The sequence below is a fragment of the Rhineura floridana genome, chromosome 4 (genome assembly GCF_030035675.1).
Source record: "Rhineura floridana isolate rRhiFlo1 chromosome 4, rRhiFlo1.hap2, whole genome shotgun sequence".
In the NCBI taxonomy this organism is placed as follows: domain Eukaryota; kingdom Metazoa; phylum Chordata; class Lepidosauria; order Squamata; family Rhineuridae; genus Rhineura; species Rhineura floridana.
The window spans coordinates 54,047,110-54,191,288 of NC_084483.1; the positions used below are offsets into that span (position 1 = coordinate 54,047,110).

General features: G+C 42.1%; 1 protein-coding gene across 1 annotated transcript; it reads right to left on the reverse strand.

Moving 5' to 3' along the window:
• Positions 1–17,319: 17,319 nt before the first annotated feature.
• Positions 17,320–101,965, reverse strand: LOC133384137 (protein eyes shut homolog). The gene is made up of 7 exons (XM_061626066.1): positions 101,819–101,965; positions 91,961–92,065; positions 65,704–65,826; positions 60,013–60,126; positions 58,883–58,996; positions 53,570–53,683; positions 17,320–17,561 (listed from the first exon to the last, which is right to left on the reverse strand). Exons 2-7 carry the CDS (start codon positions 92,049–92,051, stop codon positions 17,320–17,322), a joined length of 798 nt encoding a protein of 265 aa, XP_061482050.1. The 5' UTR covers positions 92,052–92,065; positions 101,819–101,965.
• Positions 101,966–144,179: the final 42,214 nt, after the last annotated feature.

A 144,179-nucleotide genomic window follows, 5' to 3' on the forward strand; every position in this document is an offset into this window, starting at 1 on the left:
AACAGAGGGCACTCGGCGGCAACCATGTCAAGAGCCTGACATGCCTCACTGTTTCATAGCATGACAAGGGTTTCAACAGGATCACCTGCTTTATCTGCTGGGAACTTCCCCAGGGCATTCAGGAATCCTGTGGATTCCTTTAGTCTCAGGGATGGACCATCTTAATCTGTCCATCACTCCTGCAGGAGAGGATTGGAGCCATAAATCTAAACTTTATCACGAAGTGGTGTGTCCATGACAATGGGGTGAAATCCAGCCCCCCATCTCAAGACCACCTTTTCCTCCATCTGGAGCAAAAAACAAGTCGAGGTTATTTATTTATTTATTATTTAATTTATATCCCGCCCTTTCTCCCAGCAGGAGCCCAGGGTGGCAAAGCGCTAAAAACACTTTAAAAATCATAAAAACAGTTCTTAAAATACATTAAAACAAAACAGCATTAGAACATTTTAAAAAAACAACAAACACAATTAAAAACATATTAAGCAATTCTAACACAGACACAGTTTATGCCCTGCTCTATGCATCAGGCTGGTGACAACTTGAGCCAGCCCCATGGGCATCACAAAGGCCATGAAGTCCCGAGCCAGAACACTAGAGGCAGCCTCAGCATTGACATTGAAATCACCCAGGACTATCATTCTGGGCTCCTCAAAGACCACAGCCAAGACGGCCTCCTAAACTCCTGATATGGACACAACAGTCAATTTTTGTATCTATTAAAAATGACCCCCATCCCACACCCAGGGAGTGAGTCTGCCAGTTACAGACTCTCATTCTGAAGGCATCTGGTGACTTTCTCCTATAGTTCAGTTCACTGCATAGGCTCTCACCCTACGCAGGAACTACACATGCGACATATGCCCTCCTCACTACCAATCTACTCTAGATTGGTTAAAAATAATATAGAAGGGGTAGTGCCCTTGCCCTCGGGACTCTCCAAGGGGTGACCCCGCCAGTGGCAAACCCACTGCCCAAGGGCATCTGGGCTGTTATTTATTTTATTTTATTTATTTATTTAATTAAGCTTATATACCGCCCGACTAGCAACAGCTCTCTGGGCGGTGAACATTAAAAATACAATAAAAATAACACAAAACTGTACACAAAACTGTACAGTCTAAAATCAAAATATAAAAATTTACAATTAACAGGAATTAAAATGCCTCACAGAAGAGAAAGGTTTTAACCTGGCGCCGAAAAGATGATAGTGTCGGTGCCAGGCGCACCTCCTCGGGGAGACCATTCCATAGTTCGGGGGCCACCACTGAGAAGGCCCTAGATCTTGTCACCACTCTCCGGGCCTCCCTATGAGTCGGAACCCAGAGGAGGGCCTTCGTAGTAGACCGTAGTGTACGGGCCGGTTCATATCGGGAGAGGCGTTCCGACAGATATCGTGGTCCCGCGCCGTATAAGGCTTTATAGGTAAGTACCAACAGTTTGAATCTGGCCCGGAAGCATATTGGAAGCCAGTGCAAACGGGCTAGCACAGGTGTTATATGGTCAGACCGCTTAGTTCTTGTTAGCAGTCTGGCTGCCGCATTTTGCACTAGCTGTAGCTTCCGAATCGTCTTCAAAGGTAGCCCTACGTAAAGCGCATTGCAGTAGTCCAGACGCGAGGTTACCATAGCATGTACCACTGATCCAGCCAGGAGCTGATGCAAGAGGCTGTAGGATTGACTGCAGACTCTCTCTGAAGTCAGGGTCAGGCAGGGGGTCCCAGTCCTTGCAGCACTTACCAGGGACTTCAGCTGTCCCAGCAGCCCAAAGGAGCAAGCAAGCAAGTACCCAGATGCTCAGGTACTCACTCCCAGGGCAGGTCATCTACAGTTCCCCAGTGCTGCAGCTGTTCTCCTTGACTTGATCCTCTACAGTTGGTTCCATGACAAAGATTAGGAACTATTGTGAGTATGCCATGTGATTTTGGCCTTTCCCCCCGTTTGAAAAGCACACCCCCATGCTATGTCACAAACTCTGTTTAGTAATTTTAATCTTATTAGGAGAAAAATAAGTATAAAATCTCCTTAAACACTAGTGTGGGATCTAAGTTGAAGATCTAAGAACAAGTCTTGAGCACATCTACACCATATCAACACCACCCTCCAAGGGCTATGCAGCATAATGTCTTAGAACACAATGCTAATTTCTTTGCCAAAGTCATTGTTAGTGATAGCAAAGTATGCTTGGCTCACAATCCTCCCCCTAAAAAAGGGGTGGGGAAGGTTACCTGTTGTCTGACAACAGCTCCGTCCAGCTTCTGAGCTCTTAGGAGGGGCTCCATGCAGCCATCGCTCACTTGCTCACTCCCCTCTCTCCACTACTATCTGGGCCAAGACATGCTTTCCATGCTTGTCCCTGTCTCCAACTCTGGCCTCCTCTTCCTCTCTTCTCCACGCTCCCTGTGTAGGGCCTCCATTTTTGTGACTTGCGTGCCCCTGTTCTCCCTGCCTCACAGTCTGCTATTGGGGAAATCCAGCGTCAGAGAAAATCCACTGAGGTTATAGCACGCATGTTCGCTTCACATACAGAGCGAGCATGTGAACTGCCTGATATATCCAATAACAAATCCGAAGAAAGCAGAATTCTCCCCCGTCCCTGCTGTGTACTAACCAAATGGAGATCCACACAAGTAGAATTGTGTTTGCATGCATTAATGATGCAGTCATCAATATCTTGGTCACATTTTTCTCCAGCAAAGCCGGGGTTACACAAACAGTAGAAGCCATCAACAACTGCAATGATTAAAAAAAGAGAGAGATGGAGAGAGTAAATTACATTTTGTATAGAGTTAGATTGTAAGTGGCACAACAAAACACTTAAGTAAAGATTAATAATAGAAATATGGTCCTCTTCTCTAGAAGTATAAAGGCCAATTGAAAAGAGAAAAGCAACACAATCTAGTACAAAATTGTCTTGTGTAAAATGGAAATGGACTGCCTTCAAGTCGATTCCGACTTATGGCGACCCTATGAATAGGGTTTTCATGGTAAGCAGTGTTCAGAGGTGGTTTACCATTGCCTTCCTCTGAGGCTGAGAGGCAGTGACTGGCCCAAGGTCACCCAGTGAGCTTCATGGCTGTGTGGGGATTCGAACCCTCATTTGTCTCCCAGGTCATAATCCAGCACCTTAACCACTACACCACACTGGCTCTCTGTCTTCTGTAACCATCACTGAAATGAAAAGGAGATGTGCTATCCACAGACAGACAATGTAAACCATAGGGAAACTGGATTCCTGTTGTAGGAGAGAATGACATTAAGAATCACTCATGAAAATCAAGTATCCACTTAGCCCTTGATCTGATTTACGTGAGAAGTGGATGAATTTGCCCCTGCTCCGGTCTTCAGCACTGGGGCCATCAGATGTAGAAGCAATTTAGCTCCACACCAGTTTTGTTCCCAAATGCATCTCCTTTTTTATCCTGCATAAGTTAACTGTTCCTATGCACTCCTATGAAGAAAAATGAACACAATACCCACCTAAAATCATATTGACTGGGACATCATAGAGTAGAGAGAATCTACAGAGATCCTCTGTACCCAGCACAGGGGCCAATTCTTCCATGCCCCCACCTGACATAATGGCAGCCATTTTGTTAGCTTACAAATAAATGCATAGAAGGGATAACTCAAGACAACTTTTCCAAGACCACTGTCCTTTGAAGCAGATTGCAATGGAATATTATATAAGCCATATATTGGGGAGATGGAAGAATTCAGTGTTTGCAAATTTCAGTATAAACTGAGCTAATCCACACCTCCTGAACTGATGTGCGTGTGTTGGAACTGCTTTTAAAGATGTTTTAAAAGCTTTTTAAAAAAGATGTTTGTGTTAATATGTTGCTAAAGAAATGTTATTTTAATATATTTTAAAGTATATTTTTAAGATGCTTTAAAGTGTTTTTAGTGGGTTTGTTTGCCACTCTGGGCTCCTACTGGAAGGGTGGGATATACATTTAATAAATAAATAAATGTGCAGATTGAAACTTATTTATGCACTGGCTTTCACACTTCCTGAATATTCTGACACAATTCTCTGCTGGGGGAAAAACATATCAAAAGAAAAGCAAATATATCAAAAGAAAAGCATCAAAAGAAAAGCATACTCTCTATGTGGGGGTACCCTTGAGGTTGGACCGGAAGCTGCAGCTGGTGCAAAATGTGGCAGCGAGATTGCTCACAGGGCAGGGTATTGCCAACATGTTACCCACTGCTGAAAGAATTGCACTGGCTGCTCTTTAGCTACCAGGCTAAGTTCAAGGTTCTGGTTTTGGTCTACAAAGCCCTATACAGCTTTGGAACAGAATACCTGAAAGACCATCCGGTGAGGGTCTCTTGCAGATACCATCTTATCATGAGGTCCGTTCTGCACAACATAGGAAATGGACCTTTAGTTTAGTGGCATCTACCCTCCCCTTAAATATTAGACAGATGCCATCTCTGTTATATTTTTGGTGCCTACTGAAGACCTTCCTCTTCCAACAAGCCTTTTAAGTTGAGACCTTATCCCAGTCTGAGTCTGTGTTGGAATTGCTTTTTAATATGTTTTAAACCTTTTATTTTAAAAAAACCAGATATTTCTAAACCTTTCTTTAAAAGATTTTAAAACGCTTTTTTTAAAAAAATGTTTTTAATGATGGTTTGTTTTAATATATCTTAAAGTCTGTTTTTTTATGATGTTTTTAAGTGTTTTAGTGCTTTTGTTGTAGCCCTGGGCTCCTACTGGGAGGAAGGGTGGGATATCAATCAAATAATAAATAATAAAATAAGTACTTTGAAAGAAAATAAACGTAGAAAAGTGTGCTTTGAGAGAAAATATATTTAAATATGGATTTTCATGCAGTTTTTTAAATGCAGTTTAATGCATAAATAGAACAGAATGCTTAATGTATAAATATAACTTATGAACACATGCACAGGATATAGGTTGATTTGTCCTTCCTGATCATGAGGAAAGTATATGTATGAAAGGAAAATGGGTAGGGATCAGTATGAGACATATGCCCTGCACTTACTATGTAAGCAGTTTGAAAAAGCGAATGCTATGATGCTGTACTGACATTTTCTCCTTTTTTTGGCCCTTTCTCATCAATTAATGAGAAAATGCTGCATTTAGAAATTATCAAAGGGGAGAGAAACTTTCAGTGATATTCACATGGGTGCAGTGCAGGGTTTTTGTTGTGCTTATCTTACTTCCAATGTGGCCAAGGGGTGCTTTTCCATTCTACAAATAATCTCCCTAGTAGTCTGACCTCTGCAGCCTTCCTGGGTTGCCCATGCTTCAAGTGAAGCACACTGAAAAACATCAGAGAGTTAACTCCTCCCATAAGGCTTTTTTTCAGATCAGGAAATGCAGGCAGCCAGAGAGGCTGCTGAATGCTGGCAAAATGTGCACTGGAAAGAAACATACGCCACCCTTACTCACTTCACAACAACAAGAGAAGCTCCAAACCCTGAACCCCATACATGAGGATTTCACTGACATTTTCTTTCCTTTTTGATCATTTACCCATAGTTCAGTGGAAGAGCACATACTTCGCATGCGAAAGCCCTCCCTGGTGTCTCCAGATACGGCTGAGAGAAACCCCAATCTGAAACCACGGGGAGCTGCTGCCAGTCAATCCTGAGCTAGATGCACCAGTTGATGACTCATGGCAGCGTTTTTTAAGAAAAAAACAAAAGAAACTGAATTTTATAAGGCCTAGAGAAGTCACATGCTTGCTGAAGTTTATCAGTAAAATACGTGCTTGGAAGCTGCTGTTGTAATGGCTAACTTGGAATGTAGATGGGGTGGAGAAATTAATGTGCCGTGTGCATAAGAAATAGTAGGCATAGTTAGAAGATCAACCAATGGAAAGGTGACAAGTTGGCATTAAGGGGCCAATTAGAACGTGCTATGAATTTTTGCTTGCAATGTATAAAAGTGTGGCACCCCATAAGGGTGTGTGCTTGTTTTGCGAATTATCGCCTTGCACCTCTTTCTGGTCAGAATGAAATAAAGTTTGTTGGACCCTTCAACCTGGGTGTGGTCATTTGGCTGTACTGCGCACGGGCAACAGACCCATTTGGGGGACAACACAGTTCTCTGATTTGGTATAAGGCAGCATCCTATAATTGTTCTTTATTGATCCCCTTCCACATATATACTAAGGTGATGCACAGAATAACAATAGAATCAAAACAGCTAGACAAACAGTTACATAAATTCTAAAGAAACGCTGAAGTGCCCTGAGAATGATGCGGAAAAATGGGGAAAATGGAAGTGTCTTTTGCAGGTTAAGAAACCTTGAGAAGAAAGTGGAGGACAGATTTCACCATAGTGTTATTACAGAATATGTTGTTTGGTTGCAGGAAATTTTCCCTAGATGTTTTCCTGGTTTGCAGACACTTCAGTCTGCATCAAATTTTTAAAAAGAGCACATGTGATGTTCAGTTGCGTTATTCCCCCCAGATGTTTTCCTATATTGCAGACACTGCAATCTGCACCAATGTGAGGAAAGGGTTATCTTTCCCTTTCAGATATCTCCCTCCCCCCAAACACACACCAAAAGTCCCCTTTCCAAGATGCTTTTCTATATGAGAGAAAATACACATACCCTGGATATTTTGCATCTTTTGGTTTTAAAAGAAATAGGGAGAGAAAGAAATTATCGGGAGGTGTAATTCTCACAGTGCCACTTCACTAAAAAGAATGTTTGACAGCCTTGATCAGCTCCTCTCATGTGCTTCCCTGTTTCATTCCAAGCCTCCACCCACCTGAGCGAACAATCAGCCCTTCCTCTTTTTCATCATTAGTGATGTAAAGAGAGAAGTATCTTTAGAGAGTTACATCTGTACAAGGGACTCAGTGACAGCAATGACTGCAGTTCTTACAGGCATAGATTTATTATAGCTTCACACAGGTCCCTGGGTTCTTCATTGGCTCTAAGATTTACCATGTAATCTATGCTGTCACTCAGTCTCTGCACATGTAACTGCTATTACTCTCATTAAACGCTTGGAGCCCTTTGTTCCAATAGTATTTTTTTTCAACTACTAGGAGATGCATGGATTTTTCTTAATTCACAATTTTAAGATGGAGCTGAAACAGAGCACTTTCCTTCTTTTTTAACTTGCAAATCAAATCTCAATAGTTATTTACTTTGACAGAGACTCAGATCTGAACCTGAAGGGGAATATTTCAAGAAGATACCTTAAATAATTTAAAAGCATTTGTTGAATATCCTCTTCTATGGAAATGTAAGCATATTATTTTGCACAACTACATAAAATGGTTTAATATATACAAATTAAAATCAACCATGACAATATCCACCCAGAAGAACAGAAAGGGCAGGCAAAATAATCAAGGAGTTGGAGTAAAGCTTCTACAAGGAAATATTGCAATGTTAGGGGCTTAAGAAGAAGAAGAAGAAGAAAAAGGTGTTACGGAGGTAAATATTGTAGGCAAATCTGAAGGTAATCACCCCAGAGAGCTGTAGAGTGGAATGGAAGAAAAACTTTGGTCAAGAAGTGCTAGCTTGTGGCTGAAATAGGCATGAATTTCTTTCGTGAGAGCAGAAATGTTTTTCTCTCTAAGATTTGAGAAGCAGAAATGTTGATAAGGCATTAGCTAAGCTAGGACAATGCACAGATGCAAAGAAAATACAAATTTGGTTAGGCAGCACTATGCAACATTCAGGAGTCTCACCATATCCCAGTTAGGGTTGCCAGGTCAGAAGCATCCCAAACCCTGAGATTTCAAGGCCATGCCCTAGTAATGCCATAGGGGTGTGTCCTGGTGATGTCATTAAGCATGATACATTAAGCATCAACCACAGTTGCTTGGAGCATAGCACTTAAAAAATATGATTGGAAATTAAGATAGAAACTTTAGCTAAATAGGGTGTTTCCAGGTCCAGCTGAAGTGACGGGATCATTCCTTCTCATCTGCTTAGTGAGCCTGGGTAAGGAACATTTAATCTAGTCTACTTGCTTCTAGCAAGAAGGGTGTAAGTGCCCTCTGGCCAGGCCAGTCACCAGAAGCCTGATGTAGGAAGAAAGCCTAGTGTTGTGAGGATGTTACATGGGAGCACTCAGGAGTAAAGATGGATGCCCTGACGGCTGCAATTCTAAACACACTTACTAAGGGACTAAGCCCCATAGAACTCAACAGGACTTACTTCTGAATAGATGTGGTTAGGATTGTGCTGTTGGTAAGGCTTGGCTATGGATCCTCTGCACAAATATCCGTATAAAAGAAGGTTGGCAACCCCCTGCCTGGAATGCCCTGCCTGCCTTTTAACATAGTGATTAATGCCTCTTTACGAGAGGGAGTGGTCCCTGGCTGTCTGAAAGAGGCGGCAGCGAGACCACTCCTGAAAAAACCTTCCTTGGACCCAGAGGATTTCAGCAGCTACAGACCAGTAGCCAATGTTCCGTTCCTGGGCAAGATCCTGGAATGTGTGGTTGCTGACCAGCTCCAGGCGCTATTGGATGAAACCAATTATCTAGATCCATTTCAATCGGGGTTCAGGCCTGGTTTTGGCACTGAGACTGCCTTGGTCGCCCTGTTTGATGACCTATGTCGGGAGAGAGACAGAGGGAGTGTAACTCTGTTGATTCTCCTTGACCTCTCAGCGGCTTTTGGTACCATCAACCATGGTATCCTTCTGGAGAGGGTTGCGGAGTTGGGAGTTGGAGGCACTGCTTGGCAGTGGTTCCGCTCCTACTTGGCGGGTCATCTCCAGAAGATAGTGCTTGGGGAACATTGCTCAACACCGTGGGTTCTCCAATGTGGGGTCCCGCAGGGTTCGGTTCTGTCTCCCATGCTTTTTAACATTTATATGAAGCCGCTGGGGGCGGTCATCAGGAGTTTTGGAGTGCGTTGTCATCAGTATGCTGATGACACGCAGCTCTACTTCTCCTTTACATCTTCTTCAGGTGAGGCAGTCGACGTGCTGAACCATTGCCTGGCTGCGACAATGAACTGGATGAGAACTAACAAACTGAGACTCAATCCTGACAAGACTGAGATGCTGTTGGTGGATGGTTTCTCTGATCGGATGGTGGATATATACCCTGTCCTGGATGGGGTTACACTCCCCCTAAAGGAACAGGTGCGTAGTCTGGGAGTCATCTTAGACTCTTCCCTCACACTTGAGGCTCATGTAGCCTCGGTGGCCCGGAATGCATTCTACCAACTTCGGTTGGTAGCCCAGCTACGTCCCTATCTGAGTAAGGAGGACCTCACATCAGTGGTACATGCTATGGTAACCTCATGTCTGGACTACTGCAATGCGCTTTACGTAGGGCAACCTTTGAAGACGATTCGGAAGCTACAGCTAGTGCAAAATGCGGCAGCCAGACTGCTAACAAGAACTAAGCGGTCTGAGCATATAACACCTGTGCTAGCCCGTTTGCACTGGCTTCCAATATGCTTCCGGGCCAGATTCAAACTGTTGGCACTTACCTATAAAGCCTTATATGGCGCGGGACCACGATATCTGTCGGAACGCCTCTCCCAGTATGAACCGGCCCGTACACTACGGTCTACTACGAAGGCCCTCCTCTGGGTTCCGACTCATAGGGAGGCCCGGAGAGTGGTGACAAGATCTAGGGCCTTCTCAGTGGTGGCCCCCGAACTATGGAATGGTCCCTCCGAGGAGGTGCGCCTGGCGCCGACACTATCATCTTTTCGGCGCCAGGTTAAAACCTTTCTCTTCTCTGAGGCATTTTAATTCCTGTTAATTCTAAAATATTATATTTTGATTTTAGACTGTACAGTTTTTTGTACAGTTTTGTATTGTGATATACTGTATTGTGTTATTTTTATTGTATTTTTAATGTTCACCGCCCAGAGAGCTGTTGCTAGTCGGGCGGTATATAAGCTTAATAAAATTAAAATAAATAAATAAATAAAATAAATAAATAGCTACTCCAAAAATCTTTACAGACTTACCCTTCACTGCAGAGAGAGGTTTGAGAAATGAGTAAGAGTTAAGAAGATTCTCTGCTCTTTCCTGCCTACTATGTGGACTGCTATAAACTCACTTTGACAGCCAACCCAATTCCAGTGAGTAATAAGTGACAGAGAGAAAACACAAATGGTTTGGTCTACCTTCACAGGCAGCAATTTGGGAAGAACAGCTATTGAAGCCACACTTCCCAGTATGTGAATTCTGTTTTACCACTATTGGGCAAGAAACAAACCATCATTCAAATAACAAAATACATCATCAGTGGGTTTAAGGGGGTTGAGCTGACCACATGGAACCACTCTTGTTGCTTCTATGGATGTAAGGTAGTAAGGTCAGAAGTAAATGAAATGCAAATAGAAAAAAAAAAGACAGTGATGATTTCCTAAATACAATACCATACCAATCAGAACATAGGACAGAAAACTCAGCATCCCTCAACCAGTCAGCGTTCCTAATTAAAACGAAAAAAAATCCTGGCAGCCAGTCACCCAAGGTCACAAAAATCCCCATGCAGCACAACCTGACCCAGGGGTTGCAGTTAGTGCACAATGCTGCGGCACGATTGCTGGCATGAGTGAAACCCAGTCAACACATAATACCTTTGCTCCGAAATCTGCACGGGTTGCTGATTTGCTACAAGGCCAAGTTCAAGGTGTGATTTCCATATTACGGGTTCCACATAGTACTTGTTCTGATCTTGTAAGAAATCGATCCTTTAGTGTTGCAGTACATATGCTTTGGAACTCCCTGCCTATTTGCATTAGGCAAGCACCTTCATTGTACTTGTTTTGGCACCTGTTAAAAGCATTTTTGTTTCGGCAAGACTACCCAGGCATGTAGAATCTATTATGTTTTTTATCTGTTTTTAACTCATTGTTGATTTTATTATTTTGAACGTTTTTAAATACCTGTCTTCAACTGTTTTGGCCAATAATTTTATTGTTTTAATTCCTTCTATAAACCACTTTGAGGGGTTTTTTTTACAACAAAGCAGCATATAAATGTTTTAAATAAAATAAATAAATACATTTCGAAGTCATTGTGACCCCTGTATCTCTTTCCTCTTTTATACCAAGTCAGGCCATTTAGTACCATCTATCTCAGTACTGATGACATGGACTAGCATTGGCTCTCCAGGATTCCAGGAGATAGTCTTTTTCAGAAATTGAATTTTTGACCTTTGCACGCAAAGCATGTGCCCTACTACTGAGCTACAGCCCTGTTTTAAAAAGCATCTTTTAAAATTGTTCTTTTCAATTCACTAACGAATGCACAGCATATTAGGGCAGATTCACACCATTCATTTAAAGCACATTCAACATACATTTGAAGCACATGAATTCCACCACAGAATCCTGGGAACTGTAGTTTGTTAATATAACTGTGAGGGGGAAACTACACTTCCCAGGATTCTTTGTGGGAAGTCATGCACTTTAAATGCAAGTTGGATGCGCTTTAAATGTATTATGTGGATCTGCTTTACTTCATAAACTTTGCCTGCATATAGACCATTTTAATTAAATTTTAAAATGGAAATAAGCTACAAAGTTTACTGGGTGACCATGGGCTACACACCTTCTCTCAGCCTAATCTGCCCCCAGGGTAAAAACAACAGAGGGGGACCATGACCACCCCATGGAAGAAGGGCACACTTAAAATGTAGAGGAAATAATAATTTACAACCATAGTGTGAAATCAAATACGTATCAAGCAGAGCTTGGAAAAGTTACTTTTTTGAACTACAACTCCCATCAGCCCAATCCAGTGGCCATGCTGGCTGGGGCTGATGGGAGTTGTAGTTCAAAAAATTAACTTTTCCAAGCTCTGGTATCAAGACATAGTATGAATAAATATTATATAAGCATGAATGTCAAAGAGGTTTATTATTTACACACTCTGTAAAGATAGGTATAGTGCAATCCTATGCATCTTTACTCAGAAGCAAGTCCCAATGTATTCAATGGCACTTACTCAGATAGGGAAGCATGCACAGGACTGCAATTCAGTGATAAGGACCTGCACTCATTTTTATTTTTATTTATTTATTTATTTATTGCACTTTTAGACCGCCCTATAGCAACAGGCTCTCAGGGCGGTGTACAACAAGATAAAAAAGCCCTCCTTGGACCCTGATAATTTTAACAACTATAGGCTGGTAGCAAATGTTCCATTTCTGGGCAAGGTTCTAGAGCGCGTGGTCGCTCACCAACTCCAGGCCCTCTTGGATGAAACTGATTATCTGGATCCATTTCAATCCGGCTTTCGGCTGGGGTTTGGTACAGAAACAGCCTTGGTCGCCCTGTATGATGACCTCTGTCGGGAGAAAGACGGAGGGAGTGTAACTCTGTTGGTTCTCCTTGATCTCTCAGCGGCTTTTGATACCATCGACCATGGTATCCTTCTGGGGTGACTCGCGGATTTGGGAGTTGGAGGCACTGCTTGGCAGTGGCTGTGCTCCTATCTTGAGAATCGTCTCCAGAAGGTGATGCTTGGGGAACATTACTCGAGTCCCTGGGTGCTCCAATATGGGGTCCCGCAGGGTTCAGTTCTGTCCCCCATGCTTTTTAATATCTATATGAAGCCGCTGGGTGAGGTCATCAGGAGTTTTGGAGTGCGTTTCCAGCAGTATGCTGATGATATGCAGCTCTATTTCTCTTTTTCATCTTCTTCAGGTGAGGCTGTTGCTGTACTGAACCGCTGCCTGGCCGCGATAATGGACTGGATGAGAGCTAACAAACTGAAACTCAATCCTGACAAGACTGAGATGCTGTTGGTTGGGGGGCCCTCTGCCCAGATGGATGATGTCAGACCTACCCTAGATGGGGTTACACTCCCCCTAAAGGAACAGGTCCATAGTTTGGGGATCTTATTAGATCCGCTCCTGTTACTCGAGGCCCAGGTAGCCTTGGTGGCACAAAATGCGTTCTACCAGCTTCGGCTGGTGGCCCAACTATGACCCTATCTGGAAAGGGAGAACCTAGCCTCAGTTATTCATGCTCTAGTAACCTCTAGATTGGATTACTGTAATGCTCTCTATGTAGGGTTACCTTTGAAAATGATTCGGAAACTTCAGCTAGTGCAGAATGCTGCGGCCAGAGTTCTTACTGGGACAAAGAAATTCGACCATATAACACCTATTCTGGCCCAACTGCACTGGCTTCCAATATGTTTCCGGGCCAGATTCAAAGTGTTGGTTCTTACCTATAAAGCCCTTAATGGCACCGGACCACAATATCTGATGGAACGCCTCTCTCGCTATGTACCTACCCGTTCACTCCACTCGACGTCCAAGGCCGTTCTCCGGGTCCCAACTCATAGAGAGGCCCGGAGAACAGTAACTAGATCTAGGGCCTTTTCAGTGGCGGCCCCCAAATTATGGAATGCCCTCCCAGATGAGATACGCCTGGCGCCTTCTCTGTCATCTTTTCAGCGCCAGGTAAAAACCCACCTCTTCGCCCAGGCATTTTAAGCCTATTTTAATTTTATTTTATTTTATTTTTTATTTTATTTCTGTTTTAATATGTTTATAATTGTGTGGCGCAATACTCACCTGCTTGTATTTTAAATATTGTGATTTTATCTTGTTGTACACCGCCCTGGGAGCTGTTAGCTATAGGGTGGTTTAGAAATGTAACTAACTAACTAACTAAATAAATAAATAAAAACACATTTAAAACCAGCGAATGTGAATACGACATATAAATATAAAACACATTAAAAACAGATACGACAAAATTAATAAAAATTACTCATCCAACCCAAAATTCAGAATCATGCCACATTAAGCAGTTTTGCAACTGTTTTATATGGTTACTGGATTTTAAATGGTTTTATTTCTTGTTGTGAGCTGCCTTGGTTTCCAACCCTACCTCACAGGGTTGTTGGAAATATTCCATACACACACACACTGGAGATTTAAAAATACATACACACCATATAATAGTTTATTGTCAAAACCATTGCAGAACATTTTTTTAAAATAATAAGTGTTAGTTTCCTGCCAAGTAAAAGCAGTGACACCCAAGTAATCCCTACCTAACTGCTTTTTTTTAAAAAAAAAGGATCAGAGAGGGAAAGATTTACAACACAATCCTTTTCTATGTTCACTCAAAAGTCCCATTAATTTTCAGCACAATCCTAACCATGTCTACTCAAAAGTAAGTCCTACTGAATTTAATAGGGTTAGCTCCTATGTACATGGAATTAGCATTGCAGCTTTACTCCCAGAAAAGCTTCATATTGGGAAGGTTTTCAAAACAGATTATGAATAAGACAAATAAAATGCCCTCTTCCAGTAAAATTTAAACTTGATTGACTCCTTAATTAGAAAAGTATAATACTGCAGCATGTACACTTCTAAAAACTTCTGGTCAAAAATTATTTGAAAGATAAAATGTATAATATGCCATTTTTGCAAGTTATTATAAAAACCTTGCATGCACACTTTTATGCCTACCAAGATCCTGCTGTGATCTTCTGTTCTAGTGCAATCCTATGCATTTTTACTCAGAAGCAAGTCTCAATCCTGTACAGATAAAGTACTCTTTGTGCTGCAGAAAGCTATATATTTACTGAATTCCTGATGTGAGACAAGCAGGAAACGGAAACGGTTGGTTTAGGTATTGCCTGGGCGAGGGGTCAACAATTCCTGTCAATCACAACCCTGACTTCACTTGTTGGCTAAAAACCTGAAAGGGGAGGGATTAGAGCAGCCGGAACTAACAGAAGTTGCAGGGGAGGGAAATGACATTTTGGTTTATATCTTTTGAACTAGACCACCTAGAAACTTATTTTTTTAAAAAAATTAAAGCTAAGAGTCTGGAGATTAAGCTGACTCACCCGGAGACTGGGAGAGCATCCCCAAAAACCAGAGGCTCCAGGCAAAAACCAGACATCTGGCAACCCTAAGATTCCCCATAAGGCCTGGGATATCAACCACCTAAAACCATGGGAAAATGCTACTGCAGGTATTTGATCTGTCATTTACCAATACATAACTGAATTTTGGTGAGAAAAACTGGGGTGTGATAAAAGGATGAAGCAGAAAATTTGGGGTGTCAATCGGGGATTAAAAAGACACTGCACTCATTGCCAGAGTTCAGTTCTTCCTCTTCTGTGTTTAATTTTATTTTGCTTAGCCCAACATATTTCTAATAGGTCTTTGCTTATTTTGAGTCCTTTTTAACTTCTCTTTGTGAGAAGAAGGGATTAATTGCTTTGAACCTGTCCCTTTTTCGGTTTTGAAGCTGTTGGTAACTATTTTCCCCTAAAACAGTCCTTGGGCTGTGGTTTGGCTCCTAAAAGTTTGAACTACTTTGGATTTTCCTGGATCCTATATCCGGGACACCAAACTGATTTCTGTTAATACTCATCCAAAACCACCAGGAGACTGTTCTCTGGAATTCCCCTCTGGATTGGTAGCAATGTTTTTCTCAACTAAAAAGTCCATGTAGTTAGGATAACTTGGAATGTAATAAGTTTTAACTGAGAGAACTGGCAGAGTTTAGGTTGGCCAGTGTTGAGTTCAGCAATTGTTAAATTGTAGTTAAATTTAATCTGGAGTATTGGAATCCTTTCAATGTGATAGCCATTTTACCAGATGGAAATAAATAATTTATTATTTATTACTTAAATTTATATCCCACCTTTCCTCCCAAAAGGAGCCCCAGGTGACAAAATACTAAATACATCTATAAAACATCTTAAAAACAAAACATCATAAAAAGAACATCTTAAAAGCATATTTAAAAAAATCTTTTAAAACATTAAGAAACAGTTTCCTCACACATGCAGACAGGGATCTCTACATAAAAGGCTTATTGAAATGTTTTTAGTAAAGTTTAATTATTTCTTTTTTCCCCATGTGTAATTATTGGGAAACATGTGCTATTGTGTTTATGTCCTTCACCATGCCTCCAGATATTAATTCCTGGAGAACATGTGCAGGAAAGTGCTATTGTGCTCATGTCCTGGCAGCAGTATTCCAGTGCTTCAGACAGTAAACATTCCCAGCCCAGAGCTTGGAAAAGTTACTTTTTTAAAATTACAACCCCCATCAGCCCCAGCCAGCATGACCACTGGAGTGGGCTGATGGGAGTTGTAGTCCAGAAAAGTAACTTTTGCAAGCTCTGTCCCAGCCCCATATAAAGATGCTGAGAATTGAGCCAGAGACTTTGTCATTGTAAAGCAGATACTATATCACTGAGCTATGAGTAGGGTTGCCATATTGCCCAGTTAGCTGGGTTTTACCTGGATTCTAGCTATGCTACCCAGTGCCCATTTAGCCCATTAGGTGGCCCGGATTCCCAGCTTTCATTTTCTGGTTGAGTCAGCAAGGAGAAGCTGCCTTCATCTCAAGGGCCTCTGTGTCTCAGGGTATGTGTCTTACATGGTGAATGCAACAGGAGTGTGTGTCTGCCATCAGTGAGGATGGAATAAAGGGGTTTGAAACTACCAAATGCTCCCTCCTTTGAACAAATACAACATATAAAAGCAAACCTCTCTGTAGAAAAGGATGAGGCATTAGTATTTGGATTTTTGGCCCTGTCCCCACCCTGTTAAATGGTGCTTACTCCCAAGTACAGTTGTGCTGGAATGCAGCCTTGATCATCCTGTTGTCCAGCAAAGCCTCTGTTCAGCAATTCAGAAAAGACTAAAAAGTGTTTTTAATACATAGCCTTCTTCATCTCCCCACCAAAGACCACCTTGCTTCATTTTCTCCCAGGGATGGATGAATGGGTGTGTGTATTGCGTTATCAGGGTATCATAAAATTCAATTCAACAGGACACTTTTGTCCTTTCCAATTAATTTGTGAGGTGAAATATACAACCTACATCACCCTGCATATTTGTCTTTCCCTTGCTGGTCCTAATTATGAATGTTTAAAAGTAATATTTATAATCCCTCCATTTGATGCTTTCTTAAAAATATGAGACCTGATAAGCATGCCAAAAGTTTACAAGATACAGGGCTTTCTGTCTCCTCCCACTCCATTGAACAAGCACCCTACCTTTCATCAACATGACCTCATTTTAATGCAATATTCATACCTATTTTTAAAACTCCTTGCAAGCAGTGCCTCATTGCTCAGAGGAGCTTCTTTTTAGCACCTGAAAATTACCCATCATCAAATATATTGCACAAAAGGCATTTGGGCTAATTGAAGCATCAGAAGAGACAACTTAAAAAAAATCTCATTAGAATTTCTCATTAGCTTCAATGGTGACCTCTGAAAGATAAACCTCTGTGCCAGGAAATGAGACATCTTGGCAAACTCCCCTTCTTTCAGGAATTGGTTGCAAAGTTGTTGCCAGGGCACACATACTGGTGAGCATTATCTGCTGATCTCCCTGAAATGACTCTAATCCAGCTTAGAGGAAAAGGAGAAACAAATGCTGAGCTCACCATTGTAGCAATATCCATGGAGGCAAGGGTTGGAGCTGCACTCATCAATGTTGATCTCGCAGCGTGGGCCTGCAAAGCCCTTCATACACTGGCAATGGAATCCAAGGGGAAAGGCATCCAAATCCATCTCCGTTAGACACACAGCTCCATTCTCACAGGGATTCCCACCCTCACAGGGCTTGAATTCACAATTAAAACCTGGAAGAAAAAATAAAAGGAAGGCTGACACTATTTCACTAATGAATTAATTATTGTTTTCCTGTGCCATATTTTATCCCAGGTTAATTAGTTCAAGACTCTTGGCATGAAATGTTTTCTAATTCTTTTACCCCCTCATAAATAAAAATAAAATATAAATCCAGAAATTTCTTTGGTTTGCTTTTTAGTTTTGGAAAAAAGAAACAGTCACTATTTTTTCTGTAGCAAGCTTTTTAAAGCCTCCAAATTCTTCTCCCGCTTGGATTGAAATCAGAGAGGAAGAAGAATTTCTAGTTTTTCTAGCTGACAAATGCATGGTGCAACGTCTCTATAGTGCAGAAGTTCTGTACATTTGGTTCTGCCAACCAATTTTCAATCAGTGGCGTCACTAGGGTTGGTGTCACCCGGTGCGGCCCGCAGCGCCTTCTCTCTGAGACTGTGAGCGATTGTGTGCGCACAGCACGCGCATGGCCGAATGACACGGCCCGGGACCGTGCCGCCACTTCCACCTTCTAACAGCTGAGGAAGGCAGCCAGCGCGGCACGCGAAGGCTCTCGTTGGTGCCTAGGCGGTGCCTGGGGGGAGGCAGCTCTGGGTGTCACCCCCGTCTGGTGGTGTCACCCGGTGCGGCCCGCACCTGCTGCATCGCCCTAGTGATGCCCCTGTTTTCAATCAATGAACAAAGATATACATGTGTTCCCTCAACATCCAAATACAATGTCTATGAGAGGGATGAGGAACCTTAGACCTGGAGGCTGAATGTGGCTCTCCAGGCCTTTCAGGTTGAGTCTCCTCAGGCCACACACCTTACCTAGTCCCCCTAGTAATACCCCCTCTCTCCAAGCCACAGTCATCACTGTCCCTGCTTCTCATACTTCTTTGCCTATTTGCCTGACAGGAATATGCCCTTGAACTCTGGTACTGCCTCTTGCATGCCTGGATATAAGATAGAGAACGGTATGTGAGAGCACAAGGAAATTAGCCTCATTGTTCCACCCACTTTTGCCCCTGGCATGTGGCCCCTAGAAGGGAATGTGGACCTTGGTTGAAAAACCAAGTCTGCTTCTGCGTTGGAATTGCTTTTTAATATGTTTTTAAACTTTTTTAAAAAACAATATGTTTTTAACCTTTTTTTAAAAGATGCCTTCGAAGCTTTTTTTAAAAAAATGTTTTTAAAGTTGTTTTGTTTGAATGTATTTTAAAGTCAGTTTTTATGATGTTTTAAAGGGCTGTTAGTGCTTTTGTTTGCCGCCCTGGGCTCCTGCTGGGAGGAAGGGTGGGATATAAATCTAATAATAAAATAAAATAATAAATAAAATAAAAAGATCCCATGCCCCAGTCTAAGGCATGCAACATACTGACAGGGAGGGCAATCTATTTGGTTTGAAAAATGCGTAAGAAAGGTATTATAATTAGCCCTTTGCCTGTTTTATTGTTGATCAACCCCATTGTCTTTTTTATATTCATTGATTTCCAGCACTAGCCTATGGATGTCTTCTCAAATGCAAGTCCAACTGAATTCAGTGAGACTTACTCCCTGGTAAGCATATATATGTTTGTAGCCTATTAGGTTATTTATGAATTTATTTTGACAAGTCCCCAAATTTTCCAGTGAGTAGAGTTTATGTTCTTGACATTAATTTCCTAGCTGAAACAGGAATCTGCCTGTCTATACATATCATAAAAATGTAAGTGTCATACTGCAATTTGCCGTGCCACAGCAAACTGCAGCCTGACCAAGCCACCCTGGGCTCAAGGCCAGGGTGGGGGGGGGAGAGGAAAGAAGGAGGGAGGGAGGGAGGCAGGTCAGCCAGCCGGCCAGGAGAATGCCACTAAGCTGCCTAGGCATGTTGCACAGAATGGCAGCATTTGTTGTGAGGGCCAGAGGCATGGGGCAGTGGCACTGGTAGCCTAGGTGCGCTGCACACTGGCTACATTTGTTGAGGGGGATGTTGGTGTCCACGCTGATAGCCTAAATGCGGTTTGCCATGGCCTTCCCACCACCGCTGCCAATTTCATTTGAATTTTTTATAAGACATTTTGCCACCATGCCCACATGTCATGCTGTGTGATGTCACAACAGTGTAATGTTTAATATAGTACAGAGAGACATTTATTACCCACCCTTCACCCAAAGGGCCCAGGGCAGGTTACAACAATTTTAAAATAAGCATTAAAAACAATTAAAAAAAATAAAATCACAAAATAGGGTGGGTCCTAAAAATATATGTCTCGGATTTCAAAGGCCAGGGCAAAGTGGTGCATCTTCAGCATTTGTATAAGACTGTGGAATGAAGTTGCCAGACACACCTCGGTGAGGAGGGAGTTCCACAAGAAATGCCTTCTCATGGGCCATCACCACCACCCAACTTTTGAGAATGGCAGAACTACCAAAAGGGCCCCTTCTGCTGATCTCAACACTCGAGAGGGTCTGTAGGGAAGGCAGTGGTCTTTCAGATATGTTTCCAGCAAGTACCAGAATTGAACTAATTTTGATGTGTGCCTTATTTTGGGAGGAAAACTATTCCAGAGAATGAACACCATGACAGAAAAAAACCTTTCCTTGGTTGCCACCATAGACAAACCAGATATGACACAACCAGGACAGTCTCTCTTGATGATTCAATTGACTGTGACGGTTTGTGTAGGAGAAGGTGCTGTCTTAAATAACCTGGTCCCAAGTTGTTTAGGGGATTATAGGCCAATATCAAAACCTTAAACTTGTCCTAGTAGCAGAACCTTTAACAATGGTGTTTCAGCTAGGCACACTGCTCTTCATTCTAGCTACTGTAGTCAGCATGAGCTGCAGCTTCTGGAGGACCTCATCTGCAGAGTTTAAGTGACTAGGTAGGTCAGACAATACTGAATACCTTGTAATCTACAAACTAATATATTTCTGGGTACCTGTGGAGTCCCCTGAGTATGCAGACACAACATCATTATTTTTGGGTGGCCCCATTGTATTACAAACCAGGATTGATACCTTAGCGTTAGACGGAAGCATAGTGCCTCTGAAGACAGAAATTTTGAGATATGTGGTTGCGTCCACTAGGATATGAACTACAATAAAGATGGTTATTTTAAAGTAAATGAATTTTAAAAGATCTAATGAGATATGTCTCAAAACTTCAGTTTTCCCACAGCTTTTTTATTGTACTTCAATCTTTTTTTTAAAAAAAATCCTCAGCATCTCTGTGATTTATGAGTTACAGGAAATAAGTAAATTAAATTTTCACTTTAGTCAGAAACCATAATGCAATAGAAAAAAACATACCAAGAATCAAAGCACTCCTGGTGGATAAAAACCTAATTAAAAAGAAGCTGACACATTCCCTGGTGAACTCTTGTTTGTTATTATTTAGCAAAATAATTTTAATAGAGAAAAAAGTTAATACCACCAAACCTCTGGATACTAGTTATTACTAGAATACTATTATCTTCATGTTCAATATTATCTCATACATTGCTTCAATGAGACATTTTTTCTGTTTTATTATTTTTTATCATTTTTAAGGCTGCATCTATTCTATAAATTAGATGTGTTTTAGTATTATTGTCAAGGGTTTCTCTCAAGGAAGCCTGGGACGTGTAGTTTTATAAAAGCCCTTGTTAGATTCCTTGTTAGCAGAAATGCAACATTCAGGATTTCTAGGGTGGGGTTCATGAGAATTACACTTGGGATTAGTGGTCCACCAACATCTGGAGGACCAAAGATTCTCCATCGCTGCCCTAGGTAATCCACAATTCTACAAATGCCGCATTGTATCCTGTATGTCAGGGAAAATACTCTGTCCTCACAGAAAATTGTTTTGTTCTGCATGCCCTGATTACAGATTAGAGTTGGAGGGTTGATTTTTGTCATGGCTGAAAAGCCTTCTCAGTAATGGCACCCCACTTTTGGAGTCCTCTCCCTGACATTCACTTGGCAGCTACGTTGTCTAGTTTTGGTACCAGATGAAGATAGCTTCAGACCTTTAAATAGGCCTTCTGAATATATTGGTAGTTATACGGTAGATGGATGTGCAAATATATTTTTAACATAATTTTATTGTTATGTTGTATTTATTGTGTCCAGCCCTCAGACCATATGTGATGAGGGGCAAGATATAGATCCCAAAAATAAATACTTACCTGTATTTCATCAGCTTTTTGCATCTCATTTACTACAGTGGGATTACAGACCAATTTTGTAGTCCATCCAAAGAAATAGATGGATCCAATTAACTTCTAGAACCAAGAGATTACCCACACAATCCTATACATGGCAACTCATAAATAAGCACTGTTCAGCTCAATGAGACTTTCTCCCAGGTAAACATGCAGAAGCAGAGGTGGGTGGCCTATGGCCCTCCAGTTATTCCTGGACTACCGTATTGCTAATCTCCACAAAAAATCTAGATGTAAATCGAGGAGGATTAGATGCATGGCCTCTGTCAGTGGCGTCACTAGGGTTGGTGTCACCTGGTGCAGTAACTCATGGTGTCACCCCCATGGACCTCCTCCCGTACCAGACCATACAGAATCCTTAGTAATGTTTTTTGTACTAATGTTACTCGTAAATTGTAATTCCCGTATATCACTGAATGTAATAGCACACACACACACACACACAGAGCCAGCTGTGGGATCGTCACACAAACAACCTAGAACATTTTTTCCCTTTCACAAGGACATGCAGAAGATTGAACCCAGGACCTTCTGCATGCAAAGCACATGCTCAGCCTACCACTGAGATATAGGGTAGAAAAGCACTCACTGTTCTGCTGGCCTGGGGATAATTCTGAGGGCCAGTGGGAACCACAGATGTGATGGGAGGCAGGAGAAGTGAGTGGGCAAAGAGTGCAGGTCCAATGCCAAGGTGCCGTCTCAGCAAAACTGACGCCAGTCCTAGTGGGTAAGCCCCATTCAACAGGGTTGGGATTTACTTCTAAGTAAACATGCACGGTGGGGGGGGGAGCAGCAAATCCCCCCTCCCTCAACCCCAGCTTAGCCCTTCCCTACTTTAAAGTTGACAATGAGGACACTGAACTTGTCAAGGATTATCAATACCTTGGCACAGTCATTAACCAAAATGGAGACAATAGTCAAGAAATTAGGCTAGGACTGGGGAGGCCAGCTATTGGAGAACTCACATGCAAATATGTATCACTGAACACTAAAGTCAGGATCATTTAGACCATGGTATTCCCCATCTCTATGTATGGATGTGAAAGTTGAACAGTGGAAAAAATAGATAAGAGAAAAATCATCTTATTTGAAATGTGGTGTTGGAGAACTTTGCGCATACCATGGACTGCGAAAAAGACAAATAATTGGGTGTTAGAACAAATTAAACCAGAACTATCACTAGAAGCCAAAATGATGAAACTGAGATTATCATACTTTGGACACATATTGAGAAGACATGATTCACTAGAAAAGACGATAATGCTGGGAAAAACAGAAGGGAGTAGAAAAAGAGGAAGAACAAACAAGAGATGGATTGATTCCATAAAGGAAGCCACAGACCTGAACTTACAAGATCTGAACAGGGCGGTTTACAACAGATGTTACTGGAGGTTGCTTATTCATAGGGTTGCCATAAGTCATAATCGACTTGAAGGCACATAACAACAAAAACCTTGAAATGCAGGAAGCTGCTTTAGACTGAGGATCATTGGTTCATCTAGTTCAGTATTGTCTGCCCTGATTGGCAACAGCTCTCCAAGATTTCAGGCAGGGGGTCTTTCCCAGAAATGTCGGCAATCGAACCTGGGCCCTTCTGCATCCAAGGAGGTGCTCTTCTAATGAGCTTTGTTTCATTCCCCAAATGGTGATCCCCCATTCAAAAGAGCCACCACCTGTCCACTGCTGAAGTGTATCCAGGGGGTGGAAGGTGGTGAGCAGCCCCAATGTCAAAGCAGGGACAGAGAAAGGGCGGGCCTTGGCCTTGTTGGAGGCTGGTGTTCGTGGGGGCCATTACTGGCCCTGGGCTCACAGCCCCCCAAAAGTCTGGTGCCAGCCCTAGACCAACCCCTCTCATAACATCAGAGGAGCCTGGCTGCTGGGTTAGGCCAAGAGCCCAGCATCATGCCCTCAGTGGCCAACCAGAGGCCCCACTGGGAAGCCTGTAAGTAGGCCTTGAGGGCAACAGCAACACTCACCCACAAATGACGTTCCCAGCAACTGGTATTCAGAGACATTTCCTGCCTCCGACAGCAGAGGGAGCAACAGAGCCATCGTGGTCAGCAGCCACTGAGCCTCTAGAAACGTGTGCAACCCGCTTTGAAAGCCATCCAAGTTGGCGGGCATAGAATCATATAATAGTAGAGTTGGAAGGGGCCTATAAGGCCATCAAGTCCAACCCTCTTTGGCATCCCAAAGTGCAGCCACTGTTCCCACCCGCCCCATGCAAGGCAGCTTACTCTGCACCAGGACAGCCCCCCCCAAAAATCTGGAGGTTGCAAGAAAACCAGGCAATGGAAGCAATGGAGTTTGGGCTCTGTTTTGCATGACATTGGATTGGAGTTGATTGCACGGAGAAGCCCTCAGGTTCTTAAAAGGGGTGGAGCCTGGGAGTTTATTCCCCCCCTCCTCTGTTCCCACTTTCCCCACCTTCTTTGCGAAGGAAACTGACCAGGCCGGAACAGGGAGGTGCAACAACCAGAGACTCAGAAAAGCGGTGGAAGACATGCAGCCTTCCGGTCCTCATTCGGAGGCTGGAACTGGTTTCATTGCCATAATACCTCTTTCATTCCCCCTCCTTGTGTTCTTTGGACCGGCACCCTTCCGCATTGCTGCTCTCATTTGGGAACCGGAAGTGTTTTGGAGTCTAAGGACCACCCTACCCCTTTGGCCCATTAAACATTAAAGTTCTGTTGACCTTTCCTCTACCGGAGGAGCTGCTCACTCTCACATTTGTCACTCAATTTGAGAGCAAATCTAGCTCGAGGGAGTGCAAAGGAGCCAGCCTGTGAGGCAGCAGGGCGGGCGCTGAAGGAAGAGGGCAGTCGCTGTGCTCGCTCCTGATCTCTCTCTCTCTCTCCTCCTTGGCCGCACCTGCCGCTTCCCAGTGGCGGTGCCTAGGGCAGGGGGGTGGCTCATGGTGTCACCCCCATCTAATGGTGTCACCCAGTGTGGCCTGCACCTGCTGTACCGCCCTAGTGACGCCCCTGGCCTCTGTCCCATAATTCATGCCTCATACCCCTGATTTATTGGGGTACCTATTGCTTTGCACAGTGTAACTGCAATGCATTGGACTCTGGAGAGCTCAAAATGCAGGCCATCTGACAATAAGTTGAGAAATGCTTCATTCTGTCTGTATTCAGAAACAGCATTTGGGAAAGTTGTTCAGTTAACCAAAACAATCCAGCTTGTCCCATACTTCTGCTCGGCCAGGGGGCTTGTTTGTAGCTTTCTGAGGCTCTGAAGGGACAGTGAGCTAATTGGCTTACGAATGTTCTCGCTTTGCTTAGGTAAACAAAGCACTTGAAAGTCAAAACAAGCAAATATGTCTATGGAGGGAAAAGCTAGGAATGCAGCTGTATTCCCAGGCCAAGGTGTGATGAGGACAGGGTCAGGAGAGATCATCTGAGGGTGAAACCAGCAACCTGGATGATGGGAAAATAATGCTCTAATAGGTGTAAGATGCTCCCTCTCAGGAGGTCTTTGGGGTATAAATATAGGACTCCTTGATCAGGGAGATTAAGTCTCAAGGGGGCTGAAGAAGCCCCCAGAAAACTATCAAGAAGCAACATCAAGAAGACTCAAGAGCTGTGACCCCTCCCACACAAAAATCATTGCTGTGCTTTTCATGGGGCTTCCAGCCAGCACACGTTAAGAGCAAAGACGGGGGGGGGGGAGGCAGAGACCTGCTAGCTATTAGTTTCGTTTTAGTGTTTCGTTTCTTGCAAATGACAGTTTGATGTAAACAGCTTGCTAATAAACCATTTAACTTCTTCACCACCAGAAGTGTTCATTGCCCTGTTGAAATTTCAAACTTACTTGTCTTGTGCCTGTTAAAGAAGGCATTTGGCAATACAACTACAGCTCCCAGCACCCCTGCCTATTGGACATGCTGGCTGGGGCTGATGGGAGATGGAGTCCAGCAACATCTGGAGGGCCACAGATCTCCTACCCTTGGTGTAAAGGACTTTGTGTATATGTCAGGGGACACTGGCCTGTTCTGCTTTACTTCCTGCTGGGGGTGGTGAGGGGTCCTAGGACAGGAAAATGGCTATTCCATCTGTTTGCTCACCCTTTTCTTAGGTGTCCAGCCCACAGACTAGATATGGAGAGACGCTCTGGACTTGCCTTTGGGACACTGAGCTGTTCTGCTTTTTTTCTGCTGCTGGTGGTGAGGGATCCTGGGACAGGGAAGTGACTATTCTAACTGCTCACCCACCCTTTTCCTGGGTGCCCAGCCAGCTAATTCCAGAGGAGTAGAGTGGAAACACCTGTTCCCAGCCCACAGATAAGCTAAGGAGGTTGCTGCAATGCAGACCTTTCAGGGTCTCCATGAGGGCATGACCCCTTTTAATATTGTACTATTGAAAATATTATCCAGTAGGAGAAAGTGAGTGGTGTTGCATTATTGGGTGGTAGTTGGAATTGTACTTTTGCTGCCCAGAGTGAGACTCTGGGTTGTCATGTTTTTGTGTGTTTCACAGTTGCCCAATACCACTCATTGTGAGAGACTGAACCGGTACAGAGTACGGCCCCACTTGGTTGAGAGACGGGGAGCGAGTTTGTATGACACTGTGCTGCCTTAGATGGAAGTGAGTGAATGAGTTGTAAATTATGCTTGATGCTGTTATGTATTTTTGTAGACCAAGCATTGGCTTCTTAACAGCTGTTGGCTGGAGGTAAGTCAACTGTATGGTTTGTGGGAATGAATCAGAGTGGAGCTTAGATGTGGAGGACAGTTAAGGACATATTTGGGAGGGGTTACCATGGGGGGGGTTCAGCTCCTATTTTTTAGGTATTTTTAATTACAAATCATGCTATTTTGTGGACTTTGTTTTATTTTTGTATTTGATTTTTATTCATAATGTTTATGTTTAAGATAATACTTTATTTTTTCTATAAATTATGCTGTTTTGAATACGTCTTTTATATTTGACCTATATCTGTAATTTTCTTTTAAAAGATTGCGATGCTTTGTTCAATGTTTTAATCTAGGTCATAAACCACTTTGAGATCCCCCCCCCAAAAAAATAAAGCGGTATAGAAATGACAATACTAGTACTAATGAACTTAAAAAGTCAACCGAGGTATAGGAGTCAGTACTAGCCTGGTGCCAGAAGCAGAATAATTCTACTTATATAGAACAAAAACAATACCTTCATGTTCATATAAGTTAAGCCAAAGAAATGTTATCCTTTAAATTCAGAATGAAGACTAATGTGTATATCTATTACCATCTTCTTAAAACTTTGTACAATATAAACTTGCAATTAATATGCCTATCTAAATGTTTTTGCCCCTTTTTCATTTAATCAAAGCTCATTCAGCATTGTTGTTTTTTTCCACAGCTATTTCTTGTCTTATGATTTTGACTGACTGCTTGGCCTCATCTAATCTTCAGTCTCATCAGAATGCCAAATTTAAAATCAACAGCTGAAGACCACATACTATTCTGAAGGGCTACATATAGTAATTTGTGTTCTTCTTGACTTTCATGCTTATTTCGTTCTCCTCAGGTGGGGAAATACGAAGTAGCACAGAGCTATGTTAATAATAGTAGCTTAAGAAAATAATTATTTGTTTAAGAAAATGTGTAGAATAACAGGTATTGCATCCACTATGTATAATCATTGTATCTCATACAGTTCCTAATTAGCCCTACTTTATTTTCTTTAATTTGTAATGCATGTGAGTAAGGGATTATCCAGCAGTCAAATGAGCATATTAAGGAGAAGAGTTCTAGACTGCTTTTCCTGCCATACTAGATTTCTGAATGCAGGGATTTTTTGTATAGAGGAACATTCAATCGATGAGTGCCATCATCTTAGTTTGAAGGGATTATATATATATACTTCTACCAGCTCAATGTTTGAACAATCTCTCAATGAACATAATAGTGTGTGTGTGTGTGTGTGTGTATGTGTATGTGTGTGTGTGTGTGTGTGTATTGGCATAAACTTGCAAATGAATTCTGCATTTTTCTTGACCATCACATAACATTTCACAGAGTATAAGCCACAAACATAAAAAGAAGCCAACCTCAACTTCTGGTAAGGCAGTCACCAAAGAAGGGATTGTGGGAAGGATATATTTAGACGCTCCCATGTGCAGCACCTTTGGTGTATTTGTAAGCCAAGACATATCCTGGAAAATGTCTGCTGTTGAACTGCCTTGATGTGAAAAACTTCTGCTGGAAGATAGGGGTTTAGTAGGGCCACTGAAAACAGGAGATTTACAATATTCCCAGTCTCTTCTCTCATGTTTTTTTATGAGTATAAATAATTTATTGACAATGACAGGCCAGTGCCTGGGCCATGTGGTATCCTGACTTCCAGCTATGCCTGGAGTTTGCATAGGCAGGGTGTCAGACCTGTGTATACAGCAGAATTGAGGATCATACTCTTTAATCTCAAAAATATACACCAAGAAAAATGTTTCTAGAGTAATAAAGAATTATGAATCAAATATTACATTAGTTAATTATGTTTTGGCTACGTACATACTATACATTTAAAACACATGTCATGCACATTAAATTGTTAAGGTTACTAGGAATTGTAGCTCTGTGGCAGGTAAAATATAGTTCCCAGGAATCTTTGTGGAAAGTCATGTGCTTTAAACATGTGTACACAGCCTTTATCTTTTTACTTTGTGAACAGTACTTGAGGAACTAGCCGCATATTCCTCTAATTTGGGATTCTGTGGAACGGTACTACAATGGCTTCGTTCCTTTTTGGAGGGCAGACTCCAGAGAGTTATCCTTGGGAACTTTTCATCTAAGGTTTGGCCATTACAATGTGGTGTTCCCCAAGGCTCCGTATTATCCCCAATGTTATTTAATATTTACATGGAGCCCTTAGGAAAGATCATCAGTGAATTCGGAATACACTACCATCAATATGCAGATGATACCCAACTTTATTATTCTTTCCCGCCAGATGTTTCAGAGGCGGTCCCTTAAACCAATGCCTGGCTGCAATACAGCAATGGACTAACAGGAACAAACTGAAACTTAACCCAGAGAAGATGGAGGTTCTACTAATTGGACATAAACCCTCTCATGAATTTAAAAATGTACTTATTTTAGATGGGGTCCCACTCCCCCTGAAGTCCCAAGTTCGGAGTTTGGGTATTCTTTTAGATTCTGGTTTGACCCTTGAACCCCAAATTGCAACAGTATCCAGAAGTGCTTTCACCCAATTAAAGCTAGTCCGCCAACTTCATCCGTTTTTAGGAACGTCGGACTTGAGACAAGTGACACAGGCTCTTGTGACCTCAAGATTGGACTATTGTAACGCTCTATATATAGGACTATCTGCTAGATCACTTCGTCCGCTTAAGTTGGTCCAGAGAGCAGCGGCCAGAATGCTGACCGGAGCTTGTCCACAAATGCATACTACACCTCTTCTTTATCAACTTCATTGGCTACCGATTTTATTTCGACATCAGTTTAAACTTTTGGTACTAGCTTTCAAGGCCCTACATGGATTAGCACCAATATATCTATCAAACCGTATTCTGGAATTTAAATCTCAATGACCGACAAGAGTTCCCCTCGAACACTCTCTCATCATCCGATCTACTTTTATAATCCGCCGCTCCAATACTAGGAACAAAGCTTTTTTGTGCATAGCTCTCATCTTATGGAATAACCTGCCACCAGAGATCCGATGTTCCTCCTCACTCATGGTCTTTCACCGTCAGTTAAAAACATTTTTGTTTTTTCAAGCTTTTAAAGTTAACATTTAAATTGTTTATAACTACTGTATAATTGATTTTCTTAACTTAGGCTTATCTTTTAATTGTATATTGATTTGTATTAGACATTGTTTTATTTGTTCGCCGCTCTGAATTCTAAGAACTAGGGCAGGATATAAAATGCTTAAATAAATAAATAAATAAATAAATAAATAAATAAATAATCTATTAGAAATTTATTTATTTGCTTACAGCATTTGCATGCCATCTCATAACACCAATTAGCCAAAATCACAATTTAAATACAAAATAAGGCATACAATTAAAAGCTACATCAATACAACCAAAACACACACCCTAAATTAAAACAGATTTGAAACTGAGAGGCCCAGACTACATAAATCCTTTAAAAGAACAGAGTGAACATAAAAGTCTTCACCTGGTGTCAAAAAGGCTATGGAGATGGTGCCAGGTTAGCTTTCCTGAGGAGACTGTTCCATAACTGTGGTGCAACTACCAAAAAAGGCTTCTACCTGGTGGTTACAATATCACCATAATACAATTAGCAGTAGCTCCCAAATCTTGGGGTGGGAAACCTCAAGCCCAGGGGCCAATGCAGGCATCTCTATCAAGCCCCCAGGACTCTCCAAAGGCTACACCTGCCTTGCTCAAAGACATCCTTGAGTGCTTCTGCCTGGATTGGCATGTGTTCTTGTACTATGATCATGCCGCTTGCTTGCCTGCATAAAGAATGGAAAGATATGTGTATGGGTGTATGTGCAGAAAACAGGGGTGTGCACTGGCCACAAGGTTTAACTTGTCTCTGTATGTTTAGGAAGCAGTCCAATCTATTTCAGAGATGTTTTATGTCTTTTCTTAAAAATACGGCTCAGTTGTTTAAATTTACTATAATGGGGAATTAAAAACGGCTATAACTTTTCCCCTTTCAGAGAAGTGGATGAAATCTGCAGGCGCAGCAGCAGCTTCAGAGTGGATTAAACCTGTCAAATAGGCTTCTAGGTGCCCTGTGCAAACACACACACAAGCCCTGGGTATATTTGCCTACAGCCTTGGGATTTTCATGCAGGGCACCTTTAAATTTGTGTGTTTTTTTAATGAAAAGTTTATACCATTTTCATTTTCTACCAGAATTGTATGCAAGTTGCAGATATTGTTGCCTCTTCCAAGGATATGGGGCCTGCCAAATTTCAGAATGATAACTTCTGTGATTCTCCCACAAAGGCAAACTTTACTATTTTGGGGTACATACAATAGCAATTATAGAGAGTGGAGTGTCAGTGGTAAAAGAACAGGGATACCCAGGAAAGACTGGGGTGGGAAACATGTCAGGTCCCAGCAATGACCCAAGGGCTGTTGTTGCTGTTGGTCAGATGGGTTTCTGCCCTCCGCCATTGATTTTTGAAGATCTGGGAGAGAGCGCTCATTTGCTTGCATATGATGCCTCGCTTGCCGCGCAGCTGACGAGCGAGGCATAGTTGCGGATGGGGGCGAAGCTGCTGCCTCCATCTTTCAATGGGGCAATGTTGCGCGTTGTGACTATTATGCACGTGTGATGTGCAGCATGGAGGGGCGGAGCTTATGGGACTATTTAAGCCCAGCCGCCCCTCCTACCTTCCTCTTTGCTTGTGCAATGTGGACGGCGAGGGACAGAGCAGCTCGAAGACGGAGCTGCAGAACAGCGGTTTTTGGGGGGACAAGGAGCCTTTTGCGGGCCGATTTTGGCCTCCTTATTTCCCCATTAGGGGTGTGGGCTGCAGGCAGGGTGGTTGTGTGCCTGGAGGAGCGGCTGCGGCTGGAGTGGGCCTTGTTAAAGGGGCCTACCCAGCCAAACGTGGCTGGCACACACATGGCTGGTGGGGGAGGGAGATGCCTGTACTCTCCAGCAGCACCACCTCAAGGCTGCCTTGGCAGCCAGTTAAATAAGAATACAATTATAATCTGAATTACACGATTAGATTCTATTGAATATAAATAAATTATAGGTGCTGCATGGCTTATGATTAAGGGTTTTATACATTAAGCAGTGTCTCATAATAGTTTAATAATAATATTGGTATTGCATGGTTTGACACTGATACTGTTTGTGTATTTATTGTTGTGAGCTAAGAACTGCAATAGGTTAATTTCACCACACAGCATTTCTAATAATTATTATTATATAATTATATTCATAATTATAATTATAAGCCAATGACTGGGAATAAGGGAGTCACACATACAGTCATTGGGTATAATATTATTATTAATAATAATATTCATAATTATAATTATAAGTTGGGGTGGATTTAAAGCAATAATGCTTTAAATCCACTCATTTGAAATGTGGTCTTGGAGGAAAGCTTTGCGCATACCATGGACTGCAAAAAAGACCAATAATTGGGTGTTAGAACAAATTAAACCAGAACTATCACTAGAAGCTAAAATGGTGAAACTGAGGTTATCATACTTTGGACACATCATGAGAAGACATGATTCACTAGAAAAGACAATAATGCTGGGAAAAACAGAAGGGAGTAGAAAAAGAGGAAGACCAAACAAGAGATGGATTGATTCCATAAAGGGAGCCACAGACCTGAACTTACAAGATCTGAACAGGGTGGTACATGACAGATGCTCTTGGAGGTCGCTGATTCATAGGGTTGCCATAAGTCATAGTCGACTTGAAGGCACATAACAACAACAACCTCTTCAAAGTACTGATAAGCCTCTTGTTTTAATTAAAATAATAATTACAAATTCTTGTTCTTATCACTAATAGGAGTTAATTATCTTGCATATGCCCATAGTAAATTTTCAGATACTTTCAGACCCTCAGCAATTTTCAAGTGGTCTATGCAGAAGAAAAGTTTGGGAACCCCTGATCTAAGACATCTGCTTATGTCCCTATGCTGCTCTCACCCCTCATTTAGGTGCCTGGGATGCATGCGTGTGGACATACGTCCTTACAATTATGGAAAGTGATTCTTAATAATAAGTCTCCAGACACAAAGTTACATAGGTATTTATCAGTTGTTTAGTAGAAAATTGTTGCGCTGCAGCCAACTCAGAAGGGACAGGAAGGGGGGAGGCATGAGTTTCAGGCACCTCCGCAGCCAGAAGAAGCCGAGTTAGGGATTGTTGTGTCTGAGCAGGATTGTGCGGGAGGGGGGCAGCCTGCTCTTCAGCCAGTTCCCACGAGTAACGCCCTTTCTGAGGAGCCGAGCGCACCGCCCCCAGTTGATGCAGAGGACTTAGGGGAGGAAGCTTCAGAGTCAGTGCCAGCTCCTCCTTTTCCAAGCAGTTCCCAGGAGGATTCCAGCGTGGCACCGCCCTCTGACCTCGAGCCTGTTACTTGGGAGCAGGTGTCTTCAGATGAGCTGTTGGATGCACGTCCCCTGTCTCCTCGTTCCCGTCGTCGCGAGAAATGGACAGGGCAAAGACAGGAATTACGAAGAAGTCAGAGATTACGTTCAAAAACATATCCTATATAAGCCTGCCGCTCCCAGTGGGGGGTCGTTGAGTCAACTTCCTTCACACGCTGCAGAGCATGTCTAGAGTATAGTTGGGGACTTTAGTGAGTTAGTGTAGGGTTTCCTATGAAGCGCAATGCCTTTGATGTAACCATTACTCTAATAAAACAAGATTTCCTTGCACACACACACCAGCCTCATTCTTTCGGCTCTGAATGGGATAGTTTGACTCAACCACCATCCCTACTCGAACCTGTTCCCATGGCGGATGACATGGACCAGAATGGAGCCAGAGGGGGAGTACCTATCACCATGGAAGCCTTGTATGCCGAGATCCAGAACCTCCGAGTGACTACGCAAGCCCTACAAGCCGAGAATCATAACCTCAGAGCCGCAACGCAAGTCTTGCAAGTGGATAACCAGAATCTCCATGCCTTGGTCACCCAAGTCCAGGCGGCGCCTCCCGGGGCGGCCGCCCCTGTGAAGTCTGCGGTGGGGCTACCCGTGCGATACGGGGGCCAGAGTGAACAGTTTGCCACGTTTCTAGCCCAATGTGAATTGTACATTCAAGTGCACAGAGCTGAGTTCCCAACTGATGATGCGAAGGTGGCGTTCATCATCAGTTTATTGGAAGGGGAAGCGGCAAAATGGGCCACCCCGTATTTGATTCGCAACAACCAGATATTGTGCCAGTTTGACGGCTTCAAGAATGTGATGGGGGACATGTTCCCCCAGAGGAAGGAGATGGTTGCCCGCCAGTTAGGGACCCTGAGACAGGGAAAGGGGTCTGTAGGGGAATACACAAATGCTTTTTGTGTTTTGTCTCAGGAGACGGAGTACAATGACCCAGCTTTGATGTACTTCTACAGAAATGGACTGAGTCCAGAAGCGTTGGATGAACTGGTGCGCTCCACACACCCCGACTCACTGAGGGGTTTGATTCAACTGAGTTTGCAGATAGACAGCCGCTTAGAAAGAAGAAAGTTGGAGCAAAGAATGGAGCCTTCCTGGAGTCAGGTTGCTGCTCCGCTGCCCCGTGCGTGCCCCGTGCGTGCCCCATGCCCAATCCTGGCATCCATACTGTCTCGGGAGAGGAGCCCATGCAGATTGGGGGGTCTAGACCGAGATTGACAGAGGAGGAGAGGGAAAGACGCCGGAGGGAAGGACTGTGCCTCTATTGCGGAAAGTCTGGACACCTCGCCAGAAATTGTGCAGCGAAAGCTGGAAGATCCCAGCCGCCGGAAAACTTCACATCCCAGCTCTCATAGAGGCTAGAGAGTTGGGGGGTGCTACAGACACTCAGCCTCCGTTATGACCCCTTCCCTCCCAAGGGGCCCTTCTGTTGCCCATTCGCATCACCCTATCCTCAGGCGAGAGCTTCTTAGCCAAGGCTATGATCGACAGCGGAGCATCCTCTTGTTTCATAGACAGGGAGTTGGTGCTACACCACGCTATTCCCACAAGAGAACTGAGCCAGCCGTTGGCAGTGGAAACTATACATGGCTGGCCTCTGAAGTCTGGGGGGGTGACTCGGGTGACCGAGTCCATGGAAGTGAAGGTCTCTGGGCATCAGGAAGACCTGTCGTTCTATGTGGCGTCCTTGCCGCGTTTCCCGGTGGTGTTAGGTATGCCTTGGCTGGTTAGACACAACCCCACAATCTTTTGGGATGAAGCTGTGGTGGTTTTTACCTCCAAGTACTGCCATCAACATTGCCAGCCTAACGAGGAGCCACAGGTGTTGGCAGGAGCATCTCCCCCAAGGGAGATAACCTTGCCCGCCAAGTATGGGAGTTTTCAGGACGTCTTCGATAAAAAGGAAGCGGAGCAACTCCCTCCTCACCGGCCCTATGATTGTGCCATCGATTTGGTGCCTGGAGCACGCATCCCCGCCGGGCTAATCTACTCTCTATCTGAACCAGAGTTGGCAGCATTAAGGGAGTTTCTGGACGCCAATTTGAAGAAAGGCTTCATTCGCCCTTTGCAGTCCCCCGCTGGTGCACCCCTGCTGTTTGTCAAGAAAAAAGGGGGAGAGCTCCATCCCTGCAATGATTATCGGGCCCTAAACCAGCTCACTATCCCCAATAGTTACCCGCTGCCGCTCATTAGGGAAATGTTGGAGAGGTTGCGTTCCGCCAAAATTTTCACGAAACTGGACTTGAGAGGAGCTTACAACTTGGTGAGGATTAAGGCAGGCCATGAATGGAAGACGGCGTTTAAGACCCGTTATGGTCAGTTTGAGTATTTAGTAATGTCGTATGGGTTGTCAGGAGCACCTGGAGTCTTCCAAAGTTTCATGAATGACATCTTCCGGGACTTTGTGGACCGCTTCATTATAGTTTATCTGGATGATATTTTGATTTACTCAGATACTCCCGAGGAACATGACTCACATGTGCGTGCAGTGCTGCAGAACTTACGGGAACACCATCATTACACGAAACTGGAAAAGTGTGGGTTTGACCTAACCACGTTGGACTTTCTGGGGTATCGGATATCGCCAGCAGGAGTAGAAATGGACCCAGATAAAGTTTGTTGTGTACTTACGTGGCAACCCCCCAAGACCAAGAAGGATTTGCAGCGCTTCTTGGGCTTTGCGAATTACTACCATCGTTTCATAGCCAACTACTCCCATCAGACCGCACCGCTCACGGATTGCCTGAAGGGCTCAGGACCTTTCCACTGGACTGAAGCTGCACAAGAGGCTTCTGAGAGCCTGAAGCGAAGGTTTGCTACCGAACCCATACTACAGCATGCCAACCCGGCGCTCCCTTTTGTGGTAGAGTCGGATGTGTCGGACGTAGCGATTGGAGCGGTTCTTTTGCAACCGGCCCAGAAAGGGGGAGGACTGATGCCTTGCGCTTACTTTTCCAGAAAGCTAACCGACTCTGAACAAAATTACACTGTATGGGAAAAGGAGCTATTAGCCATTAGGGATGCCATTGAAGCCTGGAGACACCATCTGGAAGGGGCGCAGCATGAAATTGAGGTGCGCACAGACCATCGTAATCTAGAGAGTCTTCATACCGCCCATAAACTCAACCAGAGGCAAGTGCGCTGGGCTCAGTTCTTCGCATGGTTCCATTTTAAAATTCATTATATCTCCCAAGCACAGAATAAGTGGGCTGATGCCCTCTCGAGGAAGCCAGAATTTCTGAGGGATCCCACCCCAAGACCGTTACAGTACATAATCCCTCCTGAGCAGGGAGTAGTAGGGGCCTGCCAAGATTCTTGGGAAGCTGAAGTGCGTGATGCGCAACAACAGGATCCTTTTGTGCAGGAGCAGCGGGTCGAAGAGGGCACGACACCCCAGGCTGATCAGAAGGACCTTATATGGAAGGATGGCATACTGCACCATCAGGAAGCTGTTTATGTGCCCCCTGGAGAACTGCAAGGGAGAGTACTACGTCAGTGCCATGACGCCCCCACGGCAGGCCACTTTGGGGTTTTTAAGACCATTCAAGCTGTCACTCGGGAGTTCTGGTGGTCCAAGGTGAAGAAGGATGTAGAGCATTACGTTCGCTCTTGCCCCACTTGCATGAGGGCTAAACATGCCACTGGGAAGCCACCGGGGCTACTGGAACCCCTCCCTACCCCAGGAGGACCTTGGCGAATGATTACTATGGATTTTATAACAGACCTTCCACCTTCGCAGGGGAAAACCACAGTTTTGGTGGTTGTTGATGCCTTCTCGAAAATGGCTCACTTCATTCCGTGCACAGGGCTTCCAAGCGCTCAAGACACTGCCAAGTTGTACGTGCAAAATGTGTATCGGCTGCACGGTCTGTCAGACAGCCTGGTTTCCGATTGGGGCACACAATTCACCTCGCATTTTTGGCAAGCATTGTGGAAGTTGCTGCAAAGTGAGTTGAGACAGTCGTCCACCCATCATCCCCAAACGGATGGGCAGTCCAAGAGGGTCAACGCAGTGTTGCAACAATATTTACGTTGTTTTGTGGGATATCAGCAGGACAACTGGATGTCCTACCTGCATTTAGCAGAATTTGCCTATAATAATGCTGTGCATTCGCACATGCAACAGACTCCTTTCTTCGCCAATTTTGGCTACCACCCCTGAGCCTTCCCTGCCCCAAAGGACAGTCTCTCAGTCCTAGCCGCTGAGGATTACTTGCAGGAACTCCACACTATGCAACAGCTACTCCAAGAGCAACTAGAACAGGCCAAAGCGGATTACAAACATGCAGCTGACCAGCATTGGAGAGAGGGGGACCTCATACGAGTGGGAGACCAGGTCTGGATCTCTACACGTTTCCTAGCTATGCCTGGCCGGTGTCGTAAACTGCAGGATCAGTGTGTAGGGCCCTTTGAGGTGGAGGCTCAGATTAACCCCGTGGCTTACAGACTAAAATTGCCACCCACCTTCAAGATGCACCCAGTCTTCCACAGGGCATTGTTGACCAAGGATGCTGCCCCCGACCCTCACCGTCCATGAGTAGAGCCCACGCCGCCATTGTTGGTGGAAGGGGAGGAGGAATACGAAGTAGAACAGATTTTGGACTCACGAAAACGCCGAGGGCGTCTTCAGTACCTGATTCATTGGAAGGGGTAGGATCCAACTGAACATTCCTGGGAAACGGAGGAGAATGTGCACGCTCCGACTTTGGTGAGAGAATTCCATGAGGCTTATCCAGAGGAACCTAGACCTCAGGGGTGGGAAGGGTTAAAGCATGGAGGGGGGAATGATGTTGCGCTGCAGCCAACTCAGAAGGGACAGGAAGGGGGGAGGCATGAGTTTCAGGCACCTCCGCAGCCAGAAGAAGCCGAGTTAGGGATTGTTGTGTCTGGGCAGGATCGTGCGGGAGGGGGACAGCCTGCTCTTCAGCCAGTTCCCATGAGTAACGCTCTTTCTGATGAGCCGAGCGCACCGCACCCAGTTGATGCAGAGGACTTGGGGGAGGAAGCTTCAGAGTCAGTGCCAGCTCCTCCTTTTCCAAGCAGTTCCCAGGAGGATTCCAGCGTGGCACCGCCCTCTGACCTCGAGCCTGTTACTCGGGAGCAGGTGTCTTCAGATGAGCTGTTGGATGTGCGTCCCCTGTCTCCTCGTTCCCATCGTCGCGAGAAACGGACAGGGCAAAGACAGGAATTACGAAGGAGTCAGAGATTACATTCAAAAACATTTCCTATATAAGCCTGCCGCTCCCAGTGGGGGGTCGTTGAGTCAACTTCCTTCACACGCTGCAGAGCATGTCTAGAGTATAGTTGGGGACTTTAGTGAGTTAGTGTAGGGTTTCCTATGAAGCGCAATGCCTTTGATGTAACCATTACTCTAATAAAATGAGATTTACTTGCACACACACACCAGCCTCATTCTTTCGGCTCTGAACGGGATAAAAATTCAGAAGTGCAGAGTCCCTTCATGATAGTTGCAGCCACGTACACCCTTTTTTGCTCCTGGATTAAGAATGAGATCTTTGTAAATGCATTCTCTCACCACAACAAACATCTCTAGCAGCCAATCAGTATGTAAGTGGAGAGTGTTAGCAACTGAGAAGAGTCTTCTCAGTGGCTGACTCACCTCCTTTCACTCTGATTGGCTCCAATCAGCAGGAAAGGCAAGAAAGCCTATTAGAAGACTCTTCTCAGTGACTAACACACTCCCTTTTCATGCTGATTATAGGATGCTTGGAGACATAGGGACCCTGCTCCCAAAAAAGCAGAGGGACTAAGATCCCCTGGGTGACTACATTCCTGGTGCTTATGGACATGACCATAAAATATTTTGTGACGTGCAAGTTCGATATGACATTATTTATTCAGTGTGTTTAGGATTACACTGATGGCATTCCCAAATATGTACTTTCACACAGACTTTGGTTTTCCATAACACAATGTTTGTCCAAGCCTCCACACTTGGGGGGGGCACTACTTGCACACCCCTTCCATAAGCACATCAAAGTTGGATACACACCTGAACCAAGACCCAGACAAAAGGGCACTCAAAACAAAAAGGTAATTACAGTGACTGAGTAGATCTTGTACAGTGGTTATACTGACTGGGCAGCCACTGCCCTTCATATTTTAAAAAATATTTTTTCCTATACAAAGATTAAATTTCTGTGTATGAAAAAGTAATATATGAAGTGGTCTCAATAGTGAGAAAAGTAAACAAGTGAATGGTGATCCAAATGTTTTTCATTATGAAGCTAGCTGCCAGATGATGTATCACCTTCCCTACGCATGCAGCGTAGACTGAAAAAACAGCACCCAAGCCACCATTCAATACATGCACGTGTTCTTTCCAACATGAATCTACAGGTCTCAAAAAGTAACGTGTGACAAAGTCCTTAAACACCTTATAACATGCCTCAGACATGGTCTCTTGTTCTACCAGCATGCCTTCACATCATCACTTTGCCAAAACATAAGGATAGGTAAATTGCTTTTAGGGAGGTTCATAACTATGATTTCCTATTTATTTAATTTAAAAATATTTAAAATACATAAAAACAGCCAGGGGAAGATATTGGAGAAATATAAAATAAATACAAATAAAAAAGGGGGGGAGGTGAAGAGACCTTAAATGTGCTACTCACCATCTCTCAGCCTATCCTCCCCTCAGGATGAAAACAACAGAAAACCATGACCACCCCCAGGAAGAAGGGCACACTTAAAAGGTAGAGGAAAAAATCATCTACAACCTACTTATTGGGACACAGTATGAAGAAATATTTATATAAATATGACTATCAAATATGTTTATGAATTACACAATCTGTAAATATATTTATAGTGCAATCTGATATTTGTTTACTCATAAGCAAGTCCCAATGTATTCAATGGGGCTTACTCAAACTGGGAAGTGTGCAGAGAACTACAGCCTCAAGTGATAAGGAACTTGTTGTTTCAACTTGTTCTTTTAAGTTGAGACCTTATCCCAGACTAAGTCTGTGTTGGAATTGCTTTTTATTATTATTTTTTTAATGTTTTTTAAAGCTTTTAAAAAACATTTTCAAAGATGTTTTAATATATTTTAAAGTCTGTTTTTTATGATGTTTTAAAGTGCTTTTAGTTCTTTTGTTTGCCGCCCTGGGCTCCTACTGGGAGGGAGGGCGGGATATAAATCAAATAATAAATAAATAAACCTCATTCACCCAACCCAAAATTCAGAATCATGCCTCTTTAGGCTGTTTTCCAACTGTTTATTCTTACTTTATGCTTATTGGATTTTAAAGGGATTTATTTCTTAATGTGAGTTGCCTTGGTTTCCAACCCTACCTCACAGGGTTGTTGGAAAGACTCCATACACACACGCACACTGCAGATGTATAAATACATACAGCCCATATAATCGTTTATTGTCAAACCAGTTGGTCATTGCAGAAAAATCAGTATTAGTTTTTTAAAAAAACAGTATTAGTTTCCTACAGAATAAAAACTGTAATACCTACCTACTTGCTTTAAAGTAGGACTGGAGGGGGGACAGAAATAGTTAGAACACAAACACAATTCTTTTTTACATTCACTCAAAAGTCCCATTAATTTACAGCACATTCATAACCATGTCTACTCAAAAGTAAGTCCTATTGAATTCAATGGGATTTACTCTGGGCATATGGGATTAGCATGCTTTTACCCCCACAAAAGCAAGTACTGGGAAGGTTTTGAAAACACTGCTCAGGATCTGACTCCTGCACACAAGAGGGAAAAAAAACTGAAATGTATATACTTACCCAATTTATGAGATTTTCAGATAAACGGGGGGGGAACCACCATTTTCTGGCATTGCAATGAGATTTTCTAGACACTGCCCAGGTCAACCAAACTGGCTTCACACTGATTGGCTGCAATCCTGAACGGGCAGGGTTAGACTGAGCTACGAAGTGCTACACAGGACAGATTTGTTTTAAAAAAAGATTTAACAGTGGGGGGGTGGCTGACGTTTTTATGTATATCTCGAGAACCTGACCACCTAGAAACTTAATTTTTTTTTTAATTAAAGCTGAGAATCCGGGCCACCTAAGGGGCTAAATGGGCACTGGGTGGCATGCAAAGCATCCAGGTAAAACCCGGCTAACTGGGCAATATGGCAACCCTAGGTTCACATTAAGCCTTAGTTGTACTGGAGCTGTGCTCAAATGGCCTCTCAAAATTTTCTACCTATTTGTGAGCAAAGAAATTGCAGCCAGGGGTGGATGGGTAGGAAAGATTAAACCTAATTTCTTCAGGGGGAGGAGAAATTCTCCAACAGTTTATTGATGTGGGAGTGACTGTTAGCAATGGCAGTAACACAGTTTCTTTCTTTCTTTTGCCCCCTAAGGTGTTCCCCTCACCTTGAAGCCTAGCCATTTTGCTTCCTCTGCAGTGTGCTGGACCTAGCGGGGGGGGGGGGGGAATGGCAGCTGCAACCAAAAAAAAGCAAAGGAAAAATAAAAATGGCGGAGAATATTCAGAGAACATTCTGCAAAATGATCTTTTTTCCTCAGGGAGGATGAGAAAAAGAAAAATCTCAGATTTTTTTCTCAGAAAAAAACCTGTCTTCTGAGAAATTTTGTCCCAGGCTATGGTCTGAAGGCACATGAGGCCACCACCTTGCTGAAGCTAAGCAGGTTTGGGTTTGGTCAGTGCCTGGATGGGAGACTGCCTGGGAACATATATGCTGCCTTGGGTTCCATGGTGAAAGAAAGACGGGGTATAAATGTAATAAATTAATTAAATAAATAAATTTTGGCTCAGCTTTAACACATGAAATGAGCATTAGGTTAAGACCCCTCTCTACACACAGAGATACATTTGGAATGTTTAGCATGAAATGAGATCCTGCACACATGCCTCATCCACTGTACAAGAGGGGGAACTAAATGCTGGCTTTCAGTGTCTTTGGATCAGAACATTGCAGTGAGCTGTATCTGTCCCTCAAAGGCCTCCTCATTTGGGAGATAGAGGAATAAGACACTTGAAATCAGTCCTGGGAGCCCATTTAACTCTCTCCCCTTCTAAAGAGGTAAACAACTTTTCTCAGTTGCCATCCCTCAACCGGTCTGATATGGCTGAGATGAGAGGAGACCTGGGCACCCAGGGGGTAGTTTTGTACCTCTACTGATAGCTTGTGCCTTGCTGGAGAGCTGTTTGGGATTGTGTCAGCCAACTCCCAGCCAACCTACATTTTTGGAACTGCAAACACAGCAGCCCCTGCACAGCTTCCTGTGTGCGGTTTTGGCTCTCTGATTTGGAACCACAAGAAAAAATAAAATAAAATGATTAATTCTTTGCCTCTGGGGGTTGGGAAGGTCCTGTGTCAGCTGTTTCCAAAGACATTCAAGCACCAAAGCAATCAAGAATGAAGGGTTAACAGCTGATCTCTCTCCTGCTGTGTGGTGTTCCTGTGAGAGCCAGCTTCAAAGAGTTTCTGTTCAAAAATATGAACTGAACTATGCCTGTCTTGGGAATTTCCTTGGAGCCGTGGGGCACCCAAAATTACAGACACTGTCACTTCCCTCTTCACTCTTATCAAATGTTATAATTTCTGGTGCAACTGTTTGTTTGTTTTTAAAGCAATGTCTTTATCAAGCCAGCAGCACGAATGCATGGTAAAAAGACTAGCTACCACCGGGACTTTTCAGCAGATAGCACTGGGAATATTTCACAGATTCAGTTAAACATTATTTTACTTCTTTATGTGTATTTTATGTCAAACACACAGATATACACACACACAATACCTCAACACATATACACACATACAACAATCTTTAAATGTATGTCAGCGCATTGTGTACCTATAAATATGACATTTCACTTCACAAGAAATTAGCAAAATTGCAGCAGGTGTTGGAGAACAGCAATAAAAAAGAAGCATTTCTGGAACAAAGTTTTGCCTGATTTGCCCGTGAAATTTCACAACTTAAGACACACTCCCATTTGCAGAATAGACTAAGCTATGCAAAACTGTTACCAAGCAGAAGTGTCACCTTTTTGTATTTTTAAAAAAGTGTTTACTGTCATAAAAGCTCTTTTCGTTTTTCTTCAGAGAGAGTGGCATTTAAAGTCACTTTCCATGTATATTTTCTCCAGTGGCCAAGGTTAGGGGGTGGGGTGGCAGGGAATATAAATCATGTTTTTGCACAATTTAAAAATAGCAGCACACTCCAGTAAAGGAACATTTTTTCACTCTTTCCCAAATGTGTCCTGTGTTTGCACTCCATCATTTCTGGAACCACAGTAGTTGTGCCACATTAGCTACCCTCCCTCTCTGTCACTGCATTTCTAATAACAAAGCTAAAAGGTTTTTCAAGGTTACTCTGAATCACCTCAAGGTTTTCCAGAAGAAGAAAAATCTAATGAAAATGATTTTGTACGAAATGTTTTCTATTACAATGCCACTGAAAGATGTAGGCTAATGAAACATGCACCTGAGACTTTGCAGCTACTTGAAGATAAGGCTGTGATTTGTGGAAAAGCATCTACTTTCCCAGTGGTGGGTTTTTAGCATCTTTAAAGCAAATGACCACAATTATTTCTATTTGTCTAACTACAATGCCTTGCAAAAGTACTCAGACCCCTGACCAATGCTCTCATATTACTGAATTACAAATGGTACATTGTAATTTAGTTCTGTATGATATTTTATTTTGAAACAATGAAACTCAAAATCAATAATTGTAAGGTGACATTGGTTTTAAGTTGGGAAATGTTTGTAAGAAACGTAAAAAACAAAATTATAATGTGCCATTTGTAATTCAGTAATGTGAGAGCATTTGTCAGGGGTCTGAGTACTTTTGCAAGGCATTGTATAAGAAATCTACATCATAGTTTCTAGTCAATCTCTATTTCAGCCTAATAGCTCTAAATAATGGGTTCTCAGTAATGCATCACTAAAACCATGTCCTGAGAACAGTAGGAAACTCGACTTAAATATTTATGATACAATTTTATTTACTTCTCTTTCAAATTTTTCAACTAAATACAAAAAAAAACCACCTAAGAATTTATTTCCATTACTTCTGCTGAATATTGTGAAATGGTTTCTGATGACTTTGCCAAAGGTTACATTCAGCTTATCAGTTGCATTAGTTAGCTGTTTAGTTCCATTAGAATTGCACCAAAACCTGTCCTCCAATTTTTTGAACACCTTTTATTTTCATGTCTTTGGGTTTCATCCCCAAACTGGGCACTCATTGGTTCCTGTCAGCTTTCCTCCTACAATCAATTTAAAACCAGTTGTACCACCTTTTTGATTTCAAGCACCAACAGTCCAGTTCCATTCTGGTTCAAATGGAGCCTGACCCTTTTGTAGAGGTCTCCCTTGACTTTGTTCCAAAATATTCCCTAGTGCCTAACAAATCCAGAGCCCTCCTCCAGCACCACTGTCACATCACTCACTGAGATTACGCAGCTGTGTCTGCCTAGCTGGCCCTGCCTATGGAACAGGCAGCATTTCAGAGAAAATTACCTTGAAAGTCATGGCTTTCAACCTCCTATGTAGCAGCCAAAACTTCACTTCCAGGACCACATGGCCACATGTTCCCATGTCATTGGTGCCAGAATATACTCCAACCACTGACTCCTCCCCAGCATTATCTACCAGGCTATCCAAATGATGTATGACATCCACAACCTTTGCACTTGGCAAACAATCCGCATGCCAGTCATCGACCCAGTGATGCCCCTAATGTGTGACTCACCTACTACTACTACTTGTCGCCCAAAGAAATGGCTCCCTTCTAAGGCACCATTTCCCTCTTCTCAGAGTAACACCCTCCTTCCCTGAGACCCTCTTTCTACATAAGAACGTAAGAAGAGCCTGATGGATCAGGCCAGTGACTCATCTAGTCCAGCATGCTGTTTTTCAGCTGGCCAACCAGATGCCTATGGAAAGTCAACAAGCAGGACCTTAGTACATTTTCCACACTTGTGAGTTGTAGCCACAGAGGCTTACTACCTCTGACAGTGGAGACAGAACATAGCCATTGTGTCTAGTAGCCACTGATAGCCTTATTCTTCATGAATATGTCCAATCCTCTTTTAAAGCCATCCATGTTGATGGCCACCAGTACCTCTTGTGGGAGCGAATTCCATAATTTAGCTATGCACTGTGTAAATTTATTTTGTATATCTTGACTCTTCCAACATTCAGCTTCATAGGATGTCCCTGAGTTTTAATACAGCAGGGGAGCTGCCACCCTGGGACAGAGCTATCATGTCACACACTGATTAAAGAAATCTTACTGAATCCTTTAAAGGTAAAAAAAGTCTTCTCTTAGAAAAAAAATCTGTGAACAGCTGCCATGGTAGACATCCTCCCCAATTTCCCACACTTAAAGGAAGACCAAGGATGTTATAAGATCTTCAGGAAGGGCATTCACCTGGGAAGGCTGCAGAATTCATCACACCGGATAAATGGTTTATAGAATGAAAAAATGAACACATTGTGTGAAGTATTCATTCCCCTCTATTCGGGTTAGGCCTCATCTTGAGTACTGCATCCAGTTCTGGACATCACACTTTAAGGATGCAGACAAACTGGAACAGGTTCAGAGGAGGGCAACAAGGATGATCAGGGGACTAGAAACAAAGCCCTATAAGGCTGAAAGAACAGAGCATATTTTGCCTTGAGAAGACTGAGGGGAGATATGGTGGAACTCTTCAAGTATTTGAAAGGTTGTCACACAGAGGAGGGCCAGGATCTCTTCTCAATCATCCCAGAGTGCAGGACATGGAATAATGGGCTCTAGTTACAGGAATCCAGATTTTGCTGAACATCAGAAAAAACATTCTAACTGCTAGAGAGGTATGACAATGGAACCAATTACTTAGGGAGGTGATGGGCTCTCCAACACTGTAGGCATTCAAGAGTTAGCTGCACAGTCACCTGTTGGGTATGCTTTACGTTGGATTCCTGCATTGAGCAAGAGGTTGGACTCAGGGGGTTGGGGGTAGGTCCTTCCCAACTCTACTATTCTATGATTCCTTAATTCTACCAAACTCCTTGGCTACCTCAAAAGTAAAGTGTGCACACACATACAAAAAAAACCTGCATCCCATCCATGAGAATTTTCTCTCCCCTTTAACATCTTTAATGCTTTTCTCATTAAGTGATGGAAAATAGTAGGGGGGGGAATGGAAGAATTTTTTTTTTGCACAGAATTGGGTTTCATTCATTACGGTAGCTCCATCCATTATAAATCCACAACAAGAAATTTAAAGGTGGTGCTTATAGAAGCTTTAAAAAGTGTTGAATTACAGAAGGGTGGGAAATATTGTAGCCTTTTTGAAATACGCCCTTGATAAACAAAATAATTGCACTTGACAAGAACAGTACTGATATCACCCACTAACCCAACTGAATACACATTCCTTCAACAAAGCAGGAGCAGCATTGGATCATAATCCACCCCTTGCAAAATAATTTTTCAAAAATATATCCAGTCACCATAAGAAGAAATATTTGGAACTCGGTCACATTAAATATTCCATGAAAAAAACAAGTTTGCAGTGTTTCATGGTGGATATCAAATGAAGTGAACTGTTTTCCTTCAGTAGATTAGAAAACATCATAATCTTTACTCCACTAAAAAAATCAGTGGTTGGAAAAAAGCAGTTCTTTGCACCTTCAAAGCACATCCTGGAGAGTCACAAATCAATAGCATCAACAAGGCCATGCAGTCATGCCAAATGCAAACAGAACACACTTGGTGATGTCATGCAAAAATAATACAAATTGTATGCCATACCTGTGTAAAGTTCTGGGGGGAAAGCAGATATGGATTTAATATTTCCAAGAAATAAAATTTATGAAGAAAAAATATCCATATAACAAATCAAATTTGTTCTAATTTCATATTAGTTTGTATTTGAAAATGCTTCCTTTAAGAGACAGTTTATAATATTGAAATGATTGGGTGGTGTCCAATTAAGTCATATTCAGATTAGAGCCACTGAAATCAATGGATTTAAGTTAGTCTTCATGACCAATGATTTCAGTTGGTCTACTGCAAGTATGACTTCAATACCACCCATTATTAAGTATAAGCTTTCACTACTTGCATCTTCCACTATCAATAATGTAGAATAGCTGTTTCTCATAACCATGCTGTGATCCTACTGATCAATATTTGGAACTTGTCCATATACATTCATTAGAAAACAAAAATCTCCATAGTTATTTTGATTTATAACACAATATACGTTTAATCTGAGAATGTCATTAAAAGATACAATGGATTAAAGAACTGATTAACAATTAGATTGAGGCAGAAATCACTCCAATATGTAACCACAAACCTTTTAGCCAGCGCTCACATGGAATGAGAAGTTTTGCCCAGCTGGAAATAGCCCAGAATAACTTCTTATGGAATTTTTTGGGTCTCCCCCAGGGTACCCTGCTGTGCACTGTTCTGTCACTCCTTGCATTGGGCTCGGGGGGGGAGGGCACAGATGTTCTTTTATGAAATCAGATAAGCAATAAGGTCTGACATCACCTATGATAATTAATGTGTCTTTTATTCAGATACCAGATTAGTAGTATTACATTAAGACTCTTCATTACCCATCTCAGTTATGGGGAGGGGGCTCCATGGCAAGGAGGGGAGGCTCAGGTGAGCAAGTCTAGCAGCCCTCCTTAGGCCTTCACAGAGTCTCTATCACTGATGTCTGTTGATTGATGTCTCCTGTCTCCATGCCTCTGGATCTGTATGTCTCTGTCTCTGTGCTATGTCTTTAAAGTCAGTCTGTATTTCCTCTCTCCACTCCATTTAATCTGGATTGAATTCAATAAGGTTTTTTTCTTAAATGTTACCAATGACCTGTTTGTGATATCTGAACGACCTATTTCCAAAGTAGAACTATTCACCAGATTCATCGGAGCCCCAAACTGAATCAGACCAATTTGGCCCATGTTCAGATTAGGTTGAGGCAGCTACAAATTGCTATAGGGCAGGTCAGGCTAACCTAAACTTTTATAATGATTTGTGCTGGTCTGTAGCTCACAACAGTCTCTCGGAAAGCCAAACAGACTATCACCAAACTATTGCAATTAATTACAACAACATATAAGGAGAATGCCAGGGTGGGAAGAGGGAGAAGGGGAGTAGAGAAGTTGGATTTTGCTTTTTGAGATCTACCTGTTTGTTTTCCATCCTTTCTCACATAATCCCAGTCCCATTATTTTGTCTGTGTCTTAGTATCTCCCCCTCCCCCCAATTTTGACTCTGGGTTTTAGATAAGGTTTATTTACAGCTGTTTTCTGTGTCTGTCTTTAGTCTTTAGTACTACTTCTCTGTCTGTGTGTGTGTGATTCTTGGGAGTACATTGTACACAGGCAATGTACAAGTAGCACACATATAGTGTAATATTATATACTGTACATTAGTGCAGTACAGTCAATTTAAAAAAATCTTTTTTGAAAAAAAAGCAAGCCTTAAAGGAGGCTAGTGAGTGTGTGCGCGCACGCACACACACACCCCTGGAGTTACCTGCTTGCAATTGGGCAGGATTAATTCCTTCTTGAGGGGCTACTATGTCTGCAAATTTTATGGCCCTATGTGGAAAAAAAGCTATGGCCATTTTTGGTTTTCCAATGCAATTCAATGGGATTTCCAAAGAATTGTATTTTCTGGATTGCAATGGGTATCCAGCTGGATTGGGTACAGATTGGTCTGGACCGAATCTGGTCTAATCCAGATTTACAAATTGGGGACATGAATTGGATTGGGGGGGTGATCCTGTGCACAGCCCTAATATTAAGCCCACAGTGTAATTTTTGTTGTGGTATTGTTTCACCAGACCCGTTATTGTCCATCACTTCTTAGCTTGCTCTAGTACTGCCACTCTGCTATTGCGTGATAGGTTGGTCCTTAAAAATGCCAGTCATTTTTAGAGTCCATTTGGAGCTACCAGCAGGGATGTTTGAGTGCTATTATCTCAAAGATGAACCAGGGAAGCACATTCATTTAGGAAATATGAGCTGGATTAACAGAACAGCACCCTAGTGATCAAGGGTCCTGAATCCATTGTCATTACTGTTTCAGATTTCCCCAGGAATGGGGAATCTGTGGCCCTCCAGATGTTTCTGACTACAACTTCCATTATCCCTGGTGATACTGGGGCTGATGGAAATTGCAGCCCAACAATATGGTTCTTCATCCCTGCATTAGATCATGCTGCTTCTCTGTGCCTTCCTTTTATCAGTAAACTCTGCTTACCTTTCATTAGTAAAGTCATAACCTATCTTGCTTTGACTGAAGGAACATCATAATGAAGGACAAGTCCTATGTGAGTGGCCAGAACAATATAACCATATTCAAGGTACTTGTGTTAATTCACAAAGTCCTAAACAACTTGGGTCCAAAGTGTCATAAGGGCCATCTGATCCCTTATGCTCACCTCAGTCACAGAGATCCTCTGATGGAGCACTTCTGGTGGCTCCGTAAACCACTAAGGTTCAGCTGGCCTCCACCAGGGACTGAGTCTTTAGTGTGGTGGGCTCTGCCCTGTGGAATTCCCTACCAGTGGAGATTCAGCAGGAATCCCCCCCCCTGCAGTATTATTTAGGCAGGCCTTCACGATACGTATTCATTTTTTTAACCAGTAAGTATCAATGGATATTTTATTGATGTTTTTAATTTTTTAAAATTTATGGATACTTTTCCTGATTTTATTTGTATGTTGCGTACCTCCTTGATATATTTTATGAAAGAGTGGATTATACATCTTTCAATAAATGAAAAAATAAATCTTAGCTTAGCTTTTCTAAAAGCCAGGTTTTATTTCACATTAACATGTGTGGACAAAGTTTATAGAAAGTTCAGGAGTCCCCTGCATGGATATTTGCCCACCTTATAGCTCGAGGTCTCTGTTGTCCTAATCCACATTGCTTCCCAGGCCAAAGCCCACTCCTATTTTACACTCTTCCATTCAACCGTGGCCAAAGTATTTTGCGCAACCCACATATAAAGATGATAATGAAGCAAATCAAAATGCCCGTGAGCAGATTTTGGCATGTCTATCCCTGCCCAACCAGACCTCATTATTTGCAAACTTCAGCAGCATGACTTAAGTGATGTCAAGCTGAGGACCTGCAGGAGATTCTACAACTGAATATATTTAACAGAATCATTTGATGATTCTATGTCAAGACCAGCAGCAACCAGAGATAAAGTACTTTAAATTGGGAGATATTGCTTTCATATTTCAGGAGAGTCCCAGATCTGAGAGATATTGGTGTTCTAATAGCTTCAACTCTCCACTGAGCCACATCACAAACATGCAGTTTTTGATCACTGAAAGTTAATTGTTCATTTGGTACATTATCTGTACTCTCCTCTCTTGCCTTTGTCACAAGTGCTTAAAAACCTTTTACTTATAATCTGATTTCTAATTACTACTACCCCTAATAGTATCCTACACTGAAAACTCTTATTATTATTCTAGCTATTCTCCATTTTTTCTCTTTCAGCCGTTCTTGTTGACTCACCTTTTTTACAAAATGTTTAATGGTCAATTACCATTTCAGCTTTAATCTTAATTGCTATACATTTGGGGACATGGGTAGCCAGGGCTGCAACAAACAAGAACTCATTGCCTTGAAAATGAAACACAGCAAAAATGTTGACTGAGTCACAAAATAGTTTGGACCAAAGAAAAGTATTCTTTGTTTGCCTCCATGGAAATAATTAAATGAATACCACCTCAAATTACTCAACCATTCCACAGTTGTTGAATGTTAAATAATAGCGAACTAGTCTGCATACAGACATAAATATACTTTGAAACTTTGTCTGCTTTCAGCAACCTAAGTGGCTAACAGAAAAGAAAAATTGTTCCAGGTGTGATCTGCCTTACATATAGCAAATTTATACTTTCCAATTTTACCATGCTCCAAATATACAGGATTCAGCTAAGACATTAGTCATGTACTTTTCATTTCATACTTTATGTTCTATTCCTCTTGTTAAACCCAACTGAGGTTTTGTAGTCATTTGTCTCATTGACTGGCCATTTGCCATCTTTTCTGCTGTAAATTGACTAGAACTTCAACAACTATCACTATTCCTGGGTGAGGGTCACCAGTTGTTCCAGCTATAAAAGGCTGTATTGTGCTTACTTCTCTGCCTTTTGGATGAAGAAGTTCCTGAATGCATTCATACTGTGCATGTTCCTTTTTCATGGTAGGTGAATCGCACGAGGTGGGTTGACACTGGAGGTGTTTATGTATGTACATTAGGGATGGGGAAGAATACTCACTAAATTGGACTTAGTACTGGATTTCGACATAACCCAACAATCCGCTCTCTTTTCAAACCGGCATGGATTTCTTGCAGCTGGTTGTGGCTGTCATCGGCACATTTTTTTAAAAAAAATAAATCAGCTCAAAATTTTAAATTATTGTCTTCGTAATTGGCTTTCCTCTAAGCTGATGCATTCTTAACTGCTGTCTAGGTGATAACAATCACCATTTACATCCATTAACCTCCCTCCAATTTTAGACGATTATCTGCCTAATTGATATGTAAATAGAAAAAAAGGTGGAGCAGCATAAGCATTTTCATAACCATTTTCATTAAAAATGTTATTCGTTTTGCTTTTAAAAAATCAGTGGATCAGCAATTGTGAAAGCAAACGAGAACAGAAAAAGGGTGGATCAACAACAAAAGCTGGACTCTTGGAATTCAAGTGGACTGGAACTAGGAACTAGAGAGAGAGAGATAGACACTATACCTAAGGAGGTGTAGAAGGTTTACTAGCTATATATGTACATGCAAGTGTAAGCGAAGGCTGCTCATTCCTGCCTCTCTTTTGTGTATATGTGTGTGTGTATTAATTACTGCCTGATTATTTTATATCACAGTTTTACTTCTGTTTTAATGTACCTGCTAATATATTTAGTTGTTAATCATCCTTGGAGTTTCTTAGTTAGTCTGATTCATTAGCATAACATTGATGACATTGGTACTACTCTAGAAAAAATGGTCTGTCCCTGTACACCAGTAAGGAAGGCACAATACCATAAATGTGCTACAGTCATGGCTTTACTAACTTTAAGTTGCTGCAAGCCAGATTGATTAACTCAATCCAAACAGGCAGTCTGAGTGGAGAGCCTGATGGAACCTTCCTTCCAGCCTCCCCTATGGGTACTGTGGGCATCAGATAAGGGAATTAGCTGGTTCATGCCCTTCCTTGCCTACTCACCTAAAGGCAAGGGATCACCTGATTGCTCTACCTTTCCCACATTGTCCACTGTTCAAAAGATGAAGCCTTCAGGAGCCAAATGATATTTCCACAGCCCTTGAGCTGGCAGACAATGTCAGGGAGGGTAGGCAGCATCTCTTTACTATTCAGGTGCTTCAGGGAGTTCAACAGGGTAGCCTGTTTCCCTTTCTGCCTTGTTGACCAAGAAAAAAAAGCCAAATCAGTCAAATCATCCCAGTGAGCCCAAGGTTACAGAGTATGGAACAGGCAAAAATGGTGATCCTGAGGCCAACTGTGGGAAACATCCTGCACATATAATAGTCAGGACCCTTACATGGGCAACTAGCTGATTCCATGTCACAGAAAGGAATTGGAGGATTGGATGCTGCCCTGAGATAAGGGGTCGGGTCAGTGGGAGGAGACATACAATAAGGCACTCAGCACCTGACCTACATCATAGGTAGGGATGGAAAGATGTCAGTTTCAGTTCTCTGGTTCTCATTTTTCCAGTCTAATTTAAGACTGCACATTTCTGCTGCAATTGGCATTTTTTTTAAAAAAAAAAAACCTCATGAAAATTTTCCATCATTTTAGTGCCAGTTTCTCCTAATGAACACATTTTTGTAGGCAGTTTTGAATAATATACACATTTTGAGAGCAATTTTTCATCACACACATAATGCATTTGTGTATGCCATTTTCACTCATATATTCATGCACACTTTCCCCCAACAATTTTTGCAAACATTGTCTGGATGGCGAACTGCATTACAAGAGTCAAATCAGTGTGAATTTTGAAGTATGGCTGTGTTTTGGTTCTCATTATTTTGGTAAGTGCGGATTTGATAGATTCAGCTTGAAATGCAAACTGGATTGAATTTCTCACCCATACCTAATCGTATGTGGCCAGAAAAGGCCAATTAAAAAGCTCATCATGTCCTTCCTCCCCCAAGAGGGGGTAGGGGATCAGGCTGCCCTGAGGTTAAACTGGGGGAGCACTCTTATAGTCAGAATAACTTTAGAAGACCAAATTTGTCAGATATGGACAATTTTTAACACACAAACATATCTTTGAATTAGGAAGAAAATGCATTGATACATACTAATAAAACATCCTTCTGAAAACAGATAAGTCTAAATTTCATAGCTGACTGATCCAGACTGAGGATGTCATGATTTTCTTTCTTTCTTTCTTTCTTTCTTTCTTTCTTTCTTTCTTTCTTTCTTTCTTTCTTTCTTTCTTTCTTTCTTTCTTTCTTTCTGTGTGTGACTTATTTCCTCTTCTATGTTTGTTATATTTCTTAGCATCACTTCTATTAAATAACTAAACTCTTTCAGTAGATGAATAAACAAAGTTTATTTCACATGAGTCACTGCCTAAGAGATAATTGGCTGGTCACTTTTGAAGCTCACTTTGAGAAAATAAAGGCCTAATAATGTTGCTTAGAAGAGTGAAATGAGTTCAGACAAGTGACAGAAATGCTTTCTAAAGTTAATTATGTTTACTTTCCCTTCTCCCTCGGTGTTCATTACCTTTAAATGGAGCCACACATTGGCAGTAGTAATTACCAGGTTGGTCAATGCAGGTGCCTCCATTCTTGCAGGGAAATGAAGCACACTCATCTATATCAGTTTCACAGTGCATACCTTTGAAAAGACAATTGAAGATGCAGCAATTCAGTAAGACAAGCAGGTGTCAACTGATAATTGTTCAATTTGTACTTCAAGATTCTATATCCATTCCATGTGGAGAAGGCAGTCAAAATCAAGCAAATAAGGACCTTACATATATCCCCGCTTCGCACCCGGGACTTACCGGTTGCGGGGCGTGTTTGCGGCCCGGGTGAAGCCTGAGCCTCCATGCCTGGAGAGGGCAAGCGTGCCGGCTGGGGTGACGCAGTAACGGCGTGCTTCTAGAGGGGGCGGGGCATATGAGCTTATTTAGGCTCACGCCATCTGCCCCCTCTCCCTCTTCATAATTATGGCATGGGAAGGTGAAGGCAGGGACATGGACAGTGGAAAACTGCTGAGTTCTACAAAGGCAACATTGAGATGGAGGATGCTGACAGGATGTGCCACCAGCTCAACTGACTGCAATGTGAAGAGAGGAAGAATGATGGCGTGGGACAGACAGAGCTACTGAACAGCGAGGGACAGAGAGCGGCAGCCATTTTCTGGCCGCATGGTCAATGCTTGGGCCTGATCAGCCCATTTAAGGTTGCAGCCATGAGGGCAACGACTGTTAATGCTTCTGTGTGGCTGCAGGTGGCCTGGTGGTGAGGCCTGGCCAAGTTAAGGAAGATTACACGAACATCCTCCCCCCCTATACAGGGAGGAAGGAGTGGATGTTAAACAAGGATTACAACCACATACATTTAGGCAGTTAAAGGGAGAGAGAGAGAGAGAGAGAGAGACGCATCCCTGTGGGTTGCTGATTTCTCCCCCCCCCCCATAAAAGGGGAAGGGGGTGAAGGTAATATAAGAGTACCACTTAGATATATTGAACATTCATATTAAATATTAAATAATTAATGATAAATAGATATGAACCCAATGCCTCCTAAGAAGGAGAGAGTTGGGCCAAAAGGGGCATGTGCCTAGCCAGCAGGCCTCATTAAAAGGGCCTAGCAGGCAGGCAGCGTCTGGGCTGATAATGGTAAAAGAAAGAAATACATTTATAAATAAAGTAAAATACAATAAACATATCAAGCTAACAAACATGCTATATATGTATTTGGCAACCCCTTGCTCCCTAGGCCTTTGGGCATTTTGGGCATTTAAAACCACACACAAACCCTTAGCCCAGGGCAGATTGTGGGAGAAAAGGTTGTTTAGTATAGTGGTTAGGGTGTTGAACTGCGACCCAGGAGACCAGGGTTCAAGTCTCCCCAACTGCTGTGAGGTGCATTGGGTGACCTTGGGCCAGTTACTGCAGGCTCAGAGTTTTGCGTGGAAGGCAGGAGGAAGGGCCTTGCCGTTAAGACTATTGGAGGTAAGCTCTCTGGCCTATCCTTTCTGGCCAAGTCCCAAGGTTTGCGGGACTTTTCTTATGACTTCTGATTTCGTAAGATGTTGGAAGGCTGGGCAAGGGAACACCCCGCCACTTCTGATCCTCGCTCCCCTATTCACCCAGAACTTTTGCTAGGGCTCTTGTCCCAATTTGAACGTATATGTTCATCGTCTTTTGAGGCCCTGCTTTTTCATGCAGCCACACTTACACTGTTCTTCGGAGCTTTTAGGATCAGTGAGGTGCTGGCGGGGTCCAGGACTCACCTATCCTCCCGTCCCCCTTTTGCTGTCTGACTTTAGTTGGAGGGAGGGACAGGCTACCCTCCAGCTGTGCTGGTCAAAGACTGATCAGCGCAAGAGGGGACGTATGGTGGTTCTTTCCCCCTCACGGAGGCACAAAATTTGCCATGCAACAGCATTGGCTAAGTTCTTAACAGTCCGTGGACAACAGCCAGGATACTTATTTGTTCATAAGGATGGCCTCCCTCTTTCTAGATTTCAGTTTTGGGCGGTTACTAGGTTAGCCCTTGGGCATATGGGACTCGATCCCAACAAGTTTGGAACACATTCTTTTCGTATTGGCGCAGCGTCTACAGCTGCCTGCTTGGGTTTTTCCCAAGGCCAGTTACAGTCCCTGGGCAGATGGCGTTCTACAGCCTATAGGTCCTATATTCGGCCTTTTCGAGGGGTTCCAAAAACCAGTTTGTGACTTGTTTCTGTCACTGTTATCAGTTTCCATTGTTTGTTTTGACAGGCCGCTGGAAGAGAGACGAAAGAGTGCACATCCTCCTCTGAGGCCATGGTATGTTCTTTTGGGCAGGCCGCAGGGCGGCGAAGTCGCGTGTGGGCAAGCAGCTTGGGCTTAGCCGGTGGGCTAACATGCAATGGCTACATGCAATGGCTCCTTCCAGCGCTCTTCCAGACGGCAGTAGTTCAGAATGCGCCACAGTTTTTGGTCATTCACCTGGGAGGGAATGACCTTGGCATGTTGAAGGGCAGAGCCCTTATTGAACAGGCGACTGCTGACTTCCAGGCCATTATGCAGCGTTGGCCGGGGGTACACTTGATTTGGTCCGATATTTTACCCCGTAGGCACTGGAATTATATGGGTGACCCTAGTGGGATAAATAGGACCCGCAAAAAGTAAATAGGCAGCTCCGTCTTGCTCTATTGGACTCTGGTGGTTTTGTCATTCACCATCCAGAGATAAGGCGCAGTAAGGTTGAGCTATATCGGTCAGATGGCGTTCATATGACCGACGTAGGTAATGATATCCTTTCAGAAGACCTGCAGAGGGGCTTGAAGGACATCTTGTCTGAATGTGGGGTAAAGGGTGACTAAACAGAGGTTTGTCCCCTTTCTGTGGCAAGGAAGTGCGGGAAAGGTTGAAGGTGAAGGGCAGCTAGGTGACACCTTTAGGCACCTTTGGAGGTGATAGGCGGTTCCGGAGGCCTGCAGCTCCGGGTTTTACAGCCCGAGGGCAGGATATGGGTCGCCTTTGGGGCCAACAGGTCTCATCCACCCGGAGTTTCACGGCACCGGGGGGCGGTGACGCAGGTTGGCCTCCCTACGCACAATTGGAGTGTGGTCAGGGCAAGGGGTTGACAGATTGCACCCCTTTGCCCAACAGAGGTTTGGGTCGCCCGAATAGCTGCAAGCAGGCTTTGCCTGACTCACCAGTTGAATCCCGCATTTATGTTCCCCTTTGCAGGTTCATTGTCATAATATGAATTTGGTTTAATAAAGTGGCCCATTATTTAACCCATCATATTGTGTCTGCGTCTTATTTCACCCCTGGGTCGCAATATTGTCAGATTCTATTTACATCACTTTATCACAAGTGACATTTTCCCCTTGAATTATTCCACACTTCCTCAGAACACATGCCTCTATACACATCAGCAAATTACTTTTCCATGTTCAGAGAAAAAAAACATTTGGAATACAATTGGCCTGGGGGAATTTAGGTCAAATGTATAGCGAGACCATTTCCCATTGCAGCCCTGGCTCTATTCTGTCAGAGAACAGGCTATTGTCTAGCCCCAAACCTTGCATGTTTATGAAAATACACAAGAGGACAGCATGTACAACTTATGTACTAATATATAGTCAAGGTTGTGGAGTGCCCTTGTAAGGTACTCAGGGAGCAACAGAAATAAGATCAGAGTTTTTCAGAAGAGGATTTTTTTTAATTGAAAAAGTATAACAAATAGCATTTTGATAGTTAACTGTCCTAAAAATGGGAGACGTGAGGAAGATTAACAGTGAGGTGCCTGCAAACCACAGAAACTAAATAATCCCTGCTTCAGTTTTGGAGGAGGGGAAGGAGGGTGATTGCAATGGTATTTTAAAATGTAGCGAGGGGTGGTGGTATATCTATCCTTCCTTATGTTTTGTCCATAAAACAGGAAGGGGAAGGAAAGAACCATAGTGTCAAGTTAAATCCAAAAAGAAGGTACAAAGAAAAGACTTTCCTCAGCCACAGCAAGGCTGTATAGGGTGGAGTTCATTGAAATTGGGAGTACAGAAAAAGAACACTCAGAGCCAGCAATTCAGACTAAGTGTTTTATCCAGTGTTAGTCATGTTCAGAGCAGACTCATTGCTATTAATATTAATAGGTTCGCTCTGGGTAAAACTGTCATCCATTAATTGTAATGGGTTCACTGTGAATAAATACAGCTGTAGCTCAGGCTATGTCTATGATAGTAAGACCCTTTTTAAAAATCCTTTGGAGATATAAAGAATTGGCACCCAGACAGAAGCTAGTCAGGCAGAGTGTTTGCCAACAAAGTTAGCAAAGGATAAATGGAAAGTTCAGGAGGCTTGTGGAGGACTCCGGAAACTCTAACGACATTCAGGAAACTCGTGGAGGGCAATGAGAATAACAAAAAACAAGGGGATGGAACTTCCCCCCTTTATTTAATAATTTATTGACTATTTTATAATGATAAATATTCACAATTTTATAATTATTTTAATAAATAGATTACAAATACGTCAAGAGGGTTGCCACATTGCTTTGATTAGATCAGGAACCAGAGGAAGGTTGAGCATTCATTATCTCAGGGAGTTCCACAGAAGTGGGAGGGTGGAGACACTTCCTTTCAGTAGCATTGGGGCCACGTTCACATCACACATTTATTCCACTATTATTCCACTTTAGACAGACATGGCTTCCCCCAAAGAATTCTGGGAACTGTAGCTTGTGAGGGGGGCTATGAGTTGTTAGGAGACCCCCTATTCCCTCACAGAGCTATAATTCCTAGAGTTCTCTGGAAAGAAGGATGGACTGTTAAACCACTCTCACAACTGTAGTTCTATGAGGGGAATAGGGATCTCCTAACAACTCTTAGCACCCTTCACAAACTACACTTCCCAGATTCTTTGGGGGAAACCATGATTGTTTAAAGTGGAACAATAGTGGAATAAATGAATAGTGTGAATGTAGCCTGGGAGACTTCAAATGCATTTTAGCTTGCTAGAACTCTCCAGTCTTCCTTTCCAGAAAAGACAAAACCTTTTGAGGCAAAGTGCTCCTTATCAAACACAAAAAATGGTTACAGAATAGTGCTCTCTGGCAGCAATTATCAAGCACAAACTTATCCTCTCTGTTGTAGAAATATTCAAGATCTTGTTCTAGGCATGACCTTGCTCATTTTATTTTGGAAAAGTTCACAGAAGGGGTGGTGATCCAGTTGGTTAGGAATGCAAATGAAACATTAAGTTAGGGAAGATTAAGAGAAACAAGCACCAGGGAATTAGTGGCTAATGTCTTAATGAATGTCTTGGAGGCTACTCTTCCACAGAAAACAGGATCCATTATTGATGTCACTCACCAGTGAAGCCAGATAGGCAGGCACAGTCATATCTGTCAATAAGGTCTATACAGGTTGCCTTATGGAGACAGGGGCTTGAATGGCATTCATTTATGTTGATTTCACAAAGCGTGCCTGTAAAGTAGTGGGAGGGAAGAAAGAAAACAGACAATATTTTGCAGCAACCAGATGTTTTATCATGGTTAGAATTTTATGTTGCATCCCCATGCAAGGTAGCTCATTTCTCTGAACTTTCTGTTGGTAGTGTTATTTATACCTTCAACCTGTCGCTCTAAAGCATGATTTGAGTTATTTCACTGGTTTACTCAGCAGGCAGGCAAAGAAAGAAGTCTTTACTGACATGGATTGATTCTCAGGATTCGTGGCAGGTAATTTCCTTATCCATTTGTAGAAAGAAAAAAGAAATGACACAAATATAATAGACTGCATTTGCCCCAACATGAAGGGAAATCTTCCTTCTGTTCTTAAGGCAGTAAACGAACACTCAGCAAAATAAAAGGGGAAATTTTGGACATGAAAATGCATAAGACTAGTTTGAACCTTCATGGGCAGTTTGTCTTGGGGATGCTATTAGGACACAGGACTCTAGAACTGGTGCCCTCTCTTCAGCTTTTTGCTACATCTTCTCTTTCCTTCATTCTCAAAGACAGCACAAAGTGTGACAAATTAGGTGTTCAAACAAAGACCTCTTATGCAGGCAGTGGGGTCATGACCACTAGCCACACCACTCTATGTAAGCAGAGTTAGCATTCCTTCTCCAATATGAAAATAAATATATATTTATCAGCAAAAGATAACCATTGCCTTTGCATTCATCTGAAGTCCCCAGGAAACTGAACGAGCTATTATTATTAGCTTTCATAATAATCTATTATTATTCTTCACAAAATGTAGTTAGTTTTAGGATTCAAGATAGATGAAATGCTTCTACATCTCTAGCTTTGAATGAAGTTAATAACACAACCCTATTCACACTTGAGCAAACACAATGGGAGTTAATTCAGAATAAGCATGCATGGGGGTGTGCATAATTCCCCTACATATAATTATTTACATCAGCTGCATTTGAAAGACTGATAATAATTGGATGTCCTCTGAAATCAATATTCTAGTGGAGCTTTTCTTGTTACCTTCAAATCCATCATAACACAGACAGCTGAAGGCATTAAGCTGGTCAACACATGTAGCACCATGTGTGCATGGTCCACTAAGGCACTCATCCATTTCTGTCTCGCAGTTATTACCTGGAAATAAGTGAAGTTTGTCATAGGACAGCAATCAGAAACAAACATACAATTGATGCACATAGAATTCTAATTAATATGGGTCTTAATGTACATACAGATAATCCTACCTTTGACTTAAAAGGAACCAACATTCAGGTGAAATTATCTCATGAAGATAGAGCATTCATATTATCTGTACAAGCTGGGATAAATTTCCTATTCCAAGATATTCCTTTCAATATTCAGTTGTCTGAGGGCTGTTTAGAGGTTGCTGGACAATTCCTAAGGCCATTTGTTTGAAAAAGGTTTTAAGGACCCAACAATATGTTGAAATCCCGGTTAATCAAATGGATCTAACAATATGTTGAAGTCCCAGACTTTATCCACCCAAAGTTAGGCACACACTTACTTAACTCTCACATTGAAATTAGAGGAACTAAACTGCAGTCCTGTGCATGCTTGTACCTACTGAACTCAATGGATAAAAGGTCATAGAGCTGAGCTGCAAAAGTGAACATAACTAGATTCTATTTATTTATTTATTTATTGCATTTGTATACCGCCCCATAGCCAAAGCTCTCTGGGCAGTTTACAACAATTAAAAACACTAAAAACAAATATATACATTTAAAAACACATTTTTAAAAAGCAATTTAAAAACTACTTTACTTACTGCTTACAGTGGTGTTTAAGCTGAACTGTGTCCAATTTGTTTTGTTGGAATTTAAACTCCTTTGCATATTTCCCACTTAATAAAGCAGCGGAATGCTATATGTTTCTTGAGGGGGGTGTAGTGATTTATTGAGCCACGACAACATTTACATTCTGCAGTTTGTTTCAAGGGTAAACTCTGAGTCATTGGACATATTAAGAATGGGATTTTTTATACCTAGAATTTGGAAATATGCAAACTTCTCCTCTAAAATTAATATTCTAAAGAAAGATTTGGTATGATACAAGGAGTCATGACCTTTTAGCAATGTTTAAGATTGCAGCAGCATTCATTTTTGCAGAATAATATAAACCTTATTACTTCCAAGGGTGGGATTTTCTGTAGAAGCATGAAATATGACGTCAAAATCTGGTGTTGAATAATACACATTACTGAGATTCCCATGAATAATTCTTTTAAAAAATCCACCACAATTAGAGCAGAGACTCTTAACCAACTTAACCAACCGCATGACTGTCAAGAGAATAAATAATTTTTACAAAAGAAGTCATCTTGGCCATCTACTTTAATTTTACACTTTTTGGCACCATTATGATTTCATTAGGAATGGGTGAGCAATGACTCCACAGCAAACAATAGTCAGGATAATAGTTTGCCTGCAAATAAGTATCAATCCTTTTTGCTATTGAAATTCCAACCTGAGCTACTTTCTAAATGCACACTCCTGTTAAAATCATCTCAGTAGTTTAGCTTCCACATATCTACATTTAGGAAGCATTTTAGGTTTCACAGAAGCACAATTAACAGAAATCAATTATACCAAAGCACTAGTAGATAGCGAAAGGAAAATTCCAGTGGCCAAGGGAACAAGATCATGTGACCCTCCTACTTGACTTCTGATTGACAGGATACCAAACTGGCACAGAGAAAGAAATTAGTATTATGCATATCCAACTACTAGGGAATTGTGAAACATAACCCTTTAGGCAGAGTGCTGGAGAAAGGAAAGAAGAGAATTCTATTACACATATTGCTGTATTTCCTCTTCCTGATATCCAGACCAAGTGAAGTCCTGATTAACTGCTGGTTTGAGCTTATCCTTCCATGGTCCAACCCACATGATCATAATTTATTATTAATAATAATAAATTTATACCCCACCCTTCCTTTCAGAAGGAGCCGGGGATGACAAGCGCACTAAAAAACATCTAAAACACATCTTAAAGACAAAAACATCTTACAAAACATCATAAAAACAAAGTATCTTAAAAAAAATCTTTAAAACAAAACTTTTTTTAAAAAAAACTTAAAAAAAAACTTAAAAACAATTCCAGCACAGATTCAAACTGGGATAAGATCTCTACTTAAAAGACATGTTGAAGTTCTTCAGTAGGTGCTGAAAAGATAACAGAGATGGTGCCTGTCTAATATTTAAGGGGAGGGAATTCCAAAGGATAGGTGCCACTACACTAGAGGTCCACTCCTAAGTTGTGCGGAACGGACCTCCTGATAAGATGGTATCTGCAGGAGGCCTTTGCCTGCAGAGTGTAGTGATCGATTGGGTATATAAGAGGTAAGATGATCTTTCACGTATCCTGGTCCCAAGAGGTATAGGGCGTTGTTCACCACTACCGCATTTTGCACCAGGCACAGCTTCTGAACCAACCTCATGTTGGGTGCTGTGATGTGCACTTGTTCCAAAAGACATGGAAAGAGTTAAAAGCACACTCTAGAGCTCAAGGCCGCGGAGCAAAGCAGTGACTGCAGCTGGCAGGACTGCTGCCAAGGCTATATATTTCCTTGGAAACGTCTCTGGGTGTGGGGGGTGCATTATCGAAAGTGAAGGAGAGAGAAACTTGTGTAACTGCTTTAAGCTATTAAGTCAGTAAAAGGATTCATCATACAAGACTCCAAGTGTGTTGTCTCTATTCTATTCGAGCTGGTTACTACTGGGACAAACTGGCACACGCATTGCCCTAACAGGCAACAAACACTTCGCAATTCCAACACCTCAAGGGTAGCCCCACTTAGAGTGCATCACAGTAATCCAGCCTGGAGGTTACCAGTGCATGGACAACAGTGATCAGGCTATCCTTGACCAGAAACGGCCGCAGCTATCTTACCTGTCGAAGCTGGTAAAAGGCAACCCTAGCCACTGAGGTCACTTGGGCCTCTAGTGACAAAGAGGGATCCAGGAGTGCCCCCAGACTATGAACCTGCTCTTTCAAAGGGAGTACAACTCCATCCAAAGCAGGCAATTGAGCAGTTACCTGAAATCAGAAACCACTTACCCAGAGCACCTCTGTTTTGCTGGGATTCAGAGTCATTTTTTTGGCCCTCATCCAACCCACCACTGAGTCCAGGCACTGGTCCAGGGCTTGCATGGTCTCTCCCAATTCAGATGTTACGGAGAAATAGAGCTGGGTATTATCAGCATACTGCTGAAACCTTGTCCCAAATCTTCTAATGACCACTCCCAATGGATTCATATAGATGTTAAACAGCATTGGGAACAAGATGGCACCTTGCCACATTCCACAGCACAATTGCCAGGGAGGGCAAGAACAGGGATGGTTAGAAATTAAATTCAGTTCTCATTTCAAGCCAAATGTATAAAATTCACACTTTGCAAATCAGTATGAGAACTGAAACACAGCTATCCTTCAAAATTCACACTTAATTGAATTTTGCAATGCAGTTCGCCAACCAAACAATATTTTATAAAATGCATATTTTAGGGGAAAGTGTGCATAAAAATGAATATATGAGTGTAAATAACACACAAAAATGCATTGTATAATAAGAAATTGCAAAAAAAATGTGTAAAAAATGGCAATGGACTGCCGTCGAGTCGATCCCCACTTATGGCTTCCTATGAATAGGGTTTTCATGGTAAGCAGTATTCAGAGGGGGTTTAGCATTGCCTCCCTTTTAGGCTAGTAGTCCCCAGCTGGCTAGGGCCTGCTCAGCTTGCCACAGCTGCACAAGCGAGCCCCTTCCTTGTCTGCAAGTGCCAGCTGGGGGGTATGTGTACATTAGTCAAAGCCTACAAAAATGTGTTTACTAGGAGAAATATGCACTAAAATCCTGGAGAATTTTAATGAGGATTTTTGTTTTAAAAAATCCAAATTGCTGCAGAAATGTGAAGAACTGAATTTAAGATTGGAAAAATGAGGAACTGAGAGAACTGAAATTTACAGATCTTTCCATCCCTAGCCGAGAGACAAACATCCAATGCTATTATCTGAAACCAACTCTGGAGATAGGATCAGAACCACTGTAAAACATTGTCTCTGATATCCATCTCATCAAGTTGGCTCAGAAGCATACCACGGACAATGGTATCAAAAGCTGTTGAGAGATCAAGTCAGAATAACAGGATTGTACTCCCCTTGTCTACTCCTGATCAAGGGCTTTTTCTGAAGCAGTCAGATCACCATCCCTTTCAGGGCAACTGGGACCACTCCCTCCCGCAAAGAAGCATTGACCATACCCTGGATCCACTCAGTCATACCCCCTTGGCAAGCTTTAATAAGCCAATAAGGACAAGGGTCAAGAGGACATGTTGCTGGCCACATTGTCACAAGCACCTTGCCTGCATCATCAGGCCACATCAACTGAAACTGATCCCAAGAAGTTGCAGTAGACATTGCACTGGACACCTCACTGGAAACTACAGGAAATGTGGATGGGATGTCAAGATTACTATGGAGGTGAGCAACTTTATCCTTGAAGTGCCTTGCAATTTACAGTGGGCTTCCGAAGGGTCTAAAACTCCATTTCAAACTCAGTGCACAGATGAATGGACAACTCACCCTCAGATCGCATGAGCTACTTGAAAATTATAATATAATTTTAACCAATCTTTCATGACAGTTGTGTGTAATTTGACATTCAGCAAGTCCCACACAATGGGCTGTGGGACTCTGTGAAGCCACAATCCATCAGACCAATTATATGAATCTAGGCATTTAGGTGGGACCTATCACTGCTGCCATCTTGATTTGTGCCATTGTTGTGGCCCTCTCATTAGGGATGGGGAAGAAATTTGATTCAGTTTGCATTTAAAGGTCAGTCTACTTAATTTGTACTTCCTGAAACTATATGTGAACTGAAGCACAGCCATCTTTCAAAATGTGCACTTCTCTGATTTTTGCAATGCAGTTCTCTAGCCAAATAATGTGTACAAAAATGAATATATTATGGGAAAGTATGCATATTCTCTGAAGCATTTTAAGTTATACTGATTTAATTTTAAAAATGTTTACTGTGTTGGATTGTTGCTTGTATTTTAGTATTGTTTTGTTATTTATTGTATTTTTATGTTGTTTTATGTTCACCGCCCAGAGAGCTATTGCTAGTCGGGCGGTATATAAATTTAATAAATAAATAAATAAATAAATAAGAATGCATATATTTGTGAAAATAATGTACAAAATGCATTAAATTAGGGGAAATTGACTTGCAAAAAATGTGTACAGTATATTAGATAAAATTGCATACAAAAATATATTAGGAGAAATTCACAGTAAAACACTGATGAATTTTCATGAAGACTTTTTTAAAAAACCTGATATGCACGTGTAGAGAACTGAACTTAATGTTGGAAAATTAAGAAATTGAGAGAGACCAAAATTAACAAATTCACCCATCCCTACCTTTCATAAATGGCGTTGTTCATACAGATTGTAGCGGCTCTGTATTTAGGCCTCAAACTGAGGTGTTAGTTGGCACCTCCATGTAATCCTTGAGGCAGTCTCATGTCATCCCATAAATGATCACTTGGGAAGCACAGGCTTCCGAACTGGGCCATATATGCCAGAAATATACTCAACAAATTTATGAAGAAACTGTAGCTGCTGTACAACCATTTTCTTTAGGTTTGTTGAATGGAATTAAAGTAAATTTAGATTCAAACCTACCTATAAAACCAGGTGCACAGAAACAATGATAGCCGTACAATTCATCCTTACAGAGACTGAGAGCTCCACAAGGCTGTGATACACAGTCACCAATATTTGTTTCACAGAACTTTCCAGTAAAACCTGTTAAACAAAGAGGGGAGGGGGAACAAGCAGAGAGTACTATAGGGAAATCTTGTAAGAAAAAAGTTCAAGTTCAAGTTCAAGAACATAGAAAACTATTAACGTTACTTCTCCAAATGTTTAGTTATAGCATTTTAGCTGCATTTTAAAGTTAGTTTGCAGAAAAATAAATGTCAAAATATTTCTCAGCATTTTTATGGCTACTGTTTCATATTATTGACTAAAAGTGCCATCTTATAGAATTCTAATTAGAAGGAAAGCCCAATGAGTCCAATGGGACTTACTCCCATGTAAGTATGATTGCAACCTAAGTATTCTTGACATTTTAGTTGCCTGAGATTATTACCCTAAGGTAATCGAGAAATTGTGGAATTACATTGTGAAACACGTTCACGGTCCTGATGGGGAGTCACCTTTACCCTTACACATTTCAGAGGCTGTGGCCCAGACTTAATCCAGTTCCCAGTCATTCAGAGACACATACTAGCAACGTAACCGTGAGCACTCACCTTGCTGCTCATATTCACTGTATGATTTCCTTTGAGAGAGTGAAGACTTGCAAGCCAATATCACAATAAGATCCCATACTGGAGTTCTCAGAAAAGATGGTCAGGTGTTCAGATGGGGAAAAGTAGTGTCTTATTCTGCCTCTCCTTATTTATTTTTTTGTGAGTGCCTTCTGCCCAGACCTCCTTCTCCCACCCTCCTCCAGATCTGCTATTTAAGGTAGGCAGAGGAACAGTCTCTCCTTGTTTCAAGTCCATTGGGCAGTATTCAACTAAGTAGTACCAGCAGGGCAAGGAATTCTGTTTGTGCAGGGGAACCTCTCCTCCCTCTCCTCTCCCTTTGTGTCCCCTGCACTCCTACCCAAACCTTCTCCAGAGGGTTGAGGGAACCCCCAGAACAGATTTAGGGGGTATGCAGAGAGAGAAGAGGGAGGGGAAACTCGATTGCACAGTCAGAAGTCCTTTTGCTAATGGAACAAATCTGTTGGATACTGCCCAGAGTGATTCGTCAGGGCACCTATATTTTAAAGTAACCATAACAACTGCTGTGAAAATAAGCACGTGCTTTGATAGTTAGCTTGTTTTTTGCGAATGGATCTGGAAGAGCAAGCTTTTGATCCAGCATGAATCTTGTCTCTTACCACTGAAAAATCTACCTTCCTTACGGAAACCGGGAATACCACTCTAATTTGCTTTCTAATGCCATCCTTTGTGTGGTATGTGGAATAGTGCCATCCATTCTATGGCACTCTGCACACTTATATAGGCATCCATGCAAAATCTGTTTCATGGGAAGTACTCCCCAATCATCTGTGGCAGGGATGGGGAACCTGTGGCCTTCCATATATTTTTGGACTACAGTTCATTGGTCATATTGACTAGGGCTGATGGCATCCAACAGTATGCAGAAAGCCACAGATTCCCAATCCCTGATATGGTATCACTTACAAGAATTGTAGTCCTTCATTAAGAATATATGTTCTTAGTATTAAAAGTTCACCTGACTAGATAACACTGATTAATTATCAGATGGCCCATATAGAGATAGATTTGTACAAACCTGCAACATTCCATGCAATTGCTTTTTGGTGACCAGGCACCATGAAAATATAGCAACAGTAACATTGTGGGGTGTTGCCCTTAAGTGCTGCTTGGGTGGCTCTCCAACTTGTTCCCTATCTTGTAAGAAGAAACATCTCTCTGTCTCTTAGGTGTGCAAATTGTATTTTTAGTAACGTCATCCCAAATACATTTGGTGGTACAGGGGTTAGAGTGTTGGACTGGGACCTAGGAGACCCATCTGAGCATGAAACTCAACAGCGTGGCCTGGGGCCAGTCACTGTCTCTCAGCCTAACCTACCTAACAGATAAAATTGTGAGGGGGAACCATGTTTGCACACCACCTTGAGCTCCTTGGAAGAAACGTGTGATATAATGTAATAAATAAAAACAATACAATAAATTATGATTATTACTATCAGCATCATAACTATGGAATGCTTTAAAAGAAATGGGGGTGCCACAGCATCTCATTGTCCTGATGTGCAACCTATACTCGGGACAAGAGGCTACTGTAAGGACAGAATATGGAGAAACCAATTGGTTCCCCATCAGAAAGGGTGTGAGACAAGGGTGCATTTTATCACCCTATTTGTTTAATCTGTATGCAGAACATATCATACGGAAAGCAGGATTGGACCAAGATGAAGGAGGTGTGAAAATTGGAGGGAGAAACATCAATAATTTAAGATATGCAGATGATACCATACTCTTAGCAGAAACCAGGAATGATTTGAAATGAATGCTCATGAAAGTTAAAGAGGAAAGCACAAAAGCAGGACTACAGCTGAATGTCAAAAAGACTAAAGTAATGACAACAGAAAATTTATGTAGCTTTACAATTGACAATGAGGACATTGAACTTGTCAAGGATTTTCAATACCTCGGCACAGTCATTAACCAAAATGGAGACAATAGTCAAGAAATCAGAAGAAGGCTAGGACTGGGGAGGGCAGCTGTGAGAGAACTAGGAAAGGTCCTCAAATGCAAAGATGTATCAATGAACACCAAAGTCAGGATCATTCAGACCATGGTATTCCTGATCTCTATGTATGGATGTGAAAGTTGGACAGTGAAAAAGGCGGATAAGAGAAAAATCCACTCATTTGAAATGTGGTGCTGGAGGAGAGCTTTGCGCATACCATGGACTGCAAACAAGACAAATAATTGGGTGTTAGAACAAATTAAATCAGAACTGTCACTAGAAGCTAAAATGATGAAACTGAGGTTATCATACTTTGGACACATCATGAGAAGACATGATTCACTAGTAAAGACAATAATGCTGAGAAAAACAGAAGGGAGTAGAAACAGAGGAAGGCCAAACAAGAGATGGATTGATTCCATAAAGGAAGCCACAGACCTGAACTTACAAGATCTGAACAGGGTGGTTCATGACAGATGCTCTTGGAGGTCACTGATTCATAGGGTCGCCATAAGTCGTAACCAACTTAAAGGCACATAGCAACAACACATCAGCATCATATCTTAAATTGTGATTGTACTGTATTTCTGCCAGAGGAGCCCAGGACAGGAAACACCAAAGTGGTAAAACAATACAATTAAAAATAAAATAAAAACATATTTTAAAAATTTAAAAACTATTAAAAATCTAAAATCATGTAAAATAGTGGCGAGACTTTTTATTTGTCAGAAGGCAACTTTGCTTAGGTGGAAAGGTAGCTTGCCCAAACAATGAGTGACAAAGCTCCCCAATTTAAATCAAGAATCCTTGAAGAACAAGAGAATGCAAAGAGAAAAAGAAAGTCTCTAGTTCCTGAAGAGATTTGATACTCCTGACAAGTCAGCACAGCCCCACAAATATTTAAATTGTTCACTTTTATAATGTAACAGTGCAATTCTATATTAACTTTAAAAATTGGCCTGCAATTTTTGCTTGCATCATTTTAGAACCTAATATACTGACATATTATTTAACTATTTTGGCACATCATTTTGTGTGTGGGGGGGATGCGGGTTAAAGAAGCCTTACATTAGATGCCAAAAAGACACGCAATTCCTTGAATTCCAAAAAAATCTGGATGCCGTCACTGCTATTGGTAGTGGAGTTTATTACTGTTTCAACTTAGGTAGAATCTTATTTATAGGGCTATCGTCTGAAGAAGGAAATGTTGATGCAAGCAGAACCAGAAATACAAAAGCTTTGGAAATATGTGTTCAGTACAATTCTGTGGGCACAAGCAATAACACTGATTTTATACTTACACTTCAATGTCACTTATGTTCTTTGCTTTATTTTTAAAAAACAAAAACAACACAAATAAGAAGATTTATAGTGAATGTGAAAAGTTGTGATCAGCTTTTCTAGTGGAGACTATGAAAGGTGCCTATCATCACTAATTCTCAATTAACTTGGTTTAAAGACCCTTTTGTAGGAATTTATGTTGTGTTGAGAGACAGAGCAAGAGAGAGCTTTAAACTCAATTCATCATAATTTAATGATGACAGCTATGTTTCTTTCCAATCAGTCCAATAAGTATTTAAAATTTGTGCAATATGAATGACATTGAAAGAATTAACTAGCATTATAATAAAGTTGGTTATTTTCTGTTGGAATAGGCAAATGTTGCATGTTCCCTTTAAGGGATATTTGGGGAAATATCCCATGTACCTGTTTTACCATGATGTAACTTCCTAATAGGTGGGGTTACTTACCTGACTTCCTCCTCCTTTGTCCTGGGGGATTTTTGAATATTCTCCATTGATGATCTTCCTACCGTTGAGAGAGGCTGCATGGCATGATGCTCTCTGCTAAGAGCATCAATACAAACACCAAGATGGACTGAGACTTCTATATTTTTTTTCATCTAAGCCACAGCCTATGTTTCTAACATGTGAAGAGGTCGTGAGTAAATGTTTTATCTTTTACCTAAGAAGATTGTGTCTGTTGTTATTTATATAGAGAAAGGTGGGCCTGGTTTACATTCTCATTCTGCTGCTTGTATTTTTATATCTCTGCTAAGAAATAGGACAAACCAAATTAGTTCCTATTTCTCTCTGGTATTTTTATAATACCGAACATTTTCTAGCAGTGGGATGTTATTATTCTATTAAATAATCAGACAGTTTTCAAACTGAGGTTATCACATTTACTAATGTGACAAGTTACAACAGTAAATTGGTAGCAAGAATGGTTGATATACAAATTAATTGCATGCTACAAAAATGCTTTCATGAAGGCATAGAGGGACAGCTTGCACATTGCAGGTTCCAGAATGACTGACTGGGGAGCCTCTTTAAAATGGTTTTGCTTCTTTCCTGGGGTGCAGTGCAATCCTACACTCATTTCCCTGGGAGTAGGTCCTATTGAACTCAATGGGGATTACCTCTGAATAGACATGCAAACAACTGCAAACTGGAGAATGCAGAGCTACCCCATATCTGGAAGCCTGATGAATGCAAAGGTCGCCATGGCCACAGCTACTTGGGTGCATCTCTACAGAAGTTCAACAGTCATTATTTTAATCTTTTGTACACCGCCCAGAGAGCTACTCGCTATGGGCGGTTTAAAAATGAAACAAATAAAATAAATAAATAAATAATTATTCCAGAAAAAAGTAAACAATAAACAAAACAAAATGCATAAAATACAAAATACATTCTGGTGATGCACTGAAAAAGATGGCCATCACCATAGATAAAGATTTGGACTAGATGAATATTTGCCCTGGTCCAGCAATCCTGCACCTGCCGCACCTGAAACAGCTGCAGTGACTAGCAGCCTTTGAGGACATTGAGGGAGGGACCTGGCAAGTAGCTGCAGCGTGCGGACACATGTTGCCCCAATACCAAGTAGAGCGAAGGGTTGATGCATGTGCTGTTGAAGCCTGTACCTCTCCTGGCCTCTTCATTCGTCAGGCTACCCACTCTCCCACCTTACTAGGAGTACAGGCAGTGACTGGTTGCCTTTTGGGGGGCAGAGGAGGAATCCTTTGCTTGTCAGATGATTGGCTTTGCTGGCGGGTTTTTTTCACCTACTCTGTACTGATGGTGTGGTGGGTTTACTTTGTGGGGGTAGCTGTTAGATAGGTAAATTGGCCACAGTGGCAAGTAGTGGTGGGAAGTTATGAGGTTGTTAAGGCTTGGTGAGCACCATTAGGCACCTTTAAAGGGGAAGGGTACAGATCTGAGACCTGTCTTCAAGGACTGTGGGACTCACTAGCATGGTTAGGGAGCACCTTTGGGACCTGTTTATAATACCTGCCTGGAGATGTGTAGCCCCAGGAGGTGATGATATCAGCAGGTACTTGAAAGGGTGGGGCTAAAGAGAGGGAGTAGAGGAAGGGCTACCCCTAGCCCTTACTTACTTACTTATTTATTTATTTATTTATTACATTTATTACATTTATATATACTGCCCCATAGCCGAAGCTCTCTGGGCAGTTTACAGCAATTAAAAACAATAAAAACAAATATACAAATTTTAAAACACAAAAAACAATTTAAAAACACAATTTAATTTAAAAAAACAATTTAAAAATACATGCTAAAATGCCTGGGAGAAGAGGAAAGTCTTGATCTGGTGCCAAAAAGACAACAGTGTTGGTGCCAGGTGCACCTCATCATGGAGATCATTCCATAATTTGGGGGCACCACTGAGAAGGCCCTCTCCCTTGTTACCAGACTCCCAGCTTCCCTCGCATTAGGCACCCGGAACAGGGCCTTAGATGTTGAGCATAGTGTACGGGTGAATTCATGTTGGGAGAGGCATTCCATCAGGTATTGTGGTCCTAAGCCGTGTAAGGCTTTATAGGTTAAAACCACCACCTTGAATCGAGATCGGAAACATACAGGCAGCCAATGCAAGTGGGCCAGAATCGGTTTAATGTGTTCGAACCATCTGGTCCCTGTTACCAATCTGGCTGCTGCATTTTGCACAAGCTGCAGCTTCCGAACCGTCTTCAAAGGCAGCCCCACGTAGACCACATTGTAGTAATCTAACTTGGAGGTTACCAGAACATGGACCACTGAAGTCAGGTTATCCCTGTCCAGATAGGGGTGTAGCTGGGCCACCAACCAAAGTTAGTAGAAGGCACTCCATGCCACCGAGGCTACCTGAGCCTCAAGTGACAGAGATGGTTCTAGGAGAACCCCCAAGCTACGAACCTGCTCCTTCAGGGGGAGTGCAACCCCATCCAGGACAGGTTGAACATCCACCATCTGGTCAGAAGAACCACCCACTAGCAGCATCTCAGTCTTGTCTGGATTGAGCCTTAGTTTATTAGCCTTCATCCAGTATATTGTCACAGCCAGGCACATGTTCAGCACATTGACAGCCTCACCTAAAGAAGATGAAAAGGAGAAATAGAGCTGCGTGTCATCAGCATACTGATGGCAACGCACTCCAAAGCTCCGGATGACCGCACCAACGGTTCCATGTAGATGTTGAACAGCATGGGGGACAGAACTGACCCCTGTGGAACCCCATACTGGAGAGTCCAGGGTGCCGAGCAATGTTCCCCAAGCACCACCTTCTGGAGCCAACCCGCCAAATAGGAGTGGAACCACTGCCATGTAGTCCCTCCCACTCCCAACTCAGCCAGTTGTTCCAGAAGAATACCATGGTCGATAGTATCGAAAGCCACTGAGAGATCAAGAAGAATCAACAGAGTCACACTCCCCGTCTCTCTCCTGACAGATGTCATTATACAGGGCGACCAAGGCTGTTTCCGTGCCAAAACCAGGCCTGAAACCCGACTGAAATGAATCCAGATAATCGGTCTCATCCAAAAGTGTCTGGAGCTGGCCTGCCACCACTAGTTCAAGGACCTTGCCCAGGAATGGCAGGGTTGGCTCTCCCACAGTTTGGTTCTTAGTCAGATCCCATACCTTGTTTTGCCTATGCAGATCTGTTTGGGATTTAAAAACTAGTTTAATAAATAAATGTGGCCCAGATCACCCCAAACGTTTGTGTGTTGTCTCTTTATGTCCCTATATATAGCACAGTGGGGAGGAGAGCCTGGCTGGGAGTCCAGAGCCTTCTGGGAGTCCAGAGTCTGAGTTCAAATCCCCACTCATGTCTACTGGGTGTCAAGGGCCAGCTAAAGATCACCCCCACAGGGAGTGGCTAAGAGGTTACGTGCCTTGCCACCTGTGTAGCCGTGGGCAAGCTGCATAGTCCCAAGGTGCCCAGTTGCCCCTCAGCTGGCAGTTGTGGACAAGGAAGGGGCTGGCTTGTGCAGCTGTGGCAAGTTGAGCCAGGCCCTAGCCAGCTGGGGAGGACTAGCCTTGGAGGAAGGCAATGGTAAACCCCCTTGAATACTTCTTACCATGAATACCCTATTCATAGGGTAGCCATAAGTCAGGATTGACTTGAAGGCAGTCCATGTTCCTGTGTAGTCGCAAAATAATAATTTTTTGATACCACACCAAGAAAATGCAGCACACAGTAAGTGCAGCACAGGGCACTTCTAAAGTACCTGGGCTGAAGTCCCATCTCTGTCCTGGATCCATTGTGTGGCCAAGGATCCACAAAGACAAGCAATTTCTAATAGCTAGAAACTGCCACTCAGGGCCAGCTCCAGGCATGCCGGGGCCCTTGGGCATCAGCTTGCCCTGGGTCGCCGTGCGCATGCAAGTGTGCATGCACGTATGCACCCCCCACCCCCACCTACCTGTCTGCTGTCTTTTACCATTGCCCTTAATGAAGATGGCGGCTGCAGTTTTCCTAATGGGATGACGCCTCCATCACCATTTTTGTTGATAGCATGTGTGCATGCTACACGCGCGCATCTCTGCCATCAACTAAGATGGTGGCAGGGGCTTCAGTACCTTAGGGAAACCACTGCCACCATCTTTGTTAAGGGCAATGGTAAAAGACAGCAGACAGGTAGGTGGGGGGCATGGGGGGGCATGGATCATGGAAGGGGAGCGGAGGGGCGGCTGAGGGGCCCCCTGTAGCTCCAGTGGCCATCAGGCCAGTGCCCCACCTGGCCGCTCTTTAGAACTGGCCCTGCTGCCACTGAACCATCAGAGGAAAGTCCCACCATGAGTTTTGGGAATTTCAGAACACCATTTCCTATATTTCAATGGCATATACGTTGGAATCTATTTTACTAGAGCCTCTTTCTCGGTAAAGGCTTTTGTCAAAACCAGGAGGATTTGAAATGAATTCATCTAACCCCTTCCCCTCTTTTCCTTTTGCTGTCTGTCTTTGAAACTCAGAAAATAAAGCTTGCACAGGCATTGTGAAAACCTTGTAGTTTCATTGGGACAAGTAGCAGTTAAGCATCTGACGCCCCTTGAGAATTAGTGGGAAGGAAGGGTTCACCTGCTGTATGGATTTTAGGAAACCTCCCAGGAACATTTTCAGCAGAATAAGAGTATTTGACTAATGCCCAAAGGAGGTATTCTGAAACATAAACAAAACCCTGAGCATAGGAATTCTTGTACAGCATCAATAAATGCCTACTTTTGCTTGCACTGTGCCCACATCCGTAATAACTACAGTGAAAGCCCTTCATTTAAGGTTAGAATGATATTATGAAGCATTTCTTAACTGAGCAACCCACAAGCAAACAAGCGATTCTTTTCACAGTGGGATTCCTAACACCAGTGATAAGGGGAGAACAACTGACACAATGGAGTCTAGTGGAGGTTCCAAAAGATGTACTGTTTATAGCCATTGCAAACAGTGGAATTTGCCATGAAATAGAAGCCATGGGAGCAGAAGGTGTCACACAGGCCTTCGAGTGATGTATCTGTCTAGCGATTAATGAGTTTTATGCAGCATCCTGGAAAGGCCAATGTGCTGATCCGACTGGCATAGCTGAAATTCCTTAAACACTATGTAGCAGGAGCAACCAATAGGGAGCGGCAGTGCCTCCCAGCCCCAGCATTGCTGTTGCATATTGGGGTGGGGGGGTGGGGGGAGCAATGTGGGGCAGGGCAGAAGTGAGGTTGGGGCACTTTAGGCACACCAGAAGAGTCAATCTGGTAGTCACACTGATGTGTCCCGACCTCACTAATGGCCTGTTTTATACTCTAACAGAGCAGCAGGGGATTTTTAAAGTCTATTTCCAATGTTTAGTGTGTCATTTTAGTAACTCATTCCCTCTCATTCCCATCTAGTTTTATGTTTAGGTCATTGTGTCAGTATATTGCTCTTTAGCTATGTGTAGCAGCAGCATCTGTCACCTAGATGGACTGGCAGTACATAAAAAGGTCCATGCTACCTTTTCCTGAAGATACCATGAGCACCTCTGAAATCAAAACAGAATCTAACAAAAATTTGGATGTGTCCACACCTGGAAGCCAGAGTAGCTCTAAATCTGCCAAACCTTCTTATAGAAAATCTTAATGGACTCTAAAGCATTGCCTTACAACATAAAGGTTAAATGTTTTGTTTCAGACCATTACATCCCTCCAATACTGACATGCAGGTACTTTGCTTGTACTGGCCTCCCAGTACATAGGAATGGAACATCATCAAGTCTTGTCTCTCCCAGAGAGACTTGCTCTATATGCATCAAAGTGCAAGGCTCCTAGATAGCCTGTGCACTAGCTGATTAGCCTGCGGGTAGATGGATACACTCTTTCTGAAATAACTTTTTTTGTTTTTTTGGCGTGGAAGCAGGAGCAGCATACAACTCTCAGACCACTTCATAATGGAATCTAACAGACTGCAGATTCTGAAGTGGTCTATTGATCTGATCAAGGTTATGATCTGCCTGGCTTGGATCAGGTGAGTCTGAATTGGAATCTGAGTAGGGCAGATTCTTCTTCTATCTTTAATCATGATATGACTACACAAAGCAAGGGCTTCAGCAGGCACAACAGAGGAACTGAGTAGTGGCATTCTGCTCACAAATGTCCTCTTAAATTACAGTTGTGATTACCCTCAACACCTGTGGAAATGCTAGTGCTGCAAATGTACATACATTATACATCATTCCTTTTGCACAAAGCTACCACAAGTAAATATTGTCTCTACTGGTATGATAAACAATAGTCATTAGCATTTGTAACTCCCCGGTTTGCACACAAAATCCTAATAGTAGCTCAGGTTACTGAACTCAATCCCCTATTCCAAGATTTGGGACCTGGATCCGGCTGGTGGGCTGGATCAGGGGATTTTTGACAGGTGAGTGGGGCTATCCACCTGCCAGTTACCTCAAGTCACCAGCACATTGGGTGAGGCATTTTACTTTGCAGACTGGGTTGAATTCAAAAATTTTCAAACTCTACAGGTAGAGGAGTGTTTCCCTGCAGGGCTTGCTGAAGGTGATGATCAGCTGTACTACAGAGTTCCTTATCGATCCCAATTTCTTTACCCAAACCACACTATTTGCCCCACACCTGATGTTATCTACAGTAGTGTAGTGGCAAATGCAGAAGTGCAGAGTCCCTTCATGATAGTCACACCACACCCCATTAAAGCCACATTCCCTTTTCCACTTTCCCTTGTCTCCCTTGCTCTCCCTATTGTCTTGCAAGTCCACATGTCATTACAACAGATGTCCCTAGGAACCAATCAGCATGAAAGGGGAGGCTATTTGTTAGCTACTGAGAGAAGTCTTTTCAGTGGCTGACTCCCCTTCTTTCACTCTGATTGGCTCCAATCAGCACAAAAGGACAAAGACTCTTTCATGCTGATTGGCTCATACATAGGGACCTGGCTGAGGCCCTGCTCCCCAAAAAGTAATGGACCCTCCCTGCTGTCAGGTGTTGGGCACGTAAAGATGCTGTTACAAAGCAAAATTGGGTGCCTTAAAATGCTAGCCAGCACTTACAGCAAGCCACACCTTGGGCAGGGATTGGCTGCACTATGGAGTTCCCAGTTGGTGCAGCCAGTCCCAGTAGGGGTTGCTCTCAGTGCTGGTAAACTTGAAGCTTGTTTTCCTAGCGGCATGGTGAAACACACAGCCATCATTCATAAGGAAAAGGCACCTTTAACCCTGGTATTTAATGCATGTGTCAAACCCCTTTATCATTGTGAATCCTTAAGAAAGAGCTTTCAGACATCCCCTTATCTCTGGAACAGATAAATATATGTATCTTAGCCTTTTACTTTCTCTGTAACTTCCCTGGTTTCTCTCTTCTAAATCTTTGCCCTGTGTCTTGCATTGCCCCTGTGTCATTTACATCTCAGGTTAGCAGCTTGGCACCTCTCTGGTGCCCTTCCTTGAAATTCACCCACCTCCATCTGTTTTTCTCTCTCAGTTCTGCATGAGAGATGATGATCTGGACAGGGGGAGCAGCAGGAGGGTACAAAGGAGGAGGAGGGGCTCCATAATCCATCTATTTCTCTCTCCTTCTGCAGAACCAATCAAATAAGCTGCTGATCTGAGCTATTCCTGTATCAGGGGCAGAGATGGAAAGATTTGTCAATTTCAGTTCTCTCAGTTTCTCATTTTTTCAATCTGAATTCAGTTCTCCATATTTCTGCAGAAATTTTTATTTTGGGGGGGGAATCCTCATGAAAATTCTCTAGCATTTTGTGTGCATTTTCCCTAACAAACACATTTTTGGAGGTTTTTTGCCAATGTATACATTTTTGCAACAATGTCTCATGAATGCATTTTTGTATGTTATCTTTATTCATATATTCTATTTATATGCACAGTTTCCCTGAACAGATGCATTTTTGTAAATATTGTTTGGTTGGTGAACTGCATTGCAAAATTCAAATAAGTGCAAATTTCAGTTCTCATATTGATTCAGAAAGTGCAAATTTGATAGATTTGTCTTGAAATGCAAACTGATCTGAATTTCTCACCCATCCCTAATCGGGTAGGGGAGCCAGAGGTCCAGATCATCATCTCCGCCACCCTTGGTGGACCAAAGTTGTCAGGAGGGCAGGGCAGCCCACCTGTCAATCATCTGATGTCACTATGACCATTTTTAGGACTTCAAAGTTAACCATGGAACTTTCAGATGAAGAGGGGGTTGAAGGCATGCTCTGATTGGCACATCAGCTGGAGGAGAAGCATGGAAGGGATTAAAGGTGTGCTCCAATTGGCTCATCAACTGATGGGTGGATGGGAGTGCTCCTTCAAACATCTCCCCTCCATGCTTCTCCTTCAGACCTCTGTGGTCTGAAGGAAAAGTGTGAAGGGGATTGAAGGTGCACTCTGATCGCCCCATCAGGTGACTGGCGGACAGGAAAATGCCTTCAAATGCCCACACTCACTAGTGATGTCAGATGGTGGGCAGGTGGGTGTGGGGAAAATGGCCTCATGGGCCAAACATGACTGGCCCGTAGATCCCCCACCCTTGGCCTGTATAGTCTTCATATCTGTTTCTGCTGATTCTGCATACTTGTTAACCTTTTCATATTTTGCAATAAACTATTATTAAAAAAAATCATCCAAGGTTTGCTTTGTTACCCAATTTCCCCTGGCATTCCAACTTGCCCTATGGCACACTGTGACTCTGAGCAAAATACCTCATAATACATTTTGGTTGAATGTGCATGTGTGACTAAGGAGTTCTCTTTATCTGCACTCTGACATCCAGTGGACTCTGTCCAATAAAGCACTGCAGTGGCTGAGGAAAGTTGTTGTTTTTTTTACTTACCCTGATGCTAAGGATCCCTGTGCCCACTGGCTGAGTTCAGATTGAGTATGAAGGAAGAAGGGTATAACTCACCCTCTCTTTTACCAGCTTTCCAATTCCCAGCTGCATTTCTTTCCTTCTTATCCCTTCTCAGAAACCAAAACAATCCACCACACAGTCTCATTACAGCTATTACTACTACCGATTATTATTATTATTATTACTACCAATTCCATTCCTTCATCTCTGAACAGCCTTCACAGTTAACCGTTAAAATCTCATGTTGCTGTTTCTTTTCAGTAAAATTCAATTTCTTTAAAAGTTCTGATGTCTCTGTTGCTCCTCTGAGTACTTTATGAGGGCACTCCACTACCTTGGTCAAACATATCAAGGTTGCTCACATGGTGCTTCTTTGCATTAGTACAATGTGTTAGCTTCAGGGCCAGCCCTGCCAATCAGACAACAGCCTGTCCTCCAGCAGAATAGGCAGGATCAAAGTGGGAAAGAGTTCCCCTGGCACATTTGAACGAGATTCCTCTCACACATTTGAAAGGGCTGAATCCCAGAACAAAGGAAAAAATAGTTTGCAGATATGCTTATAGACACATGTTCTGAGCAAGTGCAGTAAAACTGCCTTTTGTTTTGAAAGGAAAAAAGCTGGGGCTTTGTTGCATGCATTTGTGTATAATGTGTAGCTTGCTCTGGGACTAAACTTTTCCTAAAATGTTAGGGTACAATGAGATATTCTAATGTATTTTTCAGCACAAGAGTAATATCTCATAATAACCACAATCAACTAAATAATTAACACATTTGCTTAAAGGTGTGACATATAATTTTAAATTAACACTAACCCCTTTGAGACATTCTTCCTACACCCCTTTGCCACAATTTATTTATCTTCAGTTACTCCCCTTGTTACAGCCAGTGTAGTCTAAAGATCCACACCAGTGCTGTTTGTTGGCAGCCACAGAGAAATCACTGTTTCACTCTTGCATGCTTTAGTAGTTCAAACAAAAAGTGTTCAATTATACTGATTTACTAAAGCCATTTAAGAAGATCTAGCCCAGTGATAGGGGCATACTGTACACCATCTAGCTCCCATTAAAGAACAGTGGGAACAGGCTTCTAATTTGAAGGGGAACTAGAATTGGTAGTTAGGAGTTGCATTAAGGGATGAGTCTGTATCTATAATAATAATAATAATAATAATATACTTGAATTATGACTGCATAAAAGACAATGAAATATACTGTTTGTCTTGATAACCTTGAGCTAGTATACATGGCTACTAGTGATCAAAATCACTTTCGAAAATTTTGTGCTGCAGTAAATAAGGATTGTATTGCAAACATGTCACTTAATGAAGCAATTAGGGATGAGAGGATTGCCTCCATTCCATTCCTTTATTGTTGTTTCGCTTTGCTATGCTCTGCATTCTACTCCTCCTGAATCCCATTCTTAGAGTAGTTTAACAATTAACCTCTCTTCCCAGGGAACTCTGGGAACTGTAGCTCCATTAAGGGATAGGGGAATCCTAGCAACTCTCAGCATCCTTAACAAACTATAATTCCCGGCTTCCGGGAAGGGTGACTTAGCCTGTGCCTGCTTTTGAGACGGGCTCCTGCCTCAAAAGAAGCTTATTCAGATATATCAGTCAGTTTTTTCTTTTTTTTTTGACTGATTAAACTTCTCCCGGGTAGGGAGAAACGAAGAGATTAACCTCAAAGCCTATTTTTGTTGGGACGACCAGATCTCATTAATTTATGGGACGAGGTCCAGCCGACGAAGGTGGGACGGATTTTCAACAGCAAGCTCTATCTGTTAAAGCGAACGTTCATCTTATCTTCTAAGAGAGAACGCACTAACAGGCAAGCACCCTTCTTTCTATATTTTTCTTTTACTTGACTTAAATTGTTGCTGTTTAAAAGAGATTTGCCAGATTGATCAGTTTTTGACATCTCACTGGGGAGCCATAACTTCTCTCTGCTACGCACTAATTAATAGCTTATCTCTGTTTTTGTTGCAAAAAGCTGTCCTGGATTTGCATTCTAAAGATATACACAGAAGAGGGATTTCTATTCCAGATTTTTATTTTGAAAAATATTATACTGTTTTGAGACTACTCTCTTTTTGGTCTATTTTATTTTGACGAATCTGTTTCTTGACGATTGCCATTAATTGTTTCGATCCTGGGAACTGCATTTTGTTTACTTAACTATTGGAGAGATAAGGCTGTCTGCACTGTTTATACTGTGATGTCACCAAGTTTGGAGTATTAACCCAATTGTTGCTGAAATAAGAAGTGGTTTTCCTATATTTTTCTTTTAAAATGGCAATTAAGAAAGTGGCTGAAAATCTGGAAATAACTATGTTTCAGAAAATAATGGATGAGATTGAGATAACGAAAATTGAATTGAGTAAAATGAAGCAGGAGATTAAAGATATAAGGGTCCCTGTGAGAGAGGTGACCCTGGAAGGGGTCCCTGTGAGAGAGGAGACCCCGGAGATTGGAACAGGGGTTCCTGTGAGAGAGGAGACCCTGGAGACTGGAATAGGGGTCCCTGTGAGAGAGGAGATCCCGGAGATTGGAACCAACGTGGAACAGGAACAAGATTTGGAGTCTATGGACTTTAGAAATAAAATCTATTGTTTGGAACTCAATGTTATCTCTGAAGAAATGAATGAAGATTCTAGAGATAAAGTTATCAATGGCATGGATAATCTTCTGGACTGGAATGATGTGATGGAGCCCAATATAGAGAAAATCTATGGAATTAACTGCAGCCATGTGACAATGGAAAAACTTTTAAGAGATGACCCAGTGCATTTTGAAAAAAAGAACAGAGATATGATTTTACAGCAGTATTTCAGCAACCTATTCAGAATGGATGGCAAGAAAATATTTGGGATAGAGGTAATTCCCATCAGACTCTTACTATATGACTATGGCTTTGACAGCAAGATTATTATGGAATACTGATAATGGAAGATTGGATATTGAAATTACTGGACTTAACAAGACTACTGAAGATGGAAGATGGAAAATGGAACTAATAGAGATAATAGAACAATGGCTACTGAAATTATTGAACCTAACAGATTCTGATGTGATGGATTAATTGAAATGTTTATTTTGACTATGGTTATGACAATAAGATTATCATAATTAGTAATGAGATGGATTAATCGATATGCTTATCTGGAAAAAAAAATTGATAGATATATTTCTTAAAGAATTGAAACCTCTCTTTGACTTTTTGTGGAAAGAATAAAGTAATGTTTATGAGATTTGATGATTAAGTAAGATAACTACTGGAGGAAAGTGATTTTATAATATGACTTAAGAGACAGGATTGTTATATATTATAGACTTATAACTGATTTGATCTTTGACAAATGGGAAGTCAATATTTTACTCTTTATTTTTTATTTTTGTTTTTTTTTTCTTTTTTTCTTTTTGTTTAACTATTTTTGATTTTGTTTTTTGTCTTTGAATGTTTTATGATTTTGTCTTGTATGTTTTATGAAAATCTGAATAAAAATTATTGAAAAAAAAAAAAAAAACAAACTATAATTCCCAGGATTCTTTTGGGGAAGGCATGACTCTTTAAAGTGATATGCTACTGATTTAAATGTATAGTGTAGATGGGGCCTTAATACAGTTTTTCCCCCCATACTTTGTTTTCCCAAGCAACTATAGACTGATTCACAGTATCCTATTTTCCCCACTGCTTACTTGTTTCTTATATTTTTCCTTTTCCAACATTCCTTTGTGCATATTATTTTTTTGGTTACAATTTTCTTGCCCACTGGAGCAATTTAAGAACTTTATTCTCAACAACCACCCCAGCACACATTCAGCTCTGGTTTGAATTCATCCTAAATATTAAATAAGTCAGACTGCAGTTGAATTAATTGGTCATAGAAAAAAGGAAACATAGAGTTGCCATGTGGGAAATCTGTGAAAGTTTAAGAAAATTAACCTAGTAGTCCAGACCATCTTTACTCCAGGCTTGGGGTGGGGTGGGTGGCTTGGGTAGCACTCTCTGTCCGCTCAGCTCTGCAAGGGTCATTGGCCTCCTGCTAGCCACCACCTGCAGAGGGATGTCAGCATCAATCTGCTAATGTGGAGATCCTCTTCCCACCCACTGAATTAATAAAGTGATTAATTACACTCATATTTAATATGACTTGCCTATGTCTCCACCCCTCTAATTTTAGCAAAGTAGTATTACACGGCTGATAACATACACCCCCATACACACTTACACAAACACCCTGCAAAATCAAGAAGAAACTGTGTGATCGGACTAAAGCATTTGCTTAGGTAAAAAGACTTTTGCAGCAGTATTTTTTTTAACTAATAAGTCAACATTGTACTATACTGTTAATCTCTCTGACCTTCATTCAGTGTCACACAACTGGTGAAAAGGAATGCAAACATATATTACAAAGAAGCAAAAAAGAGGACAGTGCAGTCCAGTTACTAGAAAATCTGCCTTGAGATAACTGCACACAAATTTCTAGCTCAGCTACTAGCAAAAAGGTTGGTCTTGGAGAACTCTCATCTTCAGTTCCCTATTTGGAAGAAGGGGATAATGATTTGTCTCATAGAGTGCTTCTGAAGATGCTTAGGAAGAGGGCTGCCAGACACTCTAAACAATAAAATGGCTGCATGAATGACTAATAGAGAGATCCATTAGCACATTCCGTTCTCTAATACCAAGCGTATACCATTTGCCTTTTCCTAGATTATTGCTATTTTAACTGCATTTATAGAGCTGTATGCATTTTGAAAATGTGCCATGAATTAGATTTATGAACCATTCCACACTATGCATTTTCTGAGAGAATGGCACTGAAAACAAACATTTTGAGGTTTTTGTACAAAAAATGACTTTGATAAAGATAAAAAGAACTGAGACAACATTATCAACCCTAGAAAAATTGCTAAGTGGACTGTGTTGAAGAAAGAGATACATGTGAATAAATCCATTCAGACTGCAGCCCTATACCCACTTAACTAAGAATAAGCCTCATTGAACTCAGTGAGACTTACTTCCGAGCAGACACATAGGATGCCTGAGCAGGACTGCACTATCAATCTGGAAGCATTCAGTCTGTAAATGTCTGTTTATAGGGGTATATTAGAGAAATAGCATATAAAAGGAATACCATTAATTAATAATTGAATATTTATTTATCCATCCTACTTTCTTTGGTCTGGCTATGGTGAACGTTTATTTTCTACTCATACAACTTTGTTTTATCTATTCAGCCAGAATAATTTTAGTTTACTGTTAGATCATCCTTCAATATTCATTTGACAATTTTCATTTTGTTGTGGAGTACTTTAATCCTTAACGTTAAAAATCATGGTTTTAGCATTCATTTTATTGAGTAGCATCAATGTTCTATGATCTCCATAGATTCTATGACATGGAACATAGATTTTATGTGTATTGACGACTAGCTCTATGTTGGATTGTGGCCATCCTGTTCCAAGATCTTACTACTTAAATCACGGGTCATCAACCAGCTCCGTAGGCCTCACAAGTGGTTGTCAGCATCTGTGTTCTCTTCGAAAGAAGGGCGAGATCTCATATCATCTAGGCTATGACAGAGAGTGAGGTCTGTGCTATTTCTTGTCTTTCCTGCATTGTGCAATGGTCTGCTGGTAGATCAACAGACTAGAGACAAATCCACTTCAATGCATGTGGGGCTGCATATGTATTACAGTTCACTCTACACTTAAGTAGTACAAGTTTTGGCATACTTGCTAAAAGTGCTAAAAGGTACTTCTGAAAGGTTTTGGATGAGGACTTTTAAAATCCGGCTTGGTGACTAGTATTGAAATGCTATGATTTGTGTATGTAATACATAGACACAACTTTATTGAGAAATACGTACAATACAGCAAAGTCAAATGAAGCCAGTGTGGATGGGAACCCTGTTAACCCTGCACACTAGCCAGCCTAGGAGATAACTGGTACGGACTGCCCTGATGAAGTCTTCCCTGGGCATATCCACCTACTGATATGTTCTTATTCTCAGAGCTTTTCCTCCTTTTACAGGTAGAAAGAAGTATATGGAACGGTATTTTGGAAATGATGAGCCAGTAACTTCTGGTTTTTATCCTCATTGCCAGGGCAACAGTTACCATAGAACATCCCAACCTTCTGACTACCCTGCCATTCCCCATCTTAACCATGGCCACATCCACACCATACATTTAAAGCATTTAAATTATGTTTAAAATGTAATTCTGTGAGGACAATAGAGGTCTCCTAACAATTCTCACCTTAACCAACTACAGTTCCAACTTCCTGGGATTCATTTGGGGAGCCATGACTAAAAGTGGTATAATAGTGCTTTGACGTATGGTGTGTTAATTTGGAGAGCCAATCCAGATGTGAACTTAATGTCTCTAAGGCCTGATCTATACATGCTGCAGAATGAAGCAGGAGAGACGTTCTAAGGTTTGTTCACACATTACGTTTAGCATAGGTACAAGCTGCTTCTACACATGTGGAAGTGTTTGTGTGAGACTGTACACTTTGTAGAGCTCAACTTCTGCCTATACAGACTATACACCCAATGAATGCTACATGTGTATAACTTGTGAGTGTAGAGCTCAATTATTTTGTACACAAGTACACAGATTGCTGAATGTAATGTGTGAACACCCCTATAGAATTGTGTCGTTCCATGACTTTTTTTTTGTTGGGGGGGAGGGGAATAGCAGCCATCACAAAAAAATAGAGAATATTTAGAAAAAATATCCAAAGTGGCTTTGTTTTCTTGGGGGAGAGGAGGTGAAGAAAAAAAACCCACATAAGTTTCCTCAGGAAAAACAACAACAAGAAACCAGTTTAGCTGTAGGTGGATCACATTTTGAATGTTCTACTGTATGAAAAATTCCTTGCAATTAGAAGACTATCACCATGGGTAGATAGCTGTGCTAGAAACTTTCTCCCTGATGTCACACAATCGAAAATTCAGAAGTGCTATTGCCATCTACCATAAGATTCTACTATCTCATTCTCTTGCAAGGGTGGATCAGGACTATGCTTGTTTCAAACAGCCTAAAAACTCTTAATTGGTCATTAGTAACAGTGAGCGCTGTTACTCTTGGAGGGAGTACACACGGAGGGACATCACAATTTACTAAGGAACAAAAAAAGGTGTGAATGGAAGATTTCCTTGCTTTAGTAAGTTATGTGCATAATGCAATGATTCTGGGTCCATAGATAAACTAGAGCATTGAAGAATGGCTTGAAAAAGCTTTTTTATTCAGAGTCTCTAAGACACACAGCAACTTCCATCATGTAACCTTAGGGCAAGTCATCAAGTTACCAGCTTCTTAATACTAAGGCTATATCTTTAAATTATAAACTCTATCATTACATACAACTTACTGAGCAACTTGAACCAAGGTGTTCAAATAAATGCTTGAAAGTAGCCTAAAAATGTTAAGTGATATCAAGGCTATAAATGAAGCAGAACCAGAGCTTGGAAGATTTCTTTTAAAAAGTAATAAATTACAGGTATAATTACATAGCCCCAAAAAGTAGTAATTACCGGTACAATTACAGTTGCTCTGAAAGTAACTGATTACTTTGCTTTTTCTCAAAAGTAATCACTACAATTACATTTCAGTTACTTTTTTAATAAAACGCCCACAAGGTGCTGGCCTTGGCTGCTGCACATCTAAGTACCCTAAAACAACAATAAAAATAAACACACACATACAGAGGTAGTAGAATAATTCTTTTTATCCATAAGATAGCAATGGTGGTCTCTCCGCTGGTAAGGGAGGTGGGGAGGGAGGCAGAGGCCACTGCTCAGATCTTTGCATGTCAAACCAAGTGCAACCCCCTCTCCCACTCAGCCAGCAAGCATAATCTCTCTCACTTAACCACCTCCCAGACCCTGCCCTGCCACCAACTAAGGGAAACTCACCCAAGCAAACATTTTCTCCTGAGATGCAAAAAAGTTAAAATACTGCAAATGCAGCACAGTAGGCAGAGAGGGTGGTGGAGGCCACTTTGTGTGCCAAATGCAAACACAGTATTCACACACATTGTCATCTTTCACCTCCACAGTTCTTTATCTCCATTCTACTGCTGCCTCCTTCTCCTCCTTTATCCATATTCTTGCCCTCTGGCTCCTTTTTCCCTCCACTCCATTCTACACCATCACCATCCATTTTTAAAACAATTGTTTTCTCCACTCCACCCTGTCTCACTCTCTACCTCCTCCCTCATTGCCTCCTACCCATCCACAGAGCATGAGGGAAGAGCAACACTGTACAGAAGTCCAGTTTGAGGCACATGATTTTCATCCACAAATCAGAGGAGTGGAAGACTTCCCCTGCTTCCCCCCCTCAAGTAATGCCCCAAAGTAATGCTGGAAACATTACAATTACTCCACAAAAGTAATAAAATTACTCCTAGTTCTATTACAATCAAAATGTAAAGAAATTACCCACTCGTTCCTAAAAAAGTAATGAATTACAAGTAATTTGTTACTTGTAATGAATTACTTCCAAGCTCTGAGCAGAACTAAGAGAGGAATCTTATTTTGTCCAATTCCGCACACAGCTAGGCTGCTTATCCTGTACATTTGCACTGCAGTCAATGTGCAGGACTCTGTGCAGGATTGTAGCCTTGAAGAACAGGAATAATGAGAAACAGCAAGGCAGAAACAGCGGCAGAAACAGCAAGACAGTTGTTAGAGGATATCACAAAGCTGTTCATTGCAATATGATACTCCAGCTTTGAAAAGAAAAGAAAAGTCACTGCATCATTGTGGCCTGTGTGATGGGAGATAATCCCCCCATGTGCATTACATTGCATTAGTCAGCTTTGAAATCAGTTTGCTCATTTCACTAACATTGTTTACTTCTGAAAATCAGTCAGCCCTCTGTAGGCCAAAGCAACCTATATGCTATATCAGATATGCAAATCCTGCTTCACTGCTCACTGCCTTGTCTAAATCGTGAATATGCACATTAACTTCTTCACGGGAAGTAACTTCCTTTTCTCTTTTTGCTGTTCTTGAGTGGCTGTGAAACTTTTTAAAAATAAGAATCTCATAACACGTTAAAATTTACTTGGGCTTTCTGACATAAAAGTTGAATGCTGAAATGTTTTGTTCTTGGATGGCTATGGTCTCAGTTTTATGTACCTGCTTGAAATTTTGCAAGAAAAAAAAGACGTAACAGTTAAGCTGCAAAGGGAGGGGGATGGGAAGGTTAGAGGGGGGAAAGGGGGTAGGGAGAAAAGGGGGAGGGATATTGAGTATTTGCCTGTTTGTTTATTCTTAAAAAATCAATAAAACATTTTTTTAAAAAAAAGTTGAATGCTGAAGGAGTTTGTAAGAGGGGGGTTTAAACAAAATGTTTGGTATCCTTATTTCATGGTAAAATGAGATTTAAAACATAGGTTTGAATTAGATATTTGGTGGCAGACCCAGATGAGAGACCCTGGGTAGCCTACTGAATAACACAGCAAAGGGGGAGGATGGCTGGGTGTGGTAAATCCTTTCCTCATTTACATCTTAACCATGCAACTGGGCACTTCCAGGCAAACTGTTTATTGAGCATTCACCCTGATTTGCTTGCATGGAAATTAGACAATGCTAGCTACCTACTGAACATTCAAATCTGATTTGTTTGCCAGGTGGTTACATGATGCTGCATCAAATCAGTGCATTTTCCCATCACTTTCCTCATCACAAGGAGAACAATCTTTTGGAGAATGAGGTTTGTTATGCAAGACTTCTCAATTGCAAATGCAGTTCGCCATATGGTTTTTCCTGTGTGCTATCTGACGGACCTTTTCATTTCCCAGTCCGTGGCTGTTTGCAATCCACAAGCTACATCTGTGCCATCCCACCAAGTCACTGTGGCAGAATTTAACGTTACTGCTGATGCCTAGCCTAACAATAGTTTAATGGTTTCTTACATAGGTATCTAACAAAGCTTCCTGTATTGCTAATGCTATCTTCATATATTTCCTGGTTGTTTCTGTTCACAAATTAATGAGCCAGCTAACTGTCCATCAAGTAGCCATCTGCCCACAGGGTCATTGACTGTGTGGGACATGGATGATGAAAGGACACAAACAACATGTTTATTCCTCCCCGCTCCCTCACCCACAAACAACGAAATGATGAGGCTTGCTGAGAATTATTTTTGCTATGGTAAAACTGAACACAATAATCTACCTCATAGGTTTGTTGTGTGACACATGGAAAGTTTACTCCAACTCCAACTTGATTATTATTATTGGCAGCAGTGCCCTAGCTAACTGCTGGGTTTTTAAAAAATGATTTCCCTCAATATCAAGTAATGTTTGGATTGCAAACTATGCACTGTGTTCTTCTGAATGGACTTTTATACTGTGGACAAGTTACCCTTACATTTGACTGTGAACGAGTGACACATTCACTAGTCCTCCAACATCCAGCAGCCCCCACATATCGTTCACCACAACACTGCATGGCTCTTCTGTTTTTAACCATCACAAGGTCACACGTGGAGCTTCATGGTTGCATGTGCATTTATGATGAAGTATCAAAGGGCATAGTCTTTACCAAACACTTATGGTCCCCAAGCAAGTACACTGTGCGAACTGTAACAGAATCCATGCTTGATTTTGATTGGATTGGATTGGATTTTTCCGCCATCTCTATTCCCAATCAACTATAGCTGTCTAACATGAATTTGCCAGAATGTGATTGAAGCCTACCTGAAAATAGTGACAGTCTGGAAGCCCCCTCCCTCTTTCCAGCTACTTTTCCCCGCATGTGTCCATAGCCTCTGCTAGAGCAAAAGAGGCTTCATAGAACAGCCTCCCTGGGAATCCATTTGAAGGGTCAGATATAAACTGCTTCAATAAATAAATATGAACAAACAAAAGCTGTTACACAGAAATTACTTCCCCTGTTGCCTTCTCCTATCTTCACCCCCGTTTCTTTTATTCCTTTGCCTTCTGTCTCTTGTGTGCTCGTTTACTTTGTAGGGTGGAGGTGCGGAATAACTCTATGTATCTGCTTGAACTATACAATGTAGATCAGAGTTGAGAAACTTCCAGCCTCCAGGCCAATCAAGGCCCCCCAGTGGGTGGGTCCAATTTGCCCCCGAGGCCATTTCCCCCCAAACCATGTCAACCTGCCTATTAGCTGATGTCATTAGTGGCATCATCTGATGGTTAGGAGGACAAAGTTTAACCTTGGACTGGCTGTATGATCTGGGTATATTGCAGGGAACAATACTGCACAGCCAAGGCAACAGGATTTAATCTCCACTCATCAGCCAATGAGTGGGGATGAAAGCCCTATGTAAAAACACCCTTTGAAATACCTCAAACACAACAGCTATTTCAAAGACACTTTTGCAAAGGCTTTAAGACAGCTCCTGCACTCTTGTTTACTCAAATAGCATTGTGGGGGCTGTCTTAAAACCTTTTACAAGTCTCCCTCCCCCTTTAAGTTCCTGATTGCAGAGACTTAAAAGGGAAACGTGGGGAGACTTGGAAAAGGCCTTTGAACACCTTTCCCCTTTCCATTTAAGTCCCTAATCTTGGAAACCTGAAGGGCCCCTCGTTAGGTTGGGAGAGTAGTGCTCCCCATCCACGATGCGCAGGGACAGAGCTTCCAGGCCATCCGCCTGTTTGCTTGCTCCACTTACCTCACTCCTGTGTTCTGATGCTGTGCATGCTATACTCGCTGAGCACATAGGGCTGCCATCAACCAAGATGGCGGCAGACAATTCTTTAAGGGGTTGATGCCCCTACTGCCATCTTGGTTGATGGTACACATATGCCCACACGTACTGTACTGTGCATGCATGCCATCAACCAAGATGGCGGCAGAGGCATCAGCCTCTTAGAGACGCCTCTGCTGCCATCTTGGTTGATGGCAGCCCTGTGTTCACAGTGTGTGAGGCAGCAGAGCACAGGAGAGAAGTAGGTGGAACAGGCAGGAGCCACATGCCCGGGACAGGCTGGTGCCCAAGGACCCAGCCAGCCTGGTGCTGGCCCTGCACTTTGCTGTAAGTACTTATAGAACTGGAACATCAAATTACAGGGTTGAACTGTAGACCTTCCTTCCAATTCCTCAAACTATGGCCCAGTTTGCACTACACAATAAGCCAAACTATGGCATTCCAGAGATGGGGAGAGGGAGAGGCTGAGTTGGCCCAGGATCTATTTGGATCCAGGCCCAATGACTGTGCCAGCTCCAGGCTGAATCAGCAATCTTTTGTCCTTTCCACCTTTTGCCCTGGGAGAGGCAGGGTGGCTGATGCAGCAGTGCTCAGCCACTCAGTACAGTCCTGCTAGTTGGGTAGGGGAGAAGTTAGGAATATGTCCTTAGTTTCCAAGTCATGCCCTATACTGGGAGTTCATAGAAATCACTGCATGACCAAAACAAAACATGGCATTATATGAAAAAAGGGGGGAAAGAGAGTGCAAGAGAGAGCCATAGGTATTGTGATTAACAATTTAAATCAATTTGAAGTACCAAATGCCTGTCTTTAAAAAAGAAAGTTGACTGAAGAAATGGAAACACAACTCAACAAGCTAAAACCTTACAAGTCCGAAAGGCTAAGGGACAAGGTTGGTTGTTTTTCCAGCAGACTCTACGTGCAACAGAATTCTTCTACAATTGTGTCCTGCAGATCAGCATATTACCATATTTAAAGGTTTTAGATTTGGAACACCCTGCAGGATCTATTAGGAATGCAGTTCATATTTTCATATAAAATAACCTCTCTTCATTAGTATGCAACACCTCATTTTCAGATAGGTATTCAAGCGACATGGTCTGCAAGCAAATTCATAAAAATAGAGGATGCTGTCCTAATAATAAATGTGCTGTGTATTGCAAGAACATTTGTACAGCTTCTGTGTGGGGGTGATGAGGGCGGAGGGGCATGCACAAAGCAAATTTGAATCTAAAATAATGCATCTGAAGAAATTAGTTCTATTTCTGTCCTGGACATTTGTCTCAACTTTTCACCCACGTACCACCTGAGCACCTACCTGGCAAGCAGTTACAGTAAAATTCGCCAATCAAATTATGGCAACTGGCTCCATTTTTGCAGGGCTTGAAGGGACATTCATCAATGTCCATTGAACAGTTTTTGTCTGACGGAAAAGAAAATGAAACATTAAAACTATAAATCATGTAGGGTTTGGGATAGCAAAAAAGCTACTTCATAATCCAAGTGACAACTACATAATTTAACTTTTCCTGGTTGGGAACATTGTATTTTATGTCTGCCTGGCAGCTTTAAAGAAAATGATTTTTTATAGATCATAGATAAAGTTAACTAAATTAAATCTTTTTATAGGCAGGGTTATGCAAAAAGAATAAGGAAGTATTTACAAACATATTTTGTAATGTTATTATAGAATCACATTTGCTACATTATAATTGTAGTTAGCATAGTGTTGCTACAACCTTTTTTTAAAAAAAATCTAAGTTATTTATAAATCCAGACATGAAAACACATTATGATTACAGGCAAGTAATAATGGACCCCAGTGAAGACCAACTAACTAGAGGCAAAATGGGCAGCCCGATTTCATGGACATTTTAAAATGGCTGCCACTGTGCCACTAGCTGCACCATCTCAAACTAGCACCCTGTCCTTGCTCAGCAACAACTCAGCAAGAAGCTTGCTTTGTTAAAAATAATTCAGTAATAGGCAAAAAACCTTGCGGTTTAAGAATGTACCTATAGCCCACAGATATTTCTACCAAACTTTAAAAAGCAGGGAAATTGGGCAGCTATAGTGAATGCACCAGGGGAGCAGGAGACCTGAACTCCTCTCTGAGATATTGTACTGCCCTACAAAGTTGTCAAAATGCAAACACAATTTGGGTTGGTCTTTCACAGTCCAATCCACTTGCTGTGTAGCTTGGAAGAATTTGGTAACATGTGCCTCTGAGCATATGGTGAGTGGGCAGGGAAGGTGGAAGAAGGAAGAGGGTAGGAGAAAGGGGAAGGAGGGAAAAAGCATCTGATCATTTGTATGATTATTGAGTTGAATCGGATATACTCCTATGCAATCATGATTAGGATAGGTAAAACTGACCAGGCTGGGCCTGCCAACGAAGACGTCTTCTGTATCTTTCACAGTTGGGCAGGGGGAAGGGACAATTCTACCTTGTGGTTTTTCCCATTACAATGTTGCAAGAACACCAGCACTTGGCTGACTTTCTCTTCTCCTAAAGATACTGGGTCTCAGGCCCTGAACCTGGCAACCCTACCTCCCACCCAAATTTAAAACAAAGCTGTCCCTGATAGGGTTGCCAGGTCGGAACCATCCAAAAACCTGAGAAAATGGGGGCGGGCTCTAGTGACATCATGGGGCGGGCCCTAGTGATGTCACGGGGCGGGCCCTAGTGACATCACGGGGTGGGCCCTAGTGACATCATTAAATATGATACATTGTATCAACCACAGTTGCTTGGAGCATACCGTTAAAAAAAAATTCTCTGGAGATTAAAATAGAAATCTTATCTAAAATAGGGTGTTCCTAGGTCCATCTGAAGTGACAAGGTCATTCTTTCTCACAAGCTTAGGGTAATGCAAAATGGAAATGGACTGCCTTCAAGTTGATCCCAGATAGGATCTTCATGGTAAGCAGTATTCAGACAGAAGTGGTTTACTATTGCCTTCCTCTGAGTCTGAGAGGCAGTGACTGGCCCAAGGTCACCCAGTGAGCTTCATGGCTGTGTGGAGATTCAAACCCTGGTCTGCCAGGTCAGTTCAACATTTTTAGGGAACATTTAATCTAGCTTACTTGCTTCTGGCTTTACAAAGTACACAATGTCACCTACATATATTTTCAGGGGACTATTTATATACCATTTCATTGTTCTAAAATAATGCAGAGGTGTGTGTTCTCTCTTCCCCACCCCCTATTTAGGACTTGCCTCCTTAAAAGATAAAGAATATGCATATATGTGTATCACTTATGTTTCCTGCCAGTAGCATACTATCGTCATTGTCTGTGGGCTCGTGCTGACTGGCCAACAAAGAGGAGTATCCACTGTCCTCCTTTCCATTGTCCATTTCACTAGCATTCCCAACATGCCTCCACAAAATTTGTTGTTTTTCTTTGTTATTATGTAGAGGTTTTCCTTCACTTTTGATGTCAACACTCTTGGGGCTTCCATAGTGCTGGTCACTATACAATAGCTTCTGATACTGTTTAGTGCAGTCTTTACAAAACTCCTTATTGTAATTAGCAATACAGAGCTCTTCTGATCTTTTTTCTGTTCCAAATGGTTTTAACGGTGAAAGTCCACAGTGAACAGTGTGTCCTTCCCTGTCCACTTTGGAACCCGTTTCCTCGCTTTCGTGTTATGTCTCGCCCCGAGATCTCCCTCCCCTCCCCCGTCGCTTCTCCCTTTCTCTCTCTGCCCGCCCCTTTCCCTGGTAATAGCGACATGTATGCCCTCCTGCCCACATTCTAGCAACCGGGAATGTGCCAAGCGCCGCAGCAGGCAGCTGCTGCCACCCACTCGCCTCGCCTTGCCTTGCCCTGCCCCCTCGCGCAATGCAACGGACCCCCACCCCGGAATCCTGTGCCCCCTCCTCTTTCCCTTGGGAAAAAGGGGTGAGCCGGCTAGGAAGGGGGCTCTCTTTCATCCTCCCCCCCTCAATTCAGGGCTCCCAAAGGCTACTGGCCTCCTCTCCCCGCCCGCCAAGCCCCCGATTGGGGGGGCAAGGCTGGCATCGGCCGGCCTCCCTTCCCTTCCCTCGCCTGCTGGTACATAATAACAAAGAAAAACAACAAATTTTGTGGAGGCATGTTGGGAATGCTAGTGAAATGGACAATGGAAAGGAGGACAGTGGATACTCCTCTTTGTTGGCCAGTCAGCACGAGCCCACAGACAATGACGATAGTATGCTACTGGCAGGAAACATAAGTGATACACATATATGCATATTCTTTATCTATTGCCGCAGCCGACTATAGCAGTGGCTCGGGCTGCCTCGCTCGGTGTGTGGGCACGCAGGCGTGGCGGCGGCTCCGGGTGTGAGTGTTCGCCCGCCAGCTTCGCCGAGTCTGGCTCCGCCTGTCTGACTGTGCCGCCGCGCTCCCTCCCGGCACCGTGTGTGTGAGAGAGGGTGCGTGTGAGAGCTGCAATTGGCAGGGAGGGGCTGAGTGAGAGGTTGACAGCCGCAAGTGGCTGCACCGCAGGCGGCGGAGGCGTGCACCCCAGGCACCGCATGGGCCGGCCGGGGACCAGCAGGGAAGGGGAAGGGAAGGGAGGCTGAGGCTGACCAGCTGGCTGGCAGGAGGATGGAGGGACAGGCAGGTGGAAGAAAAGCACGATCGGTGGATGGGTCTGTCTGACGGACAGACCGGTTGAAGTAAATAGATAGACACGACAGACATACAGAAGTTCAACAGGAGCACTAAAAGGGCGAGTGTATGGACTGGTAGACACAGAGGGGCGGCGGCGAAGGACTAGATAGGAGAAAAGGAATGGAAGGAAAAGCCGAAAATCCCAGAACACGAGGGTCGAAGAAACTGGGGGGGGGGGTGGATGAAGAAAAGAAAAGGCAGATCGGCAGGACTAAATAAGAAGAAAAGGGAGACTGAAGGAGATGTGGAAGCGGGAATTGAGAGAAAGGAGTGTGTGTGTGAAGGTCATTCTAATGTATTAACATTTATTGCTAGAACACAGAACAGGACAAAAGAATGCTTACAGTTTATTACGTGGGTGTGCAAGCCATTGTGTAAGCTATGTCTTTATGCAGTATTGTTACATGACAGAGGAACTCTAGTGTACTGCACAGGGAAGAATGACATGACCTAAAAACCCTTCATAGGTAATACAGCTTATCTTGCGTCCCTGGGGGAATCCAGTCCTCACCTCAGCCCTAACCCGGGAGAACACCACATGCTTTGTAGGCAGGCACCTATTTTCCCTTTCATCCTTCCCTTTCCTTATATCCTCTCCCAGTACCTGAAACGGACGAGTCGCTGGCTAGAGCTGCCCTTTTAATTCTTTTTCCCCTAACGTGGCTCTCCTTGGTGTCTTTTTCTCAGCCACTGCCAGCTTCTGCGGGCGGAATTTCTTTAACGGCTACTTTAAAAACCTTTGAATCTGGTATCCAAAACCAGAAGAGCCAATTGGGAGGACCTCTTAAAGCCTAGCATCCAATGAAAAGGAAGAAAGAGGTGGCGGCCAATGCCCACTCGCGAGAGGTGGAGCCGCCGTTGGGGGTGGTTTTTTCCCCCCCCCCTCTCTCTCTTTCAGCTGCCAAAAGGCTTAACGGCTAGGAGTGCGAGCTTGGGATGAAAGGAACGAGGAGGTGGGTGCCGAAAGCATGGTCACCCAGCAGGCGCGTGCATGCGCATGCACACTTTCTCTCTTGTTTAAGCAGCATGGGGGAATATGTGACAGAGTGCGGGAGAGGAAGACACACAAAAGCCGGAGATCTGTCCTTTTGCCGGAGTCTCCAGCAGAAAACCGGAGACCTGGCAACCCTAGTCCCTGACCACATCCACACCAGGCCTCTATTACACTTTGCACAATCATTATTTATTTATCTATTTATTTAGTGTATTTATATACCGCCCCATAGCCGAAGCTCTCTGGGCGGTTTACAATAAATAAAAACATTAAAAACAAATATACAAATTTAAAAACACATCTTTTAAAAACAATTTAAAACAATTTATCATGGCTTCTCTCAAAGCCATGGCTCAAAGCCAATCATGGCTTCTCTCAAAGAATCCTGGGAAGTGTAGTTAGTGAAGGGTGCTGAGAGTTGCTAGGAGACTCCCTGTTTCTCTCACAGACCTTTAGTCAGAGTGGCTGACTGTTGAACCATTCTCTCAGGGGAATAGGAGTCTCCTCTCAGCACCCTTCACAAACTACACTTTCCAGGAGTCTTTGAGGGAAGCCATGACTGTCTCAAGTAAAATCAAGTCTGGTGTGGGTGTGGCCCTCTTATTAGCCAAGCCCAACAGCTGTGAGGCTTTTAGAACACTGACAGTTGGTCCTTACCGAGCATGCTCCACGGTATGATTGGGTCCCAGCCAAAATTTATTAAATTAATTAAAAATCAGCCAGGCATTTTTTTTTACCTTTTAAACTGCAGCAGATGAAGGTCAGAGTATGGGGCAACGTCAGTATTAGGATTACAGGTACTCTGTGAACATGGCTGATTTTTAATGAATAACAACAAATTTTAACTCTCAGAGAAAAAAGTCTAAAAGGGCTCTGAGGTTTTTCTCTCTCTTTTTACACTTTGAACTGTCTATTCTCTCTGACTGTTTTGTGTATCGCCGTGAAAATTGACAGGGTTGTTAAGCAAGCATTTCTGAGTTCAGGACTATAAGTTATGTAAGGTTTTGTTTTGAAATGAGCTTATGGGAAGCATCAGAATGGCATGGGGCGTATTTTCCATTTAACATTGCGGAATGCGAAAAATCCCCGCTGACTATAGTATACAGCCACTCTCGTGGCTGTATAATACTACACACAAAAACAGCAACAAACATACTTCTAACATCCATAGCACCTTTACAGTTTGCCACTAATCCCAGCATTTGCTATGAACAACTCTATCCTCCCATCCTGATATATAAATATGCTGTAGAAGCATTACAATTTTATGGCTGTCAAGACTTAAACCCATTTCTTCTCCCAGAACACTTCCAATGGCATTGCAGGGATATAAAAGGTAACATTAACCACACTGGCCTGGTTCACACGTCAGAGAAAGCCAGGCCCACTCAAATGTTCTGGTTTCTAGAGAGGAGCTTGTAGCCACTTTGCTCCTCCCTGGTTCTTTTAGAACAAAAAGCCCAGGTTTGGTTTAGTGTGTCATTCAAGCTTGGAATTGTGGGGAATGTCTCTCTCCTTAATCATGATCCATAGGTAAGAAAAATGAGATGCTGGTACTTATATGATGATTTGATGGACAGGTCTAGGTTGTCACAGTGAATTTTTCCCCAGGGCACTCTAATCATAGTGATTTGGGGGGGGATGTTGAAGGGAAACTGGACATTCAGAAGATTGGTGGGCTATTGGCATCTTTACCAGTTACAAACAATTAAAATTAAAACTTTGATCAATTTGTTTTCATTCTGTTTTTCCTTCTTTTCTTTCCAATCTCCCTCCCCACAGTTTGTATTAGTTTGGTTCTTAGTTTGAAAACGTTTAGAAGAGCTTGGTATAGGGGTCATTCCGCTTCCCCTCAGTTCTCTCCCTCAGTTCAGTTGCAGGGTGATGTGTGTGATTTATTTGTTCCTTTTTATTCAAATCCCCTTTGGTGGTGGTGGTGGTTGTTATTAATTACATTTGTATACCACTCCATAGCCGAAGCTCTCTGGGCGGTTTACAACAATTTCCCAACATATACCAGTTTTAGTTTTTTGTTTTTCATTTTGTTTGTTTTCTATTATTTTTTCCTTAGGTTAGTGCAAACTTCTCTTAGAGTTCCCACCCTAGTTGCTGCGGCAAGCATGTGTGTATGTGTGTGTGTTTATTCATTTCCATTTTTTGGGGAGTTTTCTCCTCCATGTGTCCCCCCCCCAATTTTATCCTCCATTTTTCAGTTTTAGGGTACCTATGATCCATTACAATGAATTCTTGCTGTCCAGTATTATTAATATTTTTATTCAAGCTTTCTCCCCTCCTCCTGCAAGGTCTGATACTTTTTTATCCACTCAGCTAAGTCTACTTGCCCCTTAAGTACACTCAGTGCTGTCAGTTAAGTTCCTCATTGCCAACCTACTATTTTCCACAGTTTTCAGACTGGTTAGCCACAAAATTAAGAGAGGTTAAGTGATTTCTATTTTATCCACCACAAAATATTTAAGTCTGTTTTTGTAGAACCACTGAAAGATGGTAGGCTTCATCTCCATCACGATGGTACAATGCATGCAGTTCTGACAGAAAATTAAAAAGATACTTAGTCTTTTCTTTTTTAAAAAAAATAAACTTTAAGGTACAAAACCCTTTGATAGATCTGCTTGCATTTTAGCAGAATTAATCCACTCTGGAGGGCTTTTTTTGCATGCAAAATTCATCCACTTCTGTGAAAAGTTAAAACTATTTTAAGATTCTCCATTCATAGTCAATGGGAAAGAACAGAGCTTCAGATCTGTTCTGGACCAGAATAACAAGTTGAATCAAAAAGACACAGATACAGAGCAGACTGGATTTCTTCCTAATGCTATATATACAGGCATAAGGCAAATCTTGTAGCAAGTGGGCACTCTTAATACTTGGGTTCTAGACTCCATTGGCTGACTATCCATTGTCTTACTAGCACTCAATCTCAGTTTCCTATCTGTAAAATGGTAATAATAGACCAGCTACCTAGGTCTTTCAAAAAACATGCATAAGAATTGATAAAGCATAAAACACAATTATCATGTTTTAAGTGCTTTACAGACCCTGCTATGTATATGTTTACAAAATGCCTGAGTGCCTAGTCACTATTATTCCCATTTTAGAGTGAGTAAACTGAGGGAAGGTAAGACTGAACGCTAATGACTTGAAAATATAAACTCAGTAGAACCATGGAATTAAGGTTTTGCTCCTTCAAGAGCAGAAATTAATCCAAGGGTGTTATTTTTATTACTTTTAAGCCTGTGTTATAATCACAAGACTAGAACACCTGACTGGGTTTTTGTTGTCATTCAGTTGAGAAAACAATTTGTGGTTCTTGCTATTATTATTTATTACTTTGCTTAGATTATCTCAACCATGATCAGAAAAGAATTTCTTAATATGTTAAATTACAGCTATGTCACAGGTGAAGATATTGTTTTCATTTTCTTGTTTCCAAAATAAAGGACACCAACTGAAATCTGAAAATATAAAAAAAACTTAGTGGCATTCCCTAAACAGCACCCACAAAAGGAAAGAACAAGTCTCATTTCATCTCATTTTATTCTTAGTTGATGAATGAACATATTTCCTCCAGATGATTTCAACTCTTAAGCTTTAGTTCTAATTAAAGAAATCATGCTAATTATTTGCAGATGAGAAACTTTCAGCAAATTATGTCTCTGATTTCATGTAAACAAGGCACTTTGGTTAATTTCTAACAGGGAAAGAAAATTGTGTTATTGAACCATAATTGATTTTCCCTTTAATTTTATGCAACTCACTGATAGCACCACTCTTAATCTTTACAGAGAAATTAACTGGTTAGTTTAGTATATGAAGCCTCTTGAAGGTCCTTGAAACATAGGGCAAGAGCTTGGAAAAGTTACTTTTTTGAACTACAACTCCCATCAGCCCCAGCCAGCATGGCCACTGGATTGGGCTGATGCGAGTTGTAGTTCAAAAAAGTAACTTTTCCAAGCTCGGATTAGGGCCTTTAGTAGGATGCCTTCACTTGTGCATATTTTAGGGATTCTATCTTCTGATTCCCAGGATATTGTGTTGCTGCTCTTTGGTCTTCTAACTTTATTTTTCTCTCCTATTTTCTCACATGACCCTTTTTGGTTTCACATTTGGCCACACCTTTATTTATTGATTATATTATCACATATTTTGAGCTCAAGGAACGTGTTGCCTTATGAGCAAACTTTCAGGAACTCAGTGCTAGTGGTGGGTGAGGCACCAGGCAAAAAGTGGGCAGAACTATGGATGTGATTCTTCCTTTATATAATACACCAGATTCCAACCGTGCAATAAGTCAAAGGTTTCTACAGTGCCTCCCACCCCCGGATGTCTCTCCATCCTCCATCCTGGTAAGCAAGAGTCATTATAATAGGACTCAGTAGTGCCAGGCAAAAGCATGTATGAGGAGGGTGTGGAGCAGGAATGGTGAGGGGTGTGACCTGGGGAGAGTCCTAAGGGTTACATAGAAAGGCCTAAAGGGCTGTACCTGAGCTTTGGACCTAAGGGTCTCCATCCCTAAGGATTTCAAAGGATCAAGTAAAGAATGCGTGCAGTGCTTTTGATAAGCATCTTAGACCAAAGGGAAAATAGGGGTCATATTTTCACCACAGGTAGATGTCTATACAAGATGACTACTGGAGAATAGTGGATGGTATGGTGCGGTGGCAGTGCTCACCTGACCTCCTGACAGTTGAGTCAATGTTGCTTACTGGGAAGGAGAGGGCCGAGGTGACAGGGAGGTCAGCACAGTGCAATTACACTAGCAGGATCATCAGATTGGCTCTGCAGTGTGTTTGCACTACACTGAGCTCTCTGCTGCCTTGGTCCTCCCTCACTCTTTGGTAAGCAGCAGCAACTCAGCTGTTGGGAGGTCAAGTGAGGGCCACCACACCCCAGCTACTGGAGGAATGTATATTAGTGGCCTATTTCTACTCTTTGTCACACACTCCAAAACAAACATTGCTAAGGAATGGTGATGGTGGTGGATGGGCTGGGGGTGAGGGTAGGCTTTAGACAAGAATGTAATTGACAGTGCCTCCTTTGATGAAGAGCGTAACAAGAGCCCTATGGGATCAGAGCTCATCTAGTCCAACATCTTTGTTCAAACAATGATTTTTCACCCAAATCATGAGAAGGGCACGAAGGTAAACTTATTTTATGTGTGGAAATATCATTACTTGTTTGAGCGCAGTGTGTACTTGAACCAGTTACCAGTCTTTCCCATCAGGTGGGTTAGTTATGAAAAAGTCATGAGTATTTTTTCAAGTTCCGGTCAATTAACTCAGAAACATTAATGTCAGCATTTCCAATTTTCATCTGATGGTCAGAGGATTAAGGAACATAATTGATGGGCCTGATGGTAAAGTGTTACTTATTCTGTTTTTATTAGCAGTAAGACAATGTCTAAAATGTGTTCATGGCCACTTATTTACTTTTACTTTTGGAAGATATAATGGTGTCTTTAAATATTTATTGTTACATTTAAAGTCTTAAGTAATGCCTTACCAGTGAAGCCTGGAGGACAAACACAAGCGTAGTCTGCAACCAGATCTAAACACGTTGAATTGTTTTCACAGAAGCTGTAGGAGCAGTCATCAAAGTTGATTTCACAGTTCAGACCTTCAAATCCTTAGTGGGGTGGGGAGAGAGGAGAGGGTAGTATATTCTTTATCCACACCTGTGACTCCTTTCTGAGTCCTCTTCGTAAATAATAAATCAATCCTTATCCAATTACTCTATAAAACAGAAATAATTCTTTTTTATGGCTCGCGGGGAATGCTTTCTAAAAGCTGCCTAGCTCCTCATCTGTCATTAGTAAATTATCCCCCTTTGTCTTTGAATAGGGGTCATATTTAAAGGAATAAGAGCAGCAAGTGTAAGACTGTGTCAATGCACTGGCAAGCAAATACTTAGGATGGGCTGTATGCAAACATGTTTTCATGAACATGGCACTAGGCTAGCCCTGTAGCGAGGAACAGACATTCATATAATTATCATTTCTGTAGCATATTTCCTACTTGAATTATTCATTTCCACAACAACTCAATGGCCTAGGTTGCCAATGTTTCTACTGTACAGAAAGGGAGCTGAGTCTTTAGCCATGTTCACAACATGAACAGTTACTTTAGTTTAAGAATGGCCTCAATAACCTTTAACTTCTATACTATTCTAGGGAGGCAGGAAGAGAAAGATAGTGACTGCCCTAAACAGAAGTAATGATTTAACTTTTGGGTGAATGGTAATAGTACTAAGGTTTTCTTTCCAGGATGTCTCTGTGCTTTTCCACATGACCTGTTTATTCAGCATTTACCCTGACTGGCCAGTCTTATTTGGGCATTCATCCTGATTTGTTTGCAGGAAGATTATAAAACAATGAGCATTCATCCTGATTTGCTTGTTCATCCCACACTTTTCAAGGCATTTCCTTTTCACTTTTCTAACTGCAAAAAGTCTGGATTTTGGGGGGGGGAATTTTAAAATGAATTTGTTGTGTTAGGGTAACATAATGTTTTAATTCACTTTAATTGCACAAACCAGCTTTTCTGGTATACACTTGACTCCCTTCTGGAAAATACTGACAGTCTGGAGGCTATGATATTTGTTAATACAAGATGTAGCGATGGCCAACCTGGGAAGCTTTAAAAATGGGTTAGACAAATTCATGGAGGATAAGCTATCCATTGCTACTAGTTATGATGGCTATATATCACATTCAGTATCAGAGGGTTACTGTTCCCAGTGAGGAGACTAAGGCCTTTGGTCTGATGCAGCAGGACTCATCTTCTCTTACATTCTATCATCTGAGTTGTCCAAGATCACCCAATGCCTCTGGTGGAGCTGGCATTTCAACCCAAGTGTCTCAGATCCCAGCCTGATTAAAAAGTGCATTACTGAAATGGCACATTAGTCAGGCAGGGACCCTATCACCTCAAGTTTCATGAGACAAGCATTTGCTAGAAACTGCTCTAATGTATTCATTTATATTCAAAGCCCGCCTTTCATCCTAGGTGCTCAAGACAGTGGACATGGTTCTCTCCCCCTCCCATTCCCCCCCCCAACCTCACCACTGAGCTTCTTGACTGAGTTAGCATTTGATCCTGGATCTTCCAGTCCTAGTCCAAGACACCACTATGGCCACATCTTAAAAACGTGTCAAAAAGCTTGATCTAGCTTTCTCTTTCTGATGAGATAAACCATTTGTTGATGAGCAATATCATGTGGCCACATTTGAACAAATGACTCCTCAGGTGAAACTTGAGACCAGAGCTTGGAAGATTACTTTAAAAAAGTAATACATTACAGTTACAGTTACATGGCCCAAAAAAGTACTGCTCTGAAAGTAACTGATTACTCTACTTTTTCTCAAAAGTAATCACTACAGTTACATTTCAGTTACTTTTTAAAAAAACGGTGCTGGCCTTGGCTGCTGCACATCTAAGTAGACTAAAACAATATTAAAAATAAACACACACATACAGAGGTAGTAGAATAATTCATTTTTTCCATAAGATAGCAGTGGTGGTCTCTTCGCTGGTAAGGAAGGCGGGGAGGGAGACAAATCAAGTGCAACCCACCCACTCAGCCAGCAAGCATAATCTTTCTCATTTAACCACCTCCAGGACCCTGCCCTGCCACCAACTAAGGGACGGACGGACGGACGGACGGACGGACAGACGGACACACACACACACACACACACACACACACACACACACACACACACACACACACACACACACACACACACACACACACAGAGGTAACAGCTACTCCAAGTGGCTAAAAGCCTAGTGGCTGTTTTTGTGGGCATTCCAAATATGGCCACAAGCGCCCCTGAGAATGATGATATGCCATCCTCCCAGGATGCTTAAATGATCATCATTTTTTAAGGAGTAAGCATATTGGTATTCAACACTGAAAAAAGCATCCTTATAAGCATGGCAGTTTTTTTTAAAAAAAGAATTAAAATCTGATAGAAAAAGTAAATACTATTCTGCCCGACATTGATGGTACAGTCCTAATTCTTATATTTTCACAGGCTGGCAAACATCTACAGTGAAGTAATGAACCTATGTTATGTTATGTTATGAAGCTATGTTACTTCTTGAGGGGGTGATAGCTGGTAACGTACTGGGATTCTTAAAAAGAACTCATAAGACTCAAGTACATTAGAAGTGTAACATAAACACAAATGTAGTTGTGCTGATTGGTCCATAAGAAAGAAATGGCAAAATCCACGGTTGGGCAATACCTTTACTAGAAATATTAGTGGCTAGTGGCCAAAAATTCACATAATTAGCCAAATATGATTAAAACATGTCGGCTGAACCATGCCCCACAGATGAATTTCAAAGGACATTAAAGGTCCTTCTTCAGAACATTGTAATTTATCAACTTACCATAATGGGGGGTGGTGGCAGCAGGCGTGAGGGGGGAAAGGTGACAGGCACAAGGGGGAGGCATGGCAGGCGCAAGGGGGAAGGGGACAGGCGCGAGGGGGAAGGGGACAGGCGCGAGGGGGAAGGGGACAGGCGCGAGGGGGAAGGGGACAGGCGCGAGGGGGAAGGGGACAGGCGCGAGGGGGAAGGGGACAGGCGCGAGGGGGAAGGGGACAGTAGGCGCGAGGGGGAAGGGGACAGTAGGCGCGAGGGGGAAGGTGGCAGTAGGCACGAGGGGGAAGGTGGCAGTAGGCACGAGGGGGAAGGTGGCAGTAGGCGCGAGGGGGAAGGCATGGCAGGTGCAAGGGGGAAGGCATGGCAGGTGCAAGGGGGAAGGCATGGCAGGTGCAAGGGGGGAAGGCAACAGGCATGAGGGGGAAGGTGACAGGCATGGGGGAGGCGTGGCAGGTGTGAGGGGGAAGGAGACAGGAATGAGGGGGAAGGAGACAGGAATGAGGGGGGAAGCGGTGGCAGGTGCGATGGGGAAGGCAACAAGCATGAGGGGGAGGTGGTGGTAGGCGTTAGGGGGAAGGCGATAGGCGTGGGGGGTAGGCAACAGGCGTGGGGGAGAAGGCAGCAGTAGGTTCAAGGGGGGAAGGTGACAGGTGCGAGGGGGGAAAGTGACAGGCACGAGGGAGAGCTGCGGCAGGCATGAGGGGGGAGGCAGCAGAAGGCACGAGGGGGGAAGGCAACAGGCATGAGGGGGAGGTGGCAGGATGAGCAGGGGGCACACACACGCACCATCGTCACTCACCTCAGCTCTTCACCTCCATTCTGCTTCTGCCTTCTACTTCATCCTTGCCCTCCGGTGCAGTCTGGCTCTCTGCTTCCTCCCTTGTGCCTCCTAACACAGAGCACGAGGAAAGAGTTCTGCTGTGCAAAAGCCCAGTGTGAGGCACATGTCTTTCTTGCACCAGTCAAAGGAGCAGAAGACTTCCCCTGCTTCTCCCCCCAGTAACGTCCTAAAGTAACGCCAGAAACGTTACCGTTACTGCTAAAAAGTAAGGAAATTACTGGTCATTCTATTACTAGCAAAATGTAACAAGTTACCCACTCATTGCTTTAAAAAGTAAAAAAACTACAAGTAACTCGTTATTTCTAACAAGTTACTTCCAAGCTCTGCTTGAGACAGACCAGTAATAAGGGTTGTATTACTTATTTATTTTTGAGTTGGCCCACTGAATAACTATGGTTTCCACATTTCACTTCAGTAATTCATCTGAAGAAAAAAGTCTGTTTGTTTTAGATATTGTACTTATCAGGCATAGTTAATGCAGTGCCCTTCATATGATGTCAGAGAGTTCTGATGGAAAGAGGAGCGGAGATTGCTGATGTTTGTTGATTTGTCCCATTTCCAGAACAGAAATTACACTAGTGACTACAATGGCTATTTGTTGCTGTTGCTGCTTTCAGCCCGTAAACAATACATAATTTGTAATTTATTATGTTTCCCCCCCATTTGTTCTCTTTGCATTGAAAGGAATGAGGTAGAATAATGTCATGATAATGTAATTGCATAAGTTTCATAATTTCACAATTGCAGACAGCAAACAATATAGTTTTTGACAGAAGATGAAGTGCAGCAGAATAGAAATGGGGCTGCCTGGGACTAATATAGGGCAGAATGGAAAACAATGCCTTCTTACATCCATCCCTCCATATGCTGCTGGACTAAAACTCCCATCAGCCATAGCCAGCAGGGAAGGTCAGGAATGATGTGAGTTTTAGTCCACCAGTTTCTGGAGAACAATATATTGCCTTCCTTGCATAAATGTTAGTCAGATCCTTGTTTGAAAGGATCTTTTTGTACTGATTTACATGTCTGGAAGTTTAATCCTATGTTTATCTACTCAGAAGCGGTTCACTGAGTTCAGTGAGACTTACTCACAGATAAGTGTCTATTTTTTAAATTTATTTACAAGATTTCTTACTTGACCTCACCATACAATTATAAAAAAAGAGTAAAACCATTCAAAATGGAACAGAACGGTATAAATTCAATAAGAGATGTGGGTCCCACAAAATAAAATACCTTAATTGTCAAAGACTGATAAAGAGGTGTGTCTTCAGCATGCAATGAAAGTACAATGAAGACACTAGATGCACCTTTGTGGGGACAGAGTTCCACAAATTAGGGGCTGCTACAGAGAAAGCCCTCTCCTAGATTGCCATTTCCTCCACTCCTGAGGGTGGCAGAACTACTCAGATAATCTGTATAAGACTGCAGCCTGATTTGCCAACAGAGTTTTATACTCAGTGATGCAGGTGTTAGTATTTCTCTGTTTTACCCTATTGCTTGCTTTCTGCAGGATGCTTATCTTGTACCCAAGTTGCAGCCAATCTAAACTCCTAGGATTACAGAGAGTTTCTTGTGCTAAGAACTGACAAAGAACTCTCCACTTTGGAATCTGACATTTTATGCTCTTGTAAATCTATTCTAATGCATGGTCACACTACAAAATGACTATCATTAAGTGCTGTCACAGGCCATGGCTGCGGGAAGACCATGACTAATGCTAAGCTATCAGCACCCACAGTGCAAGACATAGTCTCATAATTTCTCAAAATGACCGTGGAACCAATTTCTACTGATCCCCAAGTCATAAAACTTTACAATTACCCTGAGTTCATTAATAATGTACACACTAACAGATCTCATTCACACACATATTTCAATCAGACCCATCTCTCTGTCTTCCTGATAACAACCAATCTACATAATTATTGCTGTGAATACCAAGTTTTATTTTCCAAAGTCCAGGGATGGAAGGTGTCTGAAACAGAGCAAACTGCTTGTGCTGTCCTGTCTGAACTTTATTCTCATATCTCACGTTCCATTTTTGTTTACAAATCGCAGCTGGTTACAAAGTGTGGTAAACCATTCATTATAATTTTATATTAGAATAAGTGGAAATGGTGTCTTGCCATGCAGCATTCCATGGAAATATGGTGTAAATCAATGTATCACTTTTTAATATTAAAACCTTGCATATTTTGAGTATGATCCTTCCCTACATTGGCACAGCACTTTCATATAGAAAGAACCTTGGAGGGCACAATGGAGACTAGGGATGGGATCTGCTGGTTGATGCTGGCTCAAAAACATTCCATCAGCCTAAGAGGTCGGTATCATTTCAAGTTTGTTCTTTCTTTGCTAGCTGCTGGTTTTACCAATTTGGATTTTATTCTCTCACAAAAAATACTGATATGAAAATCAGTATATTGAAAGGAAATATCAATAACTTTGAAAGGAAATATCAAAATTTTGAAAGGAAATATCAATAAAGGAAATAACTATTGTTCCTATTTTTGAAAATATCTGTGGAAAATTGCTACATAAAAATCTGATCCCCAACTGTGGAGAATAAGCAAATTAATGGAAAATTAGTACCAAATCTGACTTGGGCAGAATTCTAGCACATCCCTAATGGAGACCCCTCATCACTTTTGATGCACATGGAGGCACAGTGAGCTCAGCACTAATGTTCTGTGACAGGAGAGGGCTGGATCAGGATGTGAAAGTGTGCACAGGCCTCCCATTTTCCATAACATCCTGATGTGCTGAAAGCCTGTGGATGTGCATCAGAGAGGAGAGAAGGGAAACTTGGGATGGGGGAAGAATCCAGTATGCAGTGATTATGAAACAGACACCTGATCCAAGCTGTCCTATTTTAAAACCCAATAACAAAAGCCTTAGAAAAAGGATTGCAATTACAGAATTCCCCCACCCCAGCAAATGCAGCAGAAATGTTTAAAACCACTGAAACAGCTAAAAGCTAATAAAAAGATATTAAAAGCATCATTTTTAACCACACATAAAAATAATCAACTTTGGTGCAAGGCAAGCAGATATGAGAGGAGGGAACTCTATTGCTGAGGCATCAACACCACGAAGATCTAAGATCTATCATCATCTTCAGGCCTCCGATGATGAGCTCAACAGCCAGGCTGGTGAACCTTTAAACACCCTGGTCCTAGCGTTTAACAGCACAATCCAAAACCAAGATATGCCAGGATGAGAAAATTTGGAATAGGTGGATGTTGGACTGTCCTGGCTTAACTGGGCTACATCAGCATAACTCCCTCATCCTGGTTCAGCTGGTTTACCCGGTAAAACTTTTACTGGTCTCAGTTCCAAAAAAAAAAGGGGTGTGTGGTAGGCAAGGAGAGACTTACACCTATTCCAAACCTCTTTCAGGTCAGTCATATGACCTAGCAAACCCAGCAGAAAAGGATGGTGTAAGTCAAACTCTATTTTAAAGTTTTGTTTTCCCCTCTGTCAGGTTCAGGCCAGCTCAGCTGGCAGTAGCTGAGGTCCTAAATGAAGTTTGAAATTACACCAGCATAATTTAAGCCAATGGAAGTTCCGCTGGCTTCCTATTCTTAGGATTGCTGTCCTTGTCTTTAAAGGGTTAAAGACAGCATGTTGAATCACGTCTGGAGATGAACTAGTAGGCAGCCAGTGAGATTTGTATTATTCCTAGATACTCTTATTGACAGCCTCACAATGGTATTCTTTCTGAAACATTTGAAATTCGTGAAAGGACATCAAAAGCAGCTCCACAAAATTGCATTACAGTAGTCTAATCAAGATGTTACCAAGGCAAGGATAACTGTGGCCAGATCACATATTTCTGAAAAGGGTTGCTATTAGAGAACCATCTGGTTAAAGGCACATCATGCTATGGATTACACTTGCATAACCATCTACAGAGCCAGAAGCAACAGCACCCCGAAGCTACAGATCTACTTTTTTTAGGAGTATAACCCCATCCCAACCTCCATTTCCCCACCAAACCGATTACCAACAAAGAGCAGTTTGGTCTTATCTGGATTCAGACTATTTATGGCCTTCAAATAGTCCGTTGCCAATTCCAGACTCCTGCTCAGAATATCAGCTGCCTCATCTGAATTTAACGTAAAGAAGAAAGAGAAGTGGATGCCACCATCATACCAGAGCTTGGAAAAGTTACTTTTTTAAACTACAACCCCCATCAGCCCCAGCCAGCATGGCCACTGGATTGGACTGATGGGAGTTGTAGTTCCAAAAAGTAACTTTTCCAAGCTCTGCATCATACTGATGGCACTTGATCTCAGTTCCACAAATGGTATCTAACATGTAAATGTTAAGCAACATGGGGGGGAAGGAGATGGAACCTTGCAGGACCCCATAGCACTCTGCATCCTTTCAGACCTCTGTAAAAACCCACTTTTCTTGCCAGGCTTTTGGTGGCTGATGGAGTAAGTAATTTATATGGTGTTTTTAATTATGCTCTGTATGTAATTTATGAACATTATTGTAATGCTTTTGTTTATTACATGTTATGTTTTTTCATTATCTTGTTTTTGGTAAACTGTCCTGTGCCCATTTTTAGTGAAGGGCAATATACAAATCTCTAAATGAATAAGTAAATTTTAGAAGAGAAACTGTTTCCCAGTGCCACCTTCTTAAACCAATCCATTCGGCAAGAAACACCAAAATATGATGCCCTCAACACCCCCCCCCACTGACCCATTCAGAAGGATACTATGACTGCTGAGAGGTTCTGGAGAATTAATAGAGTTATACTCCCCCATGTTTCTCCCACAGCATAGGGAACCAAAGCAGTTTTAGTTCCAAAATAGAGTCAACAGTGAGACTGATGTGGATCTAAAGCAGCGGTGAAGAACCTGTGGCCCTCCAGATGTTGTTGGACTACAACTGCCATCTTCCATGACCACTGGCCATACTGGCTGGGGTGGACTAGAGATGGAGTCTATCAACATCTGAAGGGTCACAAGTTCCCCATTCTAAAAGTTCTAAAAAGTTTCATCTGGGAATGTCTGGAATTGGATGACAATCAACTACTCATGCATCTTCCCCAGAGAAACAGCATTGACCACTATTTGAAAACTGCCAAGATCTTGAGTGGTAATGTGCAACACTCTGTGCATGGTGCTTCTTTGCATCCATATGTGCAACACCCATATGTGGAATGATTCCCATTAGATGCAACAGAGCCCTGTTTCATCCCTACTTCTACATCAGTATGTACAGAAGCGATATGACAAGACATTTTGGAGAATGGGAGATGTGTGCATGCCTTTCAAATCCATGTCCATCCCTTCATTGTTACACTAAAAAATCTTCCTAAGGTTATGGATCTTAAGTAACTTACAGGGCACAGAGAGGGACAAGTAAGTGGAGAATAGATATGGGAAATATGCAAAGATCTCCCACTCCTCTTAAAGTGTATCCTGGTGCTGTTTTTCTATCTGGTGAGGTAGGGATGGGGTGAGAAAAGGGGAAAAAGAGGAGTCTCTTGAGCCCTGTGGAAGTCCTTCTGTGTGCCACAGCATAGTACAATAGTAATAGAAGGATTATGTTCCACACAGGCGTGTAGTTGTCCAGGGTCTTGGGGGATGGGTGGGTCTTAGACTCCTTAATTTTTGAAGAGCAGGATCCCTATGTTTCCAGCATCCTAAGAGTCAAACAGTGTAAATTACTGGATTCAATTACCCCAGTCCAAACCAAAAGTGCCAAAACACTTGAAGAGAGACACTGTATACAAGGGTCTATACGCTAATGCTAGAAGCCTCTGAACCAGGATGGGAGAACTGGAGTGCTTGGTCTTAGAGGGCAGCATTGATACAGTGAGCATAACAGAAACCTGGTGAAATGGAGAAAAACAGTGGGACACAGTTATCCCTGGATATAAAACTATATTGGAAGGACAGAGAAGGATGTATTGGAGGTAGTGTCATTCTGTACATTGAATCCAGCAAGCTAGAAACCCCCAAAGAGGCAGACTCCTCCACAGAATCATTGTGGCTGGTGATACCCCACCCCAAGAGTAACATAGTACTGGGGATGTTCCATCATCCTTCTAATCAAAACACTCAGGGAGTTCTTGAGATAAGAAATGAAACTGAGGAAGTATCCAAATTAGAAAATGTTGTAGTAATGGATGACTTCAACTACTCTTGACATAGATTGACCACATATATGTTCCAGTCACAACAAAGAAACAAAATTTCTAGATGCCCTAAATGACTGTGCCCTAGAACAATTGGTCATGGAACTGACCAGAGGGACAGCATCCTGGACTTAAACTTAAATGTCAGCCAGGACCTGATGTGAGATGCAAATGTCAATCTGATCAGGAATTGTATTATTAAATAAACATACATGTAAATGGCCAATTGCCATGAAAATCCAACACGGTCACATTTGACTTCAAAAGAGGGAACTTCCCCAAAATGAGGAGATTGGTAAAAAGAAAGTTGAAAGACAAAGTCAAGAGAGTCAAATCACTCCAAAATGCTTGGGAGTTGTTTAAAAACACAGTAATAGAAGCTCAACTGGAGTGTATACCGCAGATCAGGAAAAGAACCTCCATGACTGAAAGGATGCCACTATGGTTAACAAACAAAGTCAAATAAGCTTTTAGAAGCAAGAAGGATTCCTTCAAAAAATAGAAGTCTTGTCTGAATGAGGAAAATAAAAAAGAACACAAACTCTTGCAAAACTAATGCAAGAATACAGTAAGGAATGCTAAAAAAATTTGAGGAGCACATTGCTAAGAACATAAAAACCAACAAAAATTATTTAAATACATTCAAAGCAGGAGACTGTCTAGGGAGGCAGTTGGACCCTTGGATGACAAGGGAGTCAAAGGTGTGCTAAAGTAGGATAAGGAGATTGCAGAGAAGCGAAATGAAATCTTTATGTCTGTCTTCACAGTAGATGATACATGGCAGATGCCTGACCCTGAACTAACATTTGTAGGAAGAGAGTCTGAGGAACTGAAGCAAATAGTGGTAATGAGAGATTATGTCCTAGGCTTAATAAACTAAATAAAACTGATAAATTTTCAGGTCCAAATGGCATCCACTATGAGAGTTCTTAAATGTGAAATTGCTGATCTTCTAACAAAAACTACATAACTTGTCCCTCAAATCTGCCTTCATACCTGAGAACTGGAAAGTGGCCAATATAACACCAATCTCTAAAAAGGGATCCAGGGTGGATCCCAGAAATTACAGACCAGTTAGCTTAATGTCTGTCCCGGGAAAACTGGTAGAAAGTGTTATTAAAGACAAATTAACCAAGCTTATAGAAGAACAAGCTTTGCTGAAGCAGAGCCAGCATGGCTTCTGCAAGGGAAAGTCCTGTCTCAGTAACCTATTAGAATTCTTTGAGAGTGTCAACAAGCATATAGATAGCGGTGATCTAGTGGACATAGTCTACTGAGACTTTCAAAAAGTTTTGACAAGGTACCTCACGAAGGACTATTGATTAAAAGTAGCAGTCGTGGAATAAGAGGAGAGGTCCTCTTGTGGATCAGGAATTGGTTAAGTAGTAGCAAGCAGAAGGTAGGAATAAATGGACAGTTCTCTCAGTGGAGGGCTATAGAAAGTGGAGTCCCCCAAAGATTGGTATCAGGATCTGTGCTTTTTAACTTGTTTTATTTTATTTATATTTATTTATTAAATTCTAACCCACCCTTCCTCCCAGAAGGAGCCCAGGACTAGATAAATGATCTAGAGTTAGGAGTGAGCAGTGAGGTGGCTACATTTGCTGATGATACTAAACCGTTCAGTGTTGTGAAGACAAAAAGGGATTGCAAAGAGCTCCAAAAGGACCTCTCCAAACTGAGTGAATGGGCGGTAAAACGGCAAATGCAATTAAATGTAAACAAGTGTAAAATTATGAATATTGGAGCAAAAAAATCTTAATTTCACATATATGCTCATGGGATCTGAACTTGCGGTGACTGACCAGGAATGAAACCTTGGGGTCATAATGAATAGCTCGGTAATGATGTCACCCAATGTGTAGCAGCTGTATAAAAGGCAAATTCCATGCTAGGGATCATTAGGAAAGGTACTAAAAATAAAATTGCTGATATCATAATGCCGTTGTGGCCTTTGGGGCTTTTTAGTTAAGAGAAAAGGCAAGTCAGAGGAGACATGATAGACGTATCTAAAATTATGCATGGCATAGAAAATGTTTTTCTCCTTCTCTCGTAACACTAGGACTCCTGAACATTCAATGAAGCTGACTGTTGGAAGACTCAGGACAAACAAAAAAAAGTAATTCTTCATGCAGCACATCATTAAACTATGGCAGAATTTGCTACCACAAGAGGTGGTGATGGCCACCAACTTGGATGGATTTAAAAGATTAGACAAATTTGTGGAGGATAAGGCTATCAATGGCTACTAGCCATGATAGCTGTGCTTTGCCACCATAATCATATGCAGTATTCTCCTGAAAACCAGTTGCCAGTAGCCACAGGAGGGGAGAGTGCTCTTGCACTCAGGTCCTGCTTGTGAGCTTCCCATTGGCATCTGCATGGCCACTATGAAAACAGGATGCTGGACTAGATGGACCACTGGCCTGATCCAACAGGCTCTTCTTATATTATGGAAAAGGGAGAATGAGAAGAGTCTTTTTACATGCTTCCTTGTCCTTTCCTGCTTATTAGAGCTAATCAAAGTGAAAGTAGGTGAATCAACCACTCAGAAGACTCTTTTTGGTGGCTAACACTCTCCCTTTGATGTTTATTGGCTCTTAGGGATGTGGTGGGAGAAGAAGGATCTCATTCTCAACCCAACAGCACAAAGGGGAGAGGGGCATGGCTGAAGGGGCCCTGCATTTCTGAATTTGCCACTACACTATTGGTCCCACGTATTTTAAGAACTAATGGAGCATGGCAATTTAGGCAAAAGTTGTGTGAGCCATTGTATTTTAGTCTCCTTTTAAATATTGTCCCTTGTAATTCACTTATTTGTTAATAAATAAGTATATTTTTAAATGTCATCATTACCCATTTCTTTAAAAAATCATTTCTAAAAACGTACACACCAAAAAGAAATCTATTTCATATTCCATTGTGGCTGCCTAGGATGGCATAGTGAAGAAGATTTAATACTCAATGACAGTTTGTGATGCTGTCATAATGTAATTGCTCAGAGGCTCCATGCTGAGCACCTATGTCCTGGTGCAGCAAGGTAGGCTGATTAAGTTAATGACAAATTATTACTTCATTTGAAAAACATTGTGAACTACACAATTAAGCTTGGTTTTTCTCTCTCCATTGAACTTACTCATCATCACCAACTGTATAACAGATGATGCAGGCAACATGAAAATGGCAGGAAAACTGGGCAGCAGAGGATTTGCTATCTATGGCATGATCCATTCCCTCCCATCAGTGCAGCTCTCAATCACCACCTCAGAGGTGATCCCCACTGGGCTCAATGGAACTGTTTTCCCTTCCACCTCTGGAGGCAGAGTGACTGGATGATCACTCTGAGCTAAAGAACATTGACCGTGTCCAATGTTAAGTGAAGGGGGAGTCATACAAGTTGTTAGGGATTGACAGCGCATGGTGGAGGTGGGGCAAGAGAGAACCAACTGACAGTTCAGGGGTAAGTAAAATGAGGCTGTGGTGGGTCTTGAAAAAAACTTTTCTGATGAAGCACATCCTGAGGACAGACTTAAAAGGCAAGGGGAGAAATTGGTTTGACAAATCCTTTAGTCCCAAGAAAATAAGATATTTAATATTTCTTCCCCGCCCCCTCCTTATATTGAAGTAACACTGCAGAACTAAAATGGTTTCCAGAATCAAAAGTGTGTCCTTAACTCTCAACCATCACTGATTAAAATAGGCATTAAACAACTAAAGATATATTGATTGCTTTAACAAACTAGTGTATCCCTACACAATGTATATCCCTAAATTTACTATCAATAAGAAAAATAAAGAAATAATGCACTTTTTAGTAACAACTAATCATTTTAGTGTTTATTTTAAAAAATGGAAATGGCCTGCCTTCAAGCCGATTCCGACCTATGGCGACCCTATGAATAGGGTTTTCATGGTAAGCAGTATTCAGAGGGGGTTTACCATTGCCTCCCTCTGAGGCTGAGAGGCAGCGACTGGCCCAAGGTCACCCACTGAGCTTCATGGCTGTGTGGGGATTCCAACCTTGGTCTCCCGGGTCCCAACACTCTAGCTGAAAATGTATTAGTATTTATTAAACCTTAGTTTATTACTCATTTTACTCAGATGCTTATGCCTTATATGGGGACATATTTTTAGGAAACAGGCTGATATTTCAGACATGCTCACTAGTCTTTGATTTGTTTTAGTGATTTTTACTACTATTGTAACATAGTTAAGTATCACAAGCAGAGTGAGACACACAGTCAAACTTTGAGATATAATTATTTCCATCTTTCATGCAATTAGGCTGCCTTGATGGACACAGATGCCAACTTCAGGAGTGAAGAACTTTTTCTGATAGGAAGGATGTTTTGAACCCTTTGAAGATCGTCATGAAGACAACCTTGCAATCTTCAGGCAACCTTGGCAAATGGTCATTTATAATAAAAATACATTGTGTCAAACAACTTACCTTCAGGGCAAAAACAGTCATAACTATCGACATAATCCACACAGACTGCATTATTCAAGCAAGGTCCTGAGTCACACAAATTGCCTTCTTTCTCACAGAACTGCCCTGAAAAACCTGCAAAAATACATTTAAGACATATTTTTCTTTTAAACATACTAGTTCTTAACTTTTATTTCATTTAAACTATTAAACTAGTATTATTCTTGATTTTTAAAAAAACATTGGCAGGAGTAGATAAAGAAGCATATTATGTAATGCCAGCAACTCACTTTGCTGCTGAGAAAACACAGATGTATATAGTCAGAATCAAACTCCTGAGATGAATTACTGAACCATGTTTTATGAAGCTGGTGATGGCACATGTCTTGTCAAGCAACTGTATTAGCTCAATATATCCCAACATTTTCATATTGGGGGAATAGTGTCCTTCTCCAAAATTCTCTTACTTATCTTATTTAAATATCTACTTATAGAATAATGGACAGGCATCTTCCTTGCAACCATGGGATAGCCAAATTAGTACCGTCTTCCTATGTTTTACTCCCCCTCTTTGTCCAGTCAGGACTCAAGGAAATATGATTATTGGGCAATGATGATGCTTCTCAGAATAATCTGCATCTGTCAGTTTTAGTATGGGCTGCACCAAGGAATCTGTTGTGAGAGAGGAAGAAATCCTTACTTTACCAGGATGCATTAAACCACCAATGGCTGGCTTAATTATTCAAGGCACACAAGGTCCACTCTGGTTCCATGATGGAAGGTGGTATATAAATGTAAGGAAATCATAATCGTAATAATCACCCACTGGATTAGCTGGATTAGCTTGAAACTTGTGAAAACCTTTTTTTTTACCATATGTTACTTTAAACTGTATTTTAATAGAGAATGGCATATTCTTGCATTTGTGACTTCCAACTAAATCTGAGCCACATCCTATATACTTTTATTCAAATTTTTAAAAAGGCACTAAATCATAAATTCCCTTCTCATAATATCCCATTATTCCCCAATGTTATTTTGAAAATCAGAGCAACAGATCCTCCAAGAGACACCGATAGATGAATAAAGGTCTGTTGGTATCTGTTGCACTCCCACTCTGTCTTTAGCAAAGGGAGGTGTGTATTTATTATTATTATTATTATTATTATTATTATTATTATTATTATTATTATTATTATTATTTTATTTTATTTTATTTTATTTTATTTTATTTTATTTTATTTTATTATTATTAGAATTTATTACCCACCTTTTACCAGAGCTCCCAAGGCAGGTTACAATAATTTTAAAACACATAATTAAAACAGTTAAAAGCAACCTAAACAACATGACACAGAAAATAGTGTGGTTCCTAAAAATATACATGTCATGTGTCAAAGGCCAGGGTAAAGAGGTGCATCTTCAGCGTTTGTCAAAATTGTACAATGAAGTTGCCAGACACACCTCAGGGGGAAGGGAGTTCTACAGTTTAAGGGCTGCCACAGAGAATGACCTCTCCCAGGCCACCATCACCTCTGAACTTCCAAGGGTGGCAGAACTATCAAAAGGGCCCCCTCTGCTGATCTCAACATCGGAAAGTGTCTGTAAGGAAAGAGGCAGCCTTTCAGATATTTGAGACCTAAGTCATTTGGGACTTTAAACACTAACATGAGCATCTTGAACTGGGCCCAGAAACGAACTGTCAACCAATGCAGCTGTTTTAAAACAGGGGTTATATGAGTTCTAAAAGAAACCCCCACCAGTAATCTGGCTGCTGCATTTTGGACCAGTTGAAGTTTCCTAGTTGTCTTCAAGGGCAGCCCCACATAGGGCACATTGCAATAATCCACTCTGGAAGTTACCAGAGCATGGAGCACTGTGGCCAACTCTTCTCTGTCCAAAGGGGACTGAAGCTGACAAACTAGCCGGAGCTGGAAAAAGGCACTCTTAGCCATTGAGGCCACCTGAATCTCCAGTGCCAGTGTTGGATCAAGAACCCCCAGGCTGCAGACCTGCTCCTTCAAGGAAAGAGCAACCCCATCCAGAACAGGCCATCTTCCTACTTCCTGGACATGAGAACTCTGGATACATAACACGTCTGTCTTTTCAAAATTCAGCCTCAATTTATTGGCCCACATCCAGTCCATCATTGCCTGCAAGTGATGCACCGGTTCAGTAACTCGACTGCCTCTCCTGATTCAGATGGAATACAGAGGTAGAGCTGGGTGTTATCTGCATATTGATGGCATCTCACTCCAAATCTCCTGATGACAACTCCCAGTTAAATAGCATAGGAGACAAGATGGAACCTGTGGAACACCACAGAATAATTACCATGGTGCTGAACAATAGCCTCCCACAACTACTTTTTGGAAGCAGCTGTGGAGGTATGAGTGGAACCACTGAAGCACAGTGCCCCCAACCCTCAACTCCTCGAGGAATTCCAGAAGAATACAGTGGTCAACAGTATCAAAAGTCACTGAGAGATCAAGGTGAATGAGCAAGATCACATTCCCCCATCTTTCTCTCAAGTTGTCATCAACCAGGGTGACCAAGACACTTTCAGTGCCATGGCCAAGCCTGAAGCGAGACTGGAACGGATTCAAGTAATCAATTTCCTCCAAGCATGCTTGAAGCTGGACCACCACCATCTTGCCCCAAGGGGGATATTTGCCACTGGGTGATAGTAGTTTAACACTTCTGGGTCCAGGGAGGCCTTTTTAACACACTCTATAACAATGCTGCTATTAGGGACTTTGCATTATTCCCCTCCAGCCTTTGCTAACCAATGTGCAGGTATACAGTCAAGCCTCAACTCCCTGTGTATCTAAACCAGTGATTCTCAAACGGTGCGCCCAGGCACACTGGTGTGCCCTAAGAGGTGGCTAGGTGTGCCTCAAATATTATGAAAGTATATTTTAAAAATGAGAAGAAACCCATTTGTATAGGGTAATAGTTTTCCATAGTTTAAGTTATTTTTATTCATAGTTTAAAATATATTAATATATTTTTAATTTTGTACACGAAGTGCGCCAGAAATTTTTTATATGTTTTACAGTGCGCCTCAAACCAAAAAAGTTTGAGAACCACTGATCTAAACGATCACAGCCCTGGGTTGATCCCCTATGACCTGTTACAGTTACTCTCACTTGCTGCAACCATTTGATACTGTTTCCACCTTTGTTTATGTTTTGCCAGTACTTGTATTCTTTGTGCTAGCTAGCCAAGAGCCAGACATGTCTTGTAAAACCAACAGATTAATTTAATACAAGGTACGAATAAAACAAAAATATTTTTAACTCAGTTTCTCAAGTGTGTTGTTACAGATTGCTATTCTTCCATTCATATATAGTACACTCACTAAGTTTCTTTAATACTAAGAGTACAACCCTGCCTCACTAGTACTACTCATCGTTCCAACCCTATCCCTCTCAAATCTGTGCCCTATCTCTTCCAAGTCAATACCCTATTTATACTGAACTCTTAACACTTCACAAACTTCCCTATCTGCTGTTCAACTGCCAAAGACTTAAATACAAAAGTCTCGACCGCCATTCACTCAGCCAATCACAAACCAGCCTATCCCAACATTCTATCTCACCCATTCCCCCTCCCAACACTCACAACTTACCTTATTCATTCTAATATACTAACTTACATATATAACATTATCCAAATACATACAACATTTTAACATATAGTGCTGAACATCACAGTATCACCTGCCTAGCTTGTGACCAATCAGAGCTCCTTTCTCTTCCATTACTCCGCTATCAGTAACTGGTACCACATACATTCATTTATACTCATAGCCCATACTGGATTGGAAAGAAGCTAAGTTGAAAAAATTAAACTATCTCAGCTCATTTCTGAGCCAATACAAATTCAACCTCTTATCCAACCCCATTTGACAATCAGGGATCACTTGCAAACTGCCCGGACAGTCAAACAGCCTCAGTCAGCCAGGAGCATGCTCTCTTGGCTGCACAGAGATAAACAGGATGCACCCAAGAAAAGCCTACCTCCTGCAAGTACCGCAGACACAAAGAGAGACTTTTTGCAGTATAGCTGCCAAAGCCAGCCAGGAATCTTGAGAGGTTTGCAAAACTTCCCAGTCTCTGGCTGCCTTTGACAGCTTTGCATGGCCAAGGAAGGACCAGGAAGGAATTCTCCTGGCTTCGCAAAGGTATCATTTTGTGGTTTTAAGCCGGAATGGGTGGAAGGGTGCTAAGCTAAGAATTTATCGCCAGCTCAGATCATAGTTCACATGATGGAGAATAGTTTAGAAATTTGCAATATTTGCTTATTTAAGATGAGCACCGAGAACCCCTGAAACCTTTATCCAGGTACTAGTGAGTCAGTTCCACTGGCACCCTTAGTCACTTATAGCTCAATTCATGTAAGGTTGGAAGACTCAGGACCACTCTGTGTCTCACCTTTTTCTTTTCCTGACTGTTTCAAATTATCCAAGGTATAATTGGATCAGGGAAAATTAGCTTCTTTCCATGCAAACAAGAATCAGGCCAGGCTCACTTATTCCTATGTTAATGTAAATTGCTTCTATAATATATTTGCTTGGAGACCATACCAAGATATGTGTCTTTTACAGGAATTGCCCCAAAGAGGCAATATAGGATTCCAATCTCCTCAGACCCTTTGTCCTATGCATATTTTATGTCAAGAGCTACCATTTGGTCAACTGCCGTTATTGTATTGCATTATATATTAGATGTGCCTATCCTGGCAACAGTAATATTAGATCTGCACAACTTGCAGATCCCCCCAAGCTGAAGGCAGCTCACCAGGGGACTTGACAGAACCCCCTGCTTTTGCTTTCTGCCTGGTGCTACAAAAACAGGAATGTTGTCAGGGATGGCTGTATCTGTGGCAAGCCCACCTGCTGTCATGTGGCAGCTGGCACAGGCACAGATAAATCTCTTACCTATTCCTAGAAAATATGGCAGCACAATGGTTGCATGGGCCGCTGCTGGGTACTGGTGATGTCAACGATGACACAGTTCAGTACACAGAACTTCATTTGCTCTGGAAAGGAAATGTTCAGCCACTCCAGACCACACCCTCCCTGCTAATGACTTCTCCCTCCACTTTAGAAAATTTAAGAGGAAATATTATGGTTTCTTTTTCTAGTTCAACTTTGAGAGAATTCACCCTTTAAGACTAAAAACAAACACCTATTTAAATGCAAAGTAATTTGTATTTATCTTAATTTGCTGCTTAAAAGTAGACAGTTCACTGTCTGAATAAATGCTACGTTCCTTGATTGTGTTTATCCATGGTTGATTTGTATGCCACCAAATGATACCTCTTGCTCTAAAATCAAATTGCTGTTTAAATTAGTGGAAGAGCATACATTCAAAGCACAGCAAGGCAAGGACCTCTTATGCCTTCATTTTAAAGCAAGTCAGGGAAATGAAGGCAGTCTGTTTTTTAATTTCAACAAATGCAGCATCCTCCCTATTTAACATTTAAAAGCATTAATGATCTGCTTTTATTGTACCAAGAATTCAGCAACAAAACTGATTAGGGTATTGAACTATAAATAAACATATCTGAAAGCTGTGCAGACAACTAATAAAGTTTAAATATGCATAAATTGTTTCCAAACCTTCGCTCAACCAGTTTCAGCAACACAAGGAAAAAAATATTAAAAGTATTAAAGTATAATTTGAAATTATTGCTGTCTAAACGGGATAGGGTTGAACAAAGAGAAGAATGTATTTTTCATCAATAAATTAGTTTAAGATTACTCTTAAAAGTGAAATGTTTAATTGCGCTATGCAGTATCGGTGTTTTAAGTTCAATAGTTTAAGTTACACAGATTTGAAGTTCAGTATTGTATTGTGTGTTGTCTTATCCCACATTCAAGTAGCTCTAATGCTGGAAATATAGATTAGTCTTTCTGGAAAAAACAAACAAACCAGAATTTAATGTCATTGTATAGTGATTCGGCATGTTCTTTTGGTTTATTGTGTTGGTCAGGGATACCTCTGGCCAAAGGGAATAGAGGGTACAAAGCAGCTGAAATTAACTACATTTATGTCTCATTGATTTCAGTGGCAGAGTGCTTAAATCATCCCTATTTAAAATCAATGGGCCTTCAAAGTGTTTAACTTAGGCTGGATTGTGCCTTTTGTGATTAGCATGCTTTGCTCCTTCCTCCCCTGTGTCCCACTGAGCTTTGGAAGCAACACCAGGAACATGCTTGTGCATGTGGCTATTTGGCCTTGTCTCGACGAGCACAATTATTTCACCAGCTTGTTCTGTAATCCTCATTATACTTTTCAAATTAAAGAGGGACAGCCACATGAGATTTACATTTCAATCCGATTTTAATATAGCAAAGATATCTAAAGAAGTTTGCCATTCAGATGAATGAGAATACTGGGATTACTTAAATTCTACCTGCTGGACAGCACCAAGAATATAACCTGACGACCACTATTCATGAGTGGTAAACAGTAACAACTTTGGAAGTACAAAGCAGACTAGGACTGAACCGGGACGATGGTAAACATCGACCATGTTCCTTCTTGTGTAGTCATATGGCTACACAAGTTCTTTTCAGATCTTCTTTGAACAAGTGAAATGGTTGAGCAACTCTGTCCTCATGTCCAACCTTCCCATGGCCATATGAAAATTGGAACCCAGGTATACACATACAACGATATGCATATAGGGCTCTCTCCACGTGATTATGGTTTCTGGTTTGTGTAGAGAGACATATGCCCTGCCCTTCCAAAAAAAATGTGAGAACAACTACAGAAGCCATGACATGTGCAAACACAGAGGCTGACACCCTTTCCTTATCCAGGTCATTCCTCAGATAAAGTTTGTCATGGAATATGATCCACAGATCATATTCCTAAAATATGATGCTAAAAAAGCATTAACGTCACCTGCAGCTGAAAGCCAGAACAGAACACTAACGCCTTGTCATGCAATAAAGAAACAATCAGTATTTTCAAGGTATGGAAAAGTATAAGGAAGAAGAATGTATAACCCCTTATTTCCTTAATGGTTAGGACTTTGCACACGGATGGGACTAGCTCACTAGTTCACATTCATAGCTCCTGAGCAGAGCCTTAGCAGCGTGTCCTTCACTGCAGAAGATCCAAGGACAAATTGCCCTGTCCTTACTGGATAGCTTTAGGAAATTCATTTCCTATCAAGCTCACTGTTCCTCAGTATTTCTGTGAGGGTGGTGGAGAATACAATTTGGACCTATGTGCTTAAAAATCATCTTATTTCTTTGGCTCGGAGCAAATGTTTTTTCCTTCATTCATCATCTGCACTCCTCTCCTCTCCCCCTCATATATGCATTCCCTTTCTTTCATTTCCTCCCTATTGTATTCAGGTCCAATGCCAATCCAACAGAGAAAGAAGTGAGGCATGCCAAAAGTTACTAGACCATGGATAGTTCTGAGTGAGCAACTTGCGGCAATAAAAGTTGGGATCAGACCAATGCCTTTTAAGTCTCTGTCTCCAGACTACCTCCTCCAGACTCCACCCCCCCTGTAGAGAGCTTCAGAGCCTTAAAGGGCCAATCCTCTGGCCTGAACTCCTCTTCCATTTCATAGCCTCGCTGTCTGCGCTATTGGATTGGTGATGTGCAGTGTGAGGCATCTGGTTCTTCAGGCTCAGAGGGAGATATCTGAGAGGGTCCAGGTGGACTGGGAGGTTCCTCTGGGGGCTTCTGCCCACAGACTTGGGCGCACTGGTCTCTCTATATTTAGCAGTCAGCTTTGAGCCCTGAACCTGCTCCAGGTCCTCTGTCAGTCCTGAAGCCTCTGACAGTGTCCAGATTATTGCTAGGTTCAGGGGTCATGACATTCCCAAGCACTTAACATAATGTTATAGAAGGGAGAGGGCAACAGGAGAAAGTGTCTGAGCTGTTCTTCACTGAGAAAAGAATAAAAGTAAAAGTATCTCATGAACCACACTTCAAAGAAAGTCTTAGAGATCAGCCTTTAAAATGTCCTCCAAAGTTCTTGGTCAAGAGAAAACACCACAGCCAGAACAAAAGAAACATATTTTCATTACTTCAGGTGCTCAGTTAGTGACTCCAACTTCAGGCAAACTGTGAAATGATTTTGACTTTTGCCCAACAAGTTGTAGGGGTGAGTCCTTAAGGTGAGAAAAATCTAGAAAGGAATAATTGCACTTGTGGCTAGAATAATTTTAGTCCAATTGTATATTTAAACAATGATTGGGATCAACAAGTACATACATCAACATAAATGTATCAGAACTACAGATTGTTTAACAATATCCAATTAGTTTACTTTTATCCTCCGTGGCGCAAAGTAGTAAGCGGCGGTAACGCAGCCGAAGCTCTGCTCATGGCTGGAGTTCGATTCCAACGAAAGGAGGAAGTCGAATCTCCAGTAAAAGGGGTCGAGGTCCACTCAGCCTTCCATCCATTCATGGTCAGTAAAATGAGTACCCGGCATATTTATTTATTTATTTATTTCATTAAACTTATAGACCACCCCATAGCCGAAGCTCTCTGGGCGGTTCACAAGAACAAGAACAACATTAGAAATACATAAACATATACAATATAAAAACACAATTTAAAGTACAAAATATTAAGAATTAAAGCACTTCCAATAAATGCTGGGGGGTAAAGAAAGGCCGGGGAAGGAACTGGCAATCCCACCCCATATATACGGTCTGCCTAGTAAACGTAGCAAGACATCACCCTAAGAGTCGGAAACAACTCGCACTACAAGTGCGGGGACACCTTTACCTTTTTACTTTTATGAAAGAGCATAAAATGTGTGTTTATGAGAAACTGTAATGCAGAGATGGCTCAAAAGCCTTTAAGTGATTCTGTACTACATTTGGTGAAATAAGTAGTAATTAAAGGAAACATGGGAGCTCTGCTTGCACATAGGAGATCCTACTTGCCAAGGTATTTACTGGATCAGAGTAATTTTGTTGAAAACAAATAATACAGGTGCTCAAATAATATTATGTGCCCATGTGAGAGAAATATCTGCCCGAAGAGGTATGAAGTTAGGGTTGTAGAGTTAAACATTATTTCTCTATATCAGGGGTAGGGAATCATTTTTAGCCCAAGGGCTACATACCTTCTGGACAATCTTCTGCAAGGCGGTGGTGGGTGGGACCAGAGGCAAATGTGGGCGGAACAATGAATGTAAATGGTACCTTTGCACAGTAGTTAGTTTTTATACATCTTCAGACACTCCTCTCTATCCTCCATCCAGGGAAGGAAGAGGGGTTATCAGAGTTTATTCATTTTATTTATTATTAAATTTATATCCTTCCTCTCTGAAGGAGCCCAGGGAGGCAAACAAAACCACTAAAAGCACTCTAAAACATTTTAAAAACATTTTTTTTAAAAAAAAAATTACAGCTTTAAAAGCATCTTAACAAGCAACCCAGACTGGGATAAGGTCTCTACTCAAAAGGCTTGTTGAAAAAGGACGGTTTTCAGTAGGTGCCAAAAAGATAACAGAGATGGCACCTGTCTAATATTTAAGGGGAGGAAATTCCAAAGGGTATGTGCCACTACACTAAAGGTCTGCTTCCTATGTTGGGTGGAACAGGCCTCCTGATAAGATGATATATAAGGGTATAAAAGGGGTAAGATTATCTTTCAGGTATCCTGGTCCCAAACAGCATAGGGCTTTGTACACCAAAACCCGAGCTTTGAACTTGGCCTGGTAGTTAATTGGTAGTCAGTGCAGTTCTTTCAGCAGTGGAGTGACATGTTGGCGATACCCTGCTCCAGTGAACAGTCATCAGAGTACTGCTGTCACCTCACCCCAAATCTCCTGATGACAACTGCCAAGGGCTTCAAATAGATGTTAAACAGCACTGGGGACAAGATCGGCACCCCATAGCACACCTGCCAGAGGGCAGAAAGCCAATCACCCAATGCTATTTTCTGAAAATGACCCTGGAAATAGGATCAAAACCACTGTAAAACAGTGCCACTGATATCCCTCTCACCAAGTCAGCTCAGCAGGATACCATGGTCAATAGTATCAAAAGCTGCTAACAGATCAAGTCAGAATAACAGGGCCACACTCCCCCTGTTCTTCTCCTGATAAAGGTCATCCATCAGGGCAACCAAGGCTGATTCAGTCCCATAACCAGGCCTGAACCCAGATTGATAAGGGTCAAGATAACCTGTTTCATCCAAAAGTACTTACAATTGCTGCACGAGAACCCTCTCAATCACCTCCCCCAAAACAGGGGGTATTTGCCACCAGGTGGTAGTTGTCACAAACCAATGGGTCCAGGATGGCCTTTTTCAGGAATAGCTGGATCACCACCTCTTTCAGGGAGGCTGGGACCACTACCTCTCACCAAGATGTGTTGACCATACCCTAGATCCACTCGGTCATAGCCCCTCAGCAAGCTTTAATAAGCCAAGAAGGGCAAGGATTGAGAGGGCACGTTGCTGGATGCATTGTCACAAGCATCTTGTCCACATAATCAGACTGCATCAACTGAAACTGATCCCAAGAAGTTGCAGTAGAAATGTCTGGGCACTGGACACCTCACTGAAGACTACAGTAGATGTTGATGGAACATTAAGATTGCTAGGGCATCAAGATGGCTACGGAGGTGAGCAACTTTACCCTCAAAGTGCCTTGCAAACAATTCACAGTGGGCTTCCGAAGGGTCTAAAACTCAATTTCATGGAGTTGATGTCAACATACCCCTGACAATAAGGAAAAGCTCCACTGGATGGCTACTTGAGGATTCGATGGTGGCAGAAAAGTGGGCCTTCTTTGCTGCCCACACTGCCACACAGTAGGCACGGTTATGATGTTTTACTTATGCCCCATCAGCCTCACAGCATGTCTGTCGCCACTTGTGCTCTAGCCATTGCCCAGCCTGTTTCATTGCCCTTAGTTCACTGGTGTACCAAGGACACATTCCAGCCAGGAATAAACACTCAGAGTGAGAAGCAAGGCCAGTGAGGGGTGTGGCCTGGAGAAAGGAATGTGGCCTGGGGAGAGTTCTGAGGGACAGACAGGGAGGCCTGGAGGGCCACAATCATGCTGAGGTTCCTCATATACAGGCTTTGCAGATTTCTTACCTTCTGTCTCCGACAGCAGCGGGACTTTACAATTGCCCCAGGAAGGGTCCTGGCGTGGCTTCAAAGCCCCTTGTGTGGCCATGCACAGAGCACCTTGTTGGCCTTGGTTTGCTGACAAGTTTTTTGGCCCACCTTGTACTGTTTCTCTTAATTCGGATGATTGGCTTGCTTTTAATTAGGTTAATTTGTTTTATTTGGATTTGGCTGTTCCCTTGCCATGTAGGTTAATACTTTAAATAGGTTGATTTGGTTACATTTGCTGGATACGCGCAGGAATTTCACAGGGTAGGGCTTGGTGAGCACCCTTAGGCACCCTTTAAGGTGAAAGATGGGACCCAAGATTTGCCTTCTAGGTTGGTGAGGCTTGATGTCCAGGTAAGGTTCACCTTTGGGGCTAACTTGTACCATCCGCTCAGAGTTGTGAGGGGTTGGGACTGGTGGAAAGGAAATGGGCTTGAACCACCTCCTTTCACATGGCAGGGTGTCCTCACCCGATTAATAGTTAAGTGCTGCACAATAACTATGCAGATCATTTGCATATTCATTTCCTTAAATGGCTTTATCTAAATAAATATGGGTCTAGTTTTACCCACATTTCACCTGGTCATGCATCTTCATTTCCTAACTGCTGCTGCAATTTCCTGTTGATCCAATATTCTACAGTGCAGCACCTTATCTAAGAACAGTTTCACATTTTTTTCTAAACACTGCATAATATTTGATTGCATAGAACGTCATAATCCAACACAGAGTTAAATGCATTTAAGTCCATTGAAAGGAATGATCTTAAGGACATTAACTGTGTAATCCTATATATGTCTGCTCAAAGTAAATTCCACCGAGTTCAGTGATGCTTATTCCCTATGGAATGGGTATAGGATTGCAGCCTTTCAGCACAATCCTGTGCATGCTTACTCAGACATAAGTCCCACTGAGTCAACTGGAGCTTATTCCCAGATAAGTGTGTATAGCATTACTGACAATTCAGTAATTACTGGCAATTATATTACATTCACACAGTCATTCATGAGTGGCTGTTTAAAAGTAAGCCAACTAAGACTGAAAGAGCTGGTTCAAGGGCTTAGGCAGGGTAACTGACATTTTCTTTCAACAAGTATCCGAATCAGAATATTCCCTCAGTTTCAAAAGCAGTTTGCTGTGTGGGTTGCATGCATGACATGATGCAATTTGAGCAACGCAAATCTAGAAGTACAAACACACACACACACACACACACACACACTTTTTTGGATCCAAATCAACAGTCAGAAATGTTCCCTGAATTTCAACGTATGCTAGGCAGTATGATGACAAAACTTGTGAAATACCAAGATATTAACATTATTTAGACATATTTGTTGTATCTGTTTTGTTTTAAGCTAGTGCAATTATATTTGTTTGCCGCCCTGGCTTCCTACTGGGAGGAAAGGTGGGATATAAATCTAATAAATAAATAAATAAATAATACTGGTGGCATTCTTGAATCAACAGGATTTTATTCCCTAAGCCAGCCTTTCCCAACCAGTGTGCCTCCAGATGTTGTTGGACCACAATTCCCATCTTTCCTGACCATTGGCAATGCTGGCTGAGGCTGATGGGAGTTGTGGTCCAACAACATCTGGAGGCACACTGGTTGGGAAAGGCTGTCCTAAGCTGACAGATGAACGATCAGTATTCGTATCTAAACAGCAGGTCCACAGTCTTTATCCAGCACAGAATTCCTTCCAGATCCGTGGATATGGCCCTAGCACATGTACAATTGAACACGCGGTGAGCTGTCCATTTTTACCCACTGGGCTTATGTGAAGCACCCACCTGGATGCCGTGGCTGCCAAAATTTCAATGTCAGTTACTTCTTCCACCATGCTGAAAGGAATTATCAACGTTGATGATTTTTCAAAGTCTGAATTGGGCCTAAGCTCCACTAAATGTTCCCAGTGGTGGTTTGGATCTATATCAAGAATTGGTATACATGGAATGCTCCCATAAGATTAACACCCAATGTGTGGGGCAGAATCAAGCAGTTTCCATTGGATGACCGGAATATAAGAAGTCGCTCTAAATCGTTCACCAAGTGGATGCTTACCTAACTATCAGAATGATAAACAATTGGAAATCTTTAATACAGTCACTGGCCTATTCATACTGGGTGATTTCATATTTACGTTTTGAGCAGTTAAGTAGATGCGATTTATTTATTTAGAAATTACCAACACAGATGTTCTTGCCTATCAAGTATGCTCATTCTCTTCAACAATGATTTAATGATTGCTTGTACAATCTACTTTGAGCCAATTAAAAAGCATATAAATAGTCTCAGTGGAAGGTAAATAGCTTCTTCTGCCTTCAGTAGCTTGTGTTCTCCAGGAAGATGTCAGTCTTAAAATCTCAGTGGTAGCCTTCTTTGCAAAATACATGTAATGTATAAGGCATCTGTGTTAAGCAGTACAGCTTTTAACAGCCACTTTTCCAAGCAAGTTTATGTCTAGGGGGAGGTGTGGAACCTATGGCCTATTGGCTAAATGCACCTCTCCTGGGCATCTCTGTCTGGCCCTCAGGTCTCCTCCCAGGACATGACCCTCACTAGCCCTGCTCTGTACCTTTCTTGAATGGATTTACCTGATTGGAACATGTTCTTGAACTGTGATAACACCCATTGCTTGCCTGGATAGAGAGATGTGTGCCTGTGGCACTGTAGACGTCTCTGGCTTTCATGTGACTTTGTACAGTAGAGTACAGCCCACTGTACATAGATAAGAGTCCATTGCTCTACCCACTTTTGCGACTGGCCCTGCTCACCATTGGTGTGTGGCCAGTAGTGACTGGTGGGGTGCCAAAGGCGGGTCAGCATTAAGTAAGTATGTGACTTCCAGATATCATGTGTCACTGTGGCTTACTGAGAAAGAGAGGGAGAGGCGTGGGGAGCAAGGTGTGATGCAGACGCTATGATGGAGCCAATCCAACATGGTTGAATGTGCATTTATGGCAATATATCAAAGAGCATACTCTTTACTAAACACTGTTTATGGTTCCAAAGGATGCCTCAAGACCTAAAAAACAGATTTTTTCTTTTGTTGTTAACAGTCATGTAATGTGGTGAGGACCAATAGAATAAATAAACAAAAATAAACAAAGAATTTGGGCTGCAATCCTAGGTAGATTTACCTGGAAGTAAGTCCAATTGAATAAAATGGAGATTACTTCTGAATAAACTTGTACAGGTTTGCACTATTGGCTATGCTGGAAGGATAGGGATGTCTGTGTCTACTACCTAGAATTATAAGAGCGTGCACCCATCTTCTGTTTTATTGTGTATATTTTAATTATGGATACCTATATTTTAATCTTTGTGCAATTGGTTTCCATACCTTTCAACCACTTAAAAGCATATTGTGGCATTAAATAGTAACTACTACTACTACTGTTAGTAACAATAATAATAATTATAATTATACAGTCACAAGAGTAGTGTTTTGCAGAGCTGCTTCCAGCCATTCAACCATTCATCGAGCTCTTTAATTCTTGCTATAAGTCACTGTCCGTATACTTCTTGCTTATTATTCTTTCTTTGTTCTATCTTTGGTCCACAGGCCCAAGGATGTCCCTTGTGCTCTACGGATATGCAATTTCAGTCAGTTGTGAGAAGTTGTGTGAATTATGATGCTGCAGAAATAAAAATAGTATATTTTCATTTTGACAGAATATTCATTACTATCTAAACTAGAGGGACTAGTAGGAAAATACCAACCCATACGTTTTAGCTTGCTTTGATATCAGTTTCTCTCCTTTCTTTCTAGGTAGCATAAAGATTGCTAAGGGCCGTATTCTCTGAGCTTTGGATACTGTCAGTTGCCTTGATCAGACTTAGTCAATTCTGTGGGAAGATGTTTACAAACTCTGAGAAAGACTGAATGGCTTTAGGTAAATTTTCTATTCATACACTCCTGGGTACCTGATTCAAATCCCTTTGAAGTAACTGAGATCTCCTCCATTGATTTTAAAAGTTCCCAGAATAGACCCTAAGACTAGAGTTCAACAAAGGGGATTCTGCCTTCAGCTACTTCTGGGAAAAGTGCCCAAGGCATCACTCATTATAACCATGGGAGAACTTAACTAAATTTTGAACAGTGAGAAGTTTCTTTCAGTATATAGTACTATAATGACCAATCTCCTTCCTTTCTTCTAATTGTTCTTAACACACTAATCTGATTACCAGCGCTGGTTCTACAGGGCGGCCAGGTTGGGCACTGGCCCGAGGGCTCCGGAGCTACAGGAGCCCCTGAGGGGCCCTCCGCTCCTCTTCCGTGATCCGCGCCCCCCCCCACACACCCCACTTACCTGTCAGCCGGCTTTTTAGCATTGCCCTTGATGAAGATGGCGGCCGCAGCTTCCCTAACGTACTGAAGCCACTGCCGCCATCTTAGTTGATGGCAAAGATGTGCGCACGTAGCACACACGTGTGCCATCAACAAAGATGGCGGTGGAGGCTTCATTCCCTTTAGGGAAACCGTGGCCGCCATCTTCATTAAGGGCAATGGTAAAGTCTAGACAGGTAGGGGGCATGGGGGGCATGGGGGCATGCAGGGGGGGCACGTGTGCATGTACATATGCATGCACATGCACACCCACCCACCCACTGGGGGGCCAAGGCAAGCTGATGCCCAAGGGCCCCTGCATGCCTGGAGCTGGCCCTGCTGATTACAAACTGCTTATAATATATATTGTTTTGTTTTTGTTTCTGCTTTTGTTGTTTGGAAGGTTGAGAATTAAAAGGAATGATGCCATGTGCTCACCAAACATTTTGACGTAAGGATTTCAGGCAGTGGTTTTCACATTTTCTGCCTTCAGGGAGCCTTTTCCACACTGGTTTCCCTGCTGAAGAATAACTGTTTATCGCAGATGACTCTGAGAGATGTTCTAGGATTCACAACCATGGCATGTGGAGCATAGCATAGGCCAGGCCTGTAGGGTCTCATTATTGTCCTTCAACACTAGCTGAGAGTGCTTACTGGGACACATCCAACATGTGTAGTTATCCCTTACAGGAAAAAGATTGATATTGGTGGGCACGATAGTGACTGGCAAGCTGTATTTCAAGGAAGCTAGACACCACTACTAGAGATTTGAAGGCCCAGAAAAAAACTGGGAAAATTTTGTCCCATTTTTCCCCGAAGCAATTTTTGTGTTTTTTCTGAAAAATTGAAAAAAATTGAAAAAAATGAAAAAAATGGGTTATGGAATGTTTTATTTTAGCATGATGAATAAAATGTTTCATTGAATCTTGCCCCCCCCTTTTTCTCAGTTCTTTTTATGAGAATGGATGCTTTATGTCTGCTTAACACTGTGGAGGACTCGCAGAGACATAAATAATTGTTATTAATGTTGATGGTTTCTTCTGTTTTTTTTTTTTAAATGTTTTTTGCCTGCTCCTCATAAACTGGCAAAATGAAAGAGGTTCCTTACAGTTCAGGTGTTCCTTACAGTTCAGGATCTTGTAGATCCATTTGTTGCAAAAAAAAGTAAAAATTTAAAAAAGTAAATTCAATTTGTAATACTTGTTTGAAAAAATGTACTTTTAATATACCAAATGTGATAATATTATGCCAAACCAACTTGTACATAATTACATTTTATGTTCTTGAAGTAACAAAGTGACTATCAATTTGTAAAAAGTGCTAATGTTGCATTCTTTCAATTGTTCTGAAAATTTCCATTTTTTTCTGAAAAAAACAAAACAAAAACAAAGTTTTTTTTCCCCATGGCTTCAAAATTTCTGGAAATTTCACATCTCTAACCATTACTAATTTTATCATTTTGGACCCCCTGAGAAGCTTCCAAGGAATATCTGCATCCTTGGTTGGCTAGTTGCCCTACTGTGTACAATCATCTGTTTTAAAGGGCTGTCAAGAGGACAGTCTTCTTATTGAAGGTGTACTCTATTTGAGGACTGCCCAGTCTAAGGATGCACTGTATTTCTGTTTAAAGTATAGCAATCAGTGGTGCATTTACATATATACATAAAAATTACCCAATGCCTATGTTATACAAATTGGTGTCTTCTTTTGTCTTTTGTGGTGATGATGCAAATCCTCTTTTTTTGCAGTGCATAACTTGACACCCTGCTGGGTTCCCCCAGAATACTATTTGAAAGCCACTATATTAGGGTGACAATGGTTCTCCTTTTCTCCATATTAGAAATATGTTAAGTAAACTCAGCTAGCTAAAAGGTTCTGGTATACATGTATATCCCACCTTCTTTTTTCATCTCAGAACCCAAAGTGGCAGACACTTGTGCTTTCCTGGAAATCTCTTATGCAGGCACCAAACAGTCCCAGACCCACTTAGCTTCAGCCGTCAACATATCACAAAGCCATGCAGAAGTCCAATTTAGAAGCCCCTGCTTCTTTAATGGAGCCTTTAATCAATAGGCACATCTGTGGGGATTTTGAGATGGTAAAAGCTGAAGTGCCTAATGTAGATTAGCAGTCCTACAACTGGAAAACAGCAAAAGGCCAGATAATAAATCCATTTAAAGCATTATCTGCTAAACATCCAAGAACAAATTGGAAATAACAATATTCTAAATCCTTTTATTTTTCGTTTTAAAAATGTAGGCTGATAATGTTAATGATGCCAACAGCATGATTAATGACATGTCTACTGCAATTATTTCACAAATTAGGTAGCAAACTTTCAATCGTCTAATAGTAAGAGAAGGAGCTCTTTAAACAGTATAGTATTAGAGCTAACTTTATGCATGCATAGTATGAAGCAAAATGTTAATATAATATAATGCATTTTCTTAAAGAAAGATTTCTAACCAAAAGGTGGGGGAAACACTAACATCAATCTTGACGCGTATGGCATCCCTTTATTGTCTTTTAGAATTAACTCATTGCATTTCAATATTTATTCAATGATAGATTATCTGCATCGTATGTGCTTTATAGATGTAGTTTTTTAATTGATTTTTTTTTTACAAATAACAACACCAACATATGATTACACTTCATTTTCCCTGCTTCTGTTCACTATATATGTGTTTAAAAATGTTTTAAAAGATGTTTTGTTTTAATGTTTTTTAAAGTCTGTTTTTATGATGTTTTAAAGTGGTTTTAGTACCTTTGTTTGCTGTCCTGGGCTACTGCTAGGAGGAAGGGTGGGATATAAATCAAATAATAAATAAATAAATAAAGTAAGGGGAACTGTTGAGGAGGGTGGGATAATACCTGGAAAGAAATGGTGTGAATTATGAGGTTTAAAACATGAAGGACGAGGCATAAATTAGAATGGATTTTAATTTGCATTTTTCTGCTTGACTCAAAGGGAAAAATGTAATGATGCCATGTCACCAAATTTTGTAATTCCTGGTTTAGAATCCCAAACCCACTGACTTGTAATGTCAACATTATGTTCCCCAAAGTTCTTCTTTAGCTCATATTTTAATCCATGATGAAGAAGATGATCAAACCCGGTTACTTTGCAGCTACTGATGCAGAAAGGAAGGAAGGTCTCTCTGCCTTCCTTTTTCACCTGCTTTGAGTATAACATATAGGAAAGTGGAACATAAAGGTGGGGGAGGGAACATACAAACATAGCTCCTTTTCCCAGCCACTCCCAAATTTTAAGTGTCTGGATACAGACTCTAGAACTTCAATTTCTCAAAGTGACAAAGTTAAAAATGGACACAAGGTGACCCTAAGCAGGATACCGATATGAACTGATGACATTATTTCTGGCTAGACACCACTGTGCATGTACAGCATGTCCATACCTACATAGTGAGGATGGGACTCTGTGCTGGCTTGCAGTAGTGGCTGGTGGGTAGACCGGGTGGTGGCAGCATTCCTTGTCTGGATTCTCAATGCAGAGGTCGCTGCCATTAACTGGGGGGGGGGGATGAGGTGTTGGGAAGGTTGGAGTGGTGCAGGTGTAGGGGCAGAAGCATCAGATTGTCTCTGCCACTGCACCTACATTGTGCCTTCCACCTCCTTCCACCTCCCACCTCCTCTTGATTACCAACAAATGCCTCTGTGTTGGGAAGCCAGCTAAGCACTACCACCCTAGCCCACTCCTACTGCTGGCTTGCCACCCAGCTATGATGGAAAGTGGTTGCATAAATATTTCCTTTTCAGCTGCAACAATGACTACAGCCTAACAGCACAGGATATACCACCACATATATATTGTTTTGTTTTGATCTTGTATTTATCTGGTTTTTAGAAAAAAATAGTGAATATTATTGTATGCTTATTGCTTTCATGCAAGCCACTTAGAGATTTTTATTATATTTATTTATTTATTTATTTATTAAGTGGCATGTCTATATCAATCTATATCTATACACACAGTAAATACATACATTGAGTGGGGGTGCTTCTAATTGAATTTGGGATATTGGGGAAAGTTCAGTATTGCTTTCCTTTATGTTCTCTGCTCTGCTGTTTTCAGACAGCTAATGGAAATGGTACCCCATATCCTATCAATGCAAAATGGTTTTTCCAACCATATTTGAGGAGAGAGAATATATATGAAATATATATAGACACATGCAATTCCTACCTTCTAACCATAATCATAGCATGCACCAAAATTATGGAGAACAAACAGAATGATCCCTTTGAGAGAGAGAGAGAGAGAGAGAGAGAGAGACTGACTTTTATTTATTTTTTTAAAAAAATACTATTTAAATAAAGTACTGAAAAATTATTTCATTTGAAAGTCTCCATATATTTTGTTGTCCTTGAAATATGGGCATATCTGATCAGACAGTGCTTCCATTAACATAGAAAATCAATAAAAATCCATCATTTAGACATATGTTAAGTGAAAACAGTTTCTGCAGTAATAAGCTAGTATCTTCTGAATTAGTTCAAGGTCTACACTGCAGCCACTATTTCATTAGCATAAAGAATGCTAAATAGCACAGAATAAATTTCTTTTGAAAACATCTCAGCAGGTAATAAACCTAAATCTAATTAGTATCTTTTCTAATTTTTGTAATTTGTCACACTTAGAACATGTATTGCAAGATTGTTGATTTGGTACTTATCAAAAAAGTTTATAATAGTATGTAAAGTAAATTTCCACACTCGAATAATCAAATGACAAATAATGATCAGCAATGGTAACTTGCACAGATTATAGTTTTTTCATGAGGCCCTAGGAGTAAACTGGCAAGACTGATTAAACAGATTATCAACATAGAACTGAGTAGCTATCAGCTGTCATGATATTCAAAATACATTAATTATCTTTCTCCCCTCTGAGGTATTTGACCAGGCACTGAGAATTCTCTTGTAGACAAATGAGTGAATCCTTGACCCTTAAGCCAAGATGATGCTTTGAGTAAAGAAACTACTGTTTTATGTTGTCAGATGTTTTTCTATAGAAAAAACACATGCATTGAACCATAAAACTAGAATTCATGTGTGTTAAGTTCAAACGTGCTGGAATCAGAAACTCTGTAGATGTTAACAAATTATAAGCAACATTAATCATGACACATGCAGTGGGACAGAGCCACCCTCCCAACAGCAGTGTTGCTACTGCTTATGTGGACAGGGCTAGGGTGAGATAGCCATGAGGACAGGGGTAGATGCATTGACACCCATTGATTATATCAGTGTCTGATGTGTCATCAACATCACCTACAAACAACACAAAGCAAACACAAATGTAACACAAAATGTTACAATCCCCATCACATGAACATCTGGTAATTGATACCAGAAGCTATGGTTTGGAATTTTACACAAGGTGGGAAAAGAGTAAAAAGCTGCCTCTCTTATGAGGACAGGTGATCACAGCCTGCAGGATTAGCAGGACTGATTTCATATTCCAAAAGCACATGAATGTGAGAAAACATCACTTCAACCCCAAAACAGAATAAGCAGTATGTGGTGTGTTCAGACAGTTTTCGCCTTAATTAGCGATTCAAGATTCACACCTAAAGCAATAATGCTGCAGAGTCTGTGCTGCAGATTAAAAGCATAAAACAAATCCAATGGATTCAGAAGTTATTTCTACAGTCCTTTCCCCCACTGCTTGAAAAGAAAGTTCTTTTTAGGATCCAAATAATCAAGTAACAGCCCAACCTCACAGTGCATGACAAATCACCTTTGAAACCAAATGGCGTCACAAAAGCAGTCTGTTCCATGGTGTGGTCTTCTGTTCAAAGAGAGGACAGCCAAAATTACCACGTTGCGGTTTGGGATGGGTGAACCTGTTAATTTCAGTTTCTCTCAATTTCTCATTTTCCCCCAGTCTTAAGTTCACTTCTCTCCATTTCCACATCAGTTTGCTATCTTTAAACACACACACACACACACATGCACACAAAAGTCCTAATGAAAATTCCTCAGCATCTTAGTGCAAATTTCTCATACACATTTTGATATGCACTTTTGCCTAATATATACATTTTTGCAAAGCAATTTTCCCTAATATAAAGCATTTTGTATGCTATTTTCACTAATATATACATTTTTTATTGAAGCTTCCACCAGGTATACACATTTTTGTACACGTTACTTGGGTGGAGAAGTCCTTTGCAAAGTTTGGAGAAGTGTGTATTTCAAAGGATGGTTGTGTTTCAGTTTGTGTCCTGTTTCAGAAAGAGCAAATTAGAGGAGCTCACCTTGAAATGCAACCTGGATTGGATTTCTCCCCATCCCTAGTTTGGGTGCACCTAAAGGAGCTCTTTAGATCCCAACTGCTAAGTTTCCTGCTCTTATTGTATGGGGGCAAACTGTCCATCACTTCTGTTATATAGTGTGAAGAGACCATTTATTATTTATTATTTAATAGAAAAGGAGAGGAGTTTGGGGTTAATTGTTATAAGTCAATGACCTCAGATTGAAATGAAGCATAAGGTAAAACTGTGTCTGATTAGGTCTCCAGCCTCTGGAAAGATGACAATGAATTGGCTGGGTGGGTGGGTAGGCGCTGACTACTAACAGAAGTCTGGGTTGCAATTGATAAGGGAAAACTTTTGTTCTGAGCATCACTCTGAAAGGACTCCAACTGGTTCTTGGGTAAAGGGGGTCATGCAAGGTGGCCACATGTTATTGGCAGGAAACTGTGGCCAGCAGAGTATATAAGGGGCAGGGCAAAGAAGACAGAGAGAGAAAAAAGAGAAAGAGGTAAGAGTAAGCAGGAGAAGAGGAACAGCTGACGAGAGTAAATCTAAGCTGGGGAAAAGTCTACTATTTAATTAGTTTAATTTGAAATGTTTTACTTTATAGGCGACAGCCAGTGTGGTGTAGTGGTTAAGGTGTTGGACTACGACCTGGGAGACCAGGGTTTGAATCCCCACACAGCCATGAAGCTCACTGGGTGACCTTGGGCCAGTCACTGCCTCTCAGCCTCAGAGGAAAGCAATGGTAAACCCCCTCTGAATACTGCTTACAATGAAAACCTTATTCATAGGGTCGTCCATAACTAGGAATCGACTTGAAGGCAGTCCATTTCATTTTTTTTCACTTTATAGGCAGCTGAGTTTGATAGGCAGATTCTTTGCCTCAAAAAAACCTAGAAGGGGAATGACTGGAAGATAGCAGCAAGTGATAGGTTACAGAAGACTCAGGTTTAAGGAAGCAGGCAGCTGGGAATCCAAAGCTGGAGTCTTCAGGTTGGTTGTCCTGACCCTAGTGAAAACTTTTCTTCAGGAAAAAAGGCCACATTAAAGCTGAACCCCCATCAGGCCAATAGGAACCAAAGTGAGGGCTGGACCCAATGGATGACTTCATTCTAGAAACCAATTCTGTTCTGCGAGTGCTGGCTGGGGTCAAGATAAACAGTGGAATTAGAAAATGGATTTAAACAGGGAGTTAACCAGACAAAGCTGACTCTCCTATTTTTACAAACGATGCCTATTTACAGCATTTTGTTATGATTTTTATTTATTAATTTATATCCCATCCTTCCTCCCAAAAGAACCCAGTGTGGCATAACCTCTGAAGGTAAAGTTACATTTTATCTTACAACAATGGGTTATCCTGTGATCTAAATTAATCCCACCTGAACATATATTAATCCCTATAATAAATATATTATTTTGGTTCTTGTTTAAACTTTATCTCAATGGTGGGTCAATCTCATAATCTATACTAACTAGGCTACTACAAAAAGAGGTGAAATTAAGGGAGTGTTTATTTTTATGGTATATGGTGTTAACAAGAGTTTATAAACAGGATTAAGTTATATATAGTTTTTCCACAAGTGCTGGATTTAAATAATGGGAAACAGAGAGTCATAAGTCTGACTTTAGGAACCACCTTTCAAACTCAGTTTTCTACATGCCAATCAGATTTTAATTTGCCATATCTTGAGGTCCTAAAAAGAGTTTTCCCTAAAAGTCACAATCTCTAGAATCATCACTTAACATTTTCTTTCTTTTTCTTTCTTATGCCACAATGAGTTTTGTTTATCTTGCTTCTTTCATGTGGGGTTATTTGCTCTGTAGGTGCCTCCTGTTGTTCACCAACACTCTGTTTATAAACAAGTGTGGACCACATATGACAGTTGATTTATAGGGGCTGGTGTGGATGAGGTAGCCTGGTAATCACATCCAGCTTCATGATTTAACACAAATCAGTCTTTTGTGACGAACTGTTAGGCCTGAAATGTTCCCTGTTATGATATGTGTGGTGCCATCAGAAGATGATATTGAAATGGATGGAACTGATTGGTTCTTAGCCAGAAATGTTTGTTCTGTTGGACTTCACAGTGGGATACTGGAATTTGGTGAATCTGGAAATGGTTGCTGGTGGTAGGCCTTGTTAAACATGCATATTGGCCTCCAGCAAGGCATGCAATCATTATGAAATAAATAAAATGCACCATGGAGATGCCCAGCATGGCTTTGAAACATTCTAGAATCTACAAAATAAGTTGGAGCCCTAGTTATGCCACCTACATTTTGTTTAAACTAGGCATCCCTAGCTAGATGAATAAGACATCAACACATTTAATGTGAATGGCAACAACTAACTGTGTCTGGTCTGTGTCTGACCAAAGAAAAAGCATGAATTCTGACCAGAAATGTTAGCAGTTGAGTTTTTTGTCACACAAGCCCCAGACTACTAAGGGCAGCCAAGGTAATTTATTATATCTCATCCTGACAGCAGTCTCCTTGATAGCTCAGGAGGATGTCTGGATATTAGCATACTGGGACACTGGGTTGATTAATTCAGTGAAGATTTACAGTATAACTCAGAGAAAATAGTAACTCTTCACAGAATTGAGAGGAGTCCACTTCTGACATAAGTCACATTTTCTCTCTCTCTCAGGTGTAAATCCCTCTATATACATTTGAATGAACATAGATGGATTATTCAAAACCAACACTTAGGATGCCACCATTACAATTTAGCTAGATCAGCTCCACAGTTTAATTCACAAGCAACAGGAGCACTTAGACTTCAAAATACTTCCACCCAAGCACAGTTTGCTAGGAACGCTGGTAGCTTTCACAAGTCTTAGAATGTGGTAATGTCTAATAATCAGCTGGATGCAGCTGAGGCAATATAGCCAATACATAAAATCAAACCGAAACAATAAAACTGCTCGGATAATAAATCCAAATATAGCATTACATTTAAAAGTTTAGAATACAAACAACATTAATTATTATTACCCCAAATACCGTAGAACACTACATATCACTTGTTGTTATGTGCCTTCAAGTCGATTATGACTTATGGCAACACTATGAATCAGCGACCTCAAATAACATTTATCGTGAAACACCCTGTTTAGATCTTGTAAATTCAGATCTGTGGCTTTCTTTATGGATCAATCCATCTCTTGTTTGGCCTTCCTGTTTTTCTACTCCCTTCTGTTTTTCTCAGCATTATGGTCTTTTCTAGTTAATCATGTCTTCTCATGATGTGTCCAAAGTATGATAACCTCAGTTTCATCATATTAGCTTCTTGTCAGCTCTACACTGCATCAGCTGTGTCAGGGGGGGCTGGAAATTCCTGGGTCTTTGGCAGGGAAGGAAAGTCCTTAGCCAGCAGTTGGGTTGTAAATCTGCCAGGCCTATCCAAAGCGTACTTGCCGAGTCAGAAGTCCAGAAGCGAGGTCAGTGGAGGTCCGGGATCAATTGCCAAGGAGGTCAGTCAAAGAGATGCTGCAGGGAAACTAGGTCTACACAAAGCCACACCTGACATTGCAGTCAGCAACAAGCTGCAGCCAAGGTGTGCCTAATAAAGAGCAGGATGGACAGCAGGTGTGAGCCCTCAGTGTTTGGGCCTTAAGGAGACAGGCCTGCCTCTCTTCTGCCTGACCTTCTGCTGTCTACGTTCTGCAGGTGAGGGGGGAGTATCCTGTTCACTGTCTGTGTCTGGCTGCAGGGCCTCTGCTGTCCCTGGGGTGCTCTGCAGCTGAGGGGCAGAAGGAGCTGGATTCTCAGGAGGCTCCTCCGTGTCTCCTGCTACTCCTGGGTCTGCTGCTGTTACTCCCGAGTCGTCCTCATCTGAGGAGTCCTCTGACAGGGCCATGACACCATCCCCCGCCCCACGACCAACCCTCTGCCTCCCGCCGGGGCCCGGCTTATCCGAGTAGCGCTGGTGGAAGCGCCGGACCAGACGAGGGGCATGCACCTGCGCCGCATCTTCCCATGAGCATTCCTCACGGCCGTACCCCTGCCAGTCTATGAGGTACTGGAGGCGGCCCCGATGCCTCCGGGAGTCCAGGATCTGTGCCACTTCGAATTCCTCTTCCCCGTTGACTTGTATCTGTGGTGGGGGCCATGGTTGACTACCCAAGGGGTGAGGCGGGAGAGTGGGAGTCAGCAGTGATCTATGGAAGACAGGGTGAATGCGGAAGGAGGCAGGGAGTTGGAGTTATTATACGCAAACTTCGCCAGCGGTAACAGATCCACCCAATTGTCCTGTTGGAAGCAGGTGTAACACCGCAGGTATTGTTCGACAGTGGCATTGGTACGTTCTGTTTGTCCATCTGATTGAGGGTGGTGGGTGGAGGACAAGTGGATCTGGACGTTCAGGGCCCGAAACAGGGCCTGCCAGAACCGGGCGGTGAACTGGGCTCCTCGGTCAGAGATCAGGTGGTCAGGGAGGCTATGTAACCGGAAAACCTGGGTCAAGAACAGTTGCACAGTTTCTGGGGCAGAGGGTAGGCCGGCACAGGGGAGGAAATGGGCCATCTTGGTGAACAGGTCTACGACTACGAGGATGGTGGTCATTCCCCGGGAGGCCGGTAAGTCCGTGATAAAATCCAGGGAGACCGAGCGCCAGGGCCCGGGGGGGGTAGGCAGTGGGAGCAGGAGCCCCGGGGGCTTGCCGGGGTGGCTCTTGGCTCACTGGCAGGTATCACAGGCCGCTACATAGTCCTTGACGTCCGCTTGGACCCGGGGCCACCAGAAATCCCGTAGGACCAGGTGGAGGGTTTTATACGTTCCAAAATGCCCTGCAGGCTGGCTGTCATGGCAGAGGTGGAGCACCTCTCCCCGCAGAGCTCCCGGGGGAACGTACAACCGTTTCCGGTGATACAAGAGGCCCTGCTGCAAGGAAAAGGGGCTGTCCCGGGCGGGCATCCCTGACTGGAGCTCTCGCTGCTGGGCCAGGGCATAGGGGTCCTTTTGCTGCTGTTCCTGCACCCGGTCCAGGAGGGGTTGTGGCTGGTGGGTAGCGGCGAAGTTCTCTGGGTGAAGAATTGGGCGAAGGGGGCGATCGACCTGCTCGGCTCGGTATTCTGGCTTGCGAGAGAGCGCGTCTGCTAGGGTGTTTCGGCGGCCAGGGAGGTAGGTGACCGTGAACTGGAACCGGGAGAAAAACAGGGACCACTGGATCTGGCATTGGTTCAGCCGTCGGGCGCTTTGCAGGTGCTCCAGGTTTCGGTGGTCCGTTCGTACCTGGACCGGATGGCGTGCCCCTTCCAGGAGATGACGCCAGGTCTTGAAGGCTACTTTGATGGCCAGTAACTCCTTCTCCCAAATGGTGTAGTTCTGTTCCGAAGCATTGAGTTTCCGGGAGTGAAACGCACAGGGGAGCAGGGACTGCTTGCTCCCCACTGGCTGAAGTAGGACCGCTGCCACTGCCTTATCCGATGCATCGGCCTCCACTATGTAAGGTCGGGTAGGGTTGGGTTGCTGGAGGATGGGTTCAGATGTAAAGGCGTGTTGGAGGCGCCAGAAGGCCTGTTGAGCGGCCTGGGTCCAAACAAACTTCTCTTTGCCTCGAAGCAGGTCTGAGATGGGCGTGGTGAGTTCGGAGAAGTGGGAGATGAACCGGCGGTAATAGTTGGCGAAGCCCAAGAAGCGCTGCACATCTTTGGGTCTTCGCGGAGCGGCCCAGTGGAGGATGGTCTCAATTTTGGCGGGGTCCATCTGGATACCCGAGGGCGAGTTCCGATGGCCTAGGAAATCCATGGTCGTGAGGTCAAAGGCGCATTTTTCGAGCTTGGCGAAGAGGCGGTGCTCCCACAGGTGCTGCAGCACCGCTCGAACGTGCTCCTTATGTTCCGAGGGGTTCCGCGAGTAGATCAGTATGTCATCCAAGTAGATCACCAGGAAGTGGTCTAGGAGGTCCCGGAAGATGTCGTTCATGCTAAAAGACAGCAGGAGCGTTGCACAAGCCAAACGGCATCACGGTGTACTCAAAGTGCCCATATCGGGTGCGGAAGGCCGTCTTCAACTCATCGCCCTCCCGCATACGCACCAGGTTGTAGGCCACTCTCAGTTCTAGTTTGGTGAAAATGCGAGCGCCCCGCAGCCGCTCTAACAGTTCTGGGATCAGGGGCAGAGGGTAGCGATTCCGAACTGTAATCTGGTTTAGGGTGCGGTAGTCATTGCACAGCCGGAGTTCCCCACATTTCTTTTTGACAAAGAGGACAGGGGCAGCTGCAGGGGACGTGGAAGGGCGAATGAACCCTCGTTGCAGGTTCTTGTCGAGGAACTCTCTGAGGGCTGCCAGTTCGGGTT

What these genes read in the sequence shown, in the direction of transcription:
- LOC133384137 (XM_061626066.1), bottom strand. Translation starts at nt 92,051, where the DNA reads ATGGACATTGATGAATGTCCCTTCAAGCCCTGCAAAAATGGAGCCAGT. An exon ending in CTGCCTATCTGGCTTCACTG is followed by an intron (nt 53,684 to 58,882) that starts GTGAGTGACATC and finishes GTCTTTTCAAAG; the next exon opens with GTATGCACTGTGAAACTGAT. An exon ending in ATGTGTGGCTCCATTTAAAG is followed by an intron (nt 17,562 to 53,569) that starts GTAATGAACACC and finishes TTTTTCTTCCAG; the next exon opens with GTTTTAATTGTGAATTCAAG.